This window comes from Pagrus pagrus (genome assembly GCF_965226575.1).
Source record: "Pagrus pagrus genome assembly, chromosome: 20".
NCBI classification, from domain to species: Eukaryota; Metazoa; Chordata; class Actinopteri; order Spariformes; family Sparidae; genus Pagrus; species Pagrus pagrus.
Window position 1 is genome coordinate 9,244,861 of NC_140207.1, and position 144,179 is coordinate 9,389,039.

General features: G+C 41.6%; 5 protein-coding genes across 18 annotated transcripts; 3 read left to right on the plus strand and 2 right to left on the minus strand.

The window, feature by feature from the left end:
- The first annotated feature begins 12,473 nt into the window (after positions 1–12,473).
- insig1 (insulin induced gene 1) lies at positions 12,474–22,976 on the plus strand. Of its 2 annotated transcripts, XM_084340280.1 has the most exons (6): positions 12,474–13,123; positions 13,253–13,600; positions 15,640–15,764; positions 15,967–16,133; positions 16,738–16,837; positions 19,955–22,976. In XM_084340280.1, the coding sequence occupies exons 1-6, from the start codon at positions 13,066–13,068 to the stop codon at positions 19,982–19,984; spliced, it is 828 nt and encodes a 275-aa protein (XP_084196406.1). In that variant the 5' UTR covers positions 12,474–13,065; the 3' UTR covers positions 19,985–22,976. The 2 variants fall into 2 exon arrangements, with proteins under 2 accessions (XP_084196406.1, XP_084196407.1); XM_084340281.1 differs by lacking the exons at positions 12,474–13,123; positions 13,253–13,600 and adding an exon at positions 14,211–14,301.
- Positions 22,977–27,793: 4,817 nt separating this feature from the next.
- On the minus strand, positions 27,794–65,629 carry LOC311249336 (uncharacterized protein). 10 transcript variants are annotated; one of them, XM_084340287.1, is made up of 8 exons: positions 63,221–63,523; positions 62,529–62,606; positions 60,329–60,388; positions 59,629–59,695; positions 45,278–45,351; positions 45,011–45,160; positions 43,082–43,150; positions 40,228–40,691 (listed from the first exon to the last, which is right to left on the minus strand). In XM_084340287.1, the coding sequence occupies exons 4-7, from the start codon at positions 59,660–59,662 to the stop codon at positions 43,127–43,129; spliced, it is 282 nt and encodes a 93-aa protein (XP_084196413.1). In that variant the 5' UTR covers positions 59,663–59,695; positions 60,329–60,388; positions 62,529–62,606; positions 63,221–63,523; the 3' UTR covers positions 40,228–40,691; positions 43,082–43,126. The 10 variants fall into 10 exon arrangements, 4 of the variants coding, with proteins under 4 accessions (XP_084196410.1, XP_084196411.1, XP_084196413.1 ...); XR_014621154.1 differs by lacking the exon at positions 40,228–40,691 and adding an exon at positions 27,794–30,145 and having other exon boundaries at positions 42,893–45,160; XM_084340284.1 differs by lacking the exons at positions 40,228–40,691; positions 43,082–43,150 and adding an exon at positions 27,794–30,145.
- Positions 33,904–38,133, plus strand: en2a (engrailed homeobox 2a). Its single transcript, XM_084340282.1, has 2 exons — positions 33,904–35,205; positions 37,049–38,133. The coding sequence occupies exons 1-2, from the start codon at positions 34,716–34,718 to the stop codon at positions 37,369–37,371; spliced, it is 813 nt and encodes a 270-aa protein (XP_084196408.1). The 5' UTR covers positions 33,904–34,715; the 3' UTR covers positions 37,372–38,133.
- Positions 65,630–67,057: 1,428 nt separating the features above from the next.
- On the plus strand, positions 67,058–95,604 carry rbm33a (RNA binding motif protein 33a). 4 transcript variants are annotated; one of them, XR_014621152.1, is made up of 20 exons: positions 67,058–67,243; positions 69,977–70,055; positions 71,235–71,283; positions 71,667–71,740; positions 71,888–72,194; positions 74,131–74,298; positions 75,107–75,266; positions 75,890–76,119; positions 77,849–78,170; positions 79,753–79,814; positions 82,444–82,573; positions 82,998–83,365; positions 83,990–84,247; positions 84,469–84,753; positions 85,164–86,000; positions 88,417–88,575; positions 89,482–89,667; positions 89,816–89,867; positions 89,989–90,077; positions 90,250–90,272. XR_014621152.1 is itself a non-coding variant. In XM_084340271.1 (19 exons), exons 1-19 carry the CDS (start codon positions 67,225–67,227, stop codon positions 90,296–90,298), a joined length of 3,831 nt encoding a protein of 1,276 aa, XP_084196397.1. In that variant the 5' UTR covers positions 67,058–67,224; the 3' UTR covers positions 90,299–95,604. The 4 variants fall into 4 exon arrangements, 3 of the variants coding, with proteins under 3 accessions (XP_084196397.1, XP_084196399.1, XP_084196398.1); XM_084340271.1 differs by lacking the exon at positions 89,816–89,867 and having other exon boundaries at positions 90,250–95,604; XM_084340273.1 differs by lacking the exon at positions 89,816–89,867 and having other exon boundaries at positions 82,998–83,353; positions 90,250–95,604.
- Positions 95,605–98,723: 3,119 nt separating this feature from the next.
- shha (sonic hedgehog signaling molecule a) lies at positions 98,724–106,924 on the minus strand. Its single transcript, XM_084340277.1, has 3 exons — positions 106,403–106,924; positions 102,380–102,641; positions 98,724–100,556 (listed from the first exon to the last, which is right to left on the minus strand). Exons 1-3 carry the CDS (start codon positions 106,700–106,702, stop codon positions 99,877–99,879), a joined length of 1,242 nt encoding a protein of 413 aa, XP_084196403.1. The 5' UTR covers positions 106,703–106,924; the 3' UTR covers positions 98,724–99,876.
- Positions 106,925–144,179: the final 37,255 nt, after the last annotated feature.

Here is a 144,179-nt window from a genome sequence, read left to right on the forward strand (position 1 = left end):
TAAAGCAGTATCAGTCATTTCCTCAAGCCTTCTTCTGTCTCAAGGACTTTGATAGTATACGCTCCCATATGTGACACTGATGACACTTCTTTGCTCGTTCTTTCCTTCTCTTTGCTCAGGATCATTAATACCTGTGCAAACACACAGAATGCAACTACCCCGTTAGCCCAGGCGGGTACATTTCTCCTCATGTACATTCAGATGCCTGGAGTGAGTTTCAAATGTAACACGTCTGAGTCCCTATTTGACTTGCAGGATTCAGATTCCACCTTCAGGGCTTTACGAACCAAAAGAGATTCTCCTCGGCTCGACTCACAGGCACTCAGGCGTTGATGAAAGTCGTGCCCCTTTTGGAGTGCGCTGCGGTGTGACACGGCGTGACTTATCAATGAAACATAAAGAAAAATGAGAGGCTCTCAGGTTCTGAAATGATTCGTTTTTGCCCCGCGTGAAAATGTAAATGAGTTTCTATAGACGTCGTGTGAGGATTTGTGTAACATACCTTACATTTTAGATGCTCCACTCGAGCAATATAACAGTCTGGCCACGCTGAGATGGGATATTCTCCTACTCAGAGTGTGGTGACGTCAAGCAGACCCACTTTACAGTCAAAGTAGGGTTTTTGATATGTATATTCACTGAAATTATCATCCTTGTTTCAATATCCTGTGATTTCATTATCTGCAATTAGATGAAAAGAGAACTTTCGTTATAATTGCCGGCAATTATTGGATAGCCGGCTCCCATTAGCATTTTGCTTGTTTCATGATTTAAAAGTGCCCCGTAAACCGCCAACTGTAATAGACCTATGATGAACAATTACCTTTAAAGGGATGATAATGACAGACTAAGTAGAAAACCATTTACCTGCTCCTGCAACAGCAGAACAATCGTGGACAGCTTGAAGAGGAAAAATGGACGCATCTTATTTTCCAGTGAGCAAATACAACAAAACAGTGAGTTCAATTCAAAACTCAGAATTTCAATATTTACAATATCAATGAGGTAATAATACAAACTCAGATTTTTTTTTTCCATAACTGAATAAACAAGCTGTTCTCAGAGGAAAATAAGGTCCCAAGAACACTGTTTGAGGATAGAAAAGGTGGCGGGGTCCGCCACATATAAAGAATATAAAACAGGATGAAATTGTGTTGTCCTTTAAGGTCAGTTTGTTTATTCAGTTTATTCAGCCATGAAAACAAAGAGAGTTTGTTTATTTGATACAATCCCATCCCCAAAACTACAGAGTGCACCTTTAACATATCAATTAAAATAACAGGGAAGGAAAAGGTTAGACTGAGACAATAACAGCAGGCTGCAAGAGTGCGCCTTGAAAAACATGTTATCCCTGTCGAGTGAAATTCATTCACAGGTAATATGCACTCTGGAGGCAGCACTGCAATGGAGAGTCACTTCTGTCTGACCCCTCAGGCCACCAGACGAGCTGTTATCGACAAATACGTCCGTCACCTCGGTGGACCCTGCCGGTATCTTTAAAATGAGCTGAGGGAGATCTCGGCTCGAAATTGAAAGTGTCTGCTTCCAACTTACACTGAAGCAGGAAAAATAAATAACTTTTTGGACAACGAGTGTCCCTGAGTGACATTCTTTGCCTCTCTATAATTTCCAATTTATGGCACAGCAGCAGGCATACAAGTGTTTAATTAGCATGTGTATGAGATGTCTGCGTCTTTGCAGTGGGGCGTCGAATTCAAAGTGCTTGAAAAGTTGAAAAGTTCCTTTAATGAACATCTTGGAGAAAGTGACGCTGAAGGACGTGTGTTTTTGTTCTGGCGCCATAGCAACACAGTGCTGCATCCATTGTGGAAATGATGAGGGTGACGCAGACCAATTGACTTAATACTCCAGTGGACTATTATCTGAAATGCTAAGAATGTGATGTACCACCCCAGGTCAGAACAGGTGTGCAGCTGTGATCGTACTGCCTGAAACTAGATCGTGTGGCTGGAGGAAGGAAGAACGAAAGAGAGAAGATCCTTGTCCTCTGTTGACTGTTACTTGGGTGCCATCTGCTGGTTATTCTTGTGCAAAAAAACAGAAAACTCACTTTACTCGTGCTTTTTCTCTGTTCTACCACAGGGAGGACATGGTGATACTGCATGCACTGTGTCAACCAGAGCAGGTGTGGGCGCTTCACACAATTTCAATGAGTGAAATTACCATGAAAACTACAATAACATACCATATCCTGCAGGGTTTGAACTATTCTCTCCAAAAAAAAAAATCTTGTTGTTTCTTTTATCTTGCCTGTTTTCAGCCCTATCACTATCCTACCTTATCTGACATAATAGATCAGCCATACAGGCCAGTGTCCCATAGTGACCCTGCAGTAACTGCTGGCCTTTATCAGTGATAAAGAGTACAACAACAACATGTACGTATGGATAGGAACGGTGTAGAAACTGATAACACAGCCTGGCTAGTTCAAATGTAATGTAAGGATCCTCTAAATGGGTTAAATAGCAGAACATCAAAAACATATTATTACTTTTTTAAGGTGAAGATGTGGTTTTAAATGAATATGTCCTCATAATACTGCTTAATAATGAGTTAAGGTTGTGATAGCTCAAGCTAGCAGTCAGTCATCATCCTAATCAATGATGAAATGATACCATGTCATAGTATCCAGTGGCTTATTATATAAATTGCTTTTTATTACAGGTGACATTTTATGACATTTTGACAAGTAATGGAAGGATCCATGGTGCTGTGTTTATGGTTAATTATAAGCTATCTTGAAAAATATTAAGGCAGTTTTATTTCATTTTATTTTATCACAGTCTTGTTTTTCATGGAAGACAGTTAATTAGTGTTTGAATCCTTTCGGGCACATGATGCGTGATGATACTCTTTCAGAAGTCCGGAGTCCAGAGACGGGAGGGCAGCGTGGTTGCAGACTCATGCGCTTTACTCACTGTTTGTTTATTACAGACAAAACCAAGTGGAACCGGTAACATCCGATCATCAAACGGGCCACTTATCAGATCTGATATTCAGCATTTTCCTGATTATCGGAACAAGTGTTTGGGTTTTCTTTCTATTCGATTGTAGATAGAATGAAGTAATTCAAAATGTGCTGCTTTGGCTCAGACACCGCATTCAATCTGCAAAGAAGCTTATAACTGAAGTTATCGAATAAATGTAGTGGGATAAAAAAAAGTACAATGTTTGCATCCAGATTGCAGAAAATGGAAAATCTAATAAAAGACCCAAGTTACCTAAAAATTATACTTGAGAAAATGCACTTAGTTACATTTGTTTTTAATCAGATGAGTGAGAAGCAAACACAAACCTGAAATGGTAAACAGAAACCTGGTTGAAAGCACTTTATCATTTAACAGAACAGCTACTAGGGAGGCATGGTTTTGGATTTTTGCAGATATTCGACATGCCATTTTTTTCCAAATCATTCTGGATGTTTGCTGATGCCGATACTGACATATGCACATATTTTCCACAGTCTCTCCTGAGGTGGAAACACTTTATCATGCCTGCTCTCATTGTGAGGGCCCTCCGGCAGATGCAGAAAAAAACAGCGCTTTCCAAAATGCACACATTCACCGGGCAAAACAAGAAACTACTCAGTCAACACTTTAGATTGCACATGCATAAACAAAGCACCTTCTTATCGACCTGCGATATCCGCAGAAATGTTCATTGGGGGCCGATGTGGATATTTTATTTACAAGCCTCATTAATACATGTTACAGCGACTTGAGTGCAAAAGAGCAAAAACCTCTACAAATGTGCAGTGAGGTCAAACATATAGAGGTAGCTACGCCACACCCACTTCCACACAGTGTTGGAGCTGCTGCCGTCTGGCCGTCAGTTCAGGGTCACTGTCGGCCAGAACATATACAAACAAGCGATACAGGATTTGAACACACAATGACTGAGACAAACAGGGAACACCCATATTTTGCTCTTGGGTATTGTATACAATGTGTTGCTGCCTGCCTTTTTGCACTCTTATATGTTGTTTATAATGTTTTTTTTTGTTCAGAGTCTAAAATGTCCCTGTGAAAACACGGTTTGTCAAGAGATACTATTAGAGAATATCTTTTATGCCTTGTGATGAACCTTAAAATGTGGTCACTCCAGAATCTGTCCCGCAGTGCGCGGTGGCAGGCCCGTGATGCAAGCCTGAAGAAACGATTTAACACAAAAGAAAATCACATGCTTACGAAGCATCAAGGCTTCATCTGTGACAAGTGCAGGGCAGGCCAGCAAGGACAATGGTAGGACAGTTGTGAGGGACACGCTGTTCAAATCTCCAGCCAATCCTGTGACTTCTACAATCACATGATGTCAGTGAGTGTTGAGCTGTTAGATGTGGCACCACATCGAAGTCAATAACTTGTCTGCTGACCTATACCTTGACAATAAAACAAAAGGTTTTGTTTTTGTTGTTGTGTGAAAGAACTTTTTTCCCCAAATCACCTGTTCTTTTAACTTTTTTGCATCTTTTGTACAACATGACACAAGATTTATTTGTTTTTTTCCGTCACACTCGAGTTGAAACACCTAAAACCACAACATGGTCGTTCACACCTTTTCAAAAGTAGGTCACGGCTTATCCAAGCAGCATAAATATGATGCTGCTTATTCTGTGATTAACTGGGTCAAGTGGAAATTGTTTGGGAACTATAAACAAACAACTTTTTTCCCCCCCACACTAATCCTCTTCAGCAATAAAGTGTTCAGCACATCACCTGATGTAAGGCCACTGTGTTAAAAATTAAGCCTTAGACAGAGGCGAGGGAAAGAGGTTGGCTCAGGTGGAGGTGGGGTGATTGAAAGGTCTTTACCAGCTGCTCAGCAAACAGGATGGCTGTAAGCATGGTTACCTGCCTAACAGCCTGAGCAGAAGATCCCACTATTATGAAAATGTCCATCAAGGGAAACGCTAAGCCTTAAAGGGGCGCTATGTAGTCATGTAAGTCTCAGGATTACTCTGAATTTTGATATTTACAATATTAATGAGGTAGTAATACAAACTGATTTTGAAAATTTTTCCATAACTGAATAAAAAAACTGTTCACAGAGGAAAATAAGATGCCAGATCACTGTTTGAAGCTAGATAAGGTGGCAGGGTCCGCCACATATAAACAAAGTAAAACAGTATGAAATTGTCCTTTAAGGTCAGTTTGTTTATTCAGTTCATTCAGTCATGAAAACAAAGAGGGTTTGTTTATTTAGCTTGTTCAGGCAGAAAAAACAGCAAATGAAGATCTTTCTCTTCTGATTAAAATTGCTTCCCCAAAACTACAGAGTGCACCTTTATTTCATTGACTTCGAACAGGAAGTGTACAGATGCTAACTTATTTCCAGGTTTTAGGACTCTGGACTGAATAAGCATATTTCACAACATGTTGAGATATTGAATCAATTTAAATTGTTTGTTTTTAAAATTTAACTTAATTTCATATTTTATTCACAAATTCCCCATCTGCTCCTGTTTCTACGTGAGTTTTTCTTAATTCATCATTCCCTGTTTGGGTTTATAATCTCTTTCCTTTATATTTACTTATTGTTGTAGACATCTTTAAGTGCTATCATCGGCCAACTGGCTCCATTTATAAGGGTTAAAGCTGCACCATTTACGTTATTGGTTAGCTACTGATACGTATCTATGTATGTGTGTTTTTGTATGCTATGTAATTCTATTTTCAAGTAGGTTGTGGGGAGACAGCGATTTAAATATGTGTATGTATATCTCAGCATGCATATTCAATTGCATTCATTACAATGAATTAGAGTCACTTCGTATGTGTGCTGTTTGTCGCTTTGTCAAATTATTGCTACACTTATCGATGAGTCCTCATAAATAAAGTATTAAAATTGAATGTATTTACATTCATTTCAACAAAATATGTGTCCCTTGTTTCTCTGATGGTAATATGTAGCCCTTTCTGCCTCGGAGTTTTGGAGTTAATGACTGACAGAGTTTTTTTTTGTGGACGTTTTCACCCACATGAGTTTTATTAGCTATTCGTCACGCACCCAAATCTGAGTCAAGTCATGGATGGCTGCTGTCATAGTGAGTTGTCCTGTTATTCACTGTCTGTGAGGCAGCTCCAGGATCTGTCTATGGATTACGTCATCACGAAACTCTGTCTCTGTGCTGCTCAGCTCGGGCAGACACTCGTCCAACATTTACTGAATCAAACAGCACTGCTGGAAAAAAAAAACACATGAGTAGTATTTTAAAAGCATTGTTAAAGCTTGAACAAACACATTGCTCTCAGTATCTCTCCACTCTGTCGCTCACGCACACAAATGCACCCACCGAGGGAGTGGCTGCGATTGGTCGAGAATGACACCTGAGCAGACAGCCGGGGATGATTTAGGATGCTGATTGGCTGTTTGAACCTTGCTGTTCATGGGCTCTTCTAGTGTGGCTGGCTTGAATAGAGCTTTTGTGTAAACATGCCACATATACAGACTGGCGGGAACAGTGTCACGAACGCACATACTGTAATCTAAAGCGCTCCAACACAAAAGCCCTGCAACAAAACAGAAACCGTTGCAGAGTTCAGATATTGTGAGATTGTAAGTTTTGAGTTTGAAGTGTTTACTCCGCTGTTTCCTAGACTGCACGTCAACCATAAAGTAATTAAAAATACAGTCACCAGCCCCTCTGAAGATACAGTCCTTATCACCTTGGTGCAATTTTAGTGAGAGGACGATAACTTGAGTTTTCTTTAAAGCTAAATGGCTGTTTAAAAGGTCAACGGCAGCAATAAGCTTAGCACTGGGAAGCTCCCAGCTGATAAGAGCAGCAGCCAGTTTTTACATAACAGACATACAGTGAAGGCTGTGTATCAACTTAAAGGGAAAGATGACGGTTACATACATGAAAGGATTGTCCAGCTGGTTAGCTTAGCTTAGCCAGATAGCTTGGCTTTGTGGTAACGTTGCAAATCGTCTCAGTATCTGAAAGCATCTGCTTTTGTCACCAGAAAAAACGGCTGCATAAATGTCCCGACGTTTTGCTATCACTAGCTGCTTGGGTTGCTGCAAATTTCCCTGACGTCTGGCTTAAAAATATCTGCTTCGTCACAAGAAAAATGGCTGCAGGATGTCCCGACATCTCGCTAAAAGACACCGTCTTGCCATTCTCCTTCAAATGATAAAGTCAGCTCATACTCGTAGATTTGTTCTGAACTGTGGCACCTGCACAGAAAAGTGGATATGATACGTACGAAATGTCGTTTGTTGTGGTTTGCAAAAAATGTACATTTCATTCCGGTGACTTGACTGATTTTGTTCCCTTTGAACTGAGCCAGGCTAAATGTTTCCAGTCTTTATGCTGCGCTAAGCAAACCAGCTGCTAGCTCCACCTCCCTACATCTTTGCTGTAAAGACATTAGCATTGCATTCATCTTTTTATTCAACTCTCTCCGAGAGAAGTAAATCATTTCCCCATAAACATCCACATTAAATGCGCGCCACAGTCTCTGAGACAGAAACATTTTTATTCACTGAAAAGCAGAGTTTGTTTGGCTCGTGGCTCCGATTCTGGAAATGTTTATCATCCCTTAAAGCCCGCCATGTTCTTTCTGTTGGGGTGCAAGACGCCCAGTAAATAAGCATGCTGTGCAGGAGCAAGTGTTGGATCTGGCTATGAAGAAGAGGTGAGCCGCTCTGGAACAATTTTGGAGCTGAACGGTGAAGAACAAAGGGGCTGGGAGATTGCATCCTGGTGCCACGCCCTCGGGCTGTAGAGTCAGGGCCTTTATGGCACCCTTTGTTAAGCTGCTTGATTCACTCTATACCCCAGAATCCCCTTTCATCTTTCATGGCACATGGAGAGAGAGCTACTGAAAAGGTTGTGTGTATCAAGAGTACCCAGAATGCATTGAAGCAGTAGCGTTGGGAAAAAGAAAAAAAAAGATAAAGTTGGAGAGTTCAGAGCAAACTGTGAATTATTAACCTGCTGATAAACGGTGATGCTGCAATTACCTATGGTGCGTTTAAATAACATCTGTATTAAATGTGAATTATCGCAGCAGGTAGAGAGGAGTAGTATAATGACTCTGACACCTGAACTAGGAGGAATAAACACGATGAAGCTGAAGCCGTTTGCATCATAATCAACTATCCGAGCGGATGGATTAGGATGTTTCCCCTTCATAATTTCACACAGGATGGAGGAAAGAAATTGTCAAGCTCCGGTTTGATAGATCAATTTACCAGCTGTTCCAGCAGCCTTCTCCTTTAGCTATAATTCAATCCCTCCCAGTCTAACGGCATAATCTATGACACGCTTGATCTGCTATTCATTTGAAGTGTCGTAGCATCCTGCTTTATCTTCTGATGTGGCTGAGACCTCCTCGGCGCCAGCGCCAGCTCTGCCGGTTGCTAGGAGCTATTTGCTATATGTAATTGTCATGGTTATTATGGGCCCGCATTAGCCAACATACGACTTGTGATTTCAGCCTCCACATTAATGCACATGTTACTGTCAGCAGGAGCTAAATGAGGAAGCTAAATTCCTGTAGGATCGTTTTATTTCACACTGTTTTCTGTCTAATATTTAAGATAGCTAACGTGTCGTAACGTGTGGAAGTCATCTCGGGTCACATGGTGCACTTACTCTCAGTAGATTAACACATACACACTCAGGGAAAGACAGAGATCTACGCACACTGACACACACACCCCCACTCCACACACACACACACACTCCTGAGGCAGAAGAAGAATACTATTGCTGGATTATTCGGGCGGTGTAGTAGCGCGGGGCCGTGGGGAGCTCCCCTTCTCATTTTGACCTCCTTTCCCCTTTTGTGAAAGTGTGAGGCTCTGGCGATTTATCTGTGTTAGCCACATGGTCCGCTGAAACTCGGATAAAGTAAATATGACTGATGTCATTATCTATGGACCGCAGTGGAGTGAATGCGTCTGAATGTTAGTTTTAGGACCACGACAGCGTGTTTGTGAAGAGGTCACGAGTGCCGCTATATCAAAAACTATGAAATAAGTGAGGGAGAAAAAGAAACCTGTTAAAAAAAGCTGAATTTCTTCTTTGACAGTCTCCTCATCCAATAAGACATGCTGTATTTGTTCAAGCCTCCTGCACACACCAGCACGACTCAGACATGAGACGGGGGGACAAATGCAAACTTTTCAACTCCTCAATATACTTTCATGCTTGACTTGTTTGGTACAAAATGGTGAAACAGCTCCAGTGGAGTGCAGCTGTGACATTTATATTTAACCATTCAGTTATCACTGCCATTTGGGGAAATGGCATTTTCTCATTCTATTCATGTGGAACCAATTCAAACTCAGCCAATTTGAATGTGCAGTCTGGAAACTGTAATACCTGTAAGATGACTTATGTATCCATATGTAATGCTATCATTCAGAAACTCATTCTGACACTGCTCTGCTTAATAAAAGCTCCTTTATCTCTTAAATTGTGTGATGACATGGTTAGTCTTTGGAAGAAAGTAGCTTCCCCTCCGCTACGTTTGCCATCACTGTTTGTAGGGAGGTCTGCAGCCGTGCCAGCCACTTAGACTCAACGTGCTCTGAGCTAAATGCTATCTTTCTCACAATGACAATGCTGAGATACTGATGCTGAGGAAGTATAGGCTAATGTTTATGATATTCACCATCTTAAGGTTCATTTATGTTCCCTTTATGTAGGAAAATAGATACGTCTGTTGCAAACATGGCATGGATGTTAAGCGATACAACTACTAGAGCGTGCTGCTTAGTGGACCTTCACTTTTCCTTCACTATCGTCCATCTCGCATTTAATTCCCATCCAGTCTCCTCCCAGCTGTTCTGTAGTAACTGTTAGTCTCTGTGCTTGGGCAAAGTAACATCTTAAAACTTCTCACTATTTCGCATAACCTCTTCTCAAAAAGTTACACCATTTTTCAAACTTCTTCTTGACCTTTGGTTGTTGTGTCTCGCTTGAGCTATGTGCTACACTGCTACACTGCCCCCCGTGACTACTGTAGATCCGTAAGATTTTAGAAAAGGTGCAGAAGTATATAAAAAGTGAATGCAGGGTACGGACAGAAGGCCACGTCCATATCTAAAGTTGAGCATGAATGAGCCGTTTAGGATCCTAGCATGCTAACATTTTCTAATTAGCACTAAGCAGAATGGAAAGTGTTTATGTCACATCCTGTCAAAGCCAGGATTTAAACTCCCGACCTCTAAGTGTTCCACTTAAAAGTTAACAAAAACGTGGCTGACTGTAACAAACTGATGTCTCTTTGACAAGCGTACACACAATTACAACCTCAGTGGTGCAGCCATAAACGAAATAGGAGGCGGGAAAACAAAGTGTGAGGTAACAAGACGCCATTATACATTTCATTTTTCGGCACATGAAAACGTATCTAAATAATCCATTCACTCGCCTAATACAAATACTGTAGTCTGCAAATACACCTTAGCTTTGATGAATAGAAGGATCAACTCGATGAGCCTCAGTTGTCCTTACTTAAATATATAAATTCATAATAACACAGGTGTGTCACCTGAGAACATTTTGGCGCACGGTCAAATACCAAAAGGTCAAACTTAACTTAACTTACAAAACATTAGTTGTACGAGTTACTCAGTCAATCTAATTTCCAATTCAATATTATAGAGGAGCCTGGAACATCTCCAAGGTCCTGTCTTATCTTTATCTCTGGGCAAAAGTCTCACGAAAAGTCATTAGGATGCATCATGTGGGAACCATGAATGTGTGTGTTGGCCTGCTGGTGGTGCTACGAGAAAATACATTTTCATTCATCCTCTAGGGAGCACGAATGTCTGCAAAGAATTTCATGGCAAGCCATCAAATAAGACCAACAGACTGATGCTGGAGGTCCTCGAGCTATGCTGCTAGCATGAGAGTCTCTGGTGGGCCTGCATTTTTTTCCATGTCTATTTTCATAAATATAGTTATTGGATGTTTTTGTTTTTTTCTTCAATTTTCCCAGTAATTGGGGCATTGTTTCCCTCCACATGGCACGTCAAATCAGCCATAAAAAGAAGAGATAAATTCAGCAGTTGGGATTCAGGCTTTGAAGCCGAACACTGGGTGACAACCAGAAACCAGTCCCCACATCGCACCCTCATTTGGTGTAGATTTTTTTTTTTTTTTTTTGGTTCTGCATTTTAGCGCCACATAATTGCCACAGGGAGAAAAAAAACAAACAATGAATACAATACAATACCCTGAGACATTAGAGCCACAGATAATTATGTCAAAAAAAGGTTTTTAATTAAACTTAATTGAAAAGAAATGCTATCTGATTGATACGCTCTCCGTTTTTGTTTACCAAATTTGCTGTTGGTCATGAAGCATCACTTCATTTTGTAAGCCAATTTGCATGAAAAAGATGATTCATCCATGGTATTACTTCCCACAAAATGCCAGCAGCTGAAATTCAGTCACTCCGACTTAGTCTGGGACTTTCTCACGGATAATACAAATGACTGTAAATTCTGTAAAATCAACTGTCGTGCCGCTGTGTTCCAGATAAATGACGGGAATCTGACAAATCTTTATCGTTTCACTGCTTCCAGAATGATCAGCAACTGAAAAGACAACGGACGGTGAAAGTTCAGAGGGACATCAGGCCGATTTTAAGTTAAAACAACATCTTTGATGACCTATTAGCTTCTGTTTCAGCTAACGTTAGCATCAAACCACTTCCTCGCCAACATTACTGCTTGGTAGTGTTACACATTATGATCGGAAAAGGCGTAAATGAGCTCTAAAATATCAACCCACATGTTGGACTTGTTTCTGGATGTAGCTAGGAAGTGGTTGAATGCTAGCGTTACCTAACTAGGCCTCAAAATGGTCCAGTTTCCCTCCAGATGTTCATCGTCTATCATCGTTTCAGTTGCTACTCAACCGATAAGTCATGAAATGGTAACAATTTATGTATGTTAGTACGACCTGCAACCGACAACACGGCGGCACAACATTATCCCAGCGTTCAAGCTTCCCACCCTGAGCACGGCGTCAGAGGAAGATGGCCGCTGTGTGAAAAAGGGTCATCTCAGTCTTGTTATTGATTCAAAGTTCGGGGGGCAAAACACTGTCGTCCCTACGGATGTTTCTCTCTGCACGTATGCACCGGGGGGTTTGTTATGGCGTTGCCCCGTACGCTCCTACTTGGGTCATACGGCTTCTTGCAAAACACCTTTCCATGTTGTTGTCGGTCCTTGAAAGACTGGGTCACTCGGGCGCTGAACCTTATCCATTCGCATTATCTCTGACTGACGTGCAGGGGCCTTACATGCATCCTCCTGGCAAGCCACACCTCCTTTAACCCGACCCAAAGTTCAATAAACTTTTCACAAACATCAGATAACAAAAAAAAAAAGGCTGTGCCACTGATCCCATTTCCCAAAGGCAGCCTATATAAAGGTGTGTGCTCAGAAGACTGGGACTAGTTTGTGGAGGCGAAGCCTGCTGGAATAGCTGAGAAAACCTGGTAAACACATTTTTCTTTTGCTTCTCAGATAGCTTATCACAAATGTGGATTTCACTGAGTTTATCATGATTTATTGTGCAACTTTTACTGAATCACTGGGCTGCGTTTGCTCTGAAAACACCCTATTTTTACGCAGTTTAAGTCTGAATCCTTGTTTTATTTTTACTTTTACGATGGCCCTTCAAATGCTCTCCTTTCTAAAGCACTCCTCTGTTTCCACTTTCACTTCAGGCTCTCTCTCCAGCCTCTCTCTCTCTCTGGTTTTTTGCGCGTCTGTTCCGGACGAGGGGGCGGTGGGGTGGCGACACGTCATATCAGCCGCCGCGCTCCGATTGGCTGCCGATCCTCACCCGACACAGCTGTGATTGTTTTCTGCAGAGGAAGCTCTTGCCCCTGGTATGAGCTCTGTGCTGAGGAATGGAGGCAGCGCTGTGTGTGTGTGTGTGTGTGTCCTCAGTTTGTATTTGTGCGTGCGCGCTAACGATGGTGTGAACACAACAACGTGGTGATTACTGTCCTTGTTGTGCCGCACAGGAAAAACAAAGGAGGGTTTTTAAATCAGTCCCCGAGGAGCTGAATGAAGAGGAGTGGAGGTTTCTGTTTGGACCAGACACTGAAGACGTCTGGAGAACAAGGTAAGGAGGAGGAGGAGGGGGTAACTGTGTTTTATACATTATTGTTACAACTTGATCACTTGTAGCAGGATCCGGAAGATGGTTACCTCACTGATCTGTCATCCTGCAACAATGTCTCTCTCCCTCCAGCCCCAAAGTGCCAAATGCCCAGACTAGAGGACCACTGCTGGAGCTGCTCCTGTGCATCGAGGGTCGAGACCAAGCATTCATCTGGGGCGAACTGGTTAGCATCCAAAGCTGAAGAAATGATGTCCATCATCACCTCGGTGCTCAGCAATGCCTACGGCTCTCTGCACGACGTCCGGACGGCCAACCTGATCCGCCGGGGTCTGGTCCTCTTCACCGTCGGCGCGTTCCTCGCCCTGGTGCTCAACTTGCTGCAGATACAAAGAAATGTCACCCTGTTTCCCGAGGAGGTGATGACAACTTTGTTTTCGTCCGCCTGGTGGATCCCACCGTGCTGCGGCACAGGAGCTGGTGAGTGCGCGTTGCGAAAACGTCCATTAATGCGTTATAAATAGTTGTCGAGGGGCTAGTTGGACCTCGGTTATCACCAAGTTTGTTGCTAAGTTAGGGACAAAGGAATGCAAGGAGGGGAGGGGTTACAGTACAGCAGACTTTCCCATATAAAGACAACATGATCGTGATAAATGAAGCCATTAAAAATCAATTTAATAAGCATGTATGGGCGCTAAAACTCGTGAAACCCTCTCTGGGGTTAATACGCATTACTCGCACCAGACTAGGCAGGGAAATAGGCTGATTTTAAACTGTCAAGGGCATAAAAACAGCACCTTTCTATTGTTGTCACATATATCAGCGACTGCATGATCAGGTGGTAATGAATCATCATTCGGCGTTGTTTTTGTAAGCTATTACACAAGCCTTCCTCTCAGGCTGTACTAGTCTTGGATGGTTTTGTCTGGCAGTCGGTTATGAAAAAAAAAACTGACTCTGCACAGATGGCAGCGATTCTCGGCCTCTGATTGGCCGCAACAGCCGGACACGAGGCGAGCTGCGCGCTCATTGGCTGGTGTCATAACGGGTGAGCTGACGGGGCGGTTCCTTTAAGGCCAGGAACCCGGAAGTAAGAGGGGAAGAGGGAGAAAAATATGAGCGCTTACCGTCGACACCTCCTCCCATGTGCTGCGGGGCAGAAAACAAATGAAAGTGGAGGTGTAGGTACACGTCCTCAGTCTGTTGACATTAGTCTTCGCCCTATAAATGTCTTTCACAGTCACGTAGGGGCTTGTTTAAGATCTTTATTGTATAAACAAGTCCTTACTGTGCAGTGAACTTATCTAACTTCTGTGACGTGTCTATCCTCTGTAGTCACCCAGCTGTTATTTTTCAATTGATTGCTGAACCTAAAATATGAAAATGTCTGTCACTAGTCCCCAGAGCCCGAGGGGATGTCTTCAAATTGCTTGTTTTGTCCAACAGACAGTCAAAACACAAAGATATTTAGTTTATAATGATGTAAAACAAAGACTATGCTTTTAGTACTTGGTGCTCATTGTTTAATGAACTTGTTGTAACTTTTGTGATGTTGTTATCCTCTGTAATCTCTTTTTGTTTGCCTCACCCAGCTGTTATTTTCCCTTCCATGAGTCCGTCAGTTATGTTTTCATATTAAGAAGTTGAAAATGTCTGTCACTAGTCCACAGAGCCCGAGGGGACGTCTACAAATGTGCTTGTTTTGTCCAACCGACAGTCAAAACCCAAAGACATTTAGTTTCATAATGAAGTAAAAGTAAGAAGAAACTTTTGAAACTTTGTTTTTAGTGAACTTAATGCAACTTTTGGGATGTTTTTATCCTCTGTAGTCTCTTTTTTTTTTTGCTTCACCCAACCGTCATTTCCTTTCCATTAATCCATCAGTCATTTTTTCAATTAACTGATTAATTGTCTAACCTATAAAATGTTAAAAAGTAGTTAAATTGTCTGTCAGTCGTCCCCAGATCACAAGGGGACGTCTATAAATGAATTGTTTTGTCCAAGACCCCAAAATATTCAGTTTATCAGACTATAAAACAAAGAAAAACAGCAAATTCTCACATTTTTCAACCTGGAACCACCAAATATTGCTGATATTTTTGCCTGATTAATGTTTTAACATGTATTTTAATAGTTTACAAAGCTGATTAAAGATTAGTCGGTTATATATCTGTTATATATTTTGGGTTTTGGAGTCATGCCTGCACAAAACGAGCAATTTATAGACATTCCCTTGGAAAGTAGAGAGTACAAAAGAAAAAAAGAGCTCAAAGTCACATAAAAAACAGGAATTACATTAAAAGAAGCATCAAACAAACAATATAAAGGGAAAGTTCAAGATCTTTTTTGTTGCAGGTGTCTAAATGAGTCACTAATTATGGAAGCGCACGTTCAGCAAATGTTCAGCAAATAGAATAATCCCACGCAGCAGCTCCGTGACAGGATTTGCCTGCTGGCGTTTTCACAGAATTTCTGCTTATCTCGTGTAATTCGGGGTCTGTTTGTTCCTTTCTTCGCAGCTGTTGTCGGCCTGCTGTACCCCTGCCTCGACAGCCATTTGGGAGAGCCCCACAAGTTCAAGAGGGAGTGGGCCAGCGTCATGAGGTGCATCGCCGTGTTCGTCGGGATCAACCACGCCAGTGTTGTATCCTTTCATGAGCGACTCGCCTTGTAGATTTTGTCAGCGTCCTGTCCTTAGTTTGGACCGGTATCTAAAGCATGAGAATGCCCTGCTTTACCCTCTAAGAAGTGATGGGACTTGCAGGTCGCACAAATATTTGAGTAAGAACTAATCTCTTGCCAGCGTCATACTGTTTGACTTTGTCCTTAACTGCCTGGTAACACAGAAACTAGACATCGACAACACCGTGCAGCTCTCGCTAACGCTGGCAGCCTTGTCCTTGGGCCTGTGGTGGACGTTCGACCGGTCCAGGAGCGGCTTCGGTTTGGGCATCACCACCGCCTTCCTGGCTACGGTGTTCACACAGCTGCTGGTCTACAATGGAGTCTACCAGTGAGTTAAACTTTCATCCACTGTAGTCCCACTGTGTTCAAGCACAGGTGGAACAAAAGTTAACACTTAATCAGGAGTGTTTTATACGACACTCGCAACAAGAACTATGTAGCCTGGCTCGAGTGTTAAATTAAAGAATGAAGTAGATGAAGTACCTCGAAGTCGTCCCACCTGCGTGATTCCATCGAGAAAGATGTGACAGATAACGCTTCAGGTATATTTTGGGAAGCTCCCTTGTCTCTGGGAGCCCAATTAACAGGCCCTCCTACCAGCTTCAGTGGCACATCATCAAAAATACACTGCGGAGAAAAAGGACTGTTGCTGGCGGTAAGAGGTTCAAAAGGCGGCTGACTTTACAAGGTAGAAACAGAGAGAGAAAAGAGAGGAGATGATTATATTTTCAAGCATGACATGTCGTGTATGTTTTCCCCGCGCACAGATCTGTCTGAATGTGTTTCTTATTCTGTGACATCTTATTTAGCTTTGGTGGGGCTTGTTGTCTGTTTAGACGTCCCCTCCGAAGAGGTCCCAGGCCAGGATCAGCATCACTAAGTCTGCTCTACGTTATGAAGAGTGATTAAATAAGGTGATTTCTGTCTTCCAGGTACACGTCTCCAGACTTCTTGTACGTACGCTCCTGGCTCCCCTGCATATTCTTCTCAGGCGGTGTCACTGTGGGAAACATCGGACGGCAACTTGCCATGGTAAAGTTCGCAACCCGTTTATTATATGTGCTTCCATAACTGAAGGGTCAAAGATGCAGCTGATTTCAATCTTTTAAAGATTTAAGTGGCATCTAGCAGTGAGGTGGCAGGTTGCAACCAGCTGAATATCCCTCGTGTCATCGTCCCTAACGACGGCTCACGAAAAATGCCAGAAACGCAAAAGGCCCTCTCAAGAGCCAGTGTTTGATTTGTCCGTTCATGGCGTGTTTCTGTAAAGGTTTACATTATGACATTATATTGTTTATGTGCTGTGTTGCAAAGACATTTGCTGAAGTTAGCATGCTAACCAGCTAGCCCCATCCCGGTCCAAAGCTCCTGTGCTAGCGGTGTAAACATCAACACTCTCCCAGTACTCCAAGCTCCCAGTCTGCACTGCTAGCTGCATGGCTAACTGAGCTAACTAGCTAATGGCAGCCACAGTTAGCAGTTATTCTGGTGATACGCTGCCCCCTATGTGTTTTGAGCATGAATTTGACAGGATGCCAATTCTGACATATTGTACCTTTTTTTTTATATGCAAATTAAGGAGTTCCTTATGAAAAAGTGTTTTTTAAAAAAAGAAGAAAGTCGCCTGACTGTTGAATCTCTCAAGTATTTCTTTCAGTACTGGCCTCAAAAGTCCAGTCACCCCAACATGAATCCATTCAGCACTGTCCATGTATATTAAAGGCAATGACCTGGTTTAGGTCCCAAAGATTAGCATCCATCTGACTATCTGTTGTATTGTTTTCCTTCTTAGACATACATTAATTATCGATTCCTGCTGCTTGAATGTGATCCTAAACAACTGTTACGAAAGAATTTAACAACCTCGTTTGACAAAATGGATCAAGTGACAACATTTCGGCACCCAAGTGGTACAAAGTTGTGTTGTCCTACATGAGCGGAACAGAAAATGACTTCAATTAATTCAGGCTTTATAGCTCGAGGCTTGGTTCGTGTAAAATGAGACACATTTGGGCGTCTTCACTTTCAGCTTTTGGGTGAACTGTTCCTTTAAAGAGCCACCAAACAAGTTGCAGTGCTGCAGTTTTACCATGATTATAACTCAGCTTTTATTATGTCAGATTCTGTGTGATTAACATCCCTACGCATTTATCAGTGTCACTCGTCAAACATCTGCATTTTCTGCACTCTGTCTTGACAGTGGAACAGAAAAATGATGAGTTCAGAGGACTCCTCTGCGCCACGCACGCTTTATTTGCAGTTTTTCGGCTGACGCACAACAGCCGATAACGTTGTCAGACGGTTTAAAGTTGTTCAAAGTGCACTGGACGCCCCCCCTTCCCTCATAATTATCACATCAAGTCAGCTTTGATGTCTTCATTAAGCTTTTGCCCAGAAGCCTCACCTCATTCTGTCTGTAAAGTACGAGTCCCGTCACTCCCTCAGTTTGACTCAGTGAAAGCGTGAAAGCAGATTAAGGGCTGTTGTTTTTCACAGTCGCGGCGAGACACAGAGCCAGTCAGGACTCGGCTGACCAGAGGGTCATTTGCTGCTTGTTGTTTTTGTTTGTGATGAGGCCTGAGGAATGTTGGCACAAGTCTCAGCTCGTGGTTTTGTTCTCTGTTTTTTTCTCTCTTTCGCTCCAGTGAGTCATTTATGAGAAGGATCAGGAGGAACATGAGTTTCTTTTACTCAAATTTGTTGTTTTTTTTTAAATTAAGGATTAACGACGGTTACAGTGAAACAATCTGGTTGGCAGCACTAACCGTGCAGGATAGAAGCTCTTGTACTTATTAGATCTGCTTTAGAGCTGAATGGCTAATAATTTTACCAGCTTATTTTAAGGTGCAGTCAACGTCCCGTTTTTAAAAGATCGCACAGTCCAGCACACAAACTATTGAGACTTTGATGTCTGAATATATTGAAATTGTTTTGTGGTGGGTAAAATAAGCAATTGGAGAAGCAGTTAGCAGTTTCTCTCCTGAGCAAGTAGTGCTTTCTTCCCTTTTAGGGTACAAAATGTTCAGTTTCCGTTTGGAAAAAAAGGGAACCGAAAGAAAAAAGTTCCCTTCTGTAAATAGGAACTTGACACCTAAATGTGCAAAATGTAAGAATTGGCCACAAGTAAAATTTTCTGCCAACGTCTAGCTAAATATCTCTGCAGCACAGTGTCAAAAGTCTTATTTCTTCACATTATGTTGGCAATTTTTGTTCATTTTTGAATATCTTCGACTAAAATGTTTACATATTGCAACTTAAAGTCGTTCTGAAATGTTCCCAAAGCAGCGGCAGGTCCATATTTACTGGAGAACCTGGAAATGGTGCACAGAGCTTGGTGTCACTACTCAATCTTGGACAGATAAAGATGCAATATGTAATCATTTTAGTTTCAGCATTCTACATTTAACTGCAATTATCAACAGGATCTGAAGAAATAACAGTTTTGATGTCATGTTGACGACGTCCACTTATTGGGTTTATTCCTATTTCTACTGATGTTAGCATGCTAACCGGCTAAGCAAACCTCTAACAAGCTATCAAGCTAACAGGGGCTACAGTCATAAACAGAATACAGTTAGCAGCAGTTGGCTTCTCTGTTGATACGCTGCCCCTGTTTGTTTTGAGTTCAACAGGTGGCCAATTCTTACATATTGCACCTTTTAAGTTTAGTTATGATTAGCATTAACATAGCATTTGTTTTCTTCATTTAGTCCAATAAGAATAATAGAATAATTTGTAAATTAATTACCAAATATAATCATAATCACAACCAAACAAATTGGTCGTCTTTACTGCAGTTCAGCGTGTGGTTTGTCCGAGTGGTGTTGCCGTACTTAGAATGCACTTGTTCGTGAAAACAAAACTGAAAGTGTGTCCACCTGTGACTCATGTCCTGAAAATGAGTCACCAGAAGCTGTTAGAAGTCATCAGAACAGAACAATAGTTTGAGCGATCAAGAGGATTCGATGAGTAATGAGTGGGATTATATATCTACTTCAGTGCTTACATAGAATTACCTTAAGCCCCACACAGCTCACTATAGAGAAGCTACCCTTGCATACATATATATGAGCTGTTTTTGTATTGCTGCACCACGTTGATGGGTTGATATGTCATTAACACTGTGCTTCTTCTCTCTCTCCTCCTCAGGGTGGTGTCGAGAAACCCCACATGGACTGAAAAACGCAGCAAACCAGGCGAAAGGGCGGCCGATGTAAAAAAAAAAAAACGGACAAGTTATGAGAAAAAAGACTCATTGTTTCGACTTCATCCTTTGTTCTCACAACAAAGTGCGGGTCAGAAAAGCCCCTCATCTAACGTGCCATGTCCTCTGCACCTCCCTGTGGCCAACCACCTCTCCCTCCCTCCTCTGTTGTACTCCATTAGCATTAAGGCTTCCTTCACACTAGACGGGAGGACGGCGTTTGCCTTTCTTTTTTGTTGTTGTTGTTTTGAAGTGAACTGTTGACTGGTTTTATTTTTCGCGGATCTTTCTGCATTTTATGGAGTGGAAGCGTGCGTGCGTGTGCTTTAGCGTGGTTGTATCCTGGTCTTAGCAGAGAAGACATGCGGGGGTGCTAATGTCTTTTTTTTTTTTTTTTTTTTTTTTTACAGTCTGAATTTAATATGATCATAAAAGGGAAATATTGTATGAGTGGGCAACAAAAAATGTCTTCACTCTCACGGAGAAATGTATTCAGCGGCCTCAGTGGCACCACCGAGGCACAGGGGAGATGTATGTTCCCAGTTAAACCAAATTAAGTATTTATTTTATAACTTCTGAATGACCCCAAAACCAAATGTACCGTGTGGTAGATACTGAATGAGGCTTCCAGTTTTGAAAGGAATAGTTTGACATTTGGGGAAATATTTGAAAAATTGCTTCCTTGCTGAGAGTTAGATTAGAACATTGATACCACTCTTATATTTTTATGGTAAATATGTGGCTAAAGCTAGCAGTTGTTACGCATAGCTTAGCACAAAGACTGGAAACGGGGGGAACAGCTAGCCTAGCTCTGCTGAAGGTGACAAAATCCCCCTACCAGCATTTCTTAAGCTCACTACTTAACACATTATATCTTGTTCATTCAATTTAAACTTTAAAAGTTAAGCTAACCATTGCTGGTGCTAGCCTACAGATTTATCTTCCAGAATTGAGAGTGCGATCAATTTTCTCATTTAAGTTTCAACTGTTTCTGTAAAGTGACGATGAAACAGAAGATTGATACCACTCCCAAATTTGTACAGGAGATATGCATTGTTAGCTAAAGCCAGCAGCCTGTTTGCTTAGCTTAATTCAAACTTAAAAAGCAAACATAACCATTACTGGTGCTAGCTTCACGTTTACCGTTGACACACGAGTAGTATTAATCTCCTGATTTAGGTTTAGCTATTACTTTAAAATTACAATGAAGCAGCAAATTGATACCTCTACCAGATATTTATGGTAAATATGTAGCTAAAGCCGGCTGCTGGTTAGCTTAGCTTACCACAAAGACTGAAACAGGGTGCAAACTAGCCTGACGAAATCTACCTACCTGCATTTCTAAAGTAAATAATTATTATATAACATCTTGTTTATTCAGTTTAAAGTCAAAGTTAACTGTTGCTGGTGCTCATTACGCTAAATATGTAGCTATAGCCAGCAGCAGTTTAGCTTAGCTTAGCACACAGACTGGAAGCAGGCTAAAAATTGCTAGCCTGGCTCTCCCACCTACCAGCATTTCTAAAGCTCACTAATTAAACATGTCTTGTTCATTTATTTCAAATTTTAAAAAAGCTAAGCTAACTTTCACTGGCACTAGTTACACATTTACCATATAGGCACGAGTGGTATCAATCTTCTCCATTAAAGTTGAACTATTTGTTTGAAGTGACAATGAAACATTTTCTAGAGAGGAGAGAGACAGGAAGTATGTACAGGAGTGCCAACTACCGATTCCTTCTGGCTGGTATTAGCTTCTATATGATGACATGCGACACACTTCAGTTGTGTTTACCTGTGAAGAGTCTCACATTCACAGCTTTCTGTCAGCACAAGATCACATTTTACGTGTTGGAAAACTGCTCTTCAAAACTTGAGACCTTCAGCTCACTGTTTGGGCTGTTTCGGATGAACAGACGGAGGATTGTTTAGTAAGGAGGAGGGAGAAGTATGACCTCGAAGCATTATTCGGGATTGAAACGAGTAAAGACGGCCACCATGGTGGCCCGTGTTTTGGAAGAATGTACCGGGAGTATACTACACTCAACAACCTTTGCCAGCATTTGTGGTTAATGTCCAAAACACTATCCAGTGATTATTCTCCCCTTGTGACCAGGTGTTAAATGTCTTATAGAAACTGACCTGTGATTCCCATCGAGACAAACATGTTACCGTGCGATTGTACACTTTTCCCACTTTCAATTGTACCTTCAAACCAGCGCTGATAGTTTGGGAACATACAGCGGTTGTAGGAGAGGAGCAGGACATTATTACTTAAGATTTGCAATCTGTGATTGCCTGTGTATTATAGAATGTAGTGCTTTTGTCACTATAACAGTTTAGTTTTATCATTTGTACAAACATAATGACATTATTGCTTGTATGTATAATGGCTTGCCTATGTAATCAGACAGGTATTATTACCGTACTAGACCTACAGTATGTTAGTTAGCGTTTGGGGGTCTAGAGGATTAAGTGCAATCAGAGTATACATGAGCCGATTATTCTTTCCTTTATTTATTATTATTTCTGACAATGGCTAAAAAAAAAATATAACTTGTAAGTATATGCAGTGTGGATACTTCAAAAAAAAGCAATAACATCTTTTTTTTTCTTTTTTTATTTGTCAGAGATTACATGCCTTTCAGAGTCAAAACCAATGACTCTCACCAGAGAGACAACATGAGAAAATATATTGTGTCAAACAGAAAAGAAATCTCATTTAGTAGCATTACGGAAGGAAACCTGATTTATTTTTTTAAATACTTTTTTCGTGGCAGATCACCTCAGGTTGAGTCTGCCCACATTCAGGTGTGTTAAACTGAAGAGGAAGCTTTATTTTTTTGAGGTGGTGAAGCACCTTCTGTTTCAATGTTTCAGAGTTTCTGTGTGTGTCTGATATTTCAGCTGTGTATCATTTTTGCTACCATGGATTTAAGTGAAAAATAAAAAAAAACAAACACCTGACCGAGGACACCTGCGTGTAGTCGTTACTCGCACGTGGGACTGGATTAAGAGCTTTAAAATGAGCTTATTACAGGAAATGGATGATGTGCACGGCACTTGTCAACACTTCTTTATTTTTCCAGTGACACAAACCTGATACCAACACACACAAAGCAACCAGACAGTAGCCTAATTACACGTCTCAACAGCTTCAAAAAGACAATAACCCTCTGATATTTTGGGGGGGGTGTTGTCAAACGCGGCCGCGGCTCAATTGCGCCCCGAGCTTTCTGGGGTGCTGACGATGGCATTTTGTTGTGTCTGCTGTCACGGCCAAGTTGAATAGATGAGGACACTCTTTTGTCCAGGCTCTCTGTCAGTCTCTGGAGCCATTATAATGTCTTCGGCTGCATCTTCCCCTCTCTGTAAGACCCCTCCCTGTATCTTCCCCCCCCCAAAAAACCCCTGAAACCACCACTACCCCCCTCCACCCCCTGTGTGTCATTGGGATCATGAGGAACTGCCCACCCCTACCCCATCCCCTCCCTCCTCTGTCTACCCCCTCTCTCTGAACACGCCTTTCTGGAGGGCAGACTTCTATTTATACCTAGCGGGGGACTGACAGTTAACCTTTTGCACTGGGGGAAATTTCTGGGAGTGGGGCCAATATCTGTGGGCTATTCTGAATGAACCCCTCGTCCTGGGAGCCTCTCTATCTCCATCCATCCACTCATCCACCAATCCATCTATCCATCTATCCATCTATCCATCTATCCATCTATCTATCTATCTATCTATTTATCTATCTATCTATCTATCTGTCTGTCTGTCAGGACGATTGAGCGCCACACGCCACCTCTCTCTTCCTCCTTCTTTCAGTCTCCTCCTCTTCAGGCAGAATAATTGGCCTGGCTTCAACCGCCTTTCATTTCCAGCCACAGCAAACTGAAAGACTCCATTAGAGTGCCTCCTTATTGCCAAAACACCCCTCCCTCTCCTCCTCCTCCTCCTCCTCCTCCTCCTCCTCCCCTCCCGTCTCCCCTCTTCCTCCCCTCTCTGTCCTTCCTTCAAGGCGAGGAGACAGGCCCGGGCCTATCTGATCTATTGATTTGAGCCATATATAGGCCAGACTCTCCAATTTCTTCTCCTCGCAGCACCTTTGTTGTTTAGATTGTGTCTGTTATCGAGCCTCTAATTTGCTGAAGCGGGTCGACTGCCACAAAACATGAAGACAGTGATGTCAACATTTAACAACTCTTTAAATTATAACAGGCTGTACATAACCTACCCGCTGTAAAAGTCACTTAAAGATAACAAGCAGAGGGCCCCGCCGGCGGGTCAGCGAGTGCAAACACATACTGCGCAGCCAAATATCGTTCAGGTCCACAGAGGTGTACTTTAAATTCTGGTGGAGGCCCCAAAGTTTCCAAAGACACCAACCAGTTTGCTGAGTTTGTGTTATTACCTCATTAATAATGTAAAGATTAAAATTCTGCGTTTGGATTTCTTCTCCCAAACTACACAGTCTTCAAATACGAGGGAACTTTGTGTCCTTTTCGTGGATTAATTCAGTTTTTGAGACTTTTCTTGATGCAGGACAATGTTAATTGTTGATTGGCGTGGTTAAGAAGTATGTATGAGAAAATGTTTTCATACTCAATGATACACTTCTTCTCTGATTTCAATATTCTATTTCATAGTTTTGGTTTCATGTGCGTTTACAAGCTGACAGGCCGAGAAAGAAAACATCAGATCGTCAGTTAACACATGAAACTGTTAGAAGAAAGAAAGAAAGAAAGAAAGAAAGAAAGAAAGATTCAACAATTTGGGTCAAATATAAAACCACACACGACCTTGAACGCCCCACATTTATCATATACAATCCCTTCTATTAACACCTTTAAGCCGAGCACTGACTCAGACTGTGTGTACAGGTGGCCTGTCTCCCTTTCACCACAAGTCTCTGCCTGTCTCACACATTTACAGGACGTCTTGACACATTTTGGGTCCTCCTCCACTGGCCTGAGTTCAATGTCAACAACTTATTTGAATTACATTAAAGCGCACACTGTGGAGAACCCTGCAGTATGATATGAGAGTACAGTGCTGTCGACTCAACAGTGATTGCTTTTGTTACCACCAGATGACAGTATTTATCCTCGCAGCTTGTCTGGACATTATTACCATGACATCTGTGGACCCCTAGTGGAGGGACAGGGGACGGCAGTGTCTTGCAGGGGCCTGATGAGGACTAAAGATAACATCAATCCCAAAACCACATACAGAGGGTATTTACTGACTATAGGCTGTATAGTGAATGCCCAAATGTTGCACAGGAAGAGGAAAACTTTAGAAAAATCATATTTAAATGCTTTTAAAAAATACAGATTCTTCCTTAACCGCTGATGAACATAAAAATTCAGATTCAAAAAAAGATAATTTATTAAAGAGTGGCAGGGATATTATTCCTGGAATATTTATCTCACACTGCAGCGAGCGGGGCAGAGTCACATGCATGATAGAAAAGGTCAATGAAATGGATTGAGTGTGGAGAAAATCATTGCACACTCTTATTTCTCTGCCAAAAGGTCTTCAGTGGCATTAATGTCCTGCTCTCTGTGATATATAATGAAAGATAGTGTGTGTGCAGGCGTGTGTGTGTGTGTGTGGGTCGTTTAGGTCTACTGAGTCTTCATTACACCAGAGCTGGGTCCACTCCTGTCCTCTGCCCTCGCTCATTGCCTCTCCCAGTGCCGGCCAGGAATAATGAATTACAGTGGATGCCATGGGGGGGCTGAGTGAGTGGCTCAGAAGTGGACTCCATTTTAGCTCAAATTACCTCTCAGATCCCATTCAAATGGCAGTCTCAGGCTGCTCTCTGCCTTCTCTGTGTCCCTGTCCGGGCTTCAAATTAACTGTTCACACCTTTTCTTCATTTAAAAAGCTCTGGTTCCAGCTTTTTTTTTTTTTTTTCTGGTCATTTCTTCAGTGCTTTAGGTTAAATAAATAAAAAAAACACACCCAGAGAAATCAAAGAAATACAAGCAAAACATGTCAGGGGGATAGGCTACACATACGGCATCATCTTTAACAGTGTAAACAACAGTTCACGTCTCGGTGGGATTTATCAGTTCAGTCAGTCGTGCTCAGCCTTGTGTGCCATTCCTGTTGATTCCTCTTCTTCCTCCGCAGGACAATAATAAATATGACAGCATAAACCTCAGGTGATGCCACATTATGCATGCCATCCAAAACAAATCCACCCCAGTGTAAATTAAACACACCCAGTGCATCTTACAGCCCAGATCAGGCTCTGTAAATCGAGCCGGGTAATAAGAATAACTGAATAAAAGGTAATGGAATAAATCAAGGTGAGCATTTCCATTGCATGATCCATCCTGAGAGGCAAAAAACAACAAACATGTATTTTTGTGGAAACTCAAACAGGGGGCTCTAAACATGTAAACCTCATGTCAATCACGCTAATTCCTTAGTTTAGTACAGATAACAAAAGATTTAAATATAAAGGGATGCTCTGGAAGTCTGGATTATTAGGAAAACAGACATTAACGCACTGTTTCTGTCTTATTTATGGGTTTAATTGTGCTAATTAAACATATCAAAGTATCAAACAGCCATTCCATAATTCAGATTATATCCTAAAAAAAGGCCAGAAACCTGTTGTGCCACACACAAACACACACACACACAAGCTGATCTGTTCATGGACACACGCATCCAAGAAAATATGTCCAACGTTGTCAAAGAATGCTGATATTTGCATAATCCAAATCATGCTCGCAGCCCTGTTTAGGATGCACTAAAGGTCGATGTTTGTCATGTTTTAATTAGTCTTCATTAGTAGGCGTAAGAGGCATTTCTGGGGGAAGCAACAGGCATGCAGCCTATTCATCTCGCTGCTGAGAGATGCACAAAGTTGGCAGGCTAAATCCATCTGGGAAAGTTATTGCGCCCCGAAATGGCCTTTGACAGCGCGCCCCCCGATAAGTGACAAATTCACAACATATCTGCGAGTAGGGGGGTAAAAACAACTCAGGTGCACGAGCGGAGGGGTGAAAGGGACTCCCGTCCGTCGCACATGGCGCTTTCAGGGGAGTCCAGCACTATTTTGGCGAGTTTTTAAACAGCGCACAGGGCGCGATGCCACACAGGGAGAGGGGTCGAATAACCGCTTATGACTGACCTCCTTCCACTATAATTAAAGTTGCGAGCTGGACCCAGAGACATAACAGAAATTGTTGCTCCCATTTGGGAGGAAATAACCTGATGGCGTGCTGGATTTTTTTTTTTTTCTTTCTTTCCTTCTGGCCACTTTTAGTCAGACTTGTTTTAAAACATGTTCTGTGAAAAGTGCTGAAACTGGACAAACGCACCTTGCAGAGATTTATTGATTGATTGCGCAAACTTCTTCCGCTTTTGATTTGCAGGATTTTGTTTGCACATGCATGTTGATGGTTTACTGCCCTGCCTGCTCTCAGTGTTACACATTTTACAAGTTTTTTTTTTTCTTGCAGCAAGTGCTTTCCACCTGTCCCTCCTTCCTCCACTTGCTCCTTCCCTCCCTCATAAATTCAGGAGCTCGAGACAGGTGCACGAGGCATTTAGACGATCCCAAACCCGTAAAGCATCCTGGGAGCACAAACTTTAAGGGCCACCGTGAGTGAGCAGCAGGTAGACTGCGGTGCACCTTTCTTTTTTCCCTTTTTTCTATAACGTGACTTCTCTTTGTGGCTTCATTCATAAATAAATGCCCCCTTCTTGTCCCTCTCTCAGCTCCCCCCCTCTACACCCTCCCTCTCTCCCTCCCTCACCCCCTCCATATTGCATGGTAGCCTATTTGTTCTGTATGACTGAGAATGTAAACCCATTAACCTCACGGAAATAGCCACCACGTGTAGTTCATTCTTTGCTGTCACAAGTTAAGACGTCCCGACATGTGAAAAGTCCTGCCGAGCAGCTGGGAAACTACAGTAGGAGAGGAGCGGTGAAGGGCCTGACACCAGTTGACTGTAACGCGTTATAACAGCGCGTGCGTACGGAGATGGAGGCTGACAATACCTGGGAGGAAATCCTTAAGAAAATAAAACTCGTGGATGACTTTTACGCTTTTATTTTGACATGACAATAAGAGTAACGCGCCTGGTTTAAAGCTAAAAAGGGAATAATTTGGAGATAGACTAGAAAAAATAAGGATTAAAGTAGGACAGGATGTTTAAAAAGCTCCTTTCACCTCCGCTTTTAAATAATTTTTCAAAATAAAATGAATAAACTGGACAGGTGTTTTCAATTTAAAGCTATTTACGTTTGCGAAATTAATAATGTCCCCTGTTTGTTTTGTGTTAAGTTCACGAACAGGACTTTAATTTCTTTTTTAGGGTACATTATGTTGTGTTTGTGATTTTATTTCACAATAAAAGACTTGGAAATTGCACAAACGGGCTCTTCACAGTTTAATGTTACTTTCAAGGACGCCAATTTGGGCTCGTAATAATCCCTTTCAGGCTGGATACTCAAATCACTGACTTTGTTAAAACTATATTTTCCACTGCCAGACTTCGGCCGGGCCAGGAATCAATATTAACTTTTATAGATTTTATATTTAAGTGACTTTTATATCGGTCCAGCATCCAAAACAACTTATTTAACCACAGCTGCTGAAATGTTTTCCCACTTTTGTGTCTCTGTTTCAGAAAAAAAAATATTTTCCTTTCTAATTGGATGCACATTCAGACGATTGTCCGGCTGCTTTGTCTGGATTAAATCCCCTTTTCTTGACATTTGAAGATATATTAACTCATTTTTATTTATTTTTTTTAAAACAGTGACTTTCCCGCTAAACGTTTTCCTCATATTAGTGAAGCGTTCAAGAGTTTGCTGATGGGAACTCAGCTGCATTCAATTAGCCTTCATCTAATTTAGCCGGGGCCTTAATTGCGCTCAGGGTGGTGCAGTTGTTTGTGCTAAGCTCTGTTTGAGACTTCTGTGGAGAAATGCGAGCCGGCTCCTTAAGAACAATCCCAATTCAAATGAGACTTATCTACGCCAGAGCGATCAGACGGATTAAGAGTTATTAAAACCTATAAAGGGCTGAAAACCAGAAGATTCAGCAGCCCCGAAGTCCGCTGCGAGTGGCGACTCCAGAGGATTTCTCTGTAAACACATTCACGGGGAAAGAGAAACATTATATAGACATCATCTACATACAATGATGTGCGATGAGCGAACAGTGGAGGGGATGGAAATACATTTAAATGGAGCGTGTTGATTGTTTTACCTCAAAAATAAAAAGCCAAATTGAAGTTTTTATATCACGTGTTGACTTTTGGGAGAATAAGAAGTAGGTTTATATACATGTTGCAGTATTTCAGCCGGATTTGAGCAGCAGGATGGAGCTTTAGTATCCTATAAAGCAGGCAGAGGTTCGTATTTCACGCTGGAAAAATAGCCATCTTGACTCAAGCTGCAAAATAATAATTGCATTTCTTTTAAATCCACTTTTTCTTCCCCCTCCCCTCCGTAAGTTTCGTGTGATTTGCACATTTTCTCCCCCCAAAAACTCAACACGGCCACCACTTTCTGGAAAATCCACTGGCGCATTTGAAACAAGCGGAACTCCCTTCTCAAATCCCAGAATTTATTTTTAAATTCGTCTTATTTCGAAACTAATTGACTTTTTGCAGTGTGGACTCCACGCAATTAGGCCCGCTTCTAATCTTTTCTAATTCGGCCGCCATGCTCTTGGCTTGACCCGTGATACAAAAAAAAAAAAACAGGGGGCAACGAGCTTCCAGGCCCACAAAAGCGCACACAAAAAAAAAATCATACAGGATCATCACATAGGAGAAGACGTGCTTTCAGGTTTTGAAAGGCACAGGAAGCTGGAGGATTTGGTCCGACCCCTGCATGGTGATATCTTTTAGAGACCCCCATTCATCTGGAGGGGAGGGATGGTGACCGGGGGAGGGAGGGAGGGAGGGATGGAGGAGGAGGTGGTGGGGTGCTGCTGGGGTATAGGGTGGAGGGGGGCTCAGGGTGCATCTGCAGAGGTCCCACCGCCCTCTGATCTGTGAGCTGGCACACATCACGGCGTCCATTCACAAATCCTCCTTCTGCGCGTCACCTTTTGTAGTACTCCATAGTACTGAGCGCTGGTGACGTGTAAGACAATCCTACCAAGGAAAATACAGAGGAAAAAAATAGGTTATAGGAACTCAAGGACAGGGCACATGCGCACAATGCATGCGATTTATTATAGTAGTAGTAGGAGGGGTGTGTATGTATGTGTGTGCGTGAGGAGGAGAGGGATGGAGGGAGGGGTATATGTGTGTGCGCGCGCGTGTGTGTGTGTGTGTGTGTGTGTGTGTGTGTGGAGCTATAAGTGAATATGAAATAGACCCAGTTTCTGGATTTATAGGCAGAAGCAGGCGGACAAAATGTGCGCTGCCGGCCTTGAAATGTTCCCAAAACAAAGAATATTAACCCTTCCGCGCCGAGCAAAACGCACTTCTCCTGATTTTTTTTTTTTTTTTTTAAACAAACAAGAGAGAATGGAGAGGAGAAAACTGAGGCATTCACTTATTTAGCAGAACCTGACAGACATGACATGTGCGATAATCAATATTTGCTGCTTCCCTGAACAAGAACAGAATATATTCATGGAAAATAATAATTCTACACAGCCTGTATGTTTTAACCACAAGGCAGCACTCTTTTCAGATAGTGATATTAAAAAAAAAATATTAAAAATCATACGTTTAACTCACAATGAGGAGGTCGTGTGTGCGGAAATTAACAACAACGAAGGCAGGAATTTTCCCAAAACTTCATATCATCGATTTGTGATTTGACAAAAACAACAACAACAAAAAAAACAGCTATGGAGCAAATTATAAAAACGCTTAAATGTGAAACGTGGCAGAGCAGGGCGTCGATTTCTGCTCATATCTGAGGCGCAACATCACCAGAAACTGGTCGCTTTTTTCCCAAAAACGTCAGTCTCCAACTGCGACATCTCAGAATATTTCAGCAAAAATGCGAAAACACAACACGAGCACAGGTCTGAGAGTCACCTGAAATAAAAACACTACACACGCCTGCAGTGCAAGCGAGTGAGGCCTGCACGGTGAGCGCGTGCGTGCACGTTATAAAGCCACTATAACACGCTGGTTTGGATGGTTTTTCATCGTGTTACGAGCAAAAATAAAAATCTAGATTATTTTGGAGTCATATGTGCATTTCGCCGCGTCTGGACAGCTCAGACCTGAGCACAGATAATAAAAATAAAAAAATAGTGTGTGCAAGTGAAAGCTGCCATCAAAACATCATTATTATAAAATAACAATATTCCAGTAAACAACAAACATCCCAAAAACTGAATATGAACTGTCTCAAACAACCTTACAGCCGATATAAAGTAGGACAGTGAAACTACAAAGCAAGCGTGACACCAAAAACACAACAACAAGGCAAAACCTGACTCACTTTAGCGTCAAATGACAGATTTGACTTGACAATAAAAATATAAAAACAACAATATCATAGTATTTTAACCCGTCATCAACCAGGACAAAGTGTCCTACAATCATCCACAAGCAGAAAAGTCAGAAATCCTCAGTCAGTAAACACAGCGATGATGGTGACAGGACACATTCAGCCTTTTTTAACCAAAACAAGCCAGTCAAGACTCAACAGACAGGAGTGAAAAACCCCATAATAGTGGGATTATGTGTTTGTAAGGTATACACTGCAAAACAAAACGCACACACACACACACACATAGTCGAGCTTTCAGTATTACAAGCCTGTTGTCCTGCTGAAAGCTGCAGCACAGAGATGACTTCTGCACACTGGTGTTTCACCTCATTTCGAGGTGTGCGTAAAAATCGCAATTCTCGATCCACTGCCATCCACCCAGGCCTCGTTTTTTTTGTTTTAAATCGCGACTTCAAAACGGAAACAAGTGGATCAAGTGCCAGATGTGCCATATTTCTAAAGGGAAATAACATCCCAGGGCTCAACAGCAGGCTATTTGGCGTGTTCACGTGTGTGTTTTTTTGCAGTGCACGCAGCCTCTGATTATAATTCAGAGCCTGAAATGGTGTCATTTCCTCCAGACATCCCTGTTTTGCTGTGAGGTTAGAGGCCAAGCCCAGGCGGTAGCGGCCTGTCTGTGCCTCCATTGTCTGCTGCTTATTTAGCGCTCAACATTAATCTGCGCTTCCCCTTCACAAGTGAGAAACAATCGCAGCATGAGAGTGGCCTGTCTAATTACATCTCTCCCTGCCCAACTTTCACTCTGAGCAGCCCCGACGTGAGAGCTCGGACGGGCCCTTTTGTGGTGAAGACATGTGAGAGGTAGATTTGGAGGATAAAGGGTTTTTTTTTTTTTAATGCAGCGAGATGAGAAATAATATGGAAAAATAATATTCACAGATCAGCTTGGAGCTTCAGTGGAGCTGCGTGCCAACGCGCGTTTGAACGCAGGCTCCAGATTGAGCCCAGGCAAATATTTTAGCTAATAAGACTTCACTGTAATTGCTTTGCAATTTGCACAAAGCCTGTGTTTAACAAGTGAAAAGTCAGGGATGGCTGCAGGACAAAACCTGGCTTACACTCGAGCTTAAATTACAGGGTTTGACGTGCCACAAATACAAATTAAAACAACTGTTTTTGGGGGGGCAGCAGGTTATTGCTGCAGCCAAAAAGTGCACGTTTTTTATGGCAAAGCTAAAATAAATGTGAGTAACCTCCTCAAATCAGAACGGCTGACCGGCCTGTGATGCACGAATAATCACAACAAAGTACGCGTCTTGTGTTTCTATCGGACATTTGGATAAAAGTTGCTCCCACTGCCTAAAAACTAGAACAATGCACGCTTGCGTTAAGAAAAAAAGCCATCTGCCTGACTTTCTAACCGAATCGTTCAAAGGCTCCTCACTCAGTCTCAGTCCTGCAGCTCCTCTGGTCCTCCTCGATGCCCCCTTTTTCTTTTTTTTACGCGCAGCCCCGGTTCAAACGCCAGCGGAGAGCCGGCTGAGCCGTCCCTGCGAGCCCGGTGGCGTCCTGGGAGGAGGAATGGAAACTTAGTGCTGGTCAGCAAAGTTACTCAAAGTTTTGTCTTTGGCGCGACTCGGTACCCTGAGCACCGTGCACAAAACAGTTTGTTTGCATCACTGATTTCTTTTAAAGGGATATGGACCCAGTTCTTGGTCGACCGCAGCGTCACGACAGGCGAACATGAGAACATCAAAAATATTAAGCACACATCCTCGCGCGTTTCAAATCAGACTCTTTGGCTGTCACGTTGCAGGTTTTGATGCGTTTTTGTTGCCAATTATGAGGGAAGAGACGTGTCACATCAGACCCTCCTGCGAGCCAGAGTGGATAAATCTCATTAAAAGAGCCAAGAATGTGTCGCTACTGAAGGTTAAAATGGAGATAAATGATTTGAGATCAATTTAAAATTTAAAGAAAATGCAGTCACCACACCCTCAGTTCAAAACGTGGGCATACAGACGCGCACCAGGTCTGTTTTACGCATTTAACCTTGGCCAGGACAAACTGACTTTAAGTTACTCTGAGTCCAATTGTCCTTACAGGTGTTATAAAAACCTTTCATGCAGATTTATTTCCAACAGATAATAGTGCTCCCACTCTTGCCTAAATGCGGAATCTCAGAGAATATTCCAACACATGTTGCTTGAAAGATTTTCACGCCACGGGCCCCTAAATGCATCCAAAACAGGCGATTTGACCCTATTTTACAGGATCTCGTCTTCACGTGAGAATATTTTTTGCTTTTATTGCTTTAAAATTGAGCTGCATTGAAGTTAAGGTGCGTAAAAGTGTCCGAAATGAAACTTCCTTACATCTAATATATGTTGCAGTGCATCCAAATGAAGAAAAAACGCACTATTCCTCATTTTTATTGGGAATCCCTCCCTGCCCTGCGAGCAAGCAAGCAAGCAAGCAACCCCGGGGGTCCCCACAACCCACTCTGACGAGCGATGCTTCAGTTGTTTTCATAAACACAAACTAAAGCAACGCCGTGTTTATCTTTGGGAACTAAAACTCAAAAAAAATATGAAGTTGCATGTTCATAAACGTAGGTGAATTATCGGGGAGTATCTGGGAGCATGCACTGGATTTAAATTAGGCTTCTCCTCCGTCAGTCCAGGACTCTTTCCCTTTACTAAGGCGAGGATGGGCGTTTGTGGACTGCTCTGGTGTCTGCGTCACGTGGCCCGGTTTCTGCCATCCCATTGGTCCAAGGCACGTGTCTGGGAGGACGGTGGGAAAACGTCACTCGGGGGGCTCGTATTGAAAATAAGAACAAAACTCCAGAGTGAGAGTATTAGAGCATCAGTTTAGGAGCCTCTTTATTTACCCTTAGTTTAGTTTAGGCGTAGGCATTGCTGGGCACACTGAAATCGGATAACAATAAATTGGATGGTGCGCAAATGGCACATGTTTTAGCTCTGCGGTGTCAGTTGTAACCCGAGATTGAGGGAATATATGTCAAAAAAGTATGCTTTTCTCAGAGGACACTACCGCAAGGCTTTGCATGGTGTCCAAGGCACTCACTAGAATCTGAGTTTTATTTTTTTATTTATTTTACGCGTGCGGGGTTTTTTTTTTCGCAATCGTAATTTTTCCCCCCCGAAGTTCTTTGCCAATTTTATTGCAGCAGAGAGAGCGATAAAGGGGTTAAAGAGAGTAAAGCGGGGAAAGTGAATCAGTATGGAAGAAAATGATCGCGGCAACAGAGACGTGGTGGAGCGGCAGGAGTCGGCGGATGAATCCAACAGAGCCATCCTTCCCCTCTTACAGGCGCCGGGGAACCTGCAGATCCCTCACCGGGTCACCAATTTCTTCATCGACAACATCCTGCGGCCGGATTTCGGTCGGAAAAAGGACGCGGGCGCAAACCGCGAAGAGAGTAGCCTGGCATCGCGGGAGAGCCACAACAGCCCCGCCGCCCCTCAGACCGAGCCAGTGGGGAGCACGGTGCCGGCGGAGGGGACCTCCACTCCGCACACGGTTACCGGGGCCAAGAAGCCCGCTATAGCCGCCGAGGAGCCCCTGAAACCCCGCGGGGACAACGGAGACCAGTGCCTAAGCTCAGACTCAGACAGTTCCCAAGCCAGCTCAAACCCATCATCAACGTCTCAGCCCATGCTGTGGCCAGCCTGGGTCTACTGCACCCGATACTCGGACAGGCCTTCTTCAGGTTGGTGGCACCGTGCATGCGTTTTACTCTATACCGTGTTCTCGGTAACCTGAAATACCCCGTAACACTGACCCCGGATGCCTTGACCGACTTCTCCCGAGTAGAGCAGAGCGAAGCGTGCAGAGCTGCGCAAAGAGGCAATTTATCAAAAATAAATGCATGCACAATTTGTAGAAATATTATTTAACGCACAGGACAAATCGCGTGGTGGACTGCATGTGCACGATTCCCCTCGTATGATGTAGGAAAAATATGAAAATCAAATATTAAAAAAGGCTTTTCGTGCGAGTAGGGAGCAGGCCTATTTTAAAATGCACGAAAGCGAAAAAAATATTTCTTTTAAGCCTCCAAACTTCCCTGAAATATTTATATTTTAACTTCTCACCAAACGCATGAAAACATTTTTTAAAAAACAGCCATTTTGGGCACTTTTACGCACGGATTTTTCCTTCACTAAAATGCTCTTATTCAGGCAGCCTCCTCGCGAATTTCCTCGGGTTATGAATATGATAATGCTGGGGTCCTACATACACCAAACACAAGCGCGCTGACAGGCTGAACGTCTCCCAGAGCATCTGCAGCTCTCCCAAAATAATATCTGGGGCTCTTTTCGGGGCTGTTTTCGCTCCTCCGATGCGTTTGGCGAGTTGTGTTTGGGTTGGAATTAAATATGCATCTGGTGTCACGATGGACGCTCCCACAGCCCGACGTATAGAGACTTTTGTGGTGTTTTTCCTAATGTTTACTTATAAGAAAACACACGTCACAACTCCTCAGGCCGCCGTGAGGTTAATATGTAGTGTGTATTTTCTTAGTGTCCATCAAAAGTGGAGTACAACTTGTTCTCATGCATTATGTAACGCTGTATGGAGTGGCGTAGGCGACTACTACGAGTTGTAGAGCTGCACAGTTTTGATACACACATACACACACATACACACACACACACACACACGAGCTGATTCATCAGTATAAAGCCTCGGCCTATGTTATTGTGTCATTAGTGTTTCGCACCCTGTTTGGAGCAGGGGACCAGCAACACACTCGGTCCGAAGCTTCAGCGAACAGGCCCCAGATTGGAAAATTAATGTGTATCCTCAGATTCTCTTCACGTTTGCTCATCGAGGAGCTTTTCAAGTGGCCCACAAAAACAAAAAATGCAAAGCAGCTGCACTCAGATGAATCCTCCACATCCAGCTCACCTGCAAAACAGAGGCTGAAATGCGTCAGCGATGGTTTTTGCACTGTTTTCCTATTGGTTAATAATTCCTTATTACTACACAGTGTCAGTGTGTGTGTGTGTGTGTGTGTGTGTGTAAGCGAGGAAGAGGGATAGAAACAGGGAGGGAGGGGAGGTTTTGCTTCTTGGGTGTTTTCTTCAGTGGACGTGTCAACATTTTACAATCAAACCTCCTCGGGTTTTCTGGGTTTTTTTTTTACAAAATGTTTCAGGGAAACTTATTTTGTTATTTTTTTTAAATACAAAAAGCTTCTTGTGACAAATTAACAAAATGACAACAAACGTCCGAGAAGCTATTTGTTGACTAATTTCTCCATTTTGGAGATTAAAAGAAGTTAGAAAACCTACATGTTCCTTTTAAATCAGCTTTACGCGCAGGCTTTTGGTTAATTTGTAGGATCTGTCGTAAATGTAAAGTAGTAGGATAGTATAGTAGGTATACGTGGGGTGGCCATTTGAATGAGAAAAGCTACAAATATATATTTTTCATTTATGAAGTTGTTTACAAAGCAGTTTCTTTCCGATTATCGCCATATTAATGACCAATGTATGTGTCTCTGTCACCCCACCACCCCCCCACCCTCCCTCTCACCCACTCAACAGGGCCAAGATCTCGCAAACCAAAGAAGAAAACAGCCAGCAAAGAGGACAAGCGACCACGGACGGCCTTCACAGCAGAGCAGCTGCAAAGACTAAAATCGGAGTTTCAGACAAATCGGTATCTGACCGAGCAGAGGCGGCAGAACCTGGCGCAGGAGCTGGGCCTGAACGAGTCCCAGATCAAGATCTGGTTTCAGAACAAGAGGGCCAAAATCAAGAAGGCCAGCGGCGCAAAAAACAGCCTGGCCTTGCACCTGATGGCACAGGGACTGTACAATCACGCCACCGTCACGTCGTCGAAAGACGAAAAATCAGACAGCGATTGATTTCCAGAGAAGTCACAGCAGCCTCCTGACGAAAAACAACCTATAGTAGTCCTATGATAGATTTTTAAAGAGATATCACTGCGAAAGTCTACCTACAGGAATATTTAACGACACCACAGCAGATAAAAATACCATAAAGTTCTATACCATGACAGGAAATTAAAAAAATAAATACACAGTGAGGTCAGTGGACTGCAGAGGGTCCCCACAGGATTATTTAACGACACCACAGGTCTCTATAGGCTCCTATAGGAATATTATAGTGACTTTTCGTGATATGGGAGGTTTTGTCAAGCCTACAATGCAATAATTTCATCGAATAAAAGGGCCAGTGTGTAGAGTATACCAGCATAAATTGTTTAAAAAAAAAATAGAGAGAGATATTTCTGCAATATCACGTCTATAAAAGATGTTGTATAAAGGTATGTTTTCATTGTTTGTCGTCCCCCACCCCACCCTCCCCTCTCACCCACCCAACAGGAGGTACCAATGCTTACACCCTTCATTTTTTTTCTATAGGCCTACTGCTATCCATGATTGTCATCATTTTACATCGACACTAACTGGCACTTTCCATCCGTCAGTGAAGTGAAACAAAAACTGAAGTCCAAAGAATATTTTTCTGCTGCATCCAGGCTACTGTGAATTTAAATAAATGCTCACACGACTTTTTATTTTCCACGCTTTGTTGGTTTTTCCTTTGGTTGTGTTTTGGTGTAAGAAAAAGAAAACAGGAAAAAAAAAAAAAAAAAGAAGAAGAAATGGGAAGAGGAAGAGGGGAAAAAAAAGAAAAAGACAAAATGGACAAGAGGAAGGTGGTTTTTAATGAGTTGCTAATTGGGCAGACGACGAATTTTGATACGTTTTTTTACAAAGAAGAAACAAACAAAAAAAAGAAAACATCCACAGAGCAACAGTTTATTATCGCGACCGGAGGGAGGGAGCGGATCTTTTTCTAACGCGCCACTGAACTAAAATGCTAAGCTAGGCCTTGCTTTCCATGTTTGTGGTCGTCTCATAGCCTTTAAACTGATATTCGTGCGTATTCCCCTTCGTTATACCAATGCATCAGTGCAGCTATTATAGTTTTTAAAATAGCAATATGAATCATTCTTTTGTAGCTAAATGAATTGAAGGCTATAATGCTGCCTATTAAGTCACAGAACCAACTCTGTAGCATAAAGACAATGATGACAACCATTTTGCGCACTCTTTCGAGTATAGACTATAAAAAGCAGGTTATTGGATGTTCTTGTTAAATCTTTCTCTATATACAGTTTTATTACATATCCATATATCATAAAAAGAAGGCAAATCCGTCAGTGACTGTATTACAAATGTTGGAAATCTCTTATCGTTGTTGAAAGGACTTCATATGTGTATTTATATAGATTATATTGAGAAAAAAAATCTATCCAATGACCAGTGTTGCTTTAGAGTAGATATCTGAGGTGTTTACACTGCTTGTTTATCTTGCAATAACTTCTTTTTGTTTCCTTTTATTGTTTTTGTTTTGTTTGTTTTTTTTTTGTTTGTTTTGTGAATGAAAAATAGTTTATGGGGCCTTTGCATGAAAGCTGCAATTTGTTGTACTTGGGCAAATAACTGTGTTTATAAAAACTTTGGTCTTTATCGACTGGAAGTGTGATCGAGCTAAGTTTCAGACTGTATCCATACCAAATTGTGGACTTTTTGCCTTTTTCAAAGTGTTTTTGTTGTGTATCTGCAAAAAGTGTGTGTGAATTAAAATCCACCAAACAGAAACACACTTTGCCTTAAAGTTCAAGTGTGAACTTTTTATGAAACAGAACTGTGCCGAATCAGAGAAGCAGTATTACTTCAAATGCAGACTATTCAAGTTTAATGCCTTTATGAAAAACTGCTGGTACGACATTATGAATTTACTCATCAGCGTATATCTATCTATATATGAACATGTTTAAATAAAATTACAACACAGAGTTGTAGAATACAATGCTATTTTTTATTTTATGTTGGAAGTATTCTTTGGTATAAATGTACATAATTTGTATCATGTATTAATTGTGTAATTAACTGCCTCCTGAAAAACTGCAAAAGAAGAGTAAATAAACCTTGAAGATTATACACAAACAAGTTTCTGGCATCTTTAAGTGAAGATATATTTCCATAAAAACATTCAAAAAACAACAGAGGTTTGGTGGAAGCTGCACATGTGACCTTCAATCATTGCTGAGCTTCAAAAACGTAGAAAAGAAACAAGCTAAAAAGAGAAAAAAAAATGTACAATAACAGTTTTCAATGAATGTTGCCAAGATGTCAAATATTCACAAATGTAATCACAAACATTATTAATTTGCATAGCATGACAATCCTTTCCATGCAAACGCCCACTCCTTCTATGGGCGGTTCAGGATCACATTCATGGAGGATCAAATTCATGGGGTTGGAGATTAAAACATTCGCAAAAGCATCCAAACATTATGCAAGGGAAAGCCTTGAACAATTCCCAGGCATGTTTCCTCAACAATGCCTTATCTGCATTTCCATACTTGCACCGCTAGTCTTTGAACGCCATGTCTAACGGCCGGTGACTAGCATTAGAGCAGATAGGCCTGCTCCCAGCACTGTCTTCACGACGGTCAGTCTTCCTCGCCGCTTCTGAAAAGGAGCCTGTGCTTCTATCACAAGGCAGGAATGGGAGTCGAAAAGGGGGGAGAGAGAGGAGGGAGGGAGGGGAGGGAGGGAGGGGGGAGAGAGGAGAGACACACACTAGAGAGGGAGAGAGAGAGAGAGAGAGCAATGAAGGTCAAAGCCTGTCATGGCTGCAGGTGGCTGGTTTCCCCCCCTCCCGCCCCTCAGTAACCCATTCTCCACACACAGCTTTCTCACTCACTACTCTCCCTCTCCCTCCCTCTCTCTCTCTCTCACACACACACACACACACACACACACACACACACACACACACACACACACACACATCTTACTATCACTTTTATTTTATTCTTGCCTGGCACGCACACATCTCTGCACACTTCATTCATTTCTCGATCCTCCTCGCACGCACACATACCCCTGTTGTTTTGGCCCTTCATTCAGCGCGTCAATAGGAACCTTCATCAAAATATTCGCAGGCAGGGAAGCTCCCTGAAGTTCAGATCGGGACACCAATGCATGAACAATAGCTGGAGCTGTACGGCTGCGTGGCGCACATTTCTCCTGGAACAAAAGCCTTCATCGGAGAATAATTTGTCTCATCTCTAGAAGTGGTCAAGTGATCAAAAGTGGTCTTTAGTCGGGCCTTTAACTGCCTCACGCAGCGGGAAAGTCTTGCGTTGCTGTGTAAACATAATATATGACATGAATCATCAGTAATATTGAGAGATAAGACTTGAGAAATAAACATCTGAACGGGAATGAGCTGCAGGAATTGTAAAAATAAATAAATAAATAAATAAAATGCCTGGAATAAAAGTTATTTTCTTGACTGTGCTGCCAATTTCTGAAAGTTCTCATGCTGCTACAAAAATGGAAGTGAGCGCAGGATACATCAGGAAAGTATCAATGTCTACCTCTAAACACAAAAGGGCCCCCATCCTGCTATGACCTCTCCCTACCATCCTCCCCCCTCCCCTACTGTGTCATTTACCCACAGTTTCTAAATGCTTCCTACGGCCGGAGTGGAATCTGCTCGGAGGTGCCTGGGCTTTGTGGCGGAAACATAATTAAAGTGGTGAAAGATGTAAAAGGTGAAGAATGGGGATGACATCAGGCCAATTTCACACTTGGCACTCGAATGGCTAGGTCCAAGCCAGGACTCTTGCCTCGCAACGCAGATCAAAGCCCACTGTCACCGCACCAGTGCAGGAAAAAAAAGAGGCAAAAGGACACCTAACTATGCTAATCCCCAGGACGAATATATTTTAATCTTGTTAGAATACAAGTTAATGCCGTGGCTCAGTGACTGAACTTTTTGGCAAGAATGAGAGGTGGACAGAATTACTTTTACCTTTTCTACATGAGGTGCCTCTGTCTGGCACCGGATAAACAGCCAGAGTCTGAACAAACTTTCTTTTGGCCAAACTCGGCATATTATCAGGCCGCGTACTGTAAAGGCAGCAGATAGCAGTCGCAAGCCACTGAAAAGGCGAGCAACAGTTTCCATTAAGAACAACGAGGGGGGAAAAAAAAACCCAGTGGCTGTGTCAGTGACCCCGTCTGAATCCCCACTAGGGCACCTAACATGCAAAGGAAATGAGTATTTTGTGGACTGGTTTGTCCCCTCTCACATTGAGCCCTCCTTTCTCAAAAGCACCTTGGTAACCCTTGATCTCTCATGTATGGAAGTCAGGGCGCTGGGGCCTGCAGAAGTTGACTAGGCAGACAATAGCAAGCGGATGCTTTCTCGAAAAGTCACACCCAGGCAACTCTCATTTCACACACCGTGTTTGAGCGACCCCTCGAAAAAACAGATGCAAGACTTTTCAACTGAGATTCTTTTTGTTCACTTGATGAAACTCAGAAAAAAAAACAACCCTCCATGAACTTTTTCCCATGTAGCCACCCTATCTGGTTTCGTGAGCGGCTGTTTTCTTGCTTTGGGGAGTGAATTAAAACATTAAATTGACTTTCATTAAATTTCACAAAGTTGTTTATTAAATGGTTTGACCAGCAGTGCTTCTTTTCTGCACTGGATGAATCATCGATGTGTCCCAAAAAGATAATTCTTCTTGCTTTGGGGAAAAATGTGGAAATCATAATGATGTTTGTTTATAAAGAGTTAACATTAAAAAGTTAGTGTTGGTTCATAAAAAGTCATTTCAGACGACGATGCAGCTTGCATCAGTTGTTTAAGTTCAACCAGGATTTTTTTTGCAGATTGCATTTGATGTCACATTTACTACAGCTTTAGTAAAATGATTTGTGTTACAATGAAACAACAAACACTAGAAACTCTACGTTGAAACATTAAAAAATCATTTCAAACTGAAACGTCAAAAGACTGTTTAATTTAAACCTAATGCTTACACTTAACATTACAAAGGCTGCAACTAGCGATTATTTTCATTACTCGGTTTGTTTTTTACATTTTTGCAGCAATCGATTAATCATTGAGTCCATCAAGTGAAAGATAATCCTTTTTTAAAAAAAGCCACAATTTTCCAGAGCGTGAGGTTACAAATTGTTTGTTTTGTCCAACCAACAGCTAAAAAAATAATATATTTGAATTTATGACGACATAAAACAGAGAAAAGTAACAAATACTCATGGTGTGGACACTAGAGCGACTCAAAGTTTAGCATTTTTCTTTAATGAATGACTTTAACTTATTGATGACCAGATGTGCTGTACATTAACTTTCTGTTGATTGACTAAATGATTAACTAATTGTTTCAGTATTAAATGTAATGATAATTATTATAATAACAGTTACACAACTTCAGTTTGTGCAAAATGCACTCTTGGTTTATTTTCAACTTTAAGTTTACAACGACTATAACTAGCAAACATTTTCCTTAGCTATTAAGTTGTTGTTTACCTTCTTTCATCAGTCGTCTCATCATTCAGTCAATAAAATGACAGAAAATACTGAAAATAAATCCCGTCACAATTTTCCAGAGCATAACGTGACATCTTCAAATTGCTTGTTTTGTCCAGCCAACAGTCAAAACTCCAGAGATATTGAATCTAAGATGACATAAAAGAGAGAAAAGCATCAAATACTCACATACTGGGAGCTGGAGCAGTCAAGTTTCCTTCAACTGATCGATTATCAGAATCGTCGTAGGTTAAAATACTGGAAATACAACCACAGTTTGAGTAAAAGGTGCATTTCCTTTATTTTTAACTTTATGTTTGCGCTTAACTTGAATAGCAATTGTTTTCCCTTAGCTGTTAAGTTGTTGTTGTTTACATTTTGCATCAGTCGATTAATCGCTCAGGATACAGAAGGACAGAAATTACAAAGAAAAGGCTGTCACAATTTTCCAGAGCATGAGATGACGTCTTCAAACTGCCGACAGTCAGAAATCCAAAGATATTGAATTTTACGATGACATAAAAAAAGAAAAGCAACAAATACTCACAGTTTTGAAGCTGGAAGCAGTCAAAGTTTCACATTTTTCCTGATAAATGACTGCAACTACTGGATTATCAGAATTGTAGCAGGTTGAACGTTCTGTTGTTTCAGCACTAAATATACTGACAATACCATTAAAATGTTGTTCAAAGGCACATTTAGTTTATTTTTTTACTTTATGTTTACACTTAATATCACACAGGTAACAACTAGCAATTATTTTCATTTGTTGTTTACATTTTTCAGCAGTCGTTTTAATCATAAAGTCTATAAACCACTAAACGAAAAGCCCATCACAGTTTTCCAGAGCATGAGGTGACGGTCCAACTAACAGTCAGAAATACAAGATGCTGAATTTATGATGATGTAAAAAAAAGAGAAGAGCAACAAATACTCACAGTTTAGAAGCTGGAGCCAGTTAAAGTTGAACATTTTTCTTGTTAAATGACTTAAACTTAGCGATTATCAGAATTGTTGTAGGTTAACGTACTAATCCGTTAATCAACTAATTGTTTCAATACTAAATCTAGTGCTAATACCAGTAATACAACTGTATTATGTGTAAAATGCACTTTTAGTTGTTGTTTAACTTTATGTTTACCCTCAATATAACATGGACTGCAACTAGCGATTATATTCATTACTTATTAGTTTTTGGTTTTTTTAAATAGTTTTCATCAGTCGATTAATCGTTCAGTCTATAGAAGGACAGAAAGCCTGGAGCCAGTCAGAGTTTTGTATATTTCCTAAAAATTTACTTAAATTCAGATTATCAGAATTGTTGTAGGTTAATTGTCTGTTGATGGACTAGTTGACTAACGACCAATGCAACTATAGTTTGTGTAAAATGCATATGGCTTAAACTTTATACTTTCCCATATATTAAAGCAAATCAAAAATACTTAAAGATCACTTCTAAGTGTTGTAACACCTACAGCTGTAGTTGATCTGCAGATGAAGGTTTCTCAAATTCGATCTTCGAGTTTCTTAGTAAACTCGGTACTGAACATTTTACAGGGGCCTACTTTCCTGCTTCCTGAGCTCCCTGGAATAAACTTAAAAATAGATATGCAACAACACAAAACCTTCATAATAAACAAGCTTAAAAAAGGTTCTGACTGCACAGAAATAATATCTTTCTCTGACATCTTTTGTCACAGTCTTAACCTGTGTTCAATACTGTATCTGTGAAGCACTGAAGTAAACAATGTTGAATATCTACCAAAATCAGTCCCTGGTTCATGTTTGAGACAGGTTGTTAACAGTATCACAGAACCGAGACTAAAACATGGAGTTCTCTAGTGGAAATACAAATGCTCGCATGGGGTCCAACAGGTATGAGTTGAGTGTGGTATGCTTCATTATAATTTCATAATTTATAAGTCGAGGGAGTTTATGCAATGAAAACCAGACATCTTGAACAGAAACTGTCAAGGTGGTTGTGTTTCTTCGTCTTCCTTATAGTCTACTTCTACATACTAAATTAAGATGTACAGTCATGCCATTTCTGGCCTTTGTTACAGAGTTTGTGTTGCTTGCTGACACAGCTAGACAGGGTCAAGGATACATCTGACTCACCTCAGGCCCCCTGCTCTCCCCGGGGACTGGCCTGTCACTCACTTTGTGGTTACGCATCATAGCTGACAGAGGCACAAAGTGAGAGCTCGATGCCGCATCAACAGCAGCAACATCATCACCAAAACCCATCCTTAGCATGACATCTTCCTCCTGGTCCACCACCACCAGGAAAGGGGGAAAAAACAACATATTCACACCGAGAGGCAATAATAAAATGTCATTCAGTGTGAGGAGGAAGGCCTAAAAATAGAAGATTTGGACATTTACCTTAAAATTCTCCACACTGTGCTGCGGATGTGGAATACCTTGCAATAGAGTTGTTATTGAGTTCGAAGCCAGACCTGCAAAAAAAAACATGATTGGGTGCAATACTTAATTTCACAAGGTTTATTGAGACCGCATCCACACATCCACGCCCTGTGATCCGGTCTAAATGGGTCTCTGGCTCAATGAAACAGCGTTGGGTTGGTGTAGCGTATAGCCTTTAATTGGTATTAGTTGGATGACATAATAAGCACATGCATAGAGCTGTTTGACTAAGAGCAAAGGGTTTCAATGATCACTGATCACAGCACTTTGTTCCTTCTGCATTAAAAATGAATACAGTCACTGAAATACTGTACTGCACCACTTCAGCATACAAATGATGCTGTGGCCAATGCTGACAAGCCAAACTAAGACTCACTACAACTAAGACACACGTATATGTGCATGTTTATGTGTATATTTATGCAGTATATGTATAATATATCTTGTTTTTTTTACATTTTGGATGCTAGAGCAGAAAATTCGGTGATATTCAGCGAGTGCTCGTCCTCGTCGTGCCCGGCTGCAACCTATAATTTGGAGAATAAAATGGCAGCTCGCCAAAGACCTGGGTGAAGAGTTCAAAAATTTTTCCATTGTATTGTAGTAAGGGCCACAATGAATCCAAAACAATGATACTTAGCAGAAATGCTTTCTATTAAGCTGCATGTGCACGATGAGCGGTGTCGCCTAACGCTCATTGTGTTTGGATGAATTTTTCTGAAATTCAGTGATTTAAAAGAAGCATGTACGGCGACATTTTGTTCTATATCCGCACAAACCGTTGGCTGAAAATAGTGAGTACTATTTCGAGTTTGGATAAATCTGTAACAAAAGAGGTTAACCCTTCATTGATTTCAGCACCGTCTACCTGTCTAGACTTCTTTAGATTCGACATTGTACTCAGATGGCCGAATGCACCAAAAATAATCATCTCAGTTTGAGTTGGCGTACGAGGCGAGCTGCGGCTCAGTCGACCGTGCCTCAGCTCACAGTAGTGGGCGTCTCTCTCTTTCTCCCTCTCACTCATTTTGCTGCATGCTGCCATTTTAACTGTTCCTGAGTGGCAGGCGAGAGGGCGGGGTTGATAGTGGCGGCCATGATGGTGGAATCGCTACACCCACTCCTGAAGGAGCAGCCTCAACATCAAAGCCAATTCGCACATTGGGCTATGTTGTGGCTCAGGCCAAAAACAGGGACTTCAGGTAAAGGACGAAGTATGACGTGATACAGAAGAAGACCAACATGTCACTGCATGCACGGCGAAACACTGGAATTGGAGAATAATTACGCTCTTCTTACTATTTTAAACAATTGCAAAGAAATTCACTCTTGTTATCTAAAAAAATATCTAAACTCATCTGGTCTGCAACATTTGCATGTGTTTAAAATTCAAATACTATATATAAATGCTGTACGCCAGTGTCAGTGATGCATCTGTAATATTTCCAGATCTTTTCTCATTAAATCATGCATGAATAAACTCTTAACTGTAAATACAAATTAAGAAAAGAGTGCATGCTATGAAGACGTGCTGCACAATACCTCCACCTACAGAAATATAAATCACAATTTTCATAAAGAAAAATAATAAAATAGATTGAAAAAATATTCTATGTCTTTCCCAAAATAGAAAACTATCCTGGCTAAACAAGCCACAACATAAAAAAAGCTTTACAGGCAAACAGAATAACAAAATACTGGATCAATGCAAGAATATTTTTTCATAGTTTTACCAACAAACTGCCTGTTGAATATCATATTTTACAAGATAAATCAAATTCAAAGATTACTTACTGCGCATGAGAAATAAAATGTCCAAAAAATGTATCAAACTCAAAAAACAATCATGAACCGAGAAGAGCTCGACTCCCTTGGTGTTACGGGTATGTCAGATTAAAAGTTAAAAAAATCATCCCTCCTTCCAAGAGTCATCGTGGGATCAGATGAGCTAAAGCAAACACACATAAAATTCTCAGGAAAGAAACTTTGTTGTTTAAGAGTTGAGAGGCAAAAGGTGAACGATATTGTTCTCTGGCCTGACGACCTCTATCCTAACTCATGATATAAAATAAAAAAGGGAAGTTTTGCCAACAAATTCATGCCTGTGGTCCCTCAAAGCAGATTGTGTATTATGTGGGTCACATCCATACCCCCGCCTCATTTCCCCACCCCCAACTCTGAAAATTAAAAAGAAAAAAAAAATGTCTTCCTTGGATGACCAGGGTGGCTCCTAACCAACTACATTTGAGGTCAAAGTTCATTATGTCCCCTTGGCAACACCAGGGCAACAAGCTACAGTGTCTAGACAGGTCATGGTATCCCCCCCCCATGCCCAAAGCAACCCACCACCCCCTGGCTCTTTCCGGAAGGAGGTGTCAGCAGCAGCCAAGTGCAGGGTAAACAGGGCAGGGGTGGGGGTGGCCTTTGGCCCTCATGAGGTCGGATCAGCACCTCCACCCTCCACTGATCAAAGATGAGGATCCTCCATGCCAGGGCCTTGGTCAAAAGGGGGCAGGGTCAGGAGATGAACTCTGCGTTTTCTGTAATCTAGACGTGTCCAGACCCGATTGTCTTCTTTCATAGCCCAAAATGGACCCTTCCGGTGCCGCTGATTACATTAGGGAGGACAGCCTCTTTTCACAGGGGCGCCCGGACAAAAGAGGCGCTTCCGTGCCCCTCGCCATCTGGTCCCAAAATAACAGAAAAGGTCCCAGGAAAGAAGAAAAAAAAAAAAAAAAAAAAAAAGCCCAGCCAGCACCCAGCCTTAAATGAAAGGAACGCTGTTTGAATAGATGGGATGGCTGGACAGATAAGCAAACATACAGTAAAGCCTCTCACGTTGGCGCAGAGATTGGAACCCAATCTAAATCAGCAAATAAAGCAGTGTACATGGGCTCTGATGAGCAGGTCTGCAAATCATTGACGGATTTAAGCAGAAATGGGATTCTGCTGTGCACCAAAGACGAGAACTGTGCCACACGTACGTCATTATTATTGCAAACTATCAATGCCCACAGGCTCTTCATCAGTTTAAACTCATCTATGTTGTACCACGTGGATAAAATTGTGATGGAAATGAGAAGAAAAACACTAAAATATGTGATAGTTTTGAGTTTTTATTACAATGCAGTCGATAAAAGGTGAAAATAATTTAAGACATGTGGTACATTATGCATAAACGCAACTAATAAAGCCAAAGTATATGGATTTTTAACTTTGAATTTAGTAAATCCGCATTGTTGATTGCCCATTAGCAGTATTTACAACCTCATAATCTGCTTGCTCTATGCCAGCCATATCCCCATTGGTTAGTTTTAACTTGTGTCCAGTCCACCTCAATCCAAGCTGTGTGTCAGCGTTTGGCACATAGTGACCGTTCCTTTTCCATATCAAATAATTTCGCTTATTTTTTTTTTAACGGATGCAGCTGCTGTTTGGGCACACATTATTTGGCCTAATTGCAGCTCATGTTGCCTTGAAGACTCCCAGAAATCCAAGTGCTGATTACATGGCCTCTATTATAGCTGAAAAATGCTGCTAACGGCATTCCACATAATAATATTGTTTGCGATTGTGATTAAGTTGCCTCAGAGTTTAGATTCTGTTTCGTCAAGTATTTAGTATGTAGACGCTACAGAATAACAGCCCAGCGTTGGCATAATCAAATGAGGACATGACTGTTTGAGTTGTCAGTCACCAGGACGTCTTTGCTGTCAAAGTTGGGAAATTTTGACATAATCATCTGACTTTTTTTTGAAAAACTGACATTAGACGAATATAAAGCAGCAAATGTCATTAAAATGAGTATCAATCTAATTTCAAATAAAAGGCTCTAGAGTGTTAATCAGAGTAAAAGATCAGTCCACAAGTCTTTATCTCTCTCTTTTGTAGAGTATGTCCGATTCTAAATCCGGCATGACTTTTGTTCGGGTCATAATAACGCGGTCTGTTCACTTCAGCAGCCTCTTTGAGTGTTTACATGTTTAACAGGTACTTCAGGTAAACTACAATGTGTTGTACTGTCACAAAATGTATAACTTGGGGCTTTTGGAGCACTGTTTTTGCCAACGCTGATTATATGCTCTGCTATGCATGGCTTGTTTCTCTCTCACAGTCCACAAGGAAATTTGGTAAATAAACAGCCTCATTAGTGGCAAAGGTGATGCCGCCCTTGATCTTGAATGGTTCTGTCAGGAGAAAGGTGAATGTGCAGCATTGAGAAATAAAGTTAGATTGAGTAGCCTGCCCATATGGGACTACACCAGCTTTGTTATGAAAACTGGTTTCATAATAGAGCTGAAAATCTAAATTCAGCTCTTGACTGGCACAAGCCAAAAACAACAACGAAAGAAGCACCGTCTGCGAGCACAAAACAGATATTTTTTGCACACATTATATAATTCAAACAGCTACAAATCACTGGGATCGTTTGCTTTAAGGCTAAATTTAATATTTCAAGGATTCCCAAAATCTTTTGTCACTCTGTCCACCAATCATGACAGGGAAACCTGGACTATAAACAAACGACACGACAGTAAACACAACCAGCTACAGTACAGCATTCATTTTTAAATGACTGCACATCTTCAAGGTTTCAGATAGACCCGTCATCTTAACTTTAAATGTAGATATGGGGGGATTTATAAAAATCCAAATTAAAGTATTGCCAGAACAAAATGATGTTTTAATGAATCATGAGAAACTTACATATTATTGGTGGAGCGAGGGCGTACAGAATATCCAAGGTTTTGATAAAGATTCTCTTATTATCTTCAAAGTACAGATCAAAATTATGTAAAGCTGATTTTAAGTACAAGAATTTCATGTAATTTTTAACATCTTGTTAAATTTTGCTTCAGTGTTAAATATACAGCATCCCAGGTGTGACTTAGCACAAGTTTCTTTTACATAAGGTATTACATAAACCAGATGAATCGTTTACATTACGACTTTTTTTCCTCTCTACACGTCCTAATTTTCCATCTTTTCTCTGCCTGCTTCATTCTTCATTATAAATCACATCCACCTTCAGTCATCTGCTTTAAAATCGACATTTAAATGAAGTCAAATGAAAATGAAATGCATGAAAATAACGAAAGAAATAACTGCAGTCCTACAGCGAAGGAAGGAAATCAGGGAAAGCACCTGAAAATGGCCAAACGGTACAAATAAATAGGCAGATTCTTAAAAATGTGAAGTGCGAATGACACTCTGCTGGTATGATTTTTGACAGCTATATCCTGAGATGAGTGGAAATTACTGTAGACTTCAGTGTCTTGAAAGACCTACTTCATACATGACAACAAGCTCTTCTCATCCCTGCTGTGATGCAGCAACATCCTGCAAGTATTTTACATCAGATATTTTTTTTTTTTTTCATCTGTGTCATTTCCAGGAGAAGCAGTTAAAATAAAAACAATATGGAGAGAATAAACTGCAGCAGGTGGGGTGCTGTGATCCGTCTGCTGTTCTTGTGATGAAAAATAAGAGACTTTTTTTCCCCCCAACACCAAATAAAAGTTCCTAACTTCAGAGATGAGGCTCTATAATGCTGAAGCCTTGGTGGAATTGCAGGCAAACGAGGCTCTGACATGCATAAACATGGCCTGGACAGTCAGTTACCAACCATATTGGTTGTCCTTTTCTAATGATGCTGCACTCTTGCCCCTGCTTTGGTTCCCTACAGCACTGAAAGTCAAACCTCTGAAAGAACACACAAACTGGTGTGGCTGTTGTTGCTTTTCTTTGTTCTTTGTTTGCTTGAAGAGAACTTTTTGGCCTTGAAATTATTGATAAAAAAAAAAAAAAAAACAGTCAGAAAAAAGGCTTGCAGACCAGAAGAGAATACAAAATGCAAGGTAAGTTAAGGCCAAACTGTTTGTGGAGATCTGTCGAGGTGAAAATGCGGCAAGATGACAACACACTGATAAATTGTGCAAAAGTAAAACAGTTTTTGGGGCCGATGCTGATACCGATATTAGGGAGTAAAAAAATTCTGACACCCATTTTTTGAAGTGATCCCTCAAATGTGACAAAAACATGTAATTTGGGCAGGATATTTTACAGCTTAACATAAACTTTGTTGCCTAAAATGACATCAGTGAACCGAAACAGTAAACTTCACTGGAAATTTAAAAATGATCATCCCAAGCGTCGTTTTCTGCACTGTGTTCTTAAAAATCCAAATAGCTTTCGTATCGGCTGATATCGATCACAAATACAACGATACTAATATATCAGTGAATAATATCAGCCAACTGATATAACGGTCAGTCTCTGGACGACACCATTGTGACGTGCATGAAGTAGCATTGGATGTGAACACGTTTAAACACACAGTATGTCATTTCTGCCGCTAGGGGTCTCTCCATCAAAATAGTAACAAAACATGCGGTTTCAAGTAGTGTGGGATCATGGGAGTTGCTGTCTTCGTTGTTCAACAACCACAATTGCTGATGTAAATCCATCTACGTGACTCAGGCAGAAAGGTTTACGGACAAGGTAAAGTTTCATAGTTTTATTCACGCCAACGTCCTTCCACACTCTCCGACTCTTATAGCGACAGGCGACCGAATAAACCGCACCATTAGCTTGAATTAAGTTATGAATTTATCTGGGTGTGTGAACATTGTTGTAAATGTTTGGGGTAGTGTAAGTACACAACTCAATAAAATACATATATAACAAAGGTCATGTCGGTTTTAGACATTTTACTTCAGAAAAAACATAATAAACATAATCTTTGAAAGAGTGGGAATCAAATGAACACCTTAGGTATCAGCCAATTATTATTCACACAGCTGAATATTATTACAATTTAAAATTTTCAGTGCAACGCTGGCGTAAATGTAAAAACTTGCTTTTCTTTTCTCTAAGCTCAGACAATCTCACACTGACATCTTACAAACAGAAAACTGTTTTATATTCATGAACTACTTTTGCCACTTTTTAAAGCAGGTAGCGTGGTGAAAAAAAATAATGCAGAGGAACGAAATTCACAAGCAAACTCCTCATGCAGTGCTGCGTATAATCGTGTATCACCATGTATCTGCATTGTGTATTTCCAAAATACTTGTGGAAATATATTTTTGACAGAATGCAAGAAAAACACCAGCAGGTCAAGCCACAACAACTGACAAACACCATCCAGTGAAATATTTCCAGAATTTTCCCTCCGATGCTCTGACTTCCCCAACTTTCACCACTGTCTCAGTGAAGACAGCAACACTGAAGGGAGCTCTCTTCCTCCTGCTATCACGAATCAACCAGAATCTCAATCCTGTACGTCATCTACATCCAATTCTTTGTTTATGGGTAAATAAAACCTAAAGGAAAAGACAGAATTGTCAAGTCCAGCCCACTACTGATTCAGTGCGTGCACGTGTCTGCTGGGGATTGCACATAACTGGCAGACACCAGCTCGCTTTCACAACTGTGGGATAAGTGATTTGAGTGTGACATATAGAGGGCAGGTGGTGCCAGTCAAGTGAAGTACACAAGCGTGGTCCCAATCTGTAGTTTCTTAGCTCCGTAATTAGTTATTTTTCCATAGCAATCTCCAAATTATGTCATCAGGCCTTACAGAGTACTCATTATACACTGCAACAAACAAGCTGGAAATAACACTCAATCCTATGGAGACCTGAGAACTGCGTTCCAGGGAGGGACTCGAGTCGCTGTGTGAAACCAACAAGAACCAACACGACACCTGGCATTTTCCAGCTAAAGTGGGCTGTTGCACACTGCTGAGCACAATGGCGAGGCGTGCTTCTTAATTGTGCAGGTTTGAGAGTGCTGAAGAGGAAAAAAAAAATGAAAGAAAACACACATATGGTTGTCCATATAGAGGCTTAAAAACCAGCAGCTTTTTTTGGGATAAACACGCATTTATAAATAAAAACAGACGTGATCGATGTTTGGACATCTTCAAGAGCAAAAACATTTCCCAAAAGTTGTTGTGACTTGGCATCAGCTCAAACGTCTATCTTAAATGTGAATCATGCCTATCTGTAGCAGTTTGCTAGTCTGTGTTTACTTACAGTAATTGCTCACTCCAAAGGCAATGCCCCACAGCATAAAAATATTTTAAAGCATCAGGGAAAATCAAATTATAAATAAGGAAACGGGAAAAATAGCAGAAGCAAAGAGAGGTGTTTAAAAAAATAGCAAACCTTTCTTAAAAAGACCTCAGTGTGTCCACAAAATGAACAAAGTTTTGTTAAAAAGCACTTTGCATTGATTAATGTGCTCAGTCCACATTGGAAAAAGTTCCTTAAATATCGCCAGGGTTACAATTTTAAATTTTTTAAAAACTTTTCTCTCGCAGTACGTTTTATAAGAACTCATCTTTACTTCCCCTTTGAGGTAACGCTTATTAGTACTCTATTTTTTGCTATAAATGAACTACAACTTGACCTGTTGTAATCTTGGAAATACGGGGAGGGGAAATATCAATAAACAACAATAATCCGTCAGTAATCAATGTAAAGGGTGTCTGACATTTGTTGATTAGCGATTTACAGTGTGAATGAAAGGAAAAAAAAAACTTGTTGAAGGTATAGCGATGTCAGGTTCCTCGCAACTGGTTTGTATAAATATAAAGAGTTTGTGAAAAGTTTATTTTATTAGGCTTTTCTAAATATAATGAATAATTTGCTCTTTATTTATCTTTTGCAATATTCAGTATTCACTGCTCCGACTGAATTCAGTTTCAGGCATTTTGTGACGATCGTATTTGTTAGAATTAATAAAGTACACTTTTTAAACGCAGAGCAAAATGTCAAATTACTGCAATTGTTGGCAAATAACAACCAACACAGAAGTAAAGAATAATGGAGCACTTTGGTATTGATGTCCCAACATGAAAGAGGTCTAACACAGTTTAGTTAAGATGAATACCACTTCTAATTGCAAGAAACAAAAGTCAAAATGGATAAAACTTTAAGAAGCAACGAAAAGTGTCCAGACACGACCTGTTAACACTGATATTTAATATAAAATGTTAAAATTTAAAAGGGGTTATCGCATTAGCAGTATGAAGCTCAGATACTTCAATGAAATATTTTTAAAAGAAGTTACTGAAGCTGTTGGGGAGAGGTACAACACCTGCACGTTTGAAATCATCCTGCAGTGTCTGCACTCTCAGAAAAGTGACGTGGACCCTGACTTAGAGTCAGTGCAAACATTTTAAAGAGGGTAATTAGTTAACAGTTAAACGCAGTAATCACCTAGTGATGAAGATAAAAGGGCTCAAAGGAAAACAAACTGGAAATGGGCTGGTACCATTCACATCACAGTCGGATTCTAGAGGTCATCTGCTAAGTCCTGTTAAGAGCCTCAAAGGGCAAACGCTGAACATTGAGCACTTTTGTGTGAGTGTTTGGAAACGCAGGCAGATTTTAAGCACACAAACATGAAAAATATCAATTTCACATTTGGTTTAACGCTTTCACACTTTGTGTCACTGACACCCAGAGAGAAGGGCTGTGGAAGACAAAACACAGCTCCTGGATAAGGATCATGTTAATGCCTATCAATTAGGATCAAAAAGGGATTAACTGGCATGGTTGCAGCGGTAGGATGGGGGCCCATGCAAAGTCACTGAATACTAGGGGTCACACCCCCGACTTCATTAGGCCTGACCTTTCCACGCCATTGTGTGACAGGAAAGAGACCCTGCAGTCTGTGTTTCCCTTTTACCCATCTTAGATGGCTTATAGAGACTCAAATATGAGACATGCAGAAAAGCTGTTAGAGATCAGTGGAATATGAAATATTCACTTTCAAAGTCCAAGGAGACTTATTAGGTTACTGCAACTTGGTGCAGGTGGGTATTTACTCATCAACCCCCCACCTCGCTGCAAAGGAAATCATTTTTTTTTTCTCACCTTAGAGAGGAGTGAGATTTACTAATTAGTCATGGTGCAGCCTCCTCTTGCTATGATGTACCGCGGGGTTGACGAGCTCTAACTCTGACTTGCCGTCTTAATTCACAAAAGGTCAAATGGCAAAGTGAAAGCAGGTATTCCAGGTGTGTTAAAATAAGCCCCAATTAGGGAAAAATGCAAGCTCACCCTCAAGTCTCACATATCCAACTTAGAAGGAAACTTTGAGTTAAGCTCTCGAACTGGGGAAGTTTTAATGCTGTGCCATGTTTTTTTTACATATTCATTACATAAAGGGAGAGAAATGAGAACGATTGAGAGAAATACTTGATTTTCAGCGTTTAAGCAAGTCGACAACTTAAAATTGTACCTCCTACTGCCAATCAGGGTTACAAGTAGCCGCTGCAATATTGCTTTCACACCTGAGATTGAAAAAAAACATGTAAAACTTTATAGTTTCTCTTTTGTTACACTCCTGTTGCAGCATCTTTAGGGTTAAAAGGAACTAAATTTAAAAGTGAGCAAACTGTTTCACTATTCATTCACCCTGATTCTCAGAGTACCAGATTACAGTCTGAGCAGATGTTTGCAAGAACAATCACTTTATTGTTCAACTGTACCAAACTGTGGAGAACAGAATTTGATTGATTCTGAACTAAAATGTGGACGAATTAAACAAATATCTGCCGATTTGTCATCGCCAGGATGTAATATCAATGTCTGGCTGTAAAATCCAGTATTGGCCATGCTCTGTTGTGTGACTACAGGGTTAAAGGACACTTTGTACTTTACGTTCAATCTTTTATACCAAAGCTGAACAGGGTTTGGCCTGCCCAACAGCCCAGCTAAGAGCAAGGTGGGTTAGATAACTAGCGTTGACCCATTCTTACCAAAAGCAGCCAGTTTTTTCAGCCAGTTTTTTATAAAAAGGCTGAAAAACATTAAAATCTTTATGTAAAAAATAAGCTCAAACATTCAGGTATTGACGATTTTACACTGAGCCTGATATTCTACGGTTTTGTTAGAAGTCCTCTCTCAGACTTGACTTCTCCTCCTACAATCCAGCGCTAAGTGTTAAGAACTCAGTGAAAAGTTAAGAGTTAAGCAAAATAGCAGAAGTTCATCTCAGGCCAAAAGTTTCCTTCCAGAAAGTGAGTGCTCGTTCAGGCTGCTGTTCAGTTTAAGCAGGCATGCAGCTTTGCACTGCAGTCAAACAGTGGTCACCCAGGCCTACAGCCTTCTTTGTATCGTTCATGAGGGTGTTATAGATGAGCACACTCCATTTAAAAGTCAGTGGTGGATTTGCAGTCAAATTAAAACAGGAAGTATTGCTGGAGCTGTCAGTGTTACGCAGCTGAGTGGGAACGGACATGCTGCATGTGCACATCTTAAGACTGGCTGGGTCAGTGGAGAAAAAATGCAGACAAACATTCACACAACACTGCAGCCAAAGAAATCAAGTTATTTACTTACCTTTGAGAAAAAAAAGAAAGTTTTTTAACCATTCACAGTATCGTCATAAAGGCAGCCTTCTTCTAATGAGGGTCTAATATTCATGTGACGTTGATATTGATGTTGTGGCTGCACCTGAAATTCAAACCCTCTGCTCTGTCAGTAAGTGGTGTGTTGTGGTTGTGCTAACGATGAACAAAACGGTCTGCTATCTCCAGGCAAAGATCTTACTGTTGACCCAAGATCAATTTCATACCTCAGAAATTGCGTTCGAGCAGAGAACAAGATGGTCTGAAAAATCCACCCGATAAACAAGTCACTCATGTTGTTATTCTATTATTAAGGCATCACGAATACAGTCATAAAGGAAACACACTCAACTGTAACTGATCGGCAAAAATATCACAACTAAACAACGCAAAACAATATAGCATATTATCAAAAGCGTTTGCGTTCATCGTTTAGGAATTACCATTTAATACATTCAAGCGTTTCAAGTCTGACAACAGCTGAAGCAGGTTTAAGTTGAGCGTGCACGATTACAATTTAAAATGTCCATACTGTCTGGCTCCTAATTAAACTTGCGATATGGTGAAGTACTTGTTTTGCACCATCTACAAAAGGTCAACAGGTATAATCGTGCGAAAAAATAAATCAAATAAATAAATAAATAAATAAATTGCTTGGTAATTCCGACATGCCTTCATTCCCTAATGAAACCACAACACATGCACAAACCCAAAGTGCCTTTTCTCTCTCCATTTTCAAGGCAACAGAGCAGAGGGCCAGCTTAATATGTTACTGACAGCCACTGTTGTGTTACGTGGCATCAGAACACAGTCTAGCTTTCACACAAGGTCTTAACTTTAGACGAAAACAAGTATTCAGGAGGGTAAAGGTCACCTAAACCTTTCAGTGAGTCAAGTTAGCAGTTCCACATCACAATGTACAGTACTTTTAAATAAATGTTGCGATGGGCAGATTTCAGCATTTAACATGCATTTACATCCTGTGTAGCTTTATTATAAAATATATAAAGATCGCGTTTAATACTAAGAATTTTAAGTTAATGCAATGTAGTTACAATATAGAATACACACTGCATTATATATCGATTTAATTGCTTTAATTATCATTAAGCGCAATAAACATTATGATTAAAAAATATTTTATTACATTATTAGATTTTAGAATTAGACTACATATATGTGTGTTAATGCAACGAAAATGACATCGTGTATTATTACACAATATTTGCAAAATGAAGTAATATAAAAAATATATGCATAATATGATCGCACAAATTTGACACAAAATAGCATTTTAATGTTGTTAATTACTCGAGTGAAATATTGAAAAGTATTCTTTAGTTAAATAATAATTATAATGCACCACTCGCTTTTTTATTAAATGTGCATTTATTATATTTACCAAGTACTGCAAAGCATGATTTAACTACGTAGAGAACTAATTATACCTCCAATATATTTACCTGGTGAATATTTCAAATTACAAGATTAAATCATCAAACATATCAAGAAATGATCTTTTCATTGCCTTTGAATTTTTTTTTTATTCACGTCCACGACTTACTCATCACTTCATGTTTTAGATTAACTTGTAGTTTGTTTTCTATTTTGAAATGAAAAGTACTAATAAACAGCGCAAACTGTGCATCGCAGGCGAAATTTTCACTGCAAATAAATTCACTTTTTACTGTTAATATTATGCCACCGCAATATATTATTATACGTGTTGCAATTTAATTTCTGTTTCGACATTTTATTTAAATCTTTATTGATGTGCATTAGTGAATTATATTAAATATTCCACCAAAAGCAGCGGTGAAGTAGTTAAAAAGGCATGAAAGTAAAATAATATAATTTCATAATGAATCAAAATCGTCGTCCAAATACAAATTAATCGCGCTGAAATCGGCAAAAAGTAAACATATAGATCATAACCCGCAATTTACACAAGCATTTTTCACATGTTCCCGTTTGGTCATTATTATTTTAAAATCTGTTTCACAGAAAAGTTTGTCTGCTGCACAAAAGTCGAGTCGAGCCGTTTTCCAGCAGGATTTACGCTGTGCGTTCAGATCTCATTTTCTACAGGCTACGTTAGAGTTCATCTATTTCGCCAGAGCCTAAACCTAAAATGGACGCTGCTGGCTTTGAGCTATCGATGGCTAGGACCAGCGAAGGGTCACAGCTGTGCAGTTGTGCTCTTAGGAGGGAACAGGCAAATGGATCCATGTTTTGGCAGGCTGCCAGGAGACTCCTTAAAATACAGTGAAGGCCTTGATTTAAAATATGCCACACCAATGTCAAAGGAAACTGCGTCATCACGCAGCAGAGGCTGGTGAGATAAACAACCCACCGTTTGCAACAGACAATGGCAGGTGCTGCTCTTGTACAGAACAATGCTTTGAAACATGCTCAAATTTTACTCTGTATGTGCACAGAAATAACCCGAGAAATCTTTTCATTACAGCTCAAGCAGCATTAGAGCCTAGATGAAAGCCTGTTTTCTCCAGACATCATCATGATGTTAGACCTCGTGACTGCTCTGTGGGTGGAGACAACGAGCCAATAGAAAACCAGGATGAAGATTCAGAGCCCTTCTTGCATCAGCATTTTCCGGCTAAGCCTCAAGTGAAAGTTACAAGATCCATATCCATGATTATGTTATGAAGAGATCACAAATCTGTGTTAATAAAAAATTATTGCAGCTGACGAGTGAATGACAGCACTGAATTTGATTAGCCATTCCTCACCATCATATCATGTAGAATTGGCATTGCAAGCCAGAGCTCAACCTCTGTAAACACTGGTCTTTGCAGCAGGCTGCTATTTCCCTCAGGCAATCACATTCACTCACTGAAGCACCTTAAAGCATTCCTAGAATTGCTGTTCTCAACTTTTAACGTGCCCAAATGAGCTGTAATGAACAGGTCAACACAGATCTTACCATTCGGGCAGACATGCTCCAGCGTCGAAGACATGAAGGCATGTCAGGCTGCAAGAAACCATGGATCCTGTGGAAAAGACAGGGGGGAAAAAAACATCAAACAACTGTTCTCCTCGGTGATGGTGAAGAGACAAATTAAGTTGTGACAGACAGGGAAAATAAACAGAAAGAAAACTAAAGGACAAGCATTAAATCAAGCTTCACCGTTCGAGTTTCGTTCATAATACTGTTGACTTATAGCACATTCAAGCTTCATTGGTGGATGAAAAGTTACAGCAAATAATAATAAATAAATAAAAAAGTATCGCTGAAACTATTTGAAAGCAAATAACTGTAATAATTGTTTTCAATAACGTCTGTAGTCAATTGATAGAATATTTACTTTAAATAGATTAAATCAAATTTAAGAGGCAGTACTATGAAATGCATCAACCATTCACTCAGCATTATGGTCACGACTGCATATAACAAATTATCACCAACATTGAACAAAGTGCTCTACTGTATGCACAGCTAGCTACAATTTTAAGATATATAATCATCATTAAACCACAACAATATTGGAAGCCATACCGTCAAAAAAGCATAATCTGATAATGAACTGTATATTCAGCAGATCAGTCTACAATTAGAAGTTGCAACAAGTCACCCAGAGACAAATTCTTGTTCCTGAAACTCTGCTTTCCATTTTTTTTCTTACCTCTCTAATTGCAATTCCACTCATATTTTTGCCAGACACTGGATCAGGTTTGGGACAGGCCTGCAAAGATACTGCATGTTTTAAGTGTGTCTGTACGCTCCAGTGAAAACATAATCAACAAGAACTCAAAAACCATTAAGCAATATGACAGGACGAGACTAAAGGAGCTGTCTGGGAGCGGACGAGTATGCACTAAGTAGGTGATAATGAAGAGATCTGTCCAGGCTGGTCACCGATATGGCAAACTGATAAACATCACAGACTCACTGAGTGAAAGTAACTTGTAATGTCAGACTGAGGCTGGGAGCACTTTTAGAAGTTAATATCGCCTCTCCCTCCCTCACTGAAGAGAGAGGGGCTGTGAAAACAATATTGCAGCTTCTTTGACTTTTAAAAAAAAAAAAACACATCTCATTGCTCGGTGCAATAAACGATTTTTTTAACTTGTAAAAGATTAATATAAAATCTTTCCTCCACCTCAATCCATTAAACGGCAGGTTGCGGTTTACAGAACTGAACCTTCTGTGGAAATAAGAGGCTTATCTTCTCTTACATTATCATTCTATCACTACTTGATGGTATTAAGATAAGTTTCGCTGGCTATTATTACAGCACTTAACTGAGTCTAACGCAACAAAGCTGTAAAAAAAATAAAGTGATAATAAAATGCAACCTGTTACATTTTATAAGCTAATCTTCTAGCTAATGTGCAACGCAACCTAATGGATTTTGCAAGTCAGTGATACGTCCAAAATTCAAAGAATACGCTCATTTATACAACAGATGTTTTTACAGCTGCTAATTTCATGATCAAAACTATTCATACATTATTTCAGATTGCATAAAATGACACTTGTAGTCACACTGCTGACTTCACAATGTGCTTAACAATTACAGCTAACAGATTCTGCTTTTACTTTTTTCAAGCTGCGTGTAAGTTATTGTAGTCAGCACCAAGAAACCTACTGTAAGTGTGTTTAGTTGTGAGAGGCTTCAAGTAGGAAACGATTAAATATATTTCAAAATCAGAAGCCACCGATGACAATTACAGAGACAGAGACATTATGGGTTGCTCAACACATTTTGGGATACCCTGGAAGCCTTTGGCACCAACTGGCAGTGATGAATCAGACAAAATGGCTACCAAGCGTCCCGACAACAGACAGAAACGTGCCGGTAGAAAAAACAACTGAGAAACTTCCATCAAGTCAACAATTACATAAAAAACATTGGAACTGCCCACAAACCGGACAGTGTCAACCCAAAAATGGTGACTAGCGATTAAATAATCATCCAGATCGACTAAACACAACAAATTTAAGTTTGAAAACCCCGTTAAAGAGTTAACACTCGCTGTCCCTTCTGTGTGCATGACATTTTTGAGCAGCTGTGGTCTGTGCAACTGAAGCACAACGCTTCACCGTCCTTCCCATGTTTTTTCCTGCTCACATCAATTCATATGCGTCATGGGTAACAACAACAATGCTATAGCAGCCATCTTGCCCAAAAAAGAGCAGACGCTGGGAGGAGGGAGGAAGGCTTCCCCGTGTCATATGACCGAACTGTCTGCAGACAACTGCAGTGACAGAGCAAAAGCGTCTAGACGATTCTGAGGCTGCTGCAGATGCAGGTACACATGCACTGTCGCAGCACAACTTCCTTTGACTTACACACTGCTTTCAGACAAATCCATCTGGATTTACATACGAGATGCAAAAGCTCATCGGTCTGGGTAGGACACAGCACGACAGTTAACATCTTTCGAAAGTGCGGGCAAGAATTGCTCAAACCGATTTATCGTAACGTTTCAAAATATATCAAATATGCCAGGATGAGCCTCTGAGAATGTGAATAAAACAATGCACAAAACATCAAGATTATGTTCATTTACAGTGACGATGCGGCCATATTTAATATTACATTTAAATATGTATGTTACAGCTACATGCTGATATAGAATGAGACACTTTATGTGATGTCATTAAAATGTTTTGACGTACTTTGAAGCTACTTTAAAAAGGTAGATAACAAAAACATTTAGAGCTGCAAGTGGCTCAAAATGTTCCCAAAATTGACAATAAATGCAACGGTGTGATCAACCTTACTTAACCCCACGCAGAAACACCTCCACAACACTGAAACACTTCAAAAGTTACCACACTACTGCTGCCTCAGCCTTCAGTGTGTGACAGAAACCAACCTTGTCTGGTGCTGGTGCTGCTGGCTGCCTTCTGGTTGGTGCACTCCTCTTGAACTCGGGGAGAACCGGGCTGATCCCCTGCAGAGCATAAACAAGGACAGGAAAAGAGGAAACACTCCATAAATAAAGAAGTCATATTAGCTCACCAAGGTGGGGGTCACATTGATTAGGTTAGATGAGTGCAATTAGCACGTGTGCATGGAGTAAAGGTATTGTTTGCTGCTTTGTGATTATAAATTGTGAAGGTGGTGCAGCTTAAAGGGTTAAAAGAAAGAGAGAGAATTGCTTGAGTCCACAGGAGACAGGTTTCCCCCCCCCTCAGGTGTCTGCTGAGTAACAGGTAGCTCAAAGCGCGCGTGGGGTTAATCAACAACCTCACGTCAGCAAAGGTGCGTCACCTGCGCATCCTCCTGAAGTAGTGTGAATGAGGTCAAGCCTCCAAAACAAATGGAGCTAACGAGTGAAAAATCGCACTAAATAATAAAAACACACACCACACTGAGACTTATTCAACGGTTAGACATCACTACAGCTTGATACGACATTTAAGGATAATTTAAACAATTAGCTCGGATGTTTTTTTCCCCATTAAAAACAGCTAACACTCACAAATAAACGCATTTCTTTTATCTTTTTTTTTTTTTAGCTAATGTGCTGCAGTATCCAACTTGGCACTCTGGTGCCTGCCTTACCTGCCTGTGCGTAAAGAAAGCTCGTCTGCCGCTGACAGACTGCAGGAGGAAAAAACTTTCACAGCGTTTATGTAAAAAAAAAATAAATAAAATAAATATTTTTGGGGGGCTCAGCGTGGCGACTCGTGGGCGAAGGCGTCTGAGGAGGAAGGAAAGAAGGAACAAAAAAAAAATCCCATTTCCAACAAGCGGCTCGCTCGTAAATGTGCAGAGAGATGTTAAAAAAAAAAAAAACTCCATCTCCAATTTTATCAATTTCAGACAGACTCCAGACAGTCTCCAAGCGGTTACGTGCCTGCTTGTCCTGCGCGTGCACGCCGAATGGCGCGGGAAGCGGTGATAACAGATCCAGAGTGACGGCGCGCGGCGGCCAATGGGGGGAAGAGGAGCCGGACACAGCGGCCAATCAGAGTGCGCGATGAGTGTGGAAGCCCCTCCCCCCCCAACACATACACACACGTCCCTCCTCCTCTTCCTCCTCACCCCGTCTGTTGACAGTGCACTGAATAAAACAACAGTCTGAGTTAAGCAGTTCATTGCACTGAGATGTGGGTCACTGACTGCAGCCTATTCACTGTGGGAATATCAGACAAGCTTTTTATTACAGATGAATGTTATTGCCTCAGACATGAACATAAAGCACACAATTAATTGTGCACATCACATGGTCAAGATGCAATTAACACAATTAATCATAATCTTCCTTTTCCATATGATCTTTATATATATATATATACCTTATAATGTGCTGATAAAAGCAAATAAATATGACCCTGAGGTTATAAAGTCAACAGAGAGACTCTCCTTTTGCCCCTGTGACCGGTGCCATTTGTTTTAAATGTGAGTCACCAGCTACAGTTGCCAGTGATGGCGGCAGCCATTGTGTAAAAAACATGCAACACTTTGCTGCACATCACTGCAGGACTCGTAGCGTTTACGTAGGCTTTGTACATATCAAAATGTCTGCATTGATATGTGTGAATATTCAAAAACGTATCAGATAGATAGATAGATAGATAGATAGATAGGTAGATAGATAATGGTATGTGGTGTTGGATTGTCCTTCGACATCGACAAAGACAAACCGGGTTTTCTGCATAAAAAGATGCTCAGGATGGATTTTCTAATCCCTGACCAGTGTCCACTGAAAGATATAAGATTCACAGCTACAGTCTCCCATGTGCTGTTGAAACAGACATCCACAAATCTGCTAAATCTTCCCACTGGACTATGTTAAGCTCATATTTCTTGGTATGGCCACATGCTAACGTATCCCTTCGTCCGCCCCTCATTACAAGAGCTGCTTCCAACTCAGACACCAAATCAGCCTCAAAAGGCTTCAGACAGAGTTAGTCTGCAGATAAATACAACGCACAATGACTTAAAAAAAAAAATGAACTGGCTGCATTTCTTTCACTTACAGAATAATGTATTGCAGGCCCATTCACTCCCACTCCACAGCTCCAGTATCACTTTCTCAAGACAGTTGCTGATCCTCGCGAACTGACAGCAAAAACGTATTGTCTCGCACAAAACAACTTCCAAGTTGGATTTAAAACTCTGCCAAAGGATACACAAGGCGTACAGACAAGTTTGTTGTAAAGAACCTCTGTCCTTCGGATGGAAAATAACAAGTCTTGTCTCCTTCGGCTTTGCACCCTTTAATTTGCATTGTTATGGAAAACCGCTGGATTTGGACAGGGCACAGAATCATTGAGGTCACCATAATAGAGTGTGACAGCTCCTCTTTTCACATCTATTTGGAAGTAAAATCAAAATTCCTGGGAAAGTGAATCAAGGGAGCACGGAAATATCTCATACAGCTTTGGAAAAATCTGTTAGGAGTGATTATTTTTTGATAAAATATCTTTTTAATTAATAAGATAACCTGCACCTGCACTCATTTCAAGGAGAAAAACTGGATATATGTGCTTGTGCATGTTCATACAACATGAATATGCTGCCATTTTTAATCATACGCTACTATTATATTGGTCTGATTACCTTGAGTGTAGCATTAGCTACCGTGCATGACATATAAGGAAGTGTCTGGGAGCATGTGGATAAATTGCCTTTCATATTACTTTGAAAGAGAAAGGGGAAAAACATTTGCCAACTCAACATCTTGTCTGTACAATCCCCACAGTCCATTAGAATTCACAGACTGTCTTTCACCAGGAAAGCCCCTTTACGCTTTCTCAAATTAAAAATCTCACGGCTGATCCCCTCCATCGCCCTGGCTTTCAGATATTGACCTTGTGATGCTACAAAATAGCTTCTTCCTCACTGCGGGACCCCATAATGAGCCAATACAATGAGGCTTCAGTTCACTGCTCACCTCTCTTTGGTGTCTCTCGGGGTCTTTGTTGACGTTTGTCAGCCCAGGAGGAATTTGGGGCGTTAGGATTCTGCTGTAGTCGAGCTGCAGACTCAGACAACAACTTTGACTCCCAGACTTAAGCAAGAAGAAGGAAAAAACTTGGTCAGAGATAAAAAAAAAAAGGCTTTGACCTTACAGGGAAGAAAAATCAAAGGAGTGACTTGAATAAAGATTAAGCGCCATTTTGAATTTCAGCCAAATTGGTGAAGATTTGGAAAGGACAAGCATTTAGACATCTTGGCATCCAAAGCACTAAAACTGGGAACCAAGAGTGGTCATATTTTTTAAAACTTTGACCAACGTCTGGGCTCTGATGCATGCAAAGATGTATTGCGCAATTAAAAATGGCCTCCAATGGTAAAGACAGATCTTCTATCCCATCATCTAACCAACCCTGCATGATGACGATCCCAACTAGGGCTGAGACGATGTCAGATCACGAAACGAAAACACGATAACGATATTATGATGATATCTATAGAAGTTTGCAAGCATTAATGTCTATCTTTAACTTTTGTTTTGCTTATTTTTTGGCAATAATTATCCTCAAAATATGAGCGTAGGGAGGCGGAGAGAGTCTGTAACCATAACTGTAAAAAAAAAAGGTGTACAGAAAGAACAATTACGCATGAAAAGGCAACCTGATGCACGAGGTCGAACAACTTTGCTGGACTTTTCACATTATTAACATGATAAATGTTTCAATTTTCAATATGACGATTATCGTGAATATCTCGGTATCCCAGCCTCATACTGTACAGTCAGACTGCGAAGATGTGTCCAGAGAATAATCAGGTCCCAGCACTGTTGTAATATGTTTGCATTGTGGTCTTTTATCCATATGATTTATCTCCTCAGTTTGAATCTCCTGACGTTCTGCGACAGCACCTGCACATTTTATACCAATACACCTAATGATGACATCCCACAAGCTTCATTATGCCATCCTTGCAACCTGATGTTTATTTAGCCTGATTACACCTCCTAAAGCAAACAGATGCCAATGCATTTTCTATTCTTTTCTCCAGAATGTCCATCTCAATAAATCATAAAGCAAATATAAAGCGCTCCCTTTCACACAGAGCGCTCACCAGGCTGCCAGGATGAGTCACAATGGTATAATTATTTGTGCACAATAAGCATGGAGCACAAAGCAATATGCAATATGGATGTCATATTTATTTAAAGGTGTGATCTAGACCTTCTTATAAAGACATAATCGTTTAAGGGAATACATCTAATCAGAATTAATTAAGCCTGTTTGTGAGGCACGTTTTCAATGGATCAATTATGTGATCAATGCAACAGTTCAATCAACACTTCATGCAGTTGTAGCATGCAAGCACAAGTCAGATTTATAACGGTGAGCCAGTGTGTTGACATGAACCTGTCAGACTGCTCGCTTTTGTGCAGCCTGGCTGAGCTCTCCCTCCCACAATGCATCATCGCTGCAAGCGCAGCTCTGCCATGTTTGTACCCTGTCCGTGGCTGGAAATCATTGCGGCATAGAAGCTGTTGCCTTGCCCAGTTTCACGCTATTATACCGCCATCATGGTGAAACACTGAAGATTAAATGCACTCTGAAGTTTTGTAGCCAGACTCGAAGCGGGACGCGCCTTGCACCATGTCAGCCAACGCTCAGGGTGAGTGGAGTCAGCAGCTTTTGTCGACAATGCTAGCGATGTTAGCTTAATAGCTAACGCTGCTAGCCACTGTTAACAGCGGGTTAAATGCGGCTACATTGATGGTAGGCCACACAGTGCACCTCAGCTATGGTGGCTAAATTCGCTTTACCTTGAACAAACAATCGGTGGCTACTTGTGTTTTTACACTGTTGGTCATAAACGATAACATTTTCAGGCTAACGGTAGTGACCGCTTGGCGATTAGCTTGGTGTAAGTTATTCCCGTGATATAGCTTAGCGTGGTTAGCGACATTTATGAGAGGTTATATTCGCTGAATTGTATAGACAAGCAGCAAGTTAACCGAACAAATTCCGGGCCAAGTTGAGGGATAACGTAAGCTTTTAATATTTCAGTCAACATTTTCGGCTTGAGTCTGTTTACAGCAGCGTTTGTAGCTACTTAATGTATGCACTTAGCTAGCAGGCTGGCTAGCTTGTAGCTTAATGGGTGTAGCTAATCGTGTTTCCTTCTTCAATGACTGAGGGGCGTTGTTGTAATTCTAGCGTCCTGTTTGGCATGTAAAGATCACTCTTGACACGTTAAATTGGCTAACATGATGTTTTAAAGTGAACAGAGGCTCAATGGTGTCAGTTGTTTGGGCTCACATACAAGCTAACGTTAGCCGCCGCAATATGGCTAACAGGGAACACGCAGTTCTTTGGCTGCTGTACAAAACTTACCTGATAGTCAGTGAGGGTTGTTTTTTTATTTCATGGCCTTGTTGACAAGGTTGAGACTGTCACATAATTCAAGTCTGTGTATTATGGGCGCCAATATGACGCAGTTTACATGGTGTTTTTGTTCCACATCTGCTTTGATTAGGATTTGACTACTCAGCATATCAGATATAATTTCACTACACCACAGTTTAGTCTTTGAACTGCAAACATGACAGTCAGCAAGTAGTCACGTAATATGTCAATATTACTAATATGGCATGGTCATGTCATATTTGCTAGATGTATTGGTTTGTAAATAATGCTTTTCTTGTCCATTAAAGGGGCACTATGCAGTTTTGGAGAAGAAATTCAAACTCAGAATTTCAAAATAAGGTCCCCAGAACACTGTTTGAAGCTAGAAAGGTGGCAGGGTCCGCCACACATAAACAAAGTAAAACGGTATGCAGTTGTGTTGTCCTTTAAGATCAAAAAACATTAGTTTGATTAGGCATACAAATTAATCTCTTCTGATTGAAATTTCCTCCCCAAAACTACATAGGGCACCTTTAAGCAAACTGGCTGATGAAAATGACTTATCCAGCAGTCATCTGTTTTGTCTTAGTTGGTCCTGAGAGACATGAGAGCTGCAAGTGCAGAAGAACCAACCAATGTAGATCTAAGTGTTGGCCAGATTCACAACCTCATCTTAAAGGCTGAATGAGCAATAAAATGTACAGTCTCGTACAAAAACAATCCCTCTCAATATGGCAACTGTGGTCCGGGAGTGCGCACTGCTGGTGATGTTTGAACACATTTTGACATCGTGCCGCAGCAGAAAAGCTCAGGTGTAAACAATGAAGTTAATGATGGCTGATTTTCATTGAGTTGCTTTGGTTTCAGAGTCCTGGGCATGTTCATGCTGGCTCATTGTAACTCTGCCGTTGCTTAATCTTGTGGTATGCTTCCTGTGGAAACCCTCACTACACCACCTCCGTGGGTTTGCTCATGTACTGTCCATAACAGTTATTTTGCACATACCCTCACTCTGGTCCATGTGGACGCTGTGCTCAAATCTACAGCAAACACAGCGGAGAAGTAGCATGGGGTGGTTGTCTGTCGAAACTTTTAAAGTGGCTTTGTTTCACCTTTGTACAGCATGCGTGTTGTTTTCTACTTGCTTCTGTGTTCTTTCTGGTCTTTTTCTGTTTGTTTTTTGGAGGGAAACATAGGAGTGATTGGGTCCAGCCAATCGCATAACAGAGCTGTGTGCAGTTGGCACAGCCATGGATTGCAATGACGGCATGCACTTTGTTTGTATGCCACTTTGCAGGTGCCTGCCCATGTTTGCAGGTACCGAAATTAGGAGCTTGCAACTGGCCTTACTGGGACACTGGAATAGAAGGAAGCCATCATTGATAGTAGTAGTAATGTTGGTGTTTTTCCACCAGTGCCTCTGGAATCAGCTTTGTTGAATGTTGTGTGTCAGACCCATCCTGAATTTAAGTTTGCCATTGTTTCTAACATTGTGTCATATAATATGGAAAACTTTTAGGGGGCTTCTGTGGGGTTGAGGTTATTTTATTCCTTTAAAATTGTCCTAGATGTCTGACTTTGAGGGAATTAAGCATTGCCCTGTGCCTGATCTGCTTTTTTCTCCCACTACTTGTACTCACCTTGGTAAAGTCTATACTGTCTATACTCTAATTTAATATTTGGACAGGTAATAAACATTAGGCAAAATAGTAAATTACCTTTCTGTTTGGATTCAGCTATGAAAATCCCTGAGAAAGATGTGTTGACCGTCTCTGCTGTGTACCATGCTGTTGGTACACATGGCATCTGTTTACTTGCTGCACAAGTTGTTGATTCAGATTGGCACAAGGGATACGTGCAGTCAGTGTACTGATATCCTCTGTACCTCTGTACATTTAAAGGTGCAGGCCAGTAGGACAGACTGATGTCAACGTATGCCAGTGAAGTCTGAGCATATTATTAGCATGAATCTGTTAGTAAAACTGCCGTTCTGTTGCAGATTATGACTTTGATGAATATGACAAACCCGGTGCTGAGAGGTCACGCAGGAGGAGAGGTGAAGATGACGATCTAGAGAGGTAAGTCGTCTCATCGTGTTCTCATGTCTCTACAGGAAGAGTGCTGATGTGGATGTAATTCACAACCTGCTAAGGTAGTCTAAATCAAGACGGGTCAACTGGAGGGTAACACTGCTATCTTCCTGTAATCAAAATGTCGCCATTTTATAACACGATAAAACAGCAACTTTGGTTGAATAGTATATTTAGCAGAGAGAGAAGAATAAGAATAATTTTCTCATCCCACAAAGTGCACTTTATATTTCAATTTATTTGTATCCATAACAACTTAAAATACATGATTTACTAAGTAAGGTCACAAAACCAACGCTGCAGCAAAATATGCGTAGTTATGCGAGTAACTTTCAGACTTAAATGGTGAAAAATATGTCAGTTTTAAAGGGGCACTATGTAGTTTTGAAGAAGAAATTCAAACTCAGAATTTTAATATTTACAATATTGATGAGGCAACAATACAAACTCAGAAGTATTTGTCTTTTCCATAAGTGAATAAACAAGCTGTGCTCGGAGGTGAATAAGGTCGCCAGAGCACTGTTTTTAAGATAGAAAGGTGGCAGGGTCCGCCACATATAAACAAAGTAAAACGGTATGAAATTGTGTTGTCCTCTAAGGTCAGATTGTTTATTCAGTCATGAAAACAAAGAGTTTGTTTATTTAGTTTGTTTAGGCATAAAAACATTTTTAAACTTAATTATAAGTTTACAAAATATATTATGTCCTGACAGACTTGAAACTTGATATAAACTTTGAACATACTGTATATACATTTTTTAAGATGGAATGATAAATCAACAGCACTTGATTATTGCAGGACAACATAATTATTACACTAAAAATACTTTCTTATGGTACTGATTTATGAATATTATAAATAATTTGCCCCTAACAACTGTTTTGTTATTCTGATAATAAGATGGATAAGATAATAACTTTATTAAGGACACGTAGGAAGGTCCATGGCATAATAAAAACAATACACAATATAGAAAAGAAAAAAAGTAAATATAGAAATTAATGTGTTCCAGCTGCTAAATATAAAGAGACATTAGAACCTTCAAGTCTACAGAAAAGATAAGGTGAACAGTGCCATAAAATTAAGCGTTCAGTCATTTGTAAGTAGACATGATACTGTTATCTGACTCTGCTGACCTGTTATTATTTGTCTTTTCTCCTTAAAAGTGATTTGGAAGAGGATTTGTTGGAGGAGGATTGGCTGTCAGGTAAAAAGGTAAGGTTTGTTTACACTGAGTTTAATAATTGCTACCAAAAGACACTCAGTATGAGTTCTCTGCTTACAAGCAGGAAACAGAAAATTACATCCGAAACATTGGGTGTTTGTGTTGGTCGAAGAAGATTTAGAAAATAGAAGTGAACAGTTGACTTGTAGCAGGTGGCTCCTCCACAGGGGGAGGTGTTGATGTGAACCAGGAGGAAGTATAGTGGACAAAAAAGAACTGTGTTGACCTGCCCAGATTGCCTTCACCACATGGGAATAGAGCATCCTTTGGGGTTGGAGGTGGTCCCCTGCCCCCACACCTTACACAAGCAAACAACTGAGGAAGACGATTTTCAAAGAGCACGGCTTAATGCTCCTTTTTATTTGTGTTTCAGAATCCCTCAGAGGTTTCAGACGAAGAGCTCAATGATGACCTTCTACAAAGTGATGATGAAGATGTAAATATGAGGTACACTAATTACATAAGTGCCACTTATTGAAGTTTTTGACATTTTTAGTTTTAAAGCTGCCGAAGTGAATCTCAAAATGATGCATATTTTACAATTATACATCATTTCGATTTCTTCAAAGTCCCAATATTTTTGTTTGTTTTCAGCGGTCAGGATGTCAGCCTCAATGCCACATACAGCTTGGGCACATCCTATGGCCAGCAGGACAACTCGCAGGAAGCAGACTACACAGATGACGTCGTGAACCTGGGCGCAGAGGGCTGTGAAGGGGGGGGTGTGGAGGAGGAGGGGTACCAGCAAGAGGAGTACACGGAGGAATACAGCCAGGACGACAATGCAGAGATGCCTGAAGACCAGATGGATTACAGCGAAGAGCAGGCGGAGGGTGACGATGGCTTCCAGGACGAAGTGCTAGACATCCAAATCAATGAGCCCATAGATGGTGAATTTCAAGTGAGTTCTCACTTTTGCTTACTCACATGTAAAAGCCAGCAGATGCACACACAAACACACAAACACACACACACACACGTCCTCCCACTCCCTTGTCTGTCTCACTCTATTGTATCTAAGAGATAATGTCAGATTTCTTGTCTCTTGAAGGGGACAGTCAGGATTGAAAATCTATTCAGGAGAAGGAGATGTTGGTTGGTGTTTTGGGGCAGGGGAGGATTAGATTCATTATCACTTCCTTCCAGTTAATTTCTCCATCTTGCTGACAAAGTTCCTGTTGACAGCTTGTTTGGCATGAGGTAATGCTCCGCTGTCGCCTCCAAATCCCCGTGCCATTGTGACCTTGGGGCCTGTATCTTTGGGGGAGTAAGAAGCTGCTTTGTGTCGGCGAGATGTGCTGCCAATCGGCGGAGGTTAATGTGGGGGGCTTTTATCTCGGGCTTTAGACTGGATCTGATAAAGTCTCATGCAGGTGAAAAGATTATTGACCTTCCTGAGGACACCCCATACAGTTTTCTAATGATTGATGCGAGTTTCCCTTTTATTCGTTTCCCTTCCCTCTTAGCCAGGACTAAGAGGATCAAAGATAAGACCAGATCCATGTGCAAATGTCCGTTATGGTCCATTTACCAAGGTGTGATGGTGTTTGGCACCTGACAGAGATATATTAGCCTTCCTCCTTTCTCCAAACACAGATAAGATGTTGACCTTCTTACTGGGGGTGTGCAGCACAAGTGGAGGCCTATTTTGGATTTTGGGGAAATGTCTGCAGCTGTGGAGGTGTATTTGTATTATGTGTAATAACTGTTTACAAGGTCAATAAACTGCCTGGCCTTGACATTTAGCTCGCCACGGTATTCATTGAGTACTATGCGGTACAGTTTAAAGGATTAAGCTGTTGTGTTCCCTTGGGGCAGCCTGTCCATCCGTCTGGTTTGCTCAGAGTTTTTTTTTTCTTTTCTGCATTAATATGTGCTGCTGTTTGGCAGGGTAATGGAGCGCAACACCAAACACCATGGTGTGACCTACAGTCTGACCTTATTTAGCAATGAGTTTTTGTTAGAGGGTGTTATGTAGATAGGATGGTTGAATTACAAGCAACTCCTACAGCAGTAGTAGGGGCTTGCTGGTTTGGTGGAATGACAGAGATGTATATTTTGAATTATACGAAATGATGGCATCATAAGTTGAACTGCAATTTTTTTATTGACTAGTAAAAACGGATTTGTCATCTCCCAGAATGTTTACGTCTGTGAGATGTTTTTGGCACGGAGTCATGAACTTACAGCGCAGCCAATAACGTAGTGATTTGCGAGAAGTCAGTCAATGATATTTTCACCATCACTGAACTGGGGAGGAGTGTTTTTATCTGTGCCTGCATTTCTGTATATCATGTCAAACATTTACATCTCATTGAATTTCAAATGCTGTCAGGAATAGTAATGAAGCCTGGCTCCCACTGTTATGGTAATTTGGGTTGGGAGGGTGGGGGGTAGGGTGGTGGAGGGGGGGGTTACATGGTGTCTCCCCAAAATCCTCTCCATGACATTTTAATGTTTGCCTTTATGCTCTGTATGAATTTAGTCTTATTTCTTAAAAAAAAAAGATTACATTTCTGTGTCTTAATTGCAAATATTCTGAAGCATATCATCGTAAATCCCACTTGTATTTATTTCATTTATTCAAATGAGATAAAAAATACACATTCATGTACATCTATATTTCATAAAACTTGCCCTTAGATGTCAGTTGAACTCATTCATGTGTCTCTTGCTTATATGGCACATAACACGTAACAGCATTGCTTATCATAAATACATGTTTTTATTTTCAACACAGTCACTAGGACACTGTTTTCCAGTAATGGCCGATCCTTATCGAGGTGTTGTCACCCCTTTAATTAATCAATACGTATTGTCAATGTGATCTTTTAAAGGATGATGATTATCAAACCTCCTATGATGATCAGCCTGTGGATGGACGTGGAGTCCAACAGGAAGAGGCCCCTGTGGAGGAAGAGGAGGAGGCTGTAGGGGGAGAAGAGCAGCAGGAAGAGGAGGAGGAAGACACAGCTGAGGGCTCTCAGGTCTTTGACACAGAGGAGGTATGCTGAGAGTCTATACAACACCGTACACTTTGTTTATACTTTATGTTGATGTGGATTGATTGCATTTTTTTTAAAGAATCTGCTGTTAAGACTCAGCATAGAGGGTGCAGATAGTTAACCATTCACCCTTTTCACAGCAAACATTTTGACTTGGTCACAGGTGTGACCAATAACGATGGCTTCATTCTATTATGTACCCCAGTAAGCCATGTCAGTGAGTGAGCATGCACAATGTTAGAGCCATGCGACAAGCTCACCTAAATACAACGTCATGACAAGGGGCTATTGATCAATGATTTATTCTGCATAATAACTCTAAGATGTGGTAATATGTTGCATTCAAAGCAGGGTAGGTTAAGGTGTAAAGTTAAGTTTCAAAGGATAATTTGTTTGTTTGTTGTTGTTTTTTTTTTTTATTCAACATTAAGTCAGTTTCTCAAATTGGTTCATTCTTTGCTCTGTGAAATCCCAAACAACACAAAGATATTCGGTTTAATAACAGAAGACCAAGAAAGTCAGTGAATATTCACATTTTAGAAGTTGGATCTAGAGATTTTTTTATTTTATTTTAATTTTATTTTTACATTTGCGCTTAAAAATGATATATATTTATTACCAGGATTTTGGCAGACTTACCGGCTAATTGTGCCAAATACAGAAGAGGAGATTTTGTGATGCCCTGCAAATTTTGATGAAGATGAACACAAACAAGCAAAGTGTGTCCCTACTGACCCAAATTGTTCCCATTGTAAAAACAGGGAAGGGTATGTGTTGGAATGAAATTAACCTCTGAAAATGTCCGCAGGTCGAAAACGAAGCTGTGCCTGAAACAAAGGAGGAATCCGATGAGGAGGATGAGGACGACGAAGAGTCTGGTCGCATACGGTTCAAATCGGAGAGAAAGGATGGCGCTGTTGTTCGGTTGGCTGATGCGAGTAAAAGGAGGAATATCCCTGAAACTCTAGGTAAAAATTATATTTGCTGAGCATAATTTATCCTTCAGTAACAGTGTGTATATTTATGGATATATTATAATTATCTTAATATGAGACTACACTGTACATTGTCCTAGATTTTGGATGTTGTTATATCGTGATATGGCATGAGTGTTGCCTCGTCCTGGTTTTTAAGGCTGCATTACAGTAAAATGATATAATTTTTCTGAGCAGACGGTTCTGCTTGTTAAACTGGCCTTTACTCACTTAGTCATTATATCCACATTACTGGTGATGATAAATGTAGATGTATTTGGTCAAAAATATTGTGATATATGACTTTGTAGCCCAGTCTGAGCGTTGAGTGAGTGCTTTCAAGGAGATTTCATATAAACAGATATACACTACTCACAATTAGTTATTGATATTAGAATATTCTAGTGTTTCACTTAATTGTTTATTCTGTGACATATCTGAATATTTCTGTGTTTTGTGAATATTTTTGGTAATATTGTAAAACTATATCGCCCAGCCCTAATGAGCTGCCAAAGTGTATCCTGAAATATTTTACTTTATCTCAAATCTCTCCTTCACCGTAATGGCTTTACATGATGGTTAATATACAAGTGTTTGCCTGTTTCACCTGTCATCAGAACTGTCTGAGAAGGCCAAGCAAGATCTCATGGAGTTTGAGGAACAAGAACGACAAAAGAGACAAAACCGTTATGGAGGCCGAGGCAGAGGAGGAGGAGGAGGAGGCGGCGGAGGACGAGGAGGCAGAGGAAGAGGAGGCTTTCCACCTTTTGGAATGACAGACTTTAGAGGAAACAGAGGAAGAATGCACGACCACAGGCCCCCACTGATGGGAAACATGGGCATGCCGGTAAGCCATTGTACAGGATCATCTGCACCGAGCATCACTCGGTACTGAACCACTCCTCTTAAAGAGTAGCTAAAGGGAGCGTAAGGGCTTCTCTGAGTAAGATGATTTGAAATGGTTTGAGTTTTTACCTTCTTGTATTTGTCACAGTTACACATGGGTTTTGTTTGCTGCTGTTCTCCTTGCTATCCAAGACCTCTAAAGCTATGGTGGTTTACGCATGAAAAAGTCAAAACACTCTGCTCCCCCGTATCAGTGTTGATATATGGATTACTGCAAACCATTTGGCAGTAGTCCACTTAGACAGTATTATACAGAATTAAATTTGTTCTTTGCCCAGGATTTAGTTTCTTGTGGGCTTTTATTATTAGATATCACTCCAAGCATTTAATCCTTTGATTTACATGGCTCATCAGTTCATGCAACACCTTTTGAAGGTTTAGGGAAAAAAGTGACTCTTAGCTAGAGGTGATGATCTTCAGTAACACACTGGAAGGTTATCAGATTTCAGAACTGGGCCAGGATAGTCGGTAATATAATCACTTCCTGTTAATCGTGAGGTTGAAAGATAACATTTCCATTTTTATGTTATTTTTGACTTGATCACTGAATGAAACGATACATTTTTACCAAGGCTACATTGTGTAAAAGTGCACAAAAACAAAAGTATTGTACATAAATGATAAAATACAATTATAACATTGTTTTCAAGGCTGTGTGACATTTCGCCTCAGCTCTCCACTATTTGGGATCCCTTATGATTTGATGATAATAGGCTGTAAAATTCAAAACACTGGAAATGAAAATTTAATGACCGATGGACAACATGGCAACACCACAAACATTCTGCTGACTGTTGTTAATGAGCTCGTACTTTTTTACAGCCTACTGTATGTTTAACCACTTGACTTATTTAGTCACTGGCATGTTTGTTTATTTGTTTGTTTGTGTGGTAGCTTAAACAGCCAATTATCATGGGCACATTTGAAACATCACTTGACGATATAATTATTGTTAATTTATCAGCATGTGCATCCCTGTTTGATATCTTCCAATGCTAGCAGACAATTGACTGCTGCTGTTGGTTATGGCTCCAATTAACAATTATTTTCATTGTTGATTAATCTGTTGATTGTTTACACGATTAATCAAGTAGTTGTTCGGTCTATAAGATGTTGACAGAAATTGTTGAAAAATGCTGATCAGAGTTTCTTGAAGTCTAAGATGATGAGATCAGCTGACGTCTTGTTTTGTCCACAACCCAAAGATACTCAGTTTACTGTTGTAAAGGAGTAAGGATACCAGAAAAGACTCGCATTTAAGAAACTGGAACCAGAGAATTTTGACTCTTTTTTTTTCTTACAAAAAAGATATTGAAACAAATTAATTGATTTATATTGATAAAAGTTGATTTAATAGTTGAAAAGGTGTCAATTAATAATTGCAGCTCTTGTGTTGGTCTTTGTTTTTCTTTATGGCTGCACTTTAAATACATATACATATATTTTGATCTCACTGTTCTCTTAAGGACACATGCACTTATACTCTTCATTGGAGCCCTGCATTAAATATCTTAAGGATACCATCTTCAATCTTGCTGTTGAATTGACTTGTTGGTATGTCATCGCATTGCAGCAAGTAGTGATATCAGAATCTTCCTAGAAAGAAATGTGTTTTGACAGGTTGTTTTGGTTTTTCCCTCCTCTCCGTTTCCCCATCTCTTTCCAATTAGCAGCCATCCTCCCGAATGCCTCCGCCTCATCAGCTTCATCAGCAGCAACTGCAGTCCCAGCAGCACCACCCTTCGCGTCCGAGAGGACCTCCTCCCTTCCAAGAGCATGGGCGCCCGCTGGCCCAGCAGCCTCTTCAGCCCCTCATCCCCCCGCACATGGCTCACCGCTCCCCGCCGTTACGGCCCCAGATGGAGCCGCCACCACGAATGATGAGCTCCCCGCCACCCAACTTCCCCCAGCATCACCAGCAGCAACCTCCACAGCCCAAAAACATCCACATTAACCCCCATTTCAGAGGGCCCACGTCATCCTCTGTTCAAGGTAGGTTAATCCAGAATCACTCAAGATCTTTTTTGTTTGTTTTAAAGGAATTTCCCCTCACTTCCACTGTTTTTATGGATTCCCCACTGTGCTGCAGGGTTAATTGTATTAAAACTGTGTATTTGCAGTCTCATTCATAAATGCCAACATTTCTTTCACCTGCACATTAGCAAGAAGATATGTTGCAATAAACCAAGCTTGCTTAATTATGCACAGTTTTCCTCAACAAATGACAAGACTGAGATTAAATCATGTGATGAACTGTGCAAAATGTGCGAGTGAGATATTAGTGACTATAAAATTGTGCATATAAAAAGAAAAGGGTCTGAGGGAAAATGTCTGTGTGGATTTTTTGGGATTCATAGGTTATGTCTAAGCACATAACTTATAAGCCATTTAGCTAATGATTTTAATCATTGGAGTATGTGCATAGCTATACTAGATTGACTCTGTGGGCCTCTACATTAAAATAGTTGATTTTTAAGTGTGCAGTTAAAATCTGGAGCTGTTCAGCGTGTGTCCTAAGTTTATTATTTGGCCTTCAAGCAGTTGGCTATAAGCGTTCTGTTTAAGATAACATCAGTGTGTCCTTTGTCTCATGCAAAGTTGATGTGACAGTCCAGACACAAATGTTCTGTCTGCACAAAGACAAAAAAATGCAATTTATATTTTTTATTTTAAAAAATCCTAATTTAAATTCTCAAAATCATTATTTTCATTTTACCCAAAACTGTGCAGCCCCAGTTAAGCAGCAAGATGCTCAGTTGAGGTGCATGATGCCATTATGGCTGGCAGTTATCCTCACACTGTCCCGAAAGGTGTCTGGATTAGAATGTCATTTCGTTGTTTGGTTGAATGACAAGTGAATAGCGCTCTCAGCCAGTAATGGGTTTATCCTCCATTTTTTTTCTGGCGGCCTCACCATTTCATTCCCTGAGATGGGTTTATCTGGCCTGTCTGTCCAGGCCAAGATAGAAATTTTGTTAGCAAAGCATGTTAGCGTGTATGTGTGTGTGTGCTTGTGTCAGTGTGGGCAAGTGTGCATGGGGTTTGGGTTTCGCTCCTGAGAGGAAGATGCGTTGTGGAAAATCAGGGATTGCCTGTGGTTATGATTAAGCGTGTGTGGATGTGTTTGTATATCTTTCTGTGTATATTTATTTGTTTATATATGTATTTAAATGATAGATTACTATTGAATGTTTTCCAGTTGCAATTGCTGATGTACAATTACAGCTCCTGTTATACTGAATCCAGCAATGTGATTCTGCCAAGTGTTGTCTAACAGAAAATGTCTCATTCATTGTCATTTGTGAATTTGGCAAATTATTCTCATGTATTTAATGTTTCCTGGTCTGTGCCCAGTTGTGTAAAGATGTGAGGAGAAACTCTGATATAGAATTTAACATGTATGTCTGTGTAACAGCCTTTAGCATGGAGATGTCTAATGGGCTCCTCCCTTTCTACTATCACCACCCTCTCTCTGCCTACTGCCCCTCATTTTCATTTTTCTCCCCCTCCTCCCACCTGCCCCCCTCTCTCCTGCTCCCTCTCTCTCTCTCTCCCCCTCTCTATCTCATTGCAGTGCCCTTGATGCCTCCTGCTCAGAGCCAGCCCAGACCTGCTGTGGGTCCTCAGAGGTTCCCTGTGAGTAGCAGCTGCTCCTCTCCCTCCCTTTCGCCTCACTTTCTCTCCCTCTCCACGCGGTTAGCGTCCCTTTTTGTGAGGGCAGTATCATTACGGCAATTAGACTGCCTGCCCTGTCCAAATACTGTTAAAGCAAATCTGTAAACACTGATACGAGTCTGGCTGCACAACTGGAAATGCGTGATAGGGGCTTTAGGCTGTAGACATTTGGAGGTCGGGGCTGCAGTGGCGGGACTTAGTTAGCAAGTCTTCATGGATGGGCTGGGGCTCAGACGAGCCAGCTTGGCACATAATGGAATTGTGAAACCAGGATATACTGCCAGTTAAAATTCACTTTCCACAAGTTTGTGTCCCAAAGGCACGGAGACCTTTTTTGAACGGTATTTGAATTAATGAAACATGGTGGTGGTTTGAAGGGGGCAGGGTGAGCCTCTTGCACCATATATTCCAAATGCTGAATTTCACGTCAGAGAAAAGGGGTCTTAAGTCAGTGATTTCCTGTAAGAAAAGGTCCTTTTATTTCACTCACAAAGAACCCGTCCAAGAGATGACGGAAATGCCTTTAAAGTAATTGCTGTATTGAGGGAAATGGCTCGCCAGCAAGTCAGCCAAAGTGCCTTAAGTTACTCCGTCCTTCCAGTTAATGATGCCCAGGCATCAGGTGGTGCTGGGACTGACTGACATCTTCCTGGAAAGTGCATTTTGTATGGATTTATGCAAATTAGCCATTGGAAAATAGCTGCATCCAATTGCATTCATGTGGATTTACAGCCCTGCTGCCAAATGAGCCAGGCTTTCACATTGGAGTCGATCTTTGTCCAAAAACAGTGTTTTTATTTACCTCTTCCCCAGCCTTCAATGTCAGTATCGTGCAGCTCCTGTTCCCTGAGGTCTGTGATGGTGCTAGATATTGATAGCACAGAAGCAGGAAGCTGTTTTGCCTCTTATCAGACAGTAGAAGGTGGGGTTGGAAGGGCATGCAGACAACTGGGCTGATGAACAGCATAGTGTTGGATTCCCCAGCTGTCAATCGCGTTTAGGCTGCTGCTGCCAAGGACACAATTTGAAATGCAGGTGACATACCAGCCGGCAACATTCCATTTACCAGTGGGCACCTGATTACTCATGATTATCATACATTATCATCCCATCAAATTTAATTGTTAAAAGGCCTGGCGAATGGGGGGTCATAGCCTCTAGTATTATTGCATTAAATTTTTGCTGGTGGAGACTGGTTTTGAAATATTAATCTCAGCGCCAATTAAAGTTATTAGAATATTTCATCCGCTTTAGATAATGACATTCAGTTTGACCAAGAAATAAGACGCCACCAACCGTGCTATTTTTCTAGTCGTTACCTTTTTGATAATAAAATTCTTCTTCGGTGGCAGTCGGTTGCAGTCACAGCTCCTCAACAGAGCTGCAACGATTAGTCAATGGATAGAAAATTAATGGCCAACTATTGTAATAATCGTTTCATCATTCAGTCATTTTTAAATCAAAATTGTCAAGCATTTCTTTGTTTCAGCTTAATTGATAATGAGAACTTAACTCTATTCGTAAATAGCATCATATCCTGAAAACAAGCAACATGCTTTAATACCAGCAGCCCGTATTGTTATTAGCTTTAAACGGTTCACTTGAAACCCAGGAACAATACATCTATTTATAATCAAACTTCCATTCTTCATTAAATACTTGACATTTGGTCTCTCTCCATTATATATGTCTTGGTTATCCCCTCACTGCTGAGAGCTATCCCCGCATCAGTTACATATTGAGCGGCCCGCAGCCTGTTTATCAAGGATTAAAAGCTGAAAGATGAGAGGTATTATATGGACACCAGAGTCCTCATTGTGCAAACCTGCCTGCCTGACCTTTTAGAACAGTATGATTGCACCCCCATTGTGCTCCCCTGTCTTTGTAAGCCCCTTTGATTAACTTTCTGTTAAGCAAGTTTTTGCGACTCTGGCCTTCTAGCTTTCTAACACCTCTCCTCTCTAAATACCGCCACGCAGCAGTGGAATAAAGATGGATTAAGCCTTGATAGCATCTTAAGTAATTTACAATAGGCTTGGAGGAGGCAAGCAGCCTATTTTTTGGAAGTGCCACGTGTTGAATAGCAGGTTAATTTTTCAACAGAGATGGATGTTTAAAAGAATAAAGGAGACAGTTATGAGGGGGATTCGAATTCCAAGGAGGGATTAAAGGGTTGTTATCTAGTTTTCCTTGGAAGATAGATAGGAGGAGGTAACGCACATGCAATGATTAGAAAGCTGTCGAAGATACGAAGTGGTTGAAACAAAGGTGAGGGTACTCATCCCCTCCTGAAATACCCTTTGCTTGTTAGAGACAGGCTTTTTGGAGGTTTATCAACAAAGCTCCAAGTAGCATTAATGCAGGTTTGCTCATGAATTCAGGCTGAAGGGTTTCTTTAATATTGGCATGCATATTTATGTTTACACCACAAGATTCTGCATCTTTTTAATGACCCTAGCCCTTCAATTACAAGTGCTCCATGCCCGATGCAATACTCCACTACAAATTCCCATTTTTCATTAGTTTAATTTGTTTGTGATTATTGAGTTCCCAGTCTGGCCTATAATTCATGAGTTTTGTGTTTTCCCAGGGACCGGGAGACTTCCAGCAGCACATGTCTGGTAATTTTGGTCAGCCCCAGCGGCCCCCTCATCACATGGAGCCCTTTAGGAACCAGCCACCTCAAGGCCCTCAAGACAGAGAGCCCCTCTTTATGGGAGGTGAGTCCCCCACCCAGCCTTCACGAGGGTTACAAAGCTCTCTTAGCATATTTAATCCTATTCGACATCACCTCTGGCAGTATACCTACAGGGTACGCTGCTAGCTGGCTGGTGCTCCTCTCTTAGCTGCACTCATGTTAAATGCATGTGTATATATATACATCTGATTGAGCCTTGGAAACTGCATTAAATATCTATATTTCCGATTTTTCATTCACAGTGTTGATGCAGAATTAAATACAAACCACTTGGTTGTTTACAATTTCACCTTGATAGAGTTGTTTGGTTTCGTTTCCCCTTGCCATAATGCTATACATCTGGAGAGGGAGTTACTGATGTATTGAAATTGGCTCACAAGGCAAAAAATACTCTGACATCTCTGTTGTACTCCTGTTGTTGTTTGGTCTTCCTCTTGTGGGCACAGAGCGCACAGAGTCAACACGGTTTCCAGGGCAGCACATGTTTGATCACCAGGGCCCCACCCCTCTGATGAACAACAGCCACAACCTCCACCACCAGCAGCAGCTGCCCGGCCAGGGCCACATGGGCTTTGGCCCACCAGGGCCAGCCTTCAACCAGCAGGGCCAGGGTCCGCTTGGGCTTTTTCCGAGAGAACCCCCAAGACCAAACCTCCCTCCCCACCAAGGCCACCAGGGGATGGTCGGCTTGAATCAACAAGGCGGCCCCCCAAACCAGCCCCGACCTTTCATGGGCCCTCGTCAGCCGTTCGGCCAGCAGGGGAACCTCTTCCCGCCTCCACAAGTCCAGTTTGGGATGCAGGTACGACTGAGAGTAAGTGATTTTTATAACCAATAGATGTCTGTAGTTGTGTTGGTATGTTGTGTAACAATTTTGTGATAAAAGTGTGTGTTTTCTTCTAGTTGCTCATAAATTTGCCTCCTAAATATTGTAATTTAAATAGCCCCTCTCACCTGTGACACTTCTTGTAAAGGAGCCCGACAAACAATTCACATGCCTTCTCCGCCATGAATGTATGAATTTTTGACAGCTTTGCTCTAGATTATTAAAATTGCTGTGGCAAGAGCAATGACTAGACTAGAGTACTGTACACATGAATAAACTAGACTAGTTATCATATCCACTGCTGCTGAAGCGTTAAGGAAAAAGACTCATGTCTGTTTGGCACCGCTGCATTTTGTCAAGAGACATAGGCAAGAGCTCCCTCTAGTGATCAAATCATTATAGTTGTACTACTATGAAGACACTTGAGGACACCAGTTGGAGGTTAATTATATGCAAGCATTGCCTGATTCAGTATTGAGATGAGATTTATAAGAAGTGATATTATTGCTGTTGTGAACAATGGAATAAAAACTGCATGAGCAATCTGAATTATATGTAACAGGTTCTGATTTTGCAGATTTGTTCATGATGTGGTTTGTCTTCTTCTTTCAGGGCTTAATGCACGGTCCTCCTGTCTCCCAGCTCCCACACCACGACCCCATGCCATCCCATCAGCCCATGCACCAGCAGCATCATAGGCAGGACTTACCCCATCATCAGCAGCAGCAGCTAAATGTCAATGAGTCTCGCTCTATGATGCACCATGGCCAGAATCTCTTCCACCAACAGCAGGTGCATGGCAGCCCCAGACAGATGAGTCCCCGCCCTCAAAACCCCCAACAGCGAAACATGTCCAACAGGCAGAGGATGGTGAGAGATTTACATAGTAGCTCAACTATTTTCTACTAAAACTGATGAGCTGCAGTAAAATGGGGTCCATATTTTATCAGTGTACTTTTTCAGTTACTGTCAGCATCTTTCCTCAAAAAGCTGAAAATAGCATATGAAAAATAGATGAAAGTGGATGTTTATATTAAAATCAGATTGATTGTAAGAATTGATTGTCAATTTATATTTTGCCCTTTCTGCAGAACACACCTCTCTCCAAGCAAATGCAGCAGCGCAACAGCAACCTACGGGAGCTCCCTGTAGCACCTGGCAACACAAACATGAACAGTGCCCGCCCCGCCGCCAACGTTAGGCCTGTTGCCAAGGCAACGCAGGGGGTGCGTCCCGGGCAGAGCTCTCAGGCGGTGCCTGCTGGTGGCAGAGGAAGAGGCCAAGTTTCTGCCAAGACTGAAACACAGCCTGGGGGAGAGGTCAGGACAGTGGTCCGCAAAGAAATCCCAAGCACACCGTCCAGCACGGCACCACAGGTCAGCTTGTTAACATGCATGTAGGAAAGAACAACAAAGAAATAGAGGTGTAATGGTGAAAATTATTTCAGATAAATGTGTGGTACTTTTTTAAAAATACTGTGTATTCTTGTAGACTGAGTATTTTTTTCCTGCTAAATTCAGTGACCCAGAAAGCAAAGCCAGGCTTTTTAGTGTGCTGCGAAGGACTTCCATTTATTAAAAGCCCAATCATAAGCTTGTTAATGATGGCAGTCTCAATCCAGTGGAAAGAACAGATCAATACTACTGCATTTTCTCTTGGGTTTTGCCTTTGATTACATCTGAGTGTCAGGCTCAGTAATATTCAAATAGGACACCGTGGCTCATGGCTGCCATTCCAGTAAGTGGAGACAGGCACTTATATTGTCTGTTTGTGTTATTCGCCACAGAACCCGGATGAGGATGAGGAGACACGGCAGTACCGTCTGAAGATTGAGGAGCAGAAGCGTCTGAGAGAGGAGATCCTGAAGAGAAAGGAGATGCGACGGCAGATGCAGGCTGGCGTCAGAAAGAAGGAGCTGCTGGACAGGCTCAATTGCTCAAACACGACGAGCCCAAGCCCAGCTCCTTCACAGATTCAACCCTTACAGCAAATTCAGCAAACGCCACACCCAGTACAGCAACAACCTCCACCACCACCACCCCAACCACAGCAGCAGCAGCAGCAGCAGCAGCAGCAGCAACAACAACAACAACAACAACAACAGCAGCAAAAACAGCTACAACCACAACAGTTGAGACCTTTTCCTCAGAGAACACCACAGTCATTAAATCAATCACTGAAGAATCCTAATCAAGGCACCCCCATCCCTCCCAACGGCAGCACACAGACTCCTACGCCACGTCCCAATGTCAAGACACGCCTGCAGATGGCAAAAGGTGGCACCCAGCAGCAACAGGCCCCCGGGCCTGGTCCAGACCAGCAGTGGAAACGGCCCCAACCAAATCCTCAGCAGCTGCTGCAACAGCGAAGGAACAGTGCTGGGCAGAACATAAACAGGCCTGCTGCTCAGATCCAGTCCAATCAGGTCCCCCAAAAGAATATACCTGTAACTCCCTCTGTGGGCCCTGGCCAGGCTCAGCCTCAGCCTCAGCCTCAGCCTCAGCCTCAGACTCAAGGACCTAAACCCGGGGCTAAAAGAACTGTGATGCAGCGGGCCAAGAATTCTAGTTTCGAAGGCCAGCAGGTGCCACAAAAAGTCAGAGTCGTCAAACTTTCAGGAGCGGTGAGCATGTGATTTGATTCTTATCCAGCACCTTCTTTTGTGTTGTGGTCCGACATTTATTTGATCCCCTTCAACAGATTTCAGCCACAAGGGGACGTCAGTTTTGAAAGTAAATGCCACTGATTGGCCTCACACTGTCTATTTTGTAATCTAAAAGATGTCTAACCTATGGGAATGACAGGGTGATGTCTGTGTCGTTTTGACAAAATTGATCTGTTAAGAGTTTCCTCTCTTAAGCTTTGAGAACTGGTATTTAAGCCACGATGCCTCTACGCACATTTTACCTTTAGAGCACAGAGAGGCTGTAGGCATTAAAGAGAGCAGTATGACATTTATCTGTAGAGTGTGGGACACCTCATCACTGCTCTTAAAGGTTGATATCCTCTTTTAAGGGCAGAAGAGTATTCTTTTAAAGATAGGATGGTGAACCAAGAATGACAGTAAAGCCAACAAAGTCCAGAATTACCACTGTCGACTACTTTATACTCACTTGATAAGTTACTGCTGTGGCCTTAATTACGCATTAATCTTTATTGAAAAACCACAAAGGCATGCATGTTAAACATTCATACTTGTCACTGATGAGACGTGTTGGTGGGATGTGATAGTATTTGAAATAAGCCGCTTTCCGGCTCCATCCCAGAGGATCAAGCCGCAGAGCCAAAATCGCAGGCTGGCTGCAGATGAAGATAACTGTGTGTCAGTGCGTTAATGGAAACCTGCGCAGAGCTATCTGATGTAGCGCATCTTGGAGGGGAAAAAAGGGGGAATAGGATGTGAGGTGGAGAAAGAGAGATGGAAACAGAAAGAAACAGCCAAGGCCTATAGCCGCGGTGAAAAGAAGATTGTCTAGATGCTCTCTCTTCCACATTGTTCTGCTGTCATCAACGGGTGCTTGACAATGTTATCTCCTCTCTCCTCTTTTTTTCTCGCTCTCTCTCTTCCTCTCTGTCATCCCTCGCTTGCTTGTTTCCATCAACCCATCTCTCAGGTGTGAGGCAACAAAAGAATGCCAATCCAAGACCCTTGTAATTAATCTTTCTTGGTTGAACAGGGGGGTTGTGGGGGGCAACATAATACCTGTGTAAGAAAGTTGCCACTTTTGAGGATTTGGATTTGTATGGCTTAGGCACACAGATAAGAGGCAAATTATATTTTCATCAGGGATAATACAAAGCAGCGCAAGACACAAAAGCTGAGGAGGAGGGGGGCGTACGGGGGATGGGGGTACACATCGAGCTGCTGTCGTTCCAGTGTAATGCAGCTTAGCATTTGATGGGTGCAATCAGGAGCTGTGATTTCTATAGGAGGGATTAATCCATTTACTCTCAACTGGGGACAGGTCAGAGATATCGCCTCTTTTCTTCCCCTGTATTGATCTGTCACATCTCTCCGCAGAGTCGGGGAAGAGACGACCTTCAATTCCTCCCCGCATGTCAACAGAGTTGAGCTGTGACTTTATTCGATAATGAGACCATCACCTTGTTGGGTTGATCTTTATTCCCCGCGGAATATCTGATAGGGATCCAGCTCGAGTGCTGGCACGCATTCAGTTTGCCTCGTAGATGTGGCCTCGCATTTCTCACTTTGTCCCTCCAGTCTTGTTTCTTCTTGTTACTACAATTAAATGTTTGCACTTAGAGTTTGATACTAGAAGGCCGTTTCATATTTGTTGCTGAGAGTTTAAATTTTCTCTGTGCTCAATTAAAATCAGATTTTAAGAGGCGGGGCCACGAGCATAATTTGTGGCACCAGAAAAAGTTTGGTCCAAAATTCAGTCAACACAAGTGTGATGTGTAAACTTGAAGTCTCCACTGCAACAACAATGAGAATGGAGTTTTACAGTGAGGTAGCAGACATCTAGAGTCCAGTTGTATAATCATTAGAGGTGTCATGATTCTCAAAATCCACAATTTGATTTGACTTTACATTTAAAGGTTACGGTTCGATTCCATTTTGTATTTATAACATTTTTCAACACAGACGGCTATGCTATTGTTAGATTTGGACTTTTATTCCCTGACAAGTGTTATTTACATTTATATGAGGTACACTTGAACGCACCATGGGGTGCATGGGGGGATCGTTGATACTACATTTGATTTCAATTGTCAAAATTAAAGGCTCATTTAGATCTTTTTTTGATTTAGTTCAAATCACAACACCCCTAATATTCATATTCTCTGGGATTTTTATTTAAGGGGAAGGAATAGGCGCCATTTTAAGGATTTAAATGTTGTGATTATACGTTTTTCCCCCACTAAAGCCATATCACCACGTTAGAGCATTTTTATGTATGCTTTATTACATGTGTGAAGGGGATCTTTAATGTGAATATGTTTTTGGATTCCTGCAAATGGAGATAAAAGCTGGGATTTTTTTTTGGAAGGTGCTAAATTAATGTTTTCTTCCTCAGGGTGTGGACGACCCAGCGCAGCAAGAAGACGACTGGTCGGCTTCCCCGCTCAACCAGGTCGTCCAAAGGAAGGTCACCATGACAGGACAGCAGCAACAGGCACCAGGCGGAACACCGCAGGCTAGCCGAGGGGGCATGGGCAACCCACAGCAAAACAGGGTATGTCACAAATCAGCACTGGCCACGTTCTTTGCTTTTTACACCAGCAACCGTTTCACCTAAAAGATATATATTAACAGTGCAGACTGTGGGGTAATGGCAGTTGTGAAATAAAAGAAGGTGAAATGTCTCCTGTAAAGTTGTCCTGTGCCGCTGGCGCTACCCTGGCATTCAGCAGACATACCAATCGAGCAGTAGTGGTAATAAGACAGGACAGTGTGCCAGGTGCAGGAGTATTGACAAGCTGAAAGCAGTGTAACACGGGGGGCTACACAAGGTCCCCTGGCCTCTCTGCACGCCTGTCACCACCAGGCTGCTGTCACATTTACCATACTCACTGACGCTGACAGGGTAAGGCAGTCACCATAACGCTTGCATGGCTCCCTCTCCCTTTCTGCTCCCCCACCCCCAACACACACACAGAAACACACACACAAACACGCACACACGCGCACACACACACACACACACACACACACACACACACACACACACACACACACATTCCCTCTACCTCCTCTCTTTCCTAGATCCCTCCCTCCTCCTCCACCTCCTCTTCCTCTGCAGCTGAAGAAACATAGCTCAAATGAAGATATGCCATGCCACATGCATCACGTTCTGACATTGATGCTCTATGTAGAAATATGATAAGTCAATCATGTGAAGGCTCGGCGTGTCTGAGAGGTGCGAGAAGAAAACACGTAGCGTTGTTAAATTTTCCTTTGTGCTGAGAAACGTTATAGCTCCTCTGCACACGGTTGCATGCAGGATTAAAACATCAACATGCCTGTTTAAGCACTGAAAGGTTCACTCTGTATTTTCGCCGTCTCCCTCTCTCTCAACCCTTCCCCGTATTTTACTTGCACCTCATGTGGGTAATCTTTCTCACACCTGCCGTTGGTGTAGGTTGTCGTGTCGGGCCGGGGTCGAGCGAGAGGGGGTGGTCCGATCGGTCGAGGTCGTCCGGCGTCCACCAGAACGAGCCAAAGAGGTGCAGAGAGCGAACGCTGTACTGTGTCCATAGAGGGCCTCTCCTCATCCACAACTGACACTCAACTGAAGAACCTTCTCAGGTCCATCGGCCCCATAGAGGTAGGTACTCTTGCATGTGCATTTTTATTATATTCTAGTACTTAACTTCACAGCTAAACCTGATACAAATTCAGTATGTACTTATTTTCATGTTTAGACTGCATCCCTCATAATGAAAACTTTAAACATAGATATTTACTTTCATCAGCCAGAGTGGCAGTAACGTGTGATCCCATAGCGCCCTCTTCCGTAGTAATTAGGTAGGTAGAAAAAGTGAACAAATTCCTCAGTTTCCCTCCACCACCCTCACTCCCTCTTGTGGACAAGGGGTGAATCTAGTTGTTGCACTAAGTTTGTACTATTTGTGTTTATTTATCGCAGATGTTCAAAATGATGCCCCAGCAGAGGAAAGCAGTCGCCAAATTTTCCAGTGCCCAGCATGCATCAAGTTTCCAGATGAGTTTCCATAGGTAATCAATATTCCTTTCTTTTTTTTATTGGCTTTATAGACACACCAGTAACATTATTGAATACTGTGGTTGTTTGCCTTTTACATGTCTTGAATATTAAGCTGCGCAAGATAAGTTAGTGTCTTTTGCCCCCTGAGCCAATGGTTTAAACGTTATCACAATTACTACACAGGCACATGATTGATTTGTCCCACATTGATGTGTCGCTGATTGATGGATGAGGAGCACAATAAGAGCCAGGGAGTCTTGTTGCAAGAGGTCACTTTCTCCCAACGAGGGAGCTCCAACCTGGCACAGTTCTTCCCTCCTACTGGGGGTCACTCACACAGTCGACGTCTGCACAGAAGCATCATTCATCGCCAATCAACTTGGAACAGTGAACGTTACGACCTTGGCTGCGAGCATGGCCATTGTTTGACTTTGTCTACCAATTGTCCATTGTTGTAAAATGGCACTGGAGAGACACTGGACAGTTAATCCTACTTTTATGTAGTGGAGAATGTTTTAAGCATCTTACACGGACACTAAGTAGAACGTATCATAGGATAATGGTTGCTCCCCCCCCTCATACAGATTTACTTAAAATGTATAGTTCTGATGTGACCACTTAATCGTAGTATTTTATTTTTTTGTGGCCTGCCGTTTGGTTCGGATGCAGGATGTGGTTGTGGCCGGACTGTTCACATCCAGTAGCAGTGTTTCTCCCCCTCTGTAGATGGCAGTATTTCATCACTAATGGTGCTTCAGTTTAGTCTAACTCAGCCTGTGTTCAGGTACAGATGACTCTCCAAGTAGTTTTTGGGTGAATGGCACTACCTAGTGGAGAACTTGCATACAGGCACAGAGGTGGATGATTTTAATATTTGACACATAGTGACTGGGACCAATTTGGCAAAATATAGATACGTTTTTTTTCTAAATTCCCAGTGGTTTTGGGATTTGTAATTGTTGTGACTCTTAGTAGATTTTGTGGTACTTTTCAGTTTCAGTGCTGGGACAGATTGTTCGGATCATCTCTCGTTCAGGGCGATCAGTTTGGTAATTTGGCGTTGCTCCTTGGTCTAATCGTTCGGAGGTCTTTTAACTGTTAATGATCTGTATTTTAGTTGTATGTATGATTATGGAGTAGTTGGATTTAGCTTTTCTAAATCGGCTGAGTGTACTTTGAGGGAATGCGTCTTTTTTGAGATTTTTATGATGACAATTTAAATGTATACTGTTGTCGATTTAAAGTACATCATATAATTGGCAGATAGGAGAGAGTTGCTTAAAATTCAGGGTACGCACATTAAGTTAATTCTTTGCTAGGATATGCATTAGGTTTACTCCGCTCCAGCGTTATTGATCAAAGTCTGCGTGACTTGCGGCTGTTAATTTGGTGCCTTATCACTGAGCTTCATACCTGGTAGAGCACTTTGAACAGTTTGACTTCACACTGAGCCGATAATGTTGATGCGGTACAGCAGAAAAGTTCAGTTATTTCACTGTAATACTTTCCCCATAAATTGAATTCCCCTCGTCTGCGCTCTTACTCGTATTGACATCGGCCTAAGATAAGATGCATTTCTTCAGATGTGTGAGAAAGTGTTGTACAATCTCTAATGCATCACTTTGTTTTACTTTATTTTCTCTGAGCATACACCCTTGTTTGGGGAGCGCAACCACATCACTGAAACCTTAAATTCTCTAAACACTTAACTTCCACATCAATTATTAAACTAAATATAGCAAGTGAGGCTCATTTACTTTTCCATGATTCCATAATTGTTTCCCTTCATCGCACAACATTTCTGTCTATTCTGTGTTCCAAGTTCCTGAAACCAAAGCAATCCTTTTAAATATTCAGATCGTTACGCGTGTTCGTAGTTCAACTGTGAATGTCATGTACATTACTCGCAGGAATGTGACATAGGAAGCCGAGGGGGCAACCATTATCTGTGTAGTGATCATGTACATAAGTAGACTAGAACTTTCTCTCGATATTTATCCTGTTAAATTTTTCTTTTTTTTTTTTTTAGTTATTCTTTACTTGCGTTGTATCAAGTTAAACATTTTTATATGTAAAGATATGCTGATGTGTCCAGGCATAAATCATTTTACAAGTGTTTTGTTTCTAATTTGGAGCCAAAATGAAGAATGACTGGACCACGTTTCTGTTTATAAGACATTTGACAAAAAGTTTAAAGGGGAAAACAAGAAAATAAAAAAGTGGCCAATATACCGTGAGCATGCAGGTATGTGAAGCCGGTTAAACTTTAGCCCAAAGATGTGTGGTTGTGTGTGATGTTCCATGTGTCTGGTGCCTTTTAAGATGAGTAATATTTCTTATTTGTGCTGCATTTTATTCATTTATACTTTACGTATTCTGTAAGTTCCTGGGTATTCAACTTATCACATATTTTAAAAAGACATTTTTAATACCTTCTATGGCAAGAAATACTACCTCGTAGAGATGCCACTGAATTATGGCATTGAAATTATTTGCTTCATAAGCAGAAACATGAGAAGTTTTGTCCTGTCCCTTTAACTGTGATGTCATACTAATGTTCAGCTCCATACAGCCCCGACGTAAAGCAAATGTAGCAGCTTTTTAAATGCTTTCACTGGATTTTTTTGATTGGAATAAGCCATAATACAATTTAATTTGGAGGGTTAACATGTAAATCGGTCTCTTTAGCTACTTTTAGTAAATCAGCTCCTGGCTGTGCATCTGGATGACATCACAGATTAAGTTCTTCAGACATGAGAAGAGCTGTTCACACTAATAAGTACTTATTGGCCTCTGTCTTTGACCGCATGTGTGAATCAATTTAATACATTTAGTGGTATTTCCCTTAAGTTAAACTATTCCTTGAAATAACTCAAAACCCACAGAGTTTTTAAAAGAAGCTGCACATGCGTGATTCTTGCCAGTAAAGGTCACTATATCTCAACATGCTTCGAGACAAACAGGCTGTCTGAAAATGTCTAAAAACCTAAAATTCCTTCTTAATTCCTGTAAAACTTGAGGTTGCGTGGTTTCAGTTCCTGTTGTATGTTGTACAGTTGTTCTAAACTGACTTCTTTATGTTTTTATTCCTTTTGTTTTTAGTTGAACTGATGTTGAACTAGAGGTTTTTGTTCCCTAACGATGTGTATTTAATGTCTTTCGTGCTGTGGGTTACACTTGACTTGTAGCAATGTGGTAAATCCTGTGGATTTGAAAAAGTATCGGCAATGCCAGTGATGGGTATATTAGTATGAGACATCTGTTCTTGTAATGGCAGAACAGATTCATATTGAATCTATTTGTAACTTAATTTTAAGAAGTTCGTACACATTTTGTACCTTTTTTGAACTTTTAGATACGCTGTTCTACTTCTCAAAGTAATTTACTTGAGGAAAATGGTGCTCTATTATCACCTGATTTATTTTTTTTACAGTAGCTGTTTTTCTCATATAGTTGCATTAAGCTCTTTAGATATTTGATTGAGAAAGGCTCATATGTGACATGTCCATGGGGCTTTCTTCATTATTGCTGCTAATGACAAGTGTCAGAAAGTCTATACGAGCTTTTGGTCTAGCTGGGTCGGGTTCTACACAACGCTAACTTTTCTCAACAGGTCCATTTGCAGACTGGCTGAAGTAATCATTTAATTCTTTCCTTTTCTTCAGGTCTCATCACTTCAGCAGAGCAGTGACTGGCATCACTGTGGTTGCTAGCCTTAAAGGCAAACTTAAGGGGCCATACCAAAGGTTCAGCATGCTTTCACAAACCAACAAATTGGATTAGAAAATATATATTTTCCCAACTTAAAGGCAGCTTTTGTTTGTAGTTGTTGCTAGCACAGTGTGAAAATCAGCTGTTAAAGTTTTGTTATAGTTGCATGATGAGGCAGTAGATGATATTGGTTCTCTGTAGATGCGTTTAGGTTCTTATGCAAAGCTCCAACATCTGAAATTTGAGTTGGGGAATTTATAGCATGTCCCTCTCATGTAATAATTAAAGGTTATTTGAAATCACTTGCTACTGTCTTAAAGCGACAAAATGTAACTTCCTGGAGAAAGATAAACTGAAACACTGACGTTTTTTAGGTTGGACGCCAACCCTAAGCATCCGTATTTGATGACTTGTGGATGAGACTCAACGATCAACTATCTTTCTCCAGGAAGTTGCATTTTTTTCCTTTTAAAGACATTTCCTGTTTTCTTGAAAGCTTTTCTGTTCTGCTGGTATGAAAAATAATTCATTTTGCAGCATGTTCTTATCACACGTCACCAAATCAAAAGTTTTTAATCGGGTTTATTTATTTACCTTTTCGTAAGCGACCCAGAAGATACAGAATGTAATCTCCACTTTGTCTTTTTGTTTAATTAAAAAGTTGCACCTTGTTTATTTAAGTTCACTTTTACACCTGATGGAATATTTTTTTAACCCGCAGAAAGCAGTGTCAAGTGTCAAATTATCTATAGTTGCTTTTATTTGCTTTGTATAATCTTGAAGGAAACTAGTGGCTTAAAAACTGTGACTCTAATGCAAAACTGACTGCAAGAGTTTTAAAAAGTAGAAGTACAGATTACATGAGAGGTATAAACAAGTAGAGCAGAAGCATGTTGAACCACTGGCATGGCCCCATCACTCGAGGTGCTCCTGGTTTAAACACACTGGGTGGTTTGAGGTTGTAGCTGTTTTTTGGGTGGCACTAACGGAGATCACAAAAACAGAATGACCTCTAGTATTAACACATTTTTCTCAACAGCAAACTGATGAGAGGAGCCGTGACGAGCCACGATCCCGCTATGTCACTTTTCCTGCCTTAACTCACTCACTGACTAAACACTTCAGGTTCTCTTGCAGCCGTGCAGCGTCCAGCCTCCGAACGAAGACTTTACTTCCCTCACTTAATAGAAGTTGCTGCGTTCAGTCACACTTCCTTCCATTACTGCTGCTTTTTCCGCCATTGCTGTTTTTCCAAGCTTACGTATATTTTACAGTTGCTCATCTTTTCCTTGATGCTGCCGTTGTTGAGTGAACTTAAGAACTTCTGTATCAAGCAGGGTGGCCTACCTGGATTACCATTGTTTGTTAGCCCAGTGGATGGAGGTTTCCATCTCTGTGACGACAGCCGGGTTCACAGAGCAGACTCGTAACTCTAAAGCCGCTTTATGGCTTTCACTGCACCAAAGGTCATCCCAGCTTCTTGACATGAATTGTTTGGTTGGATTTTGAAAAAGACACGACAGTGGTTTCCTCATCTCGAACTGTACGGTGCACCAAATAATGACTGAAAATCCAACCTCGGGTTTTGACTGAAACTGTTGACAATCCATCCTGTCATGCGTTTTCACACTTTGATGTATCACATGAAGTAATCATGTTTCATGTTGGAAAACTCTGAAATCACTGTGAAATCTGTTGTGATACTGTAAACGATGTGATTTCCTCAAGAGCGTGAATGTCTTTCAAGAAAGTGAATAATTCCTAAAGAGACAAAGTGTTACATTTTAAACCAACAAATTGAGAAAAATAAACTTTTTGATAAACACAGCGATGGCATCGAGTTTGTTTTTATTGTGAAATTGGACTAAATCACTGTGGTCCTTCAGTCAGAGGTGAATGTCCTCTGAAGCCTTGATTCTTAACTTTGACAAGTGAAGGGTGTCTGCTTGAGATCGCTTGTACGGGTTCAAAGTATTTTTAGCCAAGTAGTTCAACCAAAGATGAGACAATTTTCAGTAGTAGAACAATACTTTCCTTATTTCCTGTCCCATACATGGGGCTGGGTGAATTTTGCACCGACTCAGTTGCCACGATACTATGGAGTATCAAAAAATGTCTTTCAATACCAAATTTCAACACCTAAGGAGTTAATCTCATCAGTGTATTGTCAAGGTATCGTTATTGAAATCAGTATTGGTTTTAAACCGTACCCAGCCCAGCCCATAAACTATCTTGTGACCCCTCAGATTAATCTAGCTACCAGGGTGCCAAATCCCCTGTTCAGGAACCACTGACCTGAAGAAATGTTATCTAAAATCCCCAAAAACTAGTTTTCTTCTTGTGATACTGTGAATTCTTGAACCCAGAACACCTTCAGTAATCTTACATATGTTGCTGGTTAGTATTTTGTCAGTCTCACATGGTCTTCACATAAAATTTAGGATTTATATCGATGTAATTTTAAAAAAGACCAAAATGTTGAGCTCTTAATTGTGATGCTTAATTGCAATTTAAAACAGCGCTGCAGCGGAGTTGATTTCAGACCGTGTACACTTGAAAACCTGCCAAGATGTCTTTTTATTTTGTTAAAACAATGTGTATTCAAGTATACGTTATATTTCTTAAAGCAACAAGAGTTTGCATCTGACCCGAGTCAGTATTTGTTGATCTGGGTGACGAGACTCAACAATCAATTTTCATTTACATTTTTAAGATCTATCAAACTTCTGTCAGTCTACCTTACTATCTACGTATCCAGCCATTTTCCCATCCAACATGAGTTTATTTGCAAGATCTACATGTATCTAATAGTTCAGTGTAACTCTTTAAGGTGACAGTGAAGGGGGAGGCAGTATTAAAGGTGTGTTATCATGTTTAGGACGAGATCACTGCAGAGGTTCTGTTGCCTCCAACTTACCCCTCAGGTCGTGAGCGCTCGGCTGGTTGCTGCCACAGACGAGTAAATGTTGCCTGGAAAGAGACGACGCGCTGCCATTTGCAGAACTCTCTTAGAAACGGGGAGTTTTGTTTTCCAGAATGCCAGACTGTTCATGTTTGCAAATGTCAACATTTGTAAAAGCCGTTGTTGAGCTCCAGCAGACTGAGGGCCCCCGGAGGGATTAGAGGAGGCTCTGTTTACCTGCTCTGAGGAATGCTGCCCTGCACGGACGCTTTTGTATCTGTCAGGGACCCAAGGTCACAGCGCCGGGAAGAGATGGGCCGCTTTGTCCCTCTCAAAAGTTTCCACCTCGCAATATCAACAACAAAACACAATGTGGGCGACCTGGGAGAAGGAAATGGAATTCCTGCTCATGTTGCTACAGTGTTCAGAAACTCAGGTTCAACGGCCCCTTTTACCTTTGATCAGTGGAGGATGGGATCATTTTTGTGATTGTGATTGGAAAATCTAATATATTATTTCTACTTCCCACTACACATGCATGTATTTAGTTTGAGGCATCAAACTTAAATCCTTAAAAACAGCCACTTCAGCAGCCTCCTTTCAGCTTTGATCAGTGTGGGTGGAGGGTGGGATCAATTTTGTGACTGTGATTGGAAAAAATTAAAAGATTCACATTATTTATTGGTTGTTTCACATATTATTTCTGCTTCCCAGCACATGTTCATTTATTCAGATTGAGGCATCAAACTTAAATCCTGTATATGTATGTATACGCTGCTCATTTCCGCCTTTGAGTTGAGTCCTTTGAATAAAAGTAAAGATATTCTGTTAAAAAACCACTTTGGTAGAAGTGAAAGTCACTCACACGAATGGAAAAGTCTTAAAGTATCTGACATTAAATGCACTTAAATATCAAAAGTAACTATCTGGCAATAAATGTACAATCAAAATTATAAATAAAAGTAAGTTGTACATATATTTACATCAATGTATACACTGTACCACGTGTCGACCGGTTATCGGATTCAATACTCAGCTTTTTTTTAAAAATGATCTTGATCAGTGTGTTGTTTTTTGTTTTTTTTAAATAAATTACTTAAAAAATGCACTTAAGCTCTAATGAAGCGTGCAGTCTGCAAAGTAACTAGTAACTAAAGTAATTCAATAAGTGTAGCGGAGTAAAAAGTAGAATATTTGCCTCCAAAATATAGTGAAGTGGAAGTACAAGTACCTCAAAATGACACTTAGGCACAGTACTTGAGTAAATGTACTTAGTTACATCCACAACTCCCAGCTTTAAGAATGTACTCCAGTCATTTCGAACTGCACTACCCGCGTTTGGCCACATGGTGTCGCACTTGCACAAGTTAATCACACGCCGAGTGGGAGAAACTGATGCTGTAATCAACCTGAGAGAGATGAAGCCTCCAGAGGACACAAACACACCAGTTAAACCTCGCCATTAACTCCTACGTGTACACTCGTAGTCCCTGTGAAAATATCGGGAGGATTATAGCACTTTGTTGAGGCCTGACGAGCAGTGATTCAGACAGTGTGAGCTTCTTGTGTCAGTCCCTGGTGGAGCAGCCTGACCACCACCAGCACCAGCAGCAGCAGCAGCAGCAGCAGCACACTGAGGGCCAACAAACACACTCGTGTTTAATTTGTCTGCAAGTTAGGAGTTATTTGCGGAGGGCAAACCTCGTTAAATTCGACATGGGCTCTCAACATTTCGCAAGCATGCAAGAGGCAGTTCAAAGCACCATATTCTCTCCATTTTGTTATAAGCCTGCAAACAGGGCGGGATTGTTTGCAAGCTCTCCCAGGAGGCTAACCCCCCCACCATTCAATTACCATGTAAAACAATTGTTAAGTGTTAATTATAAGCGACCAAAAATTGTGACTGTAAAGGGGAAATATCAACACAAGTTTAGCTGATCTGAGTTTAGCTAAGACCTTAATTTGTCCAGAGAAATGCCTCCTGATGTCTTTTTTCAAAACTCTTCGTGTTCGCTCATTCAGACAAAGACATGTAACAACTGCAAGTTTGAAGATTTTCTTTATCTCATTTTGTAATAAACATATAAATAATAAACTCTAGACATTTTTGACGCATCGCCCTGTTATGAAAGTTAACTGGTATGGTCTGGCTATATAGACTATCCAAACTTTGCATCTGCCGCAGGTCATTTCTATAAAACTATTTCCCTATTACAAAATATGAAAAGAAAAATACATTTTAGTACATTTACAGGAGTTACTTATTAATTTATTTAACGAAACTGTTTCAGTACTACTTTTTAACTGTTACTGAATTGTCAGAATCTGCATTTTTAATATTTTTCTCAGAAGAAAACAGGAAAAATAGAAAACACAACCAAAACAAAAACAAACAAAAACAAAAGCAGAGAATGCAGACATGAGGCAGAATATCTGTCCCTCTCCGACAACTTAAACGAACAGTTTCCAAAATAATAAAATTCTTAATAAACCAAAGCAGTACAAGATTTTTTCCAATACTTTCCCAACTACTGTATTTAAATTAAAATATATTCTCATATCTTACACTATTTCAAATAACGAAATGTGATTCGGTAGCGATCTGTCAAAATCTAATTTACAATTCTGTGTATAAAAATATAATTTATGGAACCCCGCGAAGTTTGTTCTCCCCAAAATATAACAGTCAGTTGCACATATATGCACATATGAACATTACAACCTGTCAGAGTTAGCTCCTTTCTACATGGTTCTTCTTTCACTTTGCCATATTTTTTCTTTTTCTCTTTTTTTTTTTTGTCGTCGTTTTTTTTTTTTTTTTTCCCAGTCTTTTTTCTTTTTTCTTCTTTTTTGCATTTGAGATATACAAAAATAGATTATGCACAATTCGCCGCTCACACAGTGTCAGAATCCATTTGTGTGACAGCAGCTCGAGTTCACATGAGAATAAATTATTCAAAGAGAAACTTTTTAAGGCTCCGTTCATTCTTTGAAAGGGGACACATGGAAAAGTCACTGAAATAAATATCCCAACTCCGCTGGGGCCTTTGTCTTGTTTGTTCGTTCGTTTTTTTTTGTTGTTGTTTTTTTCTTTTTGTTTTTTTGAATTATTATTATTATTTTTATTTTTTTAATCTACTGAATAGTTCGTGTGTCCTACATTTTTAAAGTCTCGCTCTGCTCCTGGAGTTGAGGTTTCAACTTGAGTATACTGACATCCCAAGTGGATGGATCGAGTGGCTGTCCAAGAGCCATGTTCCTAGTTGATAAAGGATCTTGGAGTACCAGTGCACTCCGTCGCTCTGCGCGCTCACTTGATTCTGGGAACTGAAAAGCAACGAGGACACCCAGTGGGCGAGCCTGACAGGTGCCAGGGCCCAGTGCGCCAGGACGTGGTCTTCGATCACTGCGTAACAGGACGCAAGGACCTGGTCCACCACGACGGTCCCCTGCACGGTCACCGGCGCAAAGGAGCCCACCTGCTCCTGCGTGTAAATCCGTTTTACGGTCACGGGCTCGAGCCGACTTCCCTCGGCGTCGAGCACGAACACCTTCTGTCCGCGCTGGACCTGGCTGGCGAAGATCGCCGACATCCGCTCCTCATCCGTGGAGTTGTGGCCGACGAAGAGGAGGTGCGCGGCGGTGAGGGTGATCTTCTGGCCCGAGTCGGTTTCGATGACGTAGAAGAGCCTCTTGGTGGTCGAGTCTTGGTCTATGAACATGATGAAGTCGGTGTAAATCGGGTTTCCGTCGTCATCAGCTGCCAGGACCCTGTCGCCGGTCCGGAGGTCCTTGACCGCCTTGTTGGTGCCATCCTGCAGGGTGACAGTGGAGGAGCCTGGGAAGCAGCCGCCTGACTTTGCTGCCACTGAGTTTTCTGTTAAAAACACAAGTTTATGTCATTAAAATATAATATTCTCTTCTTATATCAGCAGCAAATTATTTCAACGACGCACAAAACGTCACAAAGCGTCAGAGTTGAACACTTTTAAACACTTTTAAGGAGTTAGAAATAAATAAATCACAGGTGCTCCGAGCCTTTACAGTTCTCCCATTCAAAAGCCCATTCAGAAACCTTCCTCTTTTAGCTCCTGTTTGTGTTTTTCCTGCCTACACACATCATGGTGGGCCATATGCATTTTGCATAATGATGCCTGTCTGCTCCTCCATGCCAAATGCGTATTGGCTTGGCCCACGTTGTCTGAGACGGAGGAAGAAGAAAAAAAAAAACTGAAAGCCTTGGCTCATCTATTCTTAATTAAAAAACCCAATAAAGAGCAGGCATTGTTATTCTAAATCAGCTTGTGGATCGAGCTACTCTCGGTAAAGAACACTTACGCCTTTCCCAGCTACTCTTCCCATATTTACTCAGGTGCAGAAACCTCCATGTGACAATTCACACAAATAGGCGACTCACAACTACTATTTACCCAGCGGAGCCACTTTTCCAAGCCTCTCGAGTTGTAGATTTGAATTTAAATGAGGGCCCGGACTCTTAAATGCTTTCTGTTGTGCAACATCAATGTCCCCTCTTTCTACCACCTCTCCCTGCTTTGTTGTCCGCCTCGATGACAATAATTTTGGCCTTGGTGGAGCTCTTCACATACCAGTCTCTAGGATCACACTGTCCCGCACACAGAAAAAAAAAAGGGGGTTTCCTCCTCAGAATCTGGGGCTTTTAATCTTCTTTTAAGATTCCCGAGCATGAAATAAGGTGACAACTGAAAACCAGATTTACCCCGACCAATTCAACATTGTTCAGCCAAATCCTTTTGGTAAAGTCGCATGACCCCTAATGACACGTCGGCCCGGCCCATACTGTGATCTCAAAACGTGTGTGCTGAATGATAAGTAAGGGATTTATCAATAAAGCTCAGGAGAGAAAAAAAAAAAAAGTGGCACGGTTCATCAATCTGAGCGCAATAGGTGTCCTTTAGCTTTGAGGGGGAAAGGAGCCAAAAAGAAGCTCGTCTTAAACTAAATACTTGATCTCAAAGTCGAGATAAACACAATCCGAAAAAAATAGCCTCAACAAGAGACTTTTTTTCTCCAGTTTTCAATTAAATAATCAAACCCAAAATATCACCTCAAAACCTCTGAACTCCCAGCATTTTATTTTGGCTTCCGCCGGTGCGCAAAAGCCCGGAGAGAGGACAAAAATGATTTGTTTTTCTGGGTCACACACCGGAGGAGCCTTGCTAGATTCTGGTCGTGGTTCCCACCAGGAGACAGTGTGGGGCGATGTAAGATCAAGAAATAAGCTGCATGGGAAACACGCTCGCACCGCCACACACAGGCTGCTCGCCGGGGCGACGTGTCCATACATCATTCATAATACACAAACCCTGTCAAAATAAAACGGTTGCTCTCTGCACTCCAATCACCTCAACAGAGGGATGTTGAGCGATTAATCGTTAATTGGGTGTTAATTTGGGCTTAATTGATGATCAGGAAGTCGATGCTTTTTCAAAATAAACGAATCAACAGATATTAAGACCTCGTTTTATTGTATTTCTGGAGCTTCTATGTTAATTAGTCCTTTCTCTCTCTCGTATTGGACACTGACACCTTCATGTCATCTCCTCTGAATGACTTCCCCCTCACAAACCGCTAAAGAAACTCTTATTTTGAAACTTTTCTGTCAGGTAAAGCAGAGCTGCACCTGCTCTTTTCATACATCTGGGTGTTTCCTTGCCGTACCTGCTTTCACAGAGCAGTGGATGTGGGCTTTGGACTCGTAATAAACCCAGTCGAATCCGGCTTCCACCGCCAGCCTGGACAGAGTGCCGTACTTGCTCTTGTCTCTGTCCGAGGTGGTGATGTCCACGGCCCTGCCCTCGTAGTGGAGCGACTCCTCGAAGTGGTGTCCGTCCTCGTCCCAGCCCTCGGTGACCCTCAGCTTCACCCCGGGCCACTGATTCATCACCGAGATGGCCAGAGAGTTCAGCTTGTCTTTACATCTCTGCGGGGAGAAATCGGGAAAAAATAGACCAATTAGTCACCTGTTGTGCGTCAGAGCGTGCGTAAAAACGCGGCCAAAGTTTGAATCTGGAGCAGCATTCGCCACCAAAGCCTTTCTTTTATTGGCACAATTTCCTGTTGCCACAACTGACCATCTTTTTAATCAGGTTGTTTCCCCCTTCCCCCCCAGAAATAGCGCTTCTTAATAAGATATCTGGTTTGTTTCCTTGACTCACTGAGGCCTCTCCATCCCCACCTGACGCCCCTGATTCCTCCCAGCTGAGGGGAAACGCTGGCACTGAGCTGCATCTGTGAGCCTACATCTCTGAGAGTGAGCAGCAGCGTCAGAGGGCACATCTCGGATAAGAAAGCTGTTGATGAAATATTGATAAGGCACCGCATTCGCTTCACTGGCCTATAACATATGGGTCTTCTGGTCTTGGAAAAGGTGCGAGCAGCAGCATCCCTCTCCATCCCAAAAGGGTGGCATTGAACGCAACATGCGCGCATTACAAATTCATGAGTTTGTATTAGGCCATGGAATGAGCGAGTTCTTTGTTGGGGTGCAACTTGTTTGTTTTCTTTCAATCAATAATTGATATGCAGATGATATGAGGATGATCTTGAAGAGCGGTTGCCGCCTTAAAAATATCTGGAGTCTCGTCCTATAAATAAATCGTCGCACCCCAACCTCTCCGCGCTCTCAATGAAGATGCCTGGCCTTCTCCAAGACAACTATTCTCGACACTCAACCAATATGTCAAATAAAACATCACAAAGAGTCTTTTCAGCGCGACCGCGGAGGGAAACTTTCATTATTCCTCTCCTGCAAAGTCTTGGGAAACGTGACATGCCTCCTTAAGTCGATGTGTTTTCTGGCTGCTGACTGACAGACTTGTGAAATATCCAGGGCGCACAGAGAAGCGTCTATGTGTGTGACCCACTGTCCTCTCCTCCCTTATGGACAGCAGGAATGTTCACACAGAGCCCCCAAAAACTCTTAGAAAAAGAAGAGTTTCCACATATATCAGCGGGTGTTTTATGAGGATATCACACTTGTAGAATGTGTTGAATAAAAAAAAAAAAGGCCCCCCAAAAAACCTCCCACATTCAGAGTGGGATTGTCGGAGTCAAGAGCCGTAAAGCTTAACCTATTTATTAATTCATTAGGTCGTGTGCCGCAAATCAAGCCAAATTCTGCTCAGCCACCGTGAAGCCCAGCAGGGCGCCTGCAGACCGGCGCTTTGTGCTCGGGGTAAAGTTGTTCAACAGCCTCCCTCTTAATCTTTTCACAAATGATTTGGTTAGAGGAAACACTTATCAGCTACCTGTCAGTGCAAACAAGCCGCCAGCTCATCTCTTTCCCGACGCGTTTGCACTGTGGCCATGCAGAGAACCCCCCCAACACTGCGAAAAACACGCCACCTTTAGACGCCGAAGCCTGGTGGGACATTTTATTAAAGGTGAAAAGTAACATTCACCGGTGTGGATGACAGGATTTCACGCTGCAAATCGAGCTCTTTCTCTAAATTCTACCAATTTTCTGTGTTGACTGACTGGAAATCTCCACTCAGACTGCGACTAATATTTTACGACCGCACATGAAGCCATAATGTGTGGATTAGATGGATGACACTGTTCGTCTCAGGCCCCGTCACCATCCATAAATGTCTGTTAAACGCCTCTGTTGGCAACTTTCCTGGGAGCGAGTGTCTTAATAGTTAAGGGAGTAGACGCTTGTTGAAGCGCTCCTTCAGGAAGCATCACGTGTTACAGTCTTGGCTAGACCTCAGTGAATTGATTGATTAATACGTTTATTGCACACGCCTAAGGGAGCTACTGCAGGCACGTGCCCCGTCTCATGTAAGACTATAACATATGTTTCCTAAAAAAAAACGCAACACAACGAGGGAAGTCCAACGTGTTCGTGCGTAAAAGTCCGCGCGTAAAAACCCGCTCGGTTCGTGCGTAAAGCTTGGAATCGCGCAAAGACTGCTCCATGTGATCGTGATTGTGCCGGTGGCAGCTACAGCCCCGCTCTTTTGTATGCACGATAAGGACAATCTCACCTGTTTTAACTTACTCTGGCCTCCCGCTAACCAGAGGTCATAAGTTCAAACTGCGTCTCAGACCCGGGGAGAGGAGCCTAAAAAGCCCTTTCATGTACATGTCACACTTGGAGCCTGTTGTTGTGTTTTCTGTGAACGCTCGGATGCTGAATGAAAAGCGGATGATGATCCAGAAGCCACAAATACTGGCTCCTTTTTAAAAAATAAATAAATCTATAAATCACAAAAGAGCTCGTAGACATTTTACAGCCCTGAAATAGACAAACTCCAGACGCAGATAATCACATTTTATCTGAGGAACTCCCTCCTCGCCTGTGCGATTTTATACAGACCTGTAAACACAGCTGTTTCTACAGCAGGTGGGGTGAAAGCCTTGCAGACATGACTTAATATTCTCACAAATGAATAGAAACAATTCCTTTCCTCCTGGGCACCTCGGAGCCTCCCTCAAGGACCCGTGGGGGTCCACCTGAACCCCACTTTTGGGCATCACATCCCCACGCGCCTGCAATTTCACGCTCCGTGTGTATGAGAAAGCTATAGGTGTCTCGCAGAGGCGGTGCGGGGAGGGCTGAGAGGGACGCCGAGACCGCACGCACAGTGAATATTTCATCGGAGCTCGTGCTCATGCATGGTGCGAGGCACGGGTTCAGGGACTCCGGCGCGCGCCTGGCTTCATCACCACCACCACCACCGGCAGCAGCAGCAGCAGCACCAGCACCATCACCACCGGCATTTTTTATTATTACTGAGCCAATATCACCCAAGCTCCTTTAATAATTCACCAGCATCTTGAGTGCTAAAAGTCATGGCGAGGAGACGCGGCGTCCTGCAGCCTGGAAAGAAATCAGGGCTGCCATCGCGAGCCTCGTCTCATCTGCGAAGCTTCTGATAACTAACTGGCAAGCACGAGGACGGAGCATTTAAATAAAGATGTTTATAATCCAATTGCAAAGTGAGGCACCATCACCCCCTGCGCGCCTCGGCTCCTATAATTGCCCGAGTCCCACCCTTTTATGAAGTCCTGATAGTGTTCGGAACACTCTCAAAGAAATGTTACTGTTTTCATGCACTGATGCACACCCTGCGAGGGGCTAAATTACAGCAGCCCTGCGCGAGAAAATGTCTGATTGAGCCACGCCATGCCTGAATAAGCCCGGCTGTTTGAAGCGGTGCGCATCACTAGCTCCCTGTGCTCACGGCTGGAATAAAGAAAAAGGCGCTTAAAACAAGCTGCAATGTTGAGCTCCGGCGGGCAAACAAACGCTCGGATGTGCTCGCGAAACGTATATAGGCACGAAAACGCGCGTGTAAAACAACAGATAGAGCCTCACAAAGATACAAATATAGATATGAGGAGAGGGGCACATTAATATTTTAAATACACTGTCACAATCATGAAGGCCGAGTGTCCTGACTGTCCGCCTGCACATCACTTCTCCAGCTGGATTTTTCTACATTCGCCTCCAGCCTGCAGCCTTTGAAAAACTCCCGTGCTGCTGCATAAAGCGCATCTGCTTTTCCTTTTTTTACGGTGAAGTTTAAAGGCTTAGTGTGAAGAGTTCAGCAGCGGGTAACAGAGACTTCACTTAAGGTGCGCAATCAGTCTGACAAGGAGGTTGTTGCAGTGCGCAGTGATGGTGCGTTAGGGGGGGAGAAGGAGAAAAAAAAAAAGGTGATTCTGTCTCCTTACCTGAGTCATTAGCCTGTCGGCACCGGTGTTCTCTTCATCCTTGAATATGATGTCTGTGTTATAATTGGGAGTCAGTTCTTTAAATCGCTCGGAGTTTCTTGTGATCTTGCCTTCGTATCTGCCGCTTGCCCCGAGGGTCTTCTCCGCCACGTTGGGGATGAACTGCTTGTACGCAAGAGGTGTCAGCTTCTTCGGGTGTCTTCTCCTGCCGTAGCCCCTGCCCGGTCCGCATCCCATCCCAGAGGACACCAAGGACAAGCAGATGAGACCGACCAATACGATTCTGGTCCAGAGCAGCATTTTTGTCCTTTAAGATCTCAGACGAGTCGCCGCTGCTATCTCTACCGTCTGCCTCTCCCGGCTCTCGCAATGTCCTTGTCTCCTCCTCTACTTCGCCTTCGCCTGGTCTCTACTGTGACAGGTGCGGAAATGAACGCCTCAGACAAATGGTAATAACGGGGCACATCGAAGGAGGGTTAAAAAAAAAAAGTAGTGAGGGAATTAAAAGCCACGGGATCTCTAGTCGAGCTGCAGCCGCTTGTGTGAGGCGACCGCTTATACTGCTTTGTATTATAGGACCGATCTATAGCAGGGGAGGGATTTGATTGGCTCGCCTAGACAAACCCTCCTGATGTTATCCCACAAAAAAATCTTAAAAGATTTCTTCCACCTGAGGGTTAGCCTGTGTTGCGGGGAGGAGGGGCTGTTCCATGGGAAAACATCAATTATAAACCGTCTTTTTTTACCCTCCCATTTTCCAGATTTCACAGAGGAAGGCAGGACAGACAGGAGCACAGTCAGTGCCGGGCTCCGATCTGAAGCAGTGTAGTTAGGTGAAGTGATTTCAGTGTGATTGAACTGCGTCTGGGAGAACTTTCCGCACATAATGCATTTCCCCAGGAGAATACAACTGCTCGTGGATGCGCACTGCGCACACCTCTGCTGGATGAGTTTGCCGTGACCCTGTTACGAATTAAATAAACATGAAGACGAGTCTACTCAGTGTTCAGATTATTAGATTGGTGGATTTCAAATTAAAACAGCTAACAACCTCATTTCTGTTGTAAAAACGTGAATACACGCACGGAAATCACTTTGGAGACGTTTTGTGCCATTTGGGTTCATCAAAACCTGGAGAAATCCGAGCAAACACAACGGAATAAACCTTTTAGTTTGAAATTACTCAAACTACATCAAACTTTAGTACAACCTGAAAATGAACGTACACTAATATCTGTGCAGTGCGCGCACTGTGCGTCATTTGTTGCACCATCTTTTTACGCGTTATTAAACCACTCGATTCATTGTGTTATCTGCGCCTGTACTCATCTAATTAACCACATATTGTCACAACTCGGACTCACATCACGAAGGAGGCTCCCTAAGCCCGAAGACACACTCACAGTGCATTATAGCTGAGGTTTTGGGGAGTGTATCTTGGCCTGTTCGACTCATCCAAGACGATTTCTTATTGGAAGTTGCGCGTAAAATGTTCTGCGTGCATCTGTTAATGGGCCAAGGATCACCCCACCTCCCAGATTCCCCCTCATTGACAAATTAAGCCTCGGTAACCACAGTGTTTCCTGGCTATAGTAGTGTAATTTTCTCCTTAAAATGAGAAGAGTGGAAGGGGGGTTCTTGTAGATACCCAGCACTGATTTTTACTTGCTTGGTTGTTAAAATAGTTTTCAATCACCAAACTTCCTGAGTTGCTTCCAACCCAACACATGCTGATAGTCACATCCCTGTGATTAGAGCCAATTAAGAGATATTTAAGCGATGGTGTTGTCGATTTAAAAATGCATCACTAAAACACATAAACACCTCTGTATCCGCATTCAAAGCATCTCGCTTCAGACAAAAACAGAAATCCAAATTGTTTCAGGAAGTCAAATTATTTGTGTGATAACAAACCAACTGTTAGAGTAATTACAGGAAGAGGGGCTGTTTTGGGGCAACTTTAGCTCTCATCACACTCGGTGCATGTGGCACAGGTGCTCTGAAGTGAGGACAGATCTGCCAGCCTTTGGTGTGGCTTCAGTCTCATTAAACCTCACTCTGGCTGACCTCCAGTCTGGTTCAGCGTGTGCCAGGCTTGTGGCACTGCTGCAACCAGGGCAGGTGAGACTACCTGCCGCTACACTGAGACCGTGAACATCAAGTCTTGGCCAAAAGACCGCTTGTGCACTTGGCACGCTGCTGCATAACCGCCCACCGAGATACACCACTTCTTCCAGTGATGGCTCTCAGTCTACATATAACTGAGTTCACTCTGTTTTTGCTAGATGTCACGGAGATTCTCAAGATGTCTTTGCTCGACATATTTCTGCAGAGGCACCGTTCAAACACAGAGGCTGACAGCAGTTGTGGTGCCCTGAGGGACACCGGAGGCGCTGTTTGGCCCCAGGTCACAGTCTTGGTTCAGGTGTCACAGCTCTGAGATAAAAACCTGGCATGCCACACAAACGCCTCAAAACCACAGAGGAGGGAGGAGGTGAGGCAGAGGAGTCCACAGCGGCCTCAGCTCTTGCCTCCAAAAAAGGGACGAGAGTGTGATAATAATGATTATTATGAGACTTTAAGGGGTTCTTTGTAAATGAACCAAATGTGATGCTGAGTGAAATGAATAATGCAGAGATTGCGATGAATAATGCAGCCGAAAGAGCAAGGTGTGCTGATGTGAGCGACTGGATTTGAACTTGAGTTTCTCCCACAGAGGAAACCAGCCATCTATCAGGCCGACCTGGGGCGAAGAGTATTTGCAAACATTACACTTCATTGTTTGGTTTTGGCCTCCTCCAGTGCCAGATGGGTGGAGTTTGCAGCTATATGCCATGGAAATCCCTGCAGACAGTTCAGACAATCAATCAAAGTATCTAAAGTCAATTTAGTATGTGAACTTTTTTGTTTGAGATCTTATCTTGATGCTGGATTAAAAAGGAAGCTCAAACATCTTAAAAACACTCAATGCCTGCTTATTCCACACTAACAAAGGCACGATAAACAGCTTTCCAAAATCCCGTATGTGCACTGCTAGGTGACAATCGGTGACTCTCTTGTTTGCGTTGACCTTGGTTTTTGCAGACGGAGGTGACACAGCAAAACAGAGGCCGATTTCGTGGAACAATTCTGCAGGGATTGAGGGCATTACACAATTCCTATTAAGAAGCCTGTTGCATGTGATGGCTAATCCAGCGTGAGGCGTGAAAACGGCCAATGAGTCATCAGTTTTTGACTCCTTCTGTGTCACATCACGTCCCTTCACGTAACCCTCTACCCCCGGTCTGAGACATCTACGTCTGCTCAGTGACTCTTTCTTTAAAAAGCTCCTGACATTCAAGGGAATTAAGAGATATGCTTCGAATCAGACTAAATCCACACCCATGTTTGATTTCTTGTGCCACAGTCTCGATCAAGCACGAGCGAGATGCAACTAGAAGTGGTTGAGCGGAGTTTTAACCAGTTTAAGTCCCCCCAATTACTGCTTTAAAGCCTCCTCCTGTCTGAATGTTTTGTAACATTGTTAGACGGATTAGAAGTACAGAATAATCACGCACAAACATATAAGTAGCGTCAGGCTTTCCGTGTTGTTTTCCCTTCACTGCAAATAGGGTTTCCTTTCTTTCTTCCAGGCCAACAGAAATCCTGCCATGCCACAACTCTTTGTGGTTTTCTCTCGCAGGTGGGGTCCGCATTCAAACCTTTATCCTGTTCTGAACTTTTGACAAACAGTTTACAGCACGGACATGTTGCCGTCTATCTTGTGAACATGTGTACTCTTTTGTCAGCATTGTAAAGTTTGAATAATCTTCCTCTAAATGGTTTATCTAAGCCGCACGCATCAAGCATTATGAATTAGTAAAGAGTCAAAAATTCAGCTGAACAGATTCAGGTGCCCTGAGGCTACTCTCTCAAGCACAATGGAAATTTCACAATACAGTATCTGGAATCACAGCCCTCAGTGTGCCCCGGAGTCTGTAAAGGCATTTTATTTGCACTCTCCAGCCGCTCCCAATACTTAAACATTAAACGCCAAGGCTAGACAGGCAAAACCACTTTGAACTGCAGTGCAGGGTGAACCCAGTGGGAGGGGAAGGAGGTGAGTGAGTGGTGAGCGGGGGGCTGTGGCGTGTGTGTGTGTGTGTTTGTGTGTGTGTGTGTGTGTGTGTGGTTGTGTGTGTGTTTGTGTGTGTGCGATACTCCACCAGGTGAGTCAGCGCTGGCCCGCCGTGCAACACCATCACAATCTTAGGCAATGGGGACGGAGAAGGGAGGGGCTCAGGCTCATTGATATGTACATGTGGCTGTTTACTGTCAGGCACGAGTGAACTGAAGCTTTCTGTAAAGAATTCACATCTAAACAAGTTGTTTTGTCGGAGTGACACACACAAAAAGGGATTATTGCACCTTCTTCTTCGGAAAAAGCTAGTTTCATTATCTTAACAGTACATTTGTATGATTTCAGTATCAGTCATAAGAATCTACATCTTAAAGGAATAGTTGCCTGTTTGCTGTATTGCCCAGAGTTAGACGAGAAGATCGATACCACACTCATATGTGTATGCTACATTATACATGAACCCGCAGTCTAGGGTGGTTAGCTTAGCTTAGCATAAAGACAGGACACAGACCTACCAAACTAGCATGTACAAAGCTTTCTCAGCTCACCAGTAGTGTCCAAGTGTTTCAGTAGTGAATCAAACTCACAACAAAAACTGTCTCCTCTTATTCTGAAATGTCGACTAGATCCATTTCAGTAACATCTTCAATGAAAACATAGTATTCTGTGATTCGATGGCGACAAAATGGCCAAAACAACAACACCTATGTCCGCCCTACAGCCTATAACAGCCAATGAGTGATGTGTAGACCAGTGTCCCACTCTCTCACAGGCCAACCTCAAGCCGATTGATGCATCATGTAGCAAATGAAATTTTCCCAAATCCAGCATTGTGTAGTTTATATCAGTTTTTAAAGCCCTAAATTATGCAAATGTATGTAATTTTATTCATTTTATTTCCATTGAAACACTAGGATTCGAGGCATATTAATATGGTTGGTTTTAAACTGGTGAACATGACCAAACTGAGTGAATACAAGTATGTCCATTGTGTTCCCCCTGTAGTGTTAAGTCACGCTGCTAGCATATATGTTTATACTCGTACAGAAATTGAGTTACTACACGTGAAACATATGTTACACTCCATCCATTGTGGTTTTGGTCATTCATGCTGCTGAATAAGGCCTAGAGCCTGGCCGGGTGTTTCCTCTTGTCTCCAGTCCTACTGCAAGCTAAGCTAATCATCTCCTGGCTTCAGTTTAAAGGTACAATGTGTAAGAATTGATCATCTCTTGAATTCATACACCAAACAAATAAGGGGCGGCATCACACCAGAGTAGCTGCTAACTGCAGTTAGCTTGTTAGCTCAGTTGGCTGTGCAGCTAGCTGGCTTTTGGTCATAATTTTCATAATTTTTGATTTTTTTAAACAAAAATTCTCACTAATTGCACCTTTACTATTCAATTTACATAATTAAGGATGGTATCTATTATCTCATAATAACTCTCTGCAGATAAGTTAACAAGCACGTTTTCCAAGTTTCTTTGTTTTCTTAGAATAAAGGGGAAGAAACGACTAATTGACACTCGGCTGATTGTTGTTTGCTTTGACTGTTTAACCGTGCTGTTTCTGAGGATGAACAATAAAGAATTGACATCTGAACTCGTTGATTTGTCTCTTATTCGAGCCCTAAAATAATATTTTCTTGGAAGGATATTAAATCCGAGGGCGGATGGAAGAAAGAGTGATCAAAATTGATGCAGAAAATGCTGCGTCACACTCCAAAGTCACACCTATAGCGTCTCTCATTGGACCCTCCCTGCCCGGTAAACACCCACCTCCTTCAATCTCCATGCTTCAAGTTTGTGATGCTAGTTTACTGGTAAAAAAATCTTCATCGAAAAATGATCATCGATCAGCATTATTTTAGAAAGCTGCCTTCAGAACCCCAGAAAGCGTCACTGGGGCTGAATCATTTCCCTACTGCTAGAACTAAAGGCTGAATATGAGCTCAGATTGCCTTTGTAGTATTTTTTGTGTCTGTTTTTCATTTGTTATGTACAAAAAAATGTGTTACTAGGCCAGATTACCTCAAACAGTTTAAATCAAAACACCACCGATGACTCAAAGACAAAACGCAAATTGTGAAACAGTCCAAAACTCACTGACGTACCGGTTTAATAACACTGCAGTTAGTGTATAAAATATGCAAATAAACATCTTAGTGACGAGCAATCTGCTTCAACATGATCTCCTCAGCGTTTGCGCTCATTAAAGTAAGGACACTGATTCTATCTCTCTAATGAGCCCTGAGTGCTTTGAGTGTGTGCCATTTCACCCTGGGCGACGAAAATGGAGGTTATGATTCCCTCCTGACTAAAATGAGGTGTAGGAACACAACAAACAGCAGGAAAACTTAATCACACCCCCGTTAGCAGGCTACTGCACTACCCATGCTAACCACAGTAACCACCTGTGTGTCTGATAGTCAATTATGATATGCTAACATGCTGCTCAGGCATTCCTCTCCTCAATCAGCTCTTTCTCATCTGTGTGAATCATATCTGCAAAACATTCTGTCTGTCATCGAACTGACACTCAGTTATTGCCTCATTAAATACAGACAACTTGTACATTTTCACGCTTCTGCAGTATGGATAGCTCTATTTTGCATCACTAGACTTCAATTTATAGGCTCTGGCGTTATCGTTTAAAGTGATCTCGGGAACCGATTTTGCTCCAGATATCCCCATTCATCGGAAATAGGAAGTGCAGTGCAGTTTGCGTTGAGTCAAAATCGATAGCGATCATTTCCACAGCAACTTATATCCTTCTTGCTCCGTGTGTTCATTCAAACTTTACTAATCCAGGAAATTGCTGTCACTGATCACAGCTATTGCCTGGAAGGAACAAGGAAGCTGGACAGAAGTGACACTGCCTTATGTTACGAGGTGTGGCTTCAGACGGACACAGATCTTTGTCGGCTGGATATTTGATGGCGTTTCAAAGTGAAAGCAAGGCAATTAATTTTGCGGTCTGCACAATGATCAATTCTCTGTGGGTAAGAGAAATGATAGAGATGAGAGACTTAATCATACAAGCATGTCTTAACTTATTGAAATGTGTTGATCATTCATATCCAGATGCTTCAAATCAGACAGTTTACTGTAAATGCACCTGGTTTGGCTGAGACTTGGTACATTCAAAGGAACTCATGCAAAGAGAGAGGACTTTTTTTTAAAAGTAATGAGAAATCCTTTCCTCTGAAGCGGCATGTGAAGCAATGTCCGCCATCAAATGTGCCAGATGTGTGGGCCGAGTATTATACTACCTGATGCTTTTTCGGCTGAAAGTCTTCCAGGTACGACACTCTCGTGTATACTAACTCATAGCACACCAGAGATTCCTCACCAGAACAGAAATGAGAGCTTTGGGACGGCCTGCAAGATGGCAGACTGGAATGACTTCTGGTTCAAGTGAGGACTGAGTTGTCAAAAGAGAGTTGGGATGTACCCTGTGTCTGAATGAACCACTTACCAGGGTTCAGTCCAAACGTTTTTACGATGGGGCCGCTGAACATTATGTTGCCCGTATTTAAAAAGCAAAGACAATATGGTGGGAGATTTGGGTGTGCTAAGCTAGTAGCATCTAGTGTAGCCTTGAGTTGCTAGCGTCAAGCAGTGATTGAGACATACATCTTTAGAGACTCTCCAAAAACTGAAGCTTGATTTATGGTAGGGTGCTCAACAGAAAAACAAGAGCCACGCAACCATTTTCCAATTTATGATCCAGTCAAAGGGTTCAATCATCTGCATAGCAACCAGACAATATCCTCCAGTTCATCTCGTTTAGCTACATCATGTCATCTGTATATATATCATCAGAATATAAATCCCACTGACAGCTTCTTTGTTTCCCAATCGCATTGCGCAACAAAATGGGACGGTGTCCGAGACGTGAAAGGAAAACTTTTTTTTCTAAAATATGTCATATCTGTTGAGCAACAGACTTTGCACATTAATGCCAGCTAAAGTAAATTAGCAATTGCAAACTCACAGCGAACATAATAGATAAGATGTTTAGCAAGTTTACATTTTTTTTTAACACATTTTCACTTTATTTTAGTTTCACTTTCAGTTCAGATGCAGAATAAAGTGATGGTGGCAGCTGCTGTAGGACGGTGACAAATGATGCGTTCAAGTTCAGTCGCTAAAGATCTTCCCGCTCTTTTCAAGTAAAAAAAAACATACCCTTCCCACTTTTCTGAACAGCCCTCCCCCGGATAAATTTAGTACTGTTCCTTATCTATGTGACAGTGAAAAGCGATGTCTCTATCGAGCTTCAGTCCAAACAGATAAGGAAAAAAGATACACACTTATCCTGTCAGCACACTCCAAAATCAATTCATCTGATCAGAGGGTAACAGACAGGGAGTGAATCCTGCAGCTGTAGTGATTCACGCAAGCAGCGAAACGTCAAAACATGTCAAAATGTGCAAACTGACAAACACTTGACTGCCTCCGAGTGGGAAACTTTGACTCAGTGGATGTATGCGAGTGTGCATATGCGGGAGCACGTGCATGTACGACTATCGCAGTGGGAATAACAGCCCAACAGGAGTTAATGAGGCGAGTGACTGACGGAGCAGCCTGCCTGTGTCAACAGAGTATGGAAGACAGTCTGGTTGTGGGAGCTAACGCGTCTGAGAGAGCCCAGGTGAGGAGAGAGAGCGAGCCGGGGAGCCGGTGTTGATGGGAAATGTCAAACGCTGCTCCGGAGGACGAGTCTGATTAGCACCCAGACGGCACTGCACCTTGGCGATGACCCCTGCCTCTCGCACCTCTTCCTCCACTGACACCCTGAATAACAAAATCCACCTCCAGACGTCTTCATTCGGTCAGGAACTCCCCGAGAAACTTCAAATAAATCAAGGACGAGCTGAATCCGTTTATGGCAGCTTCATAAAAAAGCTGCCAAACAATCAGCCGCGGGGTTCGGATACCTACTTAGATGATTTGTTTAGGCGGCGTGGTTGTGTTGGCTCTGGCTTCTGTTTGTGTCCCCTGTGGGGCATTGACCTGCATTACAACTGCTTTGATGTCTGATCAGTAACAGACAGACAGACAGACAATAAAATGAGGCAGACCGACAGACAGACAGATCGACCAATAGATAGATAGATAGATAGATAGATAGATAGATAGAGCATAACAGACTTGTGCCATCACTCTTGGGTGTGTCTATTTACCAAACAGACACCTCTTACCACATCACTTATAGTAACCACATAAAAGGGGATAACTGTCTAACTCTGCTTGGGTTGGGCATATGAAAATTTATTCCTTTGGCTTGGCAGATTATGGCATGTGTTGGAGGACTTGTATTTAGCCATCGATTTGACATACCTGGGAGACACCTGGAGATGTTGTGTTAATCCACGCTGGATAGTGTGAAATTCTTGGTCTGTTTTGGATTGTGTAACTCATTTCCCCATTAAATGTGAATCAAAGATTTACTGTAAGGATAGAGGGTGCTGTGTGCGGTACAAGTTGTAAAACCCCCAGAGGCAAATTGGGATTTGTAACATTAGGCGATACAGATAAAACTGACTTGACTTGACTTGACTACGCTCATCACCATCTAGCAAGAGGATGTTGGGTCTTGTGTGGTGATACAGAATTGGGTTAATCAAAGCTGTTACCCCCAGGATAGGGAAAACAGAACAACATCACGAGGGAAAACAGGAAGATCCTCACATGAAACCTGCAACATCAGGTCAACGAGTTCTCTCCAAACTAAACCGCAGCACACTGACTGTCCAACAACACAGAGACGTTTTCTGATCGGATGCCCCCAACCAACTGGACGGCATCATTTTTCGGTGTCTTCCATAACAATTACAAATCGCATTCGAAAAAAATAAATACACCTGTTAAGCTCTCTGGTTAAGGTCATGGCTTTGGGAGCTTGGCCACCATGGTCACAATCATAATTATGTGGGTAAAGACGTTATTTACACCTTTGTTTAAGATGAACTCTTCATTGTAGCTGCTAAGCAAAAAGCGTTAGCACACACCCTGTCTGAAGTGGGTGCACAAGCTTGACTGCACGCCAAAGGTTAAAATAACGTCTTTTCAAATCAATGTAGGATCTTGAGGTTTCCGGATACTTGAATTACATCAGACAAGCTGTATGGAGCCGTTTTTGTCCCCAGCTACTCCAGTTTTTCCAGGAGATATTGCAGCACTGTTTTGCTGTGAAGCTCCAGAAATGTTTTGTGGACTACGAAACTTCGCGAGGGGTGAGAAGATAATGGCTGAATTTTTCATCTTTCATCTGGGTGAACTTGTCGTTTAATGTTTAAGTCCGATATGGACTTTTGTTTTATCTCTGTTTTGGTCTCTACCTCCTTACTCCTGGATTATCTGGCTTTTCAGCTGCTGAATGCTTAGCCTCTTCAGCTAGTCGCTAACTTTGTCTGTGTGCCATTTGTTTTTGGGCAGGCATCATACGGTGGGTTTATCAGAGCTTTTTCTCTGCAAACACTTCCCTGTTGTGGCCTGGAGACGAAGCTGATGAGAGCAGCGAGACAGAAACAAAACAGTACATTTGCAGGCCGTGAAACCAAAACAGTGAGCTGAAAGGCACTAAAAAGCTTTAGATTTATTGATATAAAATCATTGCTTAGTGTAGCTTTAAGTTGCAGTGCGCTCTCTCAGCCACAGCAGTATCCTGATATACATGAAATGACATAATCGTTCCCATTTCTCCCTATGTGTCCCTTCACATGTGTACAAATGGAGGGCGGTTACATTCTTTCATGCTCCACCAGGGTTCACACAGTCCAAACAGCCGACTGCTTCTCTTTCTAGATGCGCCTGTGTACAGCTTGGTAAGCCGGGACTAATCCCGTCCTGCCACTGCAAATAAAACCCCAAGAACTAAATACGTCTCAACAATACAAACAAGAACCTGGAACGTTGCTTTAGGTGGGATACGTGGGGGAAGAAGGGGCTGCACGGGCATGTCGGAACAAGTCCCAAACATCATATTTCTTTGTGTTATCAGAGAAGGTCAGACTTTTATGGTGGGCCCAGCACTTGTCCTGTCTGTTGATTTATATTCTAGAAAAGGTGTAAGAGGTGAAAGTACACGCAGGTCTGTGTCTGGCAGCCCCGGTTGTAAGTGAACTTCTCCCCACTTCCTGTCTGCAGGTGGGAAACTCCTCATCCTTTATCTTTACTGCCTCAGAGAAAGCCTCCTCCGTCAGGAGAACAGGGGAGGAGTTTACGTTTTTTTTTCCGACTGTGCTACTGCAGGGTGGAGAGGTTTATAAAAGGCTTAGATCACAGGTGAGGGGATCACAGAGGAGCCTGTGCAGGTGTTTGAGGAGTGCACTGAAGGCTGTTTTAGTACCGTGTACATATGAACATAATATCATATCGTACATTAGCTTTCAGCTTTGTGACGACGTGTTCTATCTGCAGATCAAAAGCACAGGAAACGGACCTGCTCAGAGCGGGGATGACGGTTCCACCTCGCAGTGCAGCCAATCTCACAGAGATTATCTCACTCAAGGCTCTTATTATTTAATAGTAGCACAGATTGATTATTGTTTAGCGCTGCTCAAATTGATGTTTATGCTCTGTTCTCGCACAAAAGGTGTTTTCCCACCTGAGGTCCTCTTTTGTTTCCCGAATAACCTCACCTCATGCCATTTCTCGTCAGGAAGCTCCACATTATGATCACGTTTTAGGATATTTTTCAGTTGCTACGTGGATTCGTTGCTGTTTTTGCCTCTTCTCAAGTGTTTTGGTTCAGTTTAGACCCTCTAATCTCACCAAACTATCAGAGGCCGACTTCCACCGCAGAGTTTTTGGGAAGGTCGGGGCCGGTGTGAGACTTCGCCACATCGTCCGCTTGCGTAGCTCCCTGAAAACTGACAGGGCGGTGCGTAAAAGCTCACCCACTCGCTACATTGTTGAGTGCGCTGCCGAAAAGACTGGAGCTCGGCGCTCAAAAATGTGTTGAATTTACTGGCCTGGATGCTTTTTTCTTCAAATACTGGAAGTCACAGAGAGAAGACTTTGACTTGAGGGAGGTTTTCATGTGAGAGCTCGATCATTGCTTTTCATAATCGCAAGAAACCTTACCCGAAAAGGAGGAAAAACTCATTTGTACTCACTGGTCATGTCCATGTCAGTGTGTCTGTCTGGCTGGTCGTCTGGGTCAGGGTTGAAACAACGTGCAGTGTGACGTGTAGCAAGCAGATAAAGGAAGCAACACCGCAGACAGGCCGATCGAAGGTGTCTTGAAGCTAACTAGCCTCGCTTTGGTCGTGACCTTTTGGAGGTCTTTGTGTCCTTTGATGTGGAACGAGAAGCACCTAATTTTCCTCTCGAAATCTCATAAAAACGACAAAAGTTTAACTCTAAATTCTTACAAACACGTCTATTTTCTGTCTTATCTTATTGTACTCTGTACCTTAAACTTTCAGCTGTACAAGCCATAAAACATGATTCATGAGTCTTCCATCAGGATTAATCACAGTTACACAGCATATGAATTTATGCTCTATAAAAATAATCCCCAAAATGCGAACTTTTTAGGAAATAGATTGCGTTTACAAAAGTTACACAGGGTCATACAAGTAATTCAAGTCAAAAAGTAACAATTAAAGCTGAAAATCACCTAAACTGGCATTGTAAGGCTTTCACACGACAGCGATGAATAATAATAATGTGAAGATCAGCGTCGCTCTGATCCCTAAACTATGTTAAGAGCCTTATTTTGCATTGAAAAGACATTCGAGGCACTAATATAAAAGTAGGGAGTGAATAAAAGCCGAGGTAATGGAGGTGGATCGATCTCCGGAAGAAGTTTGCATAAAATCATCTTCTGATAGTCCTGACATTGTTGAAAAGGTGGTTGTTAACAGCTCGGAGACAGACTTTTAGAGAGGCGACTGGCGCGGCGCTTAAAGCACTTAAAGAGCGGCGAGTGCATCAAAGAGGGAAAAAAGAAATAAGAGTGAAAAAGGAGAAAGTGAACAACTTTAATGAGGGTATGATCAGTGTGCTGCCGCCGTTCTCGTCGTGTAGCGCGCGAGGGAAGCTGGCAGGGCTGGAATATGGACTTCTCTCCCCTGCTGCTCACCGTAATTTCCTCCCATCAGAGCACCTTAGCTCTTTTCTGCACCTATATATCTATGTACCTGAAGGAAGGGAGAAAGGAAGTGGAGGCAAGGTGGAAAAACACTAAAACAGAGGGAGAAGAATACATAAAAGCTTTATGTTTTCTTACTTTGTCATATATAGAAATACCGAATGGAGTTAATGTAATGTTAAGATGAACATTGAATACGAATTTTTACCAGTTTCTCAGAGTGAACTCTTGTTTTTCCTCCTCAATGTGCAGATCAGTGTGTGTGAGAGGATCAACAGATGATTTGGGGGCCAATAGGGGGCACTGGGGGCCTAATCCACAAGTTTTTGGAAGCAAGCAGTGGTTCAAGCTGCACACACATGCCTCTCCCTCTGCTTCCCTCACTATCACACCCTGAACCTACTTTGTAACTGGTAGTAAAAGTGAGAGGGATGAAAACTTCACGACTCTTGTGTCATTTGCGGAGATTAATCTGGGGCGAGGCGGCCTCGTGCAATCAATCTTCTGCGCTCGGTGAGGCCGCGGACACGGCTGCCGCTGTCTGAACCATCATCAACGAGTCAGCGATGTCTAATCAGGGCTTGATTGGCACCCTGGGTAGAAACGGCCTGTAAATCAATCAGATGTGAAGTGCATGTTTCAAGGGCTCAGTCAGCTCGCTGCTGTTTTGCTTCTATCATGCATTAACACTGTTCCCTTTTTCTGCATATTTATACATGTTTTAAGGGGAATCTGCGCATTGTATTTCCCCTTTTGAGCAACTTTGAGAAGCCTTCCCGCTAATTATAACTCCTCTGCTTGTGAATTATGATAAAGCACATTGTTGTCACCAATTATCCTGCACAGAGAGACTGACCTGCTCTCCTCCTCTACCTCATGAGCTGCGGTTACCAATGGAAACAGTGCAAGGCTAACATTTACCTTCACTCCTTTGTGTGATGTATTGCAGTAAAAAAAAAAAAAAAAAAAGATGAACAAAGCACAGTAGCATAATGTGTGTGTGCCTGTGTGTGTGTGTGTGAGAGAGAGAGAGAGAGACTGAACTTTCCCAACAAATGTACTTTGCCAGTCTGGCGGTGACAAAGATAAATTAGCCAAAGAAAGAGCGGGGGACGCTTCAACAGCAACCGACCCTCCGACACCAATTAGCAGATTGATTACGCGCCTGAGAGAAGCGGACGCTTGTCAATCAGCGCCACACAAGGGGAGCGACAGGAAGGAGCTGGCGTGGATGTACCTGGAATGTTAAAGGAACAAGAGGCTGTTCCAGGGGATCTATACAGAGGCACTGATCCATAGGACTGTGTAGCGCTCAACACTGACACACTGAAACAGCAAAAGGTGCAAATACCACTATGCCACATGGAAGCTGGAATACCTTCACAGACTTCAAACTTAAATACCTGTATAACTGGAGGCACAGAGGCCTGCATCCTGCTTCCTGTACTGTATGATCTGAGTGGATTACTACAAACAGTTATTGTGCAAAAAGGAGATTATTTGCACACATGTATGTTCTTGTTCTGTTCACGCACACACACACACACACACACACACACACACACACACACACACACACACACACACACACACACAGACACAGACGTGTACATCCCCACGTTATCCATCAACTCCCGAGGGGCTGGGCAGTGCTGTCCTCTGGATGGTGACAGTCCTGTTCGCCTTCATTTAGCAAGGACACACCAGCAAGGACATAAAGTAAATAAAACGCCAGTCTCTAAATTTAGTGCTGCCTGACAGGATGCAAAAGAAGAAGATCCAAAGAAGAAGAGAGAGTTTGTTTAAACTCGGATAGACGAAAACGACAAGCGATGCTGTTCCTGTCGTTTAGTGGAAATATCAAGTAACGTGGCGGCTCGATTTGATATATAACCTCACATATGCAAAAACACACACAGGCAAGTCAACAGTTAACGTCCAGACAGCTCAATCGTCTTCAATGGGGCAGTTAAACTTGGAGAAGATAAGGGCACAATTAGATTTGGCTGAAGGAGGAAAGACCATTAGGTCCTGATTCTCTGCCTCCCCCTCAGAATATATGGTCCACAGTCACTCTTAAAAGGATGAGACGATGACATCACCTCCATATTCAGAATACCGACTGCATGAAAGAATGAAAAAAAAGGAGAGGAAACAGAAACCAATTTGTTAGATTAAACATTTCTCATGCAGCCGCATGATTTAGAAGGTCTGCTGACCGCAGTCGCACAAGGTTTTACCTCCCCTAAGACACAGCATTCTGTCAATCTGGCCCAGCCAGAATTTCTAATTATAGGCTGCAGACGCAAGAAGGTCAAAAGCTTATTAAAAGTCAAGATTAAAATTCCCAATGCATATTATAAGCTACCTCCTCCCCTGACTAGCAATTATTTGCTAACTCATGCCAGTACAGTGAGCAATATTTCTCAGGAGGAACGAGTTACGTGTGAGGTGAAAGTGTGTGCGTCTGTGGGGGGATGATAGTGTTATAAATTATAGCTGCCGACATCCGGTTGCACCTTTGTACCTCCTAATCTCTCCTGGTGAGAGAAATTACAGTGCATGTTAATCGTATGTTATGAGTTGAGGAAAAAACTGACAATATCTTGAAAAATACTTCAAGTCTTGATTTGAAGTTTAGTATTCAAACCACTTAAATCTACAAATTGTAACTGTTTTTCTAGGACTTTAAAATATGAATGACTAATCAAGTAATAATAAAAGAGACAATCGCTAAAATGCTTCATCAGAAGTGTGTGGGTGTAGTTTGATTGGCATTGTTGGCAACATCCCTGCAACAGTAATCATTCACGATTGTTGCATGCAAATACATGTCATCACCGTTTTCCAACGAAGCCACGCTGTATTCAAACCAATGAGGAAAGCAACAAAATCACAAATATAAGAGTCTATGATGTGAAAAAAACAAAAAAAACTTTTCACGTAGGATCCCATCGCATCGAAGAAACTATAAAATATACCATCCAAGTTGTAATAAACCAGAATTATCCTCATTTTCCAGTCCTACAAGGATCTGTGATGTGACAGACACACGTACACCTGACGACAGCGGTGAAGGAGGATACATTTTAGATGTATTTTGACTTGGCAGACCCCTCCTAGAAGATATATTTATGGAAATCCTGAGCGTGAAGGTTTGGCAAAACAAAACTTGTAGCAAGAGGCATTTTGATTCAAGGCAAAAGGACGGTAGTAAAGGAAATGCATATAAAGATCTTCTTCTATAAATACAAATAAAGATAAAATGAATCAGGGGATCTTCTTCATGTTATGACTGTGTTAACCTAGTTTCAGTGGCCTTTGCTTGGAGATTGTCTGAAAGTGTAGCCCCGGAGTAGCATGTTTTTGCACCATGGAGGCAGCCTCGCTGTGTCAAGCGGGGTCATCACAATAAACATCTTTTTCCCCTTCTTTCTCAGAGAGACTGCTTTACTCACCGTCTTTAAAGAACGCCCCCAAAAGATGTGCGGACAGACGCCTCAGTGGACCAGCTAAGCTGTTGCTAGCAGACATGGTCTGTTATGAACCAAGGCCGTCTCAGTCAACAGGATCGATCTAACTCAGGAAAAAAAAAAGCCTCTCCCTCTTCTTTTTTTTTCTCCCTTCTCTGGAAAGCTTCCAGCGACGTCTAATCACCTCGCTGCTCCGGTATGGATCCGAGCTCACCTTCCATTACGGCGTTATGGAGCCTGAATCGTAATTGAAAAATTGATTACAGAATAATGACATGACACTTGTTTAATCAACTCACTCCGAGCCAAGCAAATAAACTTACACGTGCGCAGGCACACACTTTCTGGTGTGTGTGGATAATGAAAGCTGCTAGGTGAAAAGCACTTTATGAAATGAATGGCTGAAACACTGCAGACCATAGTTATTATCGGTCCAGGCTGGAGGCTGAGGCTCCTGTGAAGACCGGGATGCAGCTGAGAGTAATCTCTAACTGGATTTAATTGCAAGGTGGAGGGAACGGGTGGGGGATGATTGGGGGGGATTGCCATATTTATGAAAGTAAACATGATACCTCGCTTCCATGCTGCCTCTTCACATGTGGTTTCCCAATCTCAGGTCATCTTCCCTGCATCTGCTCCTCATGAAGGCAACTGCAGGGGAATAAAGTATTAATTATGGCTGTGTGGTTGAATGGTGTCTGGGGGTATCAGCGTGGCAGCACATTTTAAGTTTTGCCCTTCATAATTCCTGTATGTTTGAGCTCAGACGCAGGACCGGGCATGCTTACAGTCTGATGCATTCAGGGTCTAAAGAAAAAACCATGAAGAAAAGCCATACATCTGTATTCATGTATTCACAATACAACAATGACCCTCTCTGTGGCTCAACAAAGGGAACAACACCAGCTATGTGACATCCACACGGTGATCAATTTACTCTGCCAGACAAACACGTTGCTGTCATCGTCTCTGCATCCTGTACTGGCCGTGCGCTGTGATGAAAAAAAGGTCACTTGATATTTTTCGTGGTCGTCCGCATCGCATCCACCTGCAGAGCGCCGAGGGGAAAAAACCCCTGCAGTTTTTCCATTATGGTAATTTTCAAGTCTCGGGTTTTTGTTTTTTAAATTTCCGGATAGAACTTATCATCTGCAGACTTAACCATACATTGCATCACCTTGTCTGTAGTTTTAATTTTAATCTCCTTTTGATGTGTTTGCAGAGGGAGCTTAATGCACAGGTATCAGTAGGAATTACAGGAGGGCTCCTGCACACTGTCACCCACACTTTCTTGTGGCTTGCTAAGTAGAGCTGGCTGCTGTCGAAGATGAAGGGCCACTGTGAAGTTTTACATAGATGATCATGCCTGATTTTTTTTTATGTTCTCTGCTCCAACCTTTGAACACAGGATATGTGTTTCCAAGTCGAGTAATTAACTCGGGGCACGGCCATTTTCATCCACAGTCTGTCGGAGCGCTTCGACGGAAAGTTACCAAATAATGAAAATGAAGGATCAATACTTTGCAATATTACATTCCCGCATGCATTATTCTAAATGTGTGTGTGTGTGTGTGTGTGTGTCTGTGTGTGTGTGTGACTCAGTTGCAGTGATTACTTAAATTGTGTAATGAGGTCATCGAAGCAAACTTAATTCCAGCCAAGTTCTAAAACTGTTTTTTCTTTTTTTCTTTTTCGCTCGGCTCATAATTCAGAAATGCCTCGGTTGAACCCGTTGCTCTGCCTTCGCCAAAGAGGAAAGTATATTAAGGATTATAAATTGCAGAAATAATAAATGACAAAGCACTTTTTGCGATGGAGTAAGTCTGAGTGTGAGACTGTGTGTGTGTATGGGCGTATGTGTGTGTGTGTGTGTGCGTGTGTGTGTGTGTGTGTTTGTTTGTGCGTGACATTTTGTTCTGAGAATCCACTTTTTGTTGTTATTCAATATCTTGTCTGCCTCATAGCAGTAAAGTGATGTGAGTCAGGGCATTGTGTGGAGTCATGGGGCTGCGATCAGTGGTGGAAGACGTACTCAGATATTTTACTGAAGTAAAGTAAGTGATACCACAATGTAAAAATACCCCATTACTGGTAAAAGCCTTGCATTACAAATCTGTGTAGCGATGTGTAAGATATTCCCTGAATCTTAGTTTAAAACGAACTAACTATAATCAAGAGCGTGTAGAAACAACAGTGTTGACGTGCCAAAGATGTCTGTGTACTGTGTTGCAGAGATGTCTGGTGAAGTTAGCGTGCTAACCAGCTAGCACCGGCTAGTCCTATAGCCCCTGTGGTTTCAGCTGGGAGTTGTAAAAGTGCTTCTTAGTCTCATAATTGAACAAAATAAACTGACAAAATGTCAAGAAAGGAATATTTTACGCCTACTAAACAGAGATACAAGCATACACCGTCTGAACTCAAGTTTCCCTTTTTTACACAACTAAAATGAGCTTAATTGCCTCGTTAACTACTTGTAAAACACGCTTAATTCTAACTAAACATAAATGAAATAAACTCACCTTTAGTCTTGGTTCGTCTTTCCACAATCACCTCTCGTTTGGTTGAAATAAATCCTAAATTGACAGAAGATGATAATATTTCATGCTGCTTCATGATGATTACGCCTCTCCTGTGCCCGTCTGCTGTGTCTCGTCCACGAAGTCCTGGTTAGAGCTGCTGTAAATCACCTCTGTACTGTATCCCTCGTCTTAAAACCAGCACCATCGGTCTCAGAGGCTGCTCAGACTTAGTCTGGTGTCCAGTCGTGTTAACTGGGTGGCCGGTTGACGGGCCCGTCAATCATCTGTGATTGCTGTGTGGGTAGAATACAACCAGCTAACTCCACTGCTAACTGAGCAACTTGCTAACGGCAGCTAGCATGGCAGCTAATTGCTGATCCAAAGATAGCTACGGCAAAGTGTAGCTAGTCCAGTATTATGAGTAGCAGTAGCAGTTTTGCTGTCCCCATATAGGAGCTATCTTTAAATTGCTCCATACTAGGCCAACAATCCTAAAGTGGTAAGTATCTGCATATATCTGCTCCTTGCCTGACATGCTATGAGGTAAAACGTCCCCTAAACAATAACACAATGCTAAACGTTAGCTATAGCAGACTTACCCGTACACGTTGTCACAGATCACCTAAATACTAAATCTCCAGACATGACCGGCTGTTGCTTTACTCAATCGGGTGACTTAAGCCACTAATATGATCAGAACAGTCTGAGTTTTTTCCGCGCCTCAACTCAGAGAAATGGAGATACAGTATGAGCGTTGTGACATCCTCTCATTTTCAAACCCAGTCTTTCCACCAGTGTTGATCAAAGGCTTCGCTCTGCACTGAGCGCTTCACTTAAAAGTAATAAATTTGTCAGGAGGAGAAGCAGACGACATCACAGTCGGCGTCAGTTTATCAGAGCGTGACGGATGAAGTTGTGCCTCTGGTTGTGTGAGCTGTCAAGTGAGCTACAAACTTTGCATTAGCCGCAGTTTACCTGCTGCCGCAATACGTACAACATGAAATGAGACGCTCAGTTGTAAATGCGGTTGTCAGCCCCGCTGACACTGACAGGATGACTGTGGTTAGGATGAAGATGCTAGCTCGCTGACAACATAGCTCCAAAAATGTACGTACAATAATATATATACAATATATATTTTACAAAAGCAACAATACATAATATGTTTGTTTTAATAACAATTTGGGTTCTGGTTTCTACAAGCAGCTGTTATCAGTAAACTTTTCACTGACACGTTCAATATCAACATTTCATCAACATCAACGCTTCTACATTATATTAATAAGACGCGTCCTTCATTTGCTGTTGCACATTAGTAGTATGCAACACATACAGTATAATCTATGGGTCGCAGGGTTGCCGTGTAGCTGCAGACTCTCCGGCTGCCTTCGCTGCTTCAGCTCCAGTGATGCCTGCGGCGTCGGTGCAGCCCGAGCATCTCTGCCTCGCTGGCAGCCAGAGGTATCAATGATGTAATGCTCATCCAGAAACAAATACAGATATATGATATTACATCATCGGTACTGAACCTGGGTAGAAGAGCACACACACACACACACACACACACACACACACGTGCGTACTGTACACAACCGCACACACACCCCCACACACACATTTAGGATAATTAAGCTTTTGCTGCTCAGCCTCCATTGTTGACATTCAGCAGCCTTTCAGAACTTTTGAATGTGGTGCTAATTTGGCAACGACGGTGCCTTTTTATCATTTAGCAGATGCTTTTCAATCATGTGTGATGCTGTGGGGGAAAATGAGTATCTCAGGATAGTCTAGAGGAGTTTGGTAAGTTGGTGGATTTTGGGGGGAAATGAGGAAGCTTTCAATGTGTCTACACTCAGGGTGGGAATGACAAGACCAGGGTGCAGGAAGGAGCAATTATATCCCCTGAAGAGTTGTTTGACAGTTTTATAGTGCAACATCTATTTTCTCTATCCTCCATATCGACATCTGTCTGGGGAAAAGAGTGCCATTAGTTCCTCTAAAACACATCTCAATAATTAATGTTATGCTTTGGAAAATCACTGAATACGGTGGATAGAAATGTTGTAGTTGGGCCATTGTTTTCACACTGGTCTGAAGAAAGTATCAACCTCTATTTTCATAACACGCTCACGGGTATTAGACGTCCTTGACATGTTCTCTCATGTTCAAAATGAGGCGCTGACAAACATAAATGCTACTTATGACATGTGTAAATCATTTTAAACGCTTTCAGCGATCAGATATCAGAGCGTGCTTATAATTAGATATCTTGAAGTGTGTTATTTTAACCTGACAACAAACAGAGCAAGATCAATAACTGGAGGATAAGATTCCCCCAATTACAAGACATTTCAAGTATCATATCTGCAGTAAAATATTAACAAAGTTAACCAATTGAGGGCTTATGCTCTCATTTTGTGTCTAGAAGTCGTGTTGTTTGCGAGGCGTGTTCCTCTCCTCACATGTAGGCCTGAGTTTCCTTCACGCTTATCTTTTTCTGGTCCAGGGCTGGAGACGGATATGAAGCGCCTCAGCTTGGCCATATGTCGCTTGGTTACACAAGTGATAAGGATGAATTTCCGGTTATTGGATCCAGGACAGCAAATATTTACCTCTCCCTGCTAAAGAGCCTGCCAAAGTACAATTACACTCCATAACTTCCAAGAAATTGCCTCTAACAATATATAGTGACTCACTGTCTGAGCATCATAAAGCTATATGCTCTCAAGAAGATGGGATTAAAATCAATACCAATTTTCTTACTCCATTTTTTAAAACAGTAACAGTTGCCTGCTTTTAAAAATATCTGTATATATATATATATAGCTGCACCACATTTTTATTTTGCCTGTCGTGCAGGTTCTTTCAAATTTAAAGAGGTTTTTTTATTATTCTGTCAGTTTTACAATAAAGTTAAGTTGGCCAGAGTTGAGATCTGCTGTCCGTTTTAACGCGAGCAGTGAGTTCTAACAATTTTATCAGTAGACACAAGCTGTAAATTAAGCTATGATATCATCAAGTCAGATCAGTGATCTTTCGAATCGCCTCAGGTCACACACTCTCCGCCAAGTAGCTTCCTGTAAGCTCAACTGTCTGTTGCAGTTGCATTAGGCTTGTAAATCACAACATATAGCCTGACGTGCCTACAGTTTATTTGAGATGTTATTAATTAGCACATCAGGATTTTTGGGATCGATAAGACATTCCTGGGAGATTTGTCAGAGCCTGCAACGTACGAGGTTGTCATTCCAGCTTCTGTCCATCATATGCTAGAAGGAGGAGGAGACAACATGTGTGTCTTTTTAGGAGGCTTTTCACCATTGGAGGTCCTTGAAAACCTGTTACACTCAATATAAGATGCAAAAATGAAACAGATTTTGCCCTGTTGGGTACAAACAGCTTCTTTTTAAATGTATTTATTTGTTTTTAACTTACAAAATGTGATTCTTTCTTTATAGAAAACTAGATTGACCAACATTACAGTCGTCCCTTCAGAAGCTTCTCTGACGTATCCACTGGTGGGTTCATCTTTTTAAAATCCCCATTATGCAGTCAAACTCTGTTCAAAGATACTTGGTCGAGTCAGCTTTAACTTGAATGACGTCTGTTAAATGACTTTACTCATCGTTAACGTCAATTAGCATCCGTTAAGTGTTGGAGCAAACTGATACAGAATATACTTTATATGTTAAACTCTCATACATTGGGGAAACTGTTTATTTCTTTCAATCTTTCTAACTTAATCAAAAATACATATTTTTCCTCTTATGTATTTTTGATTTTGGGGTGAACTGTCCCTTTAAGAGTGTAAGCTGTAAGACACGAATCTGTTTTCAGCAGTTTTGTACCATTTACAGCAATAAGTGATCAAAACAAGTCTATCCCTAATTATAAAAATCGTTTCTTTGTTGTACCCACAACTAAACTGCATTCTTTACTTTTACAGAAGTCGCCTTGTTGGCAGCGTAAATGTGCAATCAAGTCAGACGGCATTTTCACTACGTTGGCACGACATTTGCAGAGAGAATGATTTTGCTGTGTGTTTTGTATGCAGTTCAAGCTTCCCAAGATTGACTACAGCTACTTTGTAGATACACTGTTGTAGTATTGGATAAGACCAACTGTGCCCTCCGCTACAGCCTCGTTTCATGGATTCAAGACAAAGGAAATGTTGTCTGTGCTGTGATGTTGAGATGTGAGGGAACCGAGAGCTTACCAGCCAGTGGCAAAATGTACTAGAAAACGTGGTTGCCTGTTGCCATGAAGATCCTGACATGTGTTTAATGTACTTTCATGACATCACTGCATCACCGAGACTGGATTCCTGATGCTTAATCACGATTATATCTGCAGTGTAGCTCATCAGCTACCCCGCCTTTTTTATCAAAGTTCGTCGGGTTGTGTGTCCTGACGTGGCTATTGTGCTCAGAGTTCTCATAAATCCGTTTAATCCAAAGGTCGGCCACTAATTGGATGTTTATTGAGCCATAGTTGGCGAATTCGAGTCACCGTACTTAAAAATCCCACAACCGCCGCTGCAGCTGACATCATCAGCAATCATATCGTGTTCCGAGTTGCCTAAATCACACGTCTTGCCCGTTATCACATTTAGTCAAATAGAAAGTTGCTGCTGAGTCACTGTCTGTAGGATCAAGTAGTATAAATAGGAAGACACACTTAGTAAAGTGGCCACGGTGTATACATGCAGGAAGGAGGAACCTGTCTGTAATGACTCACCTGTTTTCCCACAGAATTAATTTTATATTATATTGTCCCGATGATTAAACGTCCCTATTTAAATAGGCATCAATGTATTGCGGCTTTTGTAACCAGTGAGAGTTGTTGTTGCCTCTCACAATTACGCGTGAGTGTCATCACTATTTAGCTGAATACCCTGTAATATTATTTCTTCTCACCGTGAATTAGGGACTACGAAAATTACAGGCTGGAGGTCTGCCTCACAGTTTTATGAACTTTAAGTGCTGATATTGATGGAAGGGTAATGGTAGTCTTCGGCCCCGAGTGTAAATAGTATCTAGGGTGATTACTCTTTTATCACGTGTGGAAAAGGTGGAGAAGCACTTAAAGGAAGAGATAAAAACGTGACATCCAACGCGGAAGGCCTCAGACTGTGAACGCTTGTTTTGTTTCGTTTTTGATGGTTCAAGTTTTGGTTAATGATGTAAAATCATATGTAACGTCTAAAATCTGATATAACAGTATAATGCAATGTGACAATACAGGAACTGTGCCTGAGGAAATATTTGAGGTACTGTTTTGTGCTACTTTAGACACATTTAAGAGGAAAATATTGTACTTTTACAAAACGTATGACAGGTTTGTGAAAAGTGGTGCATTATTTAAAGGTGCACTATGTCGTTTTGGGGAAGAAAGAAGAAAATAATCGTCAATGAGTGAAAAAAATAAACAAACTGAACTTAAAGGACGACACAATTTCATACTGTTTTACTTTGTTTATATGTGGCGGACCCTGCCACCTTTCACCTTTTGTTGCTTTAACCTCTCTGAAGCGTTAAATGTTTTATTATTCTTTTTTTGCATGCATGCAGACAAATTTGCCAAGAATTTAACCATTTTATTGAAATATTTATTTGTATCGCGCACATAACGTGTCAAACTTATAATAACTCATTTCTGTTACACCGCTCACCTTTACTGGAAAAGCCAATTTCTTATATTTTGCCAAGCGACTGCAGATAAAAATAAGTCAATCTGGGCTCATTTTGGCACATTTACATTTTAATTGAATTTTGAATAATCATCATTGTGTGTGTGTGTGTGTGTGCGTGTGTGTGTGTAAAACAGAAAATGTGTCAAACTATATTTTGTCAGACTCTGCAGGTAATATATTTTGACTGGTGGATGAAATGTGGAACATTTACATTTTAATTACTGTTTATTAGAATACATTAAAAAAAAAAATCCAATATATTCATGAGTCCTAGATGACAAACATCCTACAAAGTGTAACTCCTGGGCTGCAGTGTAGTGTGCTGCGTCTCCTCTGAATGCTGTTCAGCTGAACGTGCGATCTTAAGATCTGGCAGAGGTCCACGATCTGTTCAGCATCGCTCCACAGCTGAGGACTCGCCGTCACACAGACGCAGAACTCAATCTGAAAGTTGTTCTCCTTTGCTACATCTCCAATCAATCTGCCTGGCAGCTCCTCTGTTCACGGTTAAGCAGCTGTTAAATTATTTTGGTTAATTCGTATCTGGAGGCTGTCGTTACGCACAACTCCCTAAAAGGCTCTCTTGACACCCATGTCGAAGGGTTAAGATTTTTGATTCTCATCAGTGAGCCGTTCCCCCCCTTCCTCCCCTCCTCCTCCCCCCGCCTCCCTCTTGCATTCGGCCTCCTCTCTCTGGGAAGCTGAACATATAGCTGATATCTTTCAATCAAGAGCTCTCCTGTCCTTGCAATCACAGTGTCATTGTTCGACTCATGTTGTGGAAAGCTCTTTTGACAGAGCGCTGTGATGAATCACCTGGCTAAGGCTTTTGGAAAAGACGCCTTCAGATCCCATCGCCCTCTTTTTCATAGAGTTGGGGAAAAAAACAACATTCAATTCATTTCTCCTGCTCTTTCATGTCTCCTGCCGTCTTTTCTCGTGTCGTACACACAGTGTTTTAAAAGTTATTCACTGCAAACCCTCCTCTTTTCTTCTCGCTGGGCTTCGCAAAGCAAATATCTGGCGGGTTTAGTTCATAAAGGAAGCGCTTTTACTTGCTTAAGGTGCTGACGGCAAGGCACACTCTGTTATGTTGGAGGCTTAGAAAAACAAAACTTCGCAGGGTAAGTCTCAGCCGCCAAATTAAGTGGCAGAGGCTTCTAATTCTTCCCCCCGCTCGCCCTGTGGAAAAAGCGAATCCCCTCACTCTTTTGTCCGGCAAGCTGAAGCAATGTGGAGAAACTTGTGCCCCCTTTTTACAAGTTTGTCGTGAAATTCTGCAGTTTTTTTTCCCCCCTCTTATATCAACTCCTAAAAGTGAAAAGAGGGACAAATATAAACTTGCAGGAGCAGCATGTGCGCACATGATCGGGTCCGGGGTGAGTGTTTTTCAAAAGGCTGAACACATCATAGGAGAAACCGACTGTGGGAGAAGAGCAAATGACACTCCCTCAAACCAGGCAAAGAGAGTGATTTAGAGCACCTGTGTTTCACTACAGCAGAGCACAATGCGCTTTCAAAGCCTGTCAATGATCACTCATTCACCGCAATGGGCCGACTATTAAAAACGCTGTTACACTTCAATCATGACAAGCTATAGATTAGCATTTCCCTGTGAGTAGAAAGCATCTTGCTGGGTTTGTTACCTGTGTCAGCTCTCTAACAGGAGGGCTGGGTAAAAAGGTGAAGGATGCGATGCATGGCAGCCAAAGGAAATGTATAGATCCAGACGTCTGCCAGCTGTGCAGCAATCACTCCGCCCAATCCTCCAAATGCAGACATAACAAGCTTCCTGAGTGATGGGATACAAACTGTTGGACTGGCCTCCAAAAGCTTAACCTTAACCAAACACTGCGAACTTCAATGACACACAGATCAAACCATATAAACACTGATGTATTTATACATCGAGAAATTCCTGACCGCACCAAACACTGAAGCGATCTGCCAAACGCCTCAGGGCACGACTTTTTATACGCTGCAGAGCAATTAAAACACCTTATTGAAGCTGTACACAATGCAGGGAAATTTTGAGCGTGTTCCTGATTAATGTTGTTGTTGTGAGTGTGTAAGCGCACTGCTCAACACAATACAAAACTGGATTTTTAAACAAATGTCAGTTCGTGAGAGTTTTAAGGTCGGAAGTTTTCTTAAGACCGCATTTACAAAAACTTTCAAAAGTGTTTTTGAAAGAGTCTCTTCCTATTTCTTGCAGCCTGAGACGTCGTCAATACAGGGCATGTTTCAACATTTCAACAAGAGGCGCTGTTACCTTCTCACGATTATTTTTTAACTTCTTTCACGGCGATATTGAATGAGGCGATCTGTACAATTATGAGCCGCAGACGCTTCAGCAATGTGAAGTTCGGAGACCTGGACAAACCCTTTGCTGTCTGCAGCGGGGAGGCCTGACACCTGGGCAAACACTGCAGCCCAATGATCTGTCATCAGCTATGGAAACCAGCACCAACCTGGTCGCTTTTGTCAGCGCACAAAAGAAAATGCCTCAAATTAATTTAGCACTCGGCATTCATCTTCTGTAGAGGCTTAAGACCTCATCTAAGCTTGCGAAACAGCAAGGGGCTCATGGGGCTTCATGTAAGAATTTTGGCTCATAGGTGAAGCCAAACGCTGTTAAGACGTGACATGTTGACTGTTTCGTGAAGTATGTGTATCCTGTTAATTCAGACAGTTGGTAATACCTGGGATCTACGAAGCCCTCAGATGTACTTCTGTGTGTACCCTCCTCCTCTGATCTCTTTTACTCAGCCTCTCCTCCACAATACCAGACCTCTTGAGGACATACAAGATAATTGTCCCTCAGCCTTCTCTCTCGCAAAGACAACTTCAAACAGAGCAGTTTAAGATTATGTTGAGTTTCGCAGTGACGACTTCTGAGGCCCTCAATGATGACGTGTTGAGTTTTGTGGTGGCCCTCCCGGTGACGCAGACCTGAAGTAAATATTCACAGTGTCTGGAATGCAAATGACTAATGTCAAATAAAAATGTATGACACAACAAATGAAATGGTTGCTTCACCTAATTTACAAAATAAACATATTACTGTGATTTTTTTTATTGAAGGAATGCAATTTTTTTTATTTCTTCATATTTTTAGAATGAAAAAAGTCACCCCAATCCCCCTGAAGTTTGTTTCTTCAGGTTCAGTTTTTCTATTTTATGTTGTGACAATGCTTTGCCACAAAAAAAAACACTTGGTTAGGGTTAGAAAAACATCATGGTTTGGCTTAAAATATCTCTTGTAGTTGCCTCACACACAGCTGGAGATGACCTCTTGTCAAAACTATTCAGTGGCTGGAAATTGTCCTTGGTCTCCTAAAAAATATCCGGTAGTTTCATGCAGACAAACGTTGAAAGTCTTGAACTGTGGTCACTGGCTTGGCAGCCTTCTCATCTGTAACTCCAGCACCATCCCAGTGGCAGTCAGGTCATAGACGTGTAATGTGAACGTGATATGACATGTTTGTAGAAAAGTCAATATGGTATGTAGCCTATGATCTAGGCACATGCATTCCAGACACACGCCTGGAGCCTCCCTGCCACTAGGGGGCTCCAACACGGGAGAAAATAACATCAACTTCCTACATTAAATAATGTGTTAGGGTAAGACACATTTTAAACTATAAATGAATAATAACTATAACTATAAAATAACTAAATTAACGAGGATACTAATAATCATGTGCTGTTTAATCCATTTTGTAATATCAAAATCAGCGCGTAGTGGTGGCCCAAAAGATACAGGCTGCCCAGTGTAACCTTTCCATTCAGTCCGGCCCTGCCTATGACACGTACAGATGTAAAGGTATCGGTGGTTTGCAGGAACATTAACTGCCAACATTTTAAACAGTCTTAAAAAATATAGACAATGTAAAAAAGTAAAAAACAAAGGGGTGGGAGATCTTTTCAAAGTCCTTACGAAACTGAACATACTTGTTCTGAAGTCCTTTACATTTCAACAGAAGGGGGTGTGTGACAAAATAAACAAAACAAAATAATATAAACAACGTTGACAATAGAATTTCATCTGGACTTACATTTACAGCAATTATTTGTTCTATTAAAAGACATTTTTGGAGACAAACTAAAGTAAAACACGTTCTGTGGAAAGGACTTACTTGTGGCTGAAGAAATAATTCCTGTGAAAACTGTTTTTGGTGGATTATCCAGAGTAGCAGGGACACTTTTGCTGTAAAGAGATTCTGATGATGATTTCTTTAAATCTCATTCGTCAATACTATGAGCACCACAAATTCCTGAAATCTCAGAGGCTGATATCTCAAAACCTCAGCAAATACAGCCCAAAAAAAAGGGATAAAATGCTTTTTGTGCAAATTAGGTGAACTGACAATAAACAGTGTCACACTGAGTAAATCAATTAACATGTGCTGCATTCACTAATTTCATGCTTTAAGTATTTAACTGCACATTAACCACAGCTATGAATACATACATTTATTGCAGGTATGACTGCTATAGATTGCCACAAAGCGCAGCACAAAAGGAGTAACCTGAGTGCCATTTCCATGGTAACACCATGTGGCTTGGCTGCAATCAGTGCAGCGTAGCTACGGCTGTCACACAAAGCCATTCAGACAGTCAAACGACGAGAGACCTTGAGAGTAAGACGGAAGGAGAGCCAGTGTGACAGGGCCTTTTCTTCTGAGCGGTGCATTATAAGGCACACTGCTCAGACTTGATCACACACCAGAGGAACTCATCTTAAGCTCTTTAAACTAGCCAGTAATCCACCAATATGTGCAATGTGACATGAATCTTTTGGCTGGAAAGGAGGGCATGCTACTGCATCGCATTCAGGTCACCTAATTCCTTGTCAGTATTATCCATCCCACATCCATGTTATTATTCTTAACAATACTTGCTTTCAGATCAAGCACTTAAAAGGGAGTTAGTGTATCATCTGGATTTACTTGAATGGCAGGAGAATTTTGGCAAACACATCAACATGCAATGCCAGATACAACTGGAAAAATATTTTCACAGTGACATATTTCTTTTAATTTTGATGTTTATTGCATAACATACTGCTGCCGCTGAACTTAAAGATGAAATGTTGAGTCAGAATTGTCAGCCAGTGATCCGTGAACACTTAATCTTTGTGGAGGAACAGGCTGCCGTGTGATCGACCTCCTTGTTTGCACCTGAACACACAAAAATAGATTCTGATCCACCGCTAAGCATCAAGTCTGAAACGTTGAATATGTTTTGTACACAGAAAATATCTGAAGATGAAATTCCTTAACCCTAAAGTCATTTAAGAAAAGGTCTAATAGGGCGCATGTTAATTAAACTGACTGGTCAGGTTTGGCATCTTATTTTACTTAGATAGAGGCTTAACTCAGGGTTAAATAGGAGATAGACTTTGAAACTTGTCTTTCAGTCGTCTTTAAAGGGGTCGTAAGGATTCACATTACACTTGTGGTTACATGTGGTTCATATACTTGGATTAAAACACACAGCACACAGATAAAGGTATCAACATCTGTCTAAAATAAGAAACAGACACCCCCAAAACTGTGCAAAGTGTTGATTCACAGTGGGATCTGTAGGACTGGCAACCATTTGAAACTACATTTCAATTAATATAACATTGTTTTCAACATATTTGGCATTTACTTTCATAAAAGTATGGAATAAGATCTGCAAAAGCCCACCAAAAACATTAAACATTTGTGTTTCATTCCTGTTGCAAATGGTGATAAAGTATTCACATTACACTTGATTACATGTGGTCCATTCACTTGATTAAAGCACACCGAGGGTGTTAACGGTATCGACATCTGTCTGAAACAAGAATCACAGTGAAATTGTATAAAGTGTTGATTCACAGTGGGATTTGTAGTGATGCTGTTTTAAACTTCCAAAAATAATTTGGCTAATGCAATATTTTAAAATATGGGCATATACTATAAGCTTCAGCTGATTTATTTAAATATATATAAACCTCTATGAATAGATTATTTTTTAAACATAAATTGCAATGAATTGTTTTCATCATGTGCACAGAAAATGTACATAAAAGTAAGTAAAAGAGGTAAAAATAAGAAATTAAAAGGCTCTCATTGACAGTCAGCGTCCACAGTGAAAAGAGTAGTGGTGTGTACCGCTGTTAAATACAATTTTACTAACATCTTACTTAAATTTATTTGGGAAATGCTTTGATAAAGAGCTCAAAAATTCCCAGTTAACAAATCCTTCCCAGGTTTCATTCGATGTAGCAGGAGGATGAACAATATACTTTGTCAGCCCACCAGTCTCATAGCTGGCTTCCCTGCAGGTTTCCTTTCAGCGACAGGTTAGCCACCAGGGCAGATTAAGCCTTCTCCCCTCCCCAATCATCCAGTAATACCAGCAGGCTGTATAAAGCCCATGTTGGGTTTTGCCTGTTGAATGGTGGCTTATGGCAGCTAAAGACCTCTAGAGGGGGAATCCTGAGGGGATTACTCTCACGTTCTCCATGAACTGGGAAATCAAAACAGTCTTGAGCGTCTGGGGATGATCTCAAACATCCAGCATTCCCCCACATGCACGCACACACTCAAACCCATCACACACACCCACCCACCCACACACACACACACACACACACACACATCTACGCTCATTTGCAAACATGCACACTTACACGGTCGCACAAACACACACACGCACACGTAAACTTTAGAGCATTTTAGACACTCCCATCCTTCTTACCCATTGACACCCAGGGTTTTTTTGATACCCAAGTAATAGACATCTAACAAGGGCCAACTCAACTCTGAGAGGATTAGTGTAAGTCGGACTGATAATGAAATCATGGGCTGAGTAGCTCTTGGGAGGATTTTATACAAAAGAGGCCTGAATTACTTTGTCTTTTCTTTTTCAGATCCTTTATTCTCTACGGTGAGAACATTAAGAACAGTATGAATTCTGCAACGCATGTCACCCTGTGGCCCCCCGTCCCTCTGTGCAGGGAACCCAAACATTTCCACCGTCCATAAAGAAACTGCTTAGCCCGCTCTCATCAGCAGCGGAACACATCGTCATGGCATTAATCTGCTGTAAGGCCTGCATCCTCTTTCAGCGCAAGAATTTTGACTAGGATTACACAGACGATCAGCGCTCTGTCGCATAAATAGATTATTGCGCAAACTAGGTACAAAAAGTGAGCTGTGCTATGGTGAATAGTCAAGTGTCATCATGAATTTTCTAAATTATTATAGAAACATAATAATCCTCTCTACGTTTCCTTTTCGGTCCTTTGGTAGAGTTATCGCTCTAACTTTATGATCACATGTAGTACTGTGTGTTGTGAAATGTGTGAGCTGTATGAGGTTTCCTGAATTGATTTCGGGATGACGTTTCAGGGGTGACAAGACATTTGTTAAACAAGATTTCTGTCTTTATCAAATCATCTTTGGTAGAACTAATAAAAGAAATTAATCATTTTTGAATCAAAACAGATCTTTTTCTTAACATTTGAGGAACTGGTGCACTTTTCCTCTGGCATTAAATAATCTATATCGAGATAACTGATGTACATAAAGGATATAGTCATGTTATTCCTCATGTTGGAAAATACAAAAAGGGTTTATCCTGCCATTATAAGTAAATAATTAAAAACTCATACAGAAAAAATATGTTCCATATTTTCAAAAACACAATTACCTGCTTTTTATGAGATATACATGACCTTGACTTTTCCTTCCACCTGCACTGATTTGAACAACAAAGGGGGAATATTGAAAGAATCAAACTTCTGCCACACGACTCGTGAATGTGCACAGATTTATTTCTTAAGGACTTATGTTGTTATATTGTGTCATACCATAGAAAATGTGTCACGTCATACTACATCACGTTACGACATATTGACACGATGACATCATGAATGTCATGTCATTGAATTTCATGTCACATTATGTCATGTCGTGTCACATGATACTTGAAAACCATGCTATGTCTTGTTTTGTCAATTCATGTCTGGAATGTTCTGTCCAATCTATCATGTTATGTCACGTTATGATACATTATGCTACACAACAACACGTTATATTATGTCTCCTTGTATTGTTTTTATAAAATGTCATGTCATGTTATATTATCATACACTTCCATTCTGTGTTATGCACAGAAGTAGAAAGAACATATGTATTCAGACACTTCATTAGAAGCCAAACTTCATACAGTGAAACACCATTCAAGGACCTGTCCACCCACACCGTCACATCATCAAAGGAGGATTTTCAGTGTTAGGAAGTTATCTTTTAGCATTTACAATTGGAGTGAGTCATGCACAAACGCCCTCTCAATTCGCTTTGAGGCAACACAACCATAAACAGCTGTTACTTGTGAAAAGAAGGTTACATTTTTGTTTGGCAAACACCGTGAGACATTTGTCAGTGATGTGGGTTCTTTAGTTCTGGTCAGAGAATAAAGATCTCCTTGAAGTGTCGTGTCACAATCCCAGTGAAACTGACCTGTAGCTTATGCACAAAAAGCTTGGGGAGAAATGTAGGTCAAAAGCTAATTATGTGGTCTGGCAAGTGGGGCTTATATCGAGATATTTCACAAGGACTACCACAGATCTGCCTGCACTTGCTTGCTCAAGACATGTACCATGTGATCAGTTAGGCTATTATTTGTTTGGGTATGGGATACAGTCACACCTTCACCTCATGAACTTAATGGTCTTCAAAAGCCAAAGTCCAAATGTCAGCACGAGCTGTCATGATGCTTTTGTTGACTTAAATCAAAGAGAGAATACAACGACAATCATATTTGTCAAACCCATCCCTCTTGGAGGGTCTCAAAGAAGAGCAGTAATTTAGGGATCAGGAAGGGTGAGCCACCTGTTGAAAGACAGAGGGTAAAAGGTACAGGCCTTCCCAGCATGCCTCTGTTCACAGCCAGGAAGTACAGTTTCAGGACTTAAGGTTGCATTCCACAAGTTGCCTCGACTGTGATCTCACAGGAATGCTGCTCTCAAAGTGTGTGAGATTAATATTTAACACAACATCGGTTGAAATGCTGAACAGGGCCTGTGGTTTGTATGGCTGTGTTTTCCTAAGAGCGCTGCTGCCACCGTTATCAGGTTCTTGTTCATAACAAAGTATTTATGGGCTGTGTCAAGTGATTGATGCACAGGTGGGTGTGTTGTTGTTGTCCCAGAGTGCATGCTGACTTTTAAGGGCGGAGGGAATACTTTGCACTGTGTTATCACTGTATTTTTATGTGTTGTTTGAACGATAACAATGACGTGAAGTCATTCATGATACAATCAAAACGGCTTTAACAAAAACAAATAAAGAAGAATATTCTTATTATGAATATCATCAGTGTGACCACACGTTTGCAATTATCCTTAAATACAACTTTAGCACATAGACAACTTAAAATGTATTCAACTAATGACATGCATATTATAGCTTCTATCAAGATGCACGTTAATAAAGGAAGATACCATGAAAAATGTAAAAACATACATGTAATCATTCTAGACGGAGCTGAATGTCTTGAGTAAGTTAATAATAGAGTCGTTAATGCATGCCATTTGAAACATTGCCCACCAAGAAACTGCAGTCCAAACAACAAAATGTAGCATTTTATCCAAGTAAAACTGAATAAGCAACAATTTCATGCCTGGAAGGTGATTGATTTTACTGAAATCAATCATGTTTACTCATGCATGCACCAATATTGTTCGTCCTATCTTCAGAGACAGTTTAAGACATCCACCACAAGGTGCCATTTACTTAAATCAGAGGCAACCTGGGCCCTTGTCAGATCCACATATTGCTATAGCAACAACAGCCTGGTCATTGAGATATGAACAATGTGACGGGGCAAATGGTGCAGGCTGAGACTGGAGACGTGGTAGAGATGGGAAACTTCAGCTATAATGAAGACGCATGAGGTGTCTCCTCCCGTTCTGCTGTAGATCGGTCAGAGTGTCGCTCTTGGGTCCTCCTCGAAGTTGGTATGGTGTCCAAATTTAGAGGGAATGATCTAGATTGGATAAATCTCTTTTTTTTACTATAAATATTTATTTTTTTTAATAAAAAAGTGTTTTTTGCCTGACATAAAATGTAATAATATGGGAATTTAATGTGCAACATCGATGTTGTTAGCCTGCAGTATAGATTACAGTGCATATGCATCGACCATTCAAAAACGTTAACAAGAGTAAACGCTGTTGCAGGAATATTTCATGCACAACCACGCTGACTCTGTCATGGCAGGGTTTCAAGACGTGACATCTATCCTCCTCATCTCTCTGTGTTGATTATTTTGGTTTGGTATTTACACACCGTATCATCACATCCTCTGCTTGATTTCTGTTCAATATTCATGAGTAACAAAAACAGACCCTTGACAGGAAGCTGTGTCAGCTGCACAATAAAATCAGACTATGCACATCCTGATGTTAGTAGTGCGTCTCATTACAATATCATGTACAAAATACAAAACTTGTGTGACATAAAACAATCAATGAAAATATGCGTATTAGATTTAACTCTAAAGAGAGAGAAGGAAACTAGAAAAGTAACTTGTAGGTAAAGAATGTGGAGAGTCTCAAGAAATAGAAAAAAAAAACTGTTGGTCAAACATAACTCCCTCAGAGCGATCATTGCACTGATTGGGTGACAAAGATGAAAAAGGCCTTTTCAATAACTCGGACTAATGTTGTGCCTTTGCTCAGACCGGCTGTTGCCCTGGGTGCGTGTGAAATGCTTGGCGTGGACAAAGTAAACCACGGCCGGTGCCCATGCTCCATTGTCCTCAAAGCCTCCTAAAGAGGTCTCTTCACAGGTCCAGCAAACACACTCTCCAGACTCTTGGCATATCTCTGAAGATCCTCCTTTTGTGTGAGGAAACACATTACTCTCTCAAGGAGAGGAACAGGGGAAACAAGGCAGCACTAGTGAAAAGGCTTAAGTATCTCACCCCCCACCCAAGACCGCCTCTTCTCCTTGCCAGATGATAATTGGGACTGAAACACTTTTTTTGGTCCAAGCCTAATTCAGTGAGTAAATTGCAACATGGGAAAAACATGAATGGGGCCCAAGCTGTGTGGTGACTCAGCCACAGAGACGCTAAGAGTCGCTCTTTGTGGTCGTCTACAAAAGGGAAATGTTCTGTTAATCAGCATTGTTATATAAGTAAGTGTGCTTTCCTTCAAAACTATGTGATTGAATGCTCCGCCTGAGGGGGTGAATGAAAAATATTGATAGTGAGGGATGAGTATGAGCACCGCAAATATTATACGAGCAGAGTGTTGGGAAAGTAAACTCACAGTTGTAACATCTGTCTGTCCGGTTCGTCCCTTCGTTTTTTGTTTAGGAAGAAAGTCAACAGAAAGTTAGCTCGACCGCATCGATCGGTCATTTCTCACAGCCGTTTAATTCCTTGCAGTTGGCATGGAAAACAACCCACAATGCTGACCTGACCAGCTTATGCTGAATTGTTTCCCTCTGCCTGTATGAAAAAAAAAATGCAAAGCAGATTAAAATTCAACAAGGAATGCAAAAAATGCCTCTCTGCAAGGATCAGCAACGGTCTAAACTACGCTACACGAGTGTTTACTTCACTGACACACGGACAGGGTCATATTATAAAGGAAAACATACTCATACAAGTCGCTTGTTGTTTGTAAAAGGATGCCATCACCTTAAAATATAGTATTGGAGTTCTTGCTGAGGACACCCCAAGAGTGCCAAAAGTTTATGATGTTTGTGTTGTCCAAAATTATGATTTCCCACTGAACCTGCTGGAGGTTAATACAAATGGATTTTTAATGACCGATGTAATTATGATGGTCTGGAGCAGGAAAAAGCCAATAATTAACTGGCCGATATTTACCCACGTCCAACTCCCATGAAAAAAAAACATAAACACTGTCGGATTAGAAACTGGATAAATTTTGAACTGAACATCTAAGTCAAAGTGTATTTATATATGTACATATATTTTGTGTTTGTACAAGTGTATGTGAATGTAAAAGCTCTTTTTTCCTCACTCTTATTAGGTGAAAACATAACCTCCTTGACGGATGTAATAAATACATTAAAAAAAATCTGGATCACTGACCACAAATACCTAAATGAATATATAAATCAGTGATTTACATCCTCGTGTGACTAGTTGAGGCCACGCTAGAGCCAAATTCTGCCAATGCTGAGTTTTTTAAACATCCTATCGGTGCCTTTTAATGGGCCTAACTGTTTCATTGGTCTACATACATGCTGAGATGAAACTATGACTGAAGAAGACCAGATAAAATGTGTGTTTGGAAGGTTTAGGGAAATAACATTAAAAACAATAGTAATACACAAACAATATACAACACAGATATAGCTAATCTGAAGGTGCCACCTGTGAAATTCACACTCAATAATGCTGCTGTAAACTGTAGCTGCTGTTAGCTGGTTAGCTCAGTTAGCTGTGCAGCTCGTGGTCCGGACTGGGAGCTTGAAGCAATAATACCACCAGCACAGGAGCTTTTGACTGGGACCGGCTTGGGCTCGCTGGGTAGCATGCTAACGTCAGTAGATATCTCTGCAACACAGTAGACACACGTCATAATGTCGAAACTGATGTTTCTTCACATTCTGTCGATAATTATAGTTGGTTTTTGGATGTTTTCAACTAAGATTCATAAATATTGCACCTTCAAAGCCTTGTCTGTGTGTGTGTGTGTGTCTGTCTGTGTGTGTGTGTGTCTGTAAAGTCTGCCGCTATGAAATGAAGCCAAATAAATATCATGCAGAGGAAATTATGAATGAAACAGCCTCCTTCCAGTAGCTGCTAACCCCCTAAAACATCGGGCAGGTCCTGCTTATACCAG

Excerpts from the sequence above, each read along its gene's own strand:
- insig1 (XM_084340280.1), top strand. The coding sequence starts at position 13,066 with ATGAAGAGGAGTGGAGGTTTCTGTTTGGACCAGACACTGAAGACGTCT. Across the intron at positions 13,124-13,252 it reads GAAGACGTCTGGAGAACAAG|CCCCAAAGTGCCAAATGCCC; the intron begins GTAAGGAGGAGG and ends CTCTCCCTCCAG. Across the intron at positions 16,838-19,954 it reads TCGGACGGCAACTTGCCATG|GGTGGTGTCGAGAAACCCCA; the intron begins GTAAAGTTCGCA and ends TCTCCTCCTCAG.
- en2a (XM_084340282.1), top strand. The coding sequence starts at position 34,716 with ATGGAAGAAAATGATCGCGGCAACAGAGACGTGGTGGAGCGGCAGGAG. Across the intron at positions 35,206-37,048 it reads CTCGGACAGGCCTTCTTCAG|GGCCAAGATCTCGCAAACCA; the intron begins GTTGGTGGCACC and ends CCCACTCAACAG.
- LOC311249336 (XM_084340284.1), bottom strand. The coding sequence starts at position 59,662 with ATGTCTTCGACGCTGGAGCATGTCTGCCCGAATG. Across the intron at positions 45,352-59,628 it reads GGAGCATGTCTGCCCGAATG|GTCTGGCTTCGAACTCAATA; the intron begins GTAAGATCTGTG and ends TTTTTTTTGCAG. Across the intron at positions 45,161-45,277 it reads ACAGTGTGGAGAATTTTAAG|GAGGAAGATGTCATGCTAAG; the intron begins GTAAATGTCCAA and ends GTGGTGGACCAG.
- rbm33a (XM_084340271.1), top strand. Across the intron at positions 70,056-71,234 it reads GAAGATGACGATCTAGAGAG|TGATTTGGAAGAGGATTTGT; the intron begins GTAAGTCGTCTC and ends TCTCCTTAAAAG. Across the intron at positions 88,576-89,481 it reads GCAACCCACAGCAAAACAGG|GTTGTCGTGTCGGGCCGGGG; the intron begins GTATGTCACAAA and ends CCGTTGGTGTAG.
- shha (XM_084340277.1), bottom strand. The coding sequence starts at position 106,702 with ATGCTGCTCTGGACCAGAATCGTATTGGTCGGTCTCATCTGCTTGTCC. Across the intron at positions 102,642-106,402 it reads CCGACAGGCTAATGACTCAG|AGATGTAAAGACAAGCTGAA; the intron begins GTAAGGAGACAG and ends TTCTCCCCGCAG. Across the intron at positions 100,557-102,379 it reads CCACTGCTCTGTGAAAGCAG|AAAACTCAGTGGCAGCAAAG; the intron begins GTACGGCAAGGA and ends TGTTTTTAACAG.